Below are 144,179 nucleotides of genomic sequence, written 5' to 3'. Positions count from 1 at the left end.
CTTGGTTAGGTATTTGAATAACATAGTTGGGTATGCATAAGCTTGTAATAATGTATGTGGGTTACTTGTTGATGTACATTAGAGTAAATGAGCTGTTAGTGCTTTGACAGGCTGATCTAATAAGAAAGTAAGAGTAGGACATTATAGTGTGATACAGTATGCTTTTGAGTTCACTGCAGGATGAAATTAAATAAATACCAATAACAAATAATGAGTGATGCAACAACAAAACGAATAATCGGTGTACTGATTACAGACTGGCAAGGCATATACTGGAAAACTGCAGTATTGAGGCAGAAATAGGGAAAAGCACATTGATAGAGAGAAACAGATCAATAAATGAAAATGAATGTAATGAATGCAAACTGAGCTCAGCTGCAGTTATCATAGTCCTCGCTGCTGCAAACCTTCACCCGATGCCATTAACATGCTGGAACAGATAGTCCATTCTTTGGCCAGGTATGGTGTCTCTTTGTACCCTCTTGCTGGGCTGCGGCAGGTTCCGGTCCTCGCAAGGTTCAGGCTTGGTCCGATGTAATATCTCCTGACGGTGTGGCGTACTGTGGCTGTCTGGGATCTGGGCTGGTGGTCGTGTTCCTCGCTCAATCAGACCTTTAGTGTTGGGGAGCCTTCGATATTTAGCTTCCGCCGCTCTCGGCTTGGGCAGGCAGCGTGCACTAGGTCTCATAGCTGTATGTGTCGGGGGGCGAGTGGGTGTACCCCTCTGTGTGGTTCTGGCAGCAGGCACCCTCACTTGTTGTTGCCAGGCTTCCCTCTCCCCTTTCTTGTTGGTAACGGTGGTGGTGGAGAGTCTGTGCTGCAGTTTCAGCCAGAACTTCCTGGGGGGGAAAGACCCCGCCGGCACGCTGCCTGGGTGGGCTAAGTTTGTACGGCTTAAGTGCTCGGTGAGTGTTCACGCCTGGCTGGGCCTCTTGCACCCCAACTCGTGTGTGCCTCCGATTGCCATTCTGACTCCCTTCCTTTCCATTAGCACGTACCTCCAGCTTCTGCCATAGCTTGGCAAAGAACTCGTCCAGGTGCTGTAGCATGAGGTCTACCGTTGCGCACTCGTCTCGTTCGCCGCATGGGGAGAGTGCGTCCGCCATTTTGAAGGATGGAGTTACTCCTCTGCCTTGTGCGGTATCAGTAGCCCATTGTCAGCAGGGTGAGTCAGGCAGCTATATGTGGACCGGGATGACCCCCGCCGGTCCTGGGTGGGGGGGCGTGGGGAGGTGTCACAGGGGTCCCAGCCTTTGCTGATGTGCCTGGAGAGCGGCCGTCTCTCCGTGGCTGAGTCTTAGGTAGGCCGCAAGCCTTGGTGAGCCCGGGCAGTTGCGCAGAGGCTCCAGAGAGGCACCGGACGACGCAGCAGTTTCTCCCGGTTACCGGTATTGTGGTCTGCGGTTTATGGGTTTCTATGGCTGGGTGTGATACCCCGTTTTAGTGCCCAGACGTGGGAGCTCGCGCTGGACACGTCTGGGCTGCTCGGCTGCTTGGCTCCGCGCCCTTCTTAATCAACTATTCAATGATGCAATTCCTATAAATCCGTACCAGTGTCAGAATTCTAGTTTTATCAATTATGTTTTGGTTTCTTCTTTCAAAAAAAAAAAAAATAAGTTGTCTTTCCTCTTATTTGCATTAGCTGCTGTGTCACTGATGCCAGTTAATGAATTGTCTAGGTTCCGCAGCCACAAGAACCCTCAACGCTCAATCTAATCCTTGCAAGACCAACTCTACTTTTGCTGTCAGCCATCTTCACCTAGCTGAATGATTCCTCTTTCAAGCTGAAGACGGCATTTTCCTTGCTTTGCCTGGATATCTATTTCTGTCTGTTCATGTGTTGTCTCTACATGACCCAGAGTTGTCTTAGACATTCACACATAGCTTTATGTGAGCAGAGGTTACTGTGACGGACTAGGTGCCTCCGCCAATCGATGCTCCTAATGCTTGCCGAGGACTCCAAGCACTCCACCAGACACCATCAGCACTGTAGCCCCTTAGCTGCTGCAGCTTGGCTGGGGTGTCGCCATCCTCCACCCACCCTGGACCAAAGACCAGGATCCAGCTTCCAGTGGGTGAACCTCTCCTACTCCAGAGAGTATGTAAAGAAGGAGACTATATTTAAAAGAAGAAAAACTACCACAACAAGAGGACATAGTCTTAAATTAGAGGGGCAAAGGTTTAACAATATCAGGAAGTATTACTTTACTGAGAGGGTAGTGGATGCAAGGAATAACCTTCCAGCTGAAGTGGTAGAGGTTAATACAGTAAAGGAGTTTAAGCATGCATGGGATAGGCATAAGGCTATCCTAGCTATAAGATAAGGCCAGGGACTAATGAAAGTATTTAGAAAATTGGGCAGACTAGATGGGCCAAAAATGGTTCTTATCTGCCGTCACATTCTATGTTTCTATGTATAGCAGGAACAGCTGTTATAAGAGCTAGTGATTAGAACCCAGGGGAGTATAATGAGTATAACAATTCCCAGAGTGAATATAGCTGTCCCCTCCACACATGAGACGAGGCTCTATGCTGAGGGTGAAGAGTAACTGATTTTAATGGTGCCACACTTGGCCTTATAGTACAATCCCCATGCAAGGGGTATGCCCAGATGGACCTGATGGTAGACTGATTTACAACATCACAGACCAATAACAATACATTTACAAGACATTCTTTCCAAATGTCCTTAAGGGGTACAGTTGATATATTGAATTGTAACTTTGACTTTGTTCATGAATTGGGATTTAGCTGAATTTGGGATGATCGTCTGTTTGGTCAAATTCTGTGTCTGCAAAGCTTTATACGGACACATACTTGAGCAATCGACTACCATGATGGCTGAAGAGTTGGTATTTGGAGTTCTGCCCATAGTGCCACAATAAAGAAAGAAATGATTGATGGGGGGGAAAAAAAAAAAAAAAAAGATGATTGATGGCTAGGGGACAGTCACTAAATGTTGATTTTATTCACAGGTCAAGTGAGAAGTGACTAATAGAAGAAAAAAGAAGGGGTGTGTGTGTGTGTGTGTGTGTATATATATATATATATATATATATATATATATATATATATAATATATATATATACACACACACACACCTCAAAATTGTTTTCTTGATAAAGACCCAGAAGGGTCAAAACGTTGATTTCGTATTACACACTTGAAAAAAAATCCTGTAGTGCGCTCTTTTATTTACTTTATAGATTTTCTGGTGCTTAGAAGCATCAGGGTATTATTATATCTTCGTCCCTTTGGCTATTGGTTTGTGGATCTCGATTTTTGTTGCTGGCAAGTTGTCATCTGTGAGTTTTGGTTATTTTGTGCCATCCATGGCTCCGAGAATCCACTTGATTCCAGATTCTTACGTAATCTCTCTGTAACTTTCAACATATGATGTATATGAAAACCCCTGCAAAGGTTTACATTTTTTGCTCATAATAAGCCTTGCAATATCCACCTGTTGCGCTCAACGTTGAAAGATCAGTTGGGTCCAGTTTTAATACAATAAAAAGTTTTAATACAATAAAGTTTCTGAAATTTAATTAATATCACTTTGACAACGGTCACATGATATTGGCCAAAATACATAAAATATTTTCGATTGACATTTTGACATTGTACCATTTTCAAGGCATCTATATTTAATGCTTCTGAAATATATAGGTATCATTGTGACAGCAATTGCCCAGGGTTGGAACAGTGGCGGATCCAGAGCCTGATCTCGGTAGGGGCACTTGTAGATTATTTAAATAAATAATCCAGACACAATAACCACAACAGCTCAGTGTAGTGGTTATGGTGCCAATAGTGCCTGGACCCCCTCCCAGAGTAAGTAGTCAAACTGTTTAAGAACAGTTTGAAAACTTACCTGAGGTCTGCTGGGAAATGGGGCTGTAGTAGGGCATAGGAGCAGTAGTGTGTGTGTGTGTGTGAGGGGGACAGTGTGTGAAGGTTGCAGTGTGAGAGTGAGGACGGCAGTGTATGTCAAGGGTGCTGTGTGTGTGTCAGTATGTGTGTGTGACAGTTGCAGTGTGTGTGGGTATTGCAGTGTATGTGTGTATGGGGGGCAGTGTATGTGTAGGGCAATGTGTGTATGGGGCAGTGTATGTGTGTGGGGGGCAATGCGTGTATGGGGCAGTGTGTATGGTGGGCAGTGTGTGTGTGTGTGGGGGGCAGTGTGTCTATGGTGGGCAGTGTATGTGTGTGGGGGGGCAGTGTGTGTGGGGGGGAGGGGCAATGTGTGTATGTAGGGTGTGAGTGTGTGTAATAAGAAGGGTAGGAGGGCTTTTTTAATAATGTTTTTTTTTTTCCTTTTATTTAATTAAAATAAAAATTCATTATGTCCCCCCTCCCTTATTATCTTTATTGAGGAGGAGGGGGACATTTCTGGATCCCTGGTGGTCCGGTGGGTAATCCCTGGTGGTCCCAGTGGTGATGAGGTGAACTCTAGCCCGCGCTTGGGCTAGAGTTCACTCTCACGAGATTTGGGGCGTTGCTGTGGTAACCGCGGCAACGCTCCGTGCTCGCGAGAGGAGGACCCAGAGGAGCTGCAGGCTGAGCTCCCGGGTCCTCTCTCCCTCCCCTGCCAGCACAGTGTCTGCGGACCGGGGAGGGAGATTTCCGTGAAGGCACATTACAGGGCTGGCAGGGGAGAGGGATGCTCAGTTTTCTCGGGGGGGGGAGGGGGGCAATTTCCCCGTTGTCCCCCCCTCGATCCGCCAGTGGGTTGGAAACACAGGGTTCCAGATTTAGTGTTTTAATGTGTATGTCTAATGGCTGCACCCTGAGAATGGGGACATATGGGGGTAGGTTTGAGTTTGGGAGGGAGGATGTGATGGATTCATGTGGGACTTATTTTCTAAGTTTCACAGAACAAGAGTACCAACTTAGAAACTGTTTAACTGCTCAGCGGATAGAAACTTTGAAACAGCCCAGTGAAACTTTAATATGAGTTAACTCGGACCCCCTGTGATGGATCACGATGCTTTTTTGCCACTTTTTGTGTTCAGGGACGAACTATATGGGGATACTACACGTGAGGTTGTGTGAGGTTTAGATGTGTGTTTGGGGATATTCTGTCAAGGCACCTTGTTGTCTGGAGGCTGATTAGATCAGTGTTTCTTGATCTAGTTATCTCCAAGACACAGAGGTGCCTGGGTGGGATCGCCATTGTTTTAGTTAATGACCCCTACAGGGGTCTGTGGATAAATATGTACATTTGAACCAAATAAAGTGTTTGTTTTCACCCTTCATCAAGTCTAGGCTGAAGTTTGGGTGAGCTGCTATTATCATTGAAGGTGTCCTGCTGGAAAAGGAGGGATATTAATGGAGATACTCAGGCTGAGTACTGAGCTCTGTTACAGGCATTCTTTGGGAAACCACTAACAAACTGTGTATTAATAAAAAAAAAACACTGTTTTTGGCTAGAATTACTCTTACTGTGTTGGTTCTGCTCCACCCCTCACCCTACCCCCAAAAAACCAAATAACAGCTAAAACTTACCTCTGTTCCAGCACCAAGGCCAAGATCTTCTGGTAGCCTTATTCTCCTGTAGTAACATTACTTCCCATCTCTGGAGGGACATTCAAGAAAACAGGCTGAGTGAAGGACTTTGGTAAAACAGGGGGAGGGGGGATATGATGATATTGTTCATCTGTCGCCAGCATGCTGACAACAAAAGTCCAATATCCACAGAATTGACATTAACCAGCCCAGAACTCATGTCTGGGCTGGCTAATGATGCCTTAATGATACTGCTAGAGGTGGAGTAACATCTTCTGCAACAAAGGTCTAGATCTCTGTATGCGCAGTGCTTCATAGTGAAATGCAGCACATACAAGTACCATGACAACCTAAAATCGCTGATGTTATCATGTTGATTAGAGTAACCATTGATCAACATGATCAAGAAAGGTTTGTGTAGAACAGCTGAAGGAACAATTAATTAGTGGGACTCCTAAATGTGGATAGGGAATGTTCTAGTCTAATCCTTGTGCTTGGGCTGTGTGTTATAGCCAAATCAAATTAAAGCATCTACAGAACATGTAACCGCATCCGGTTTCCTTATTTACCACTATAACGTCTTAAAGCATAGAATTTAGCAGGGCTAACCATACAGATATCTTAGCAATAATATTATATGATTAGTAAGAGTTTGTCTATTTAAAATTTATAAATAATTGAGAATAGAATATAAAATAGGGATGTCTTGGAAGCAATAAAGTTTTGTCTTTTTAAATATTTTATTAAATAAAAATTTCAATATAGACCTATAAAAATGTAATAATCCATTACAATGATTTATAGCAGAGTTTATAAGATGAAGGTATATGCGTGCAATATATCAGTAAAATAGAATAACATACCTTCTTGAACAGGTCAACCTCTCAATTGTGATAAAATGGAGCAGCTTATCTGTCTCCTAAATCTCTCCTCTGTGTTCTAATATTAATAAGTACACATATTTATACCTTAGATTTTCAATTAGGTAATTTTAGGACCTACCTTAACTTGGCAACGATACAAGACCATAACTTGGTCATTTGATGTGGGAACATCTTATCTATGTTTTGACTAAAACGTAAGGGTGCACATGACATGGGAAATTCCTTGAATTGGGGAATTCCACTAACCTAGGACAAGATGGCGTCCTAAAGTCTGTACACCATATTCACTGAATATGGGTAAGAGGTCATTTTTTTATTAAAGAAATATTGTATGAAAAACAATATGTTCCATTTCTAACAACTTGTCAGTTTGCAAAATATCTTAAAGACAAAAGTACACAGTATAAGAACTACAATGTTTCATTCTAAACATTTGTAATATTTGCATATGCCCATAAACAGACATAGAAGTTTTAATGTAGCCAAGATTTGTTTACCTGCATGCACAGAACAATGTTTTAGGCAAACTTTGTAAATTATAACATTTGTCATTATCTGCATTGTCCAATTTTCTTCTATAGATATTCAACTGTATTCCAAGTTCTTTCATGATTATTCACTTAACTCTTAATTGTGAATTTAAACTGTAAAGCCATATAAGCTGAGCTCTCTAACTTCATTTCTATTACAGCTTAGCAGAAACGTTGACATTCTTTGGTCAATGCTCTACAATTTGGTAAATAATCTTGTAAACTTTAACAAGTTTCTTCTTCATTGGGTTTAAAGGGTATGTCTTAAAGAGGACTTCAGCCTTAACACTTTCTTCGACAAGAGCAGATGTCATTTTTCCCTCAAGCCTTAGAGACATATGCTGTAGACCTTTCTAGGCAATTAGTGATGGTTTTTGGGTGGCAATGGGAGTGCAATTATACTGAATGACCATGAGTGTACTGATGAAATAAAGAGAATCTACACAGTAAAGGAGGCGAGTATACTTAAAAGAAGAAAAACTACCACAACAAGAGGACATAGTTTTAAATTAGAGGGGCAAAAATAATATCAGGAAGTTATACTCTACTGAAAGGGTGGTGGATGCATGGAATAGCTTTCTAGCTGAAGTGGTAGAGATTAACATAGTGAGGGAGTTTAGGCATGCTTGGGATAGGCATAAGGCTATACTAGATATAATATATGGCAAGGGACCAATGAAAGTATTTTTATTTTTTTTATTTTTAATTCTTTATTTTTATTGTGCTTAGAGTAACAAACACGCTTATATTGCCACAACAGCAGATATAAGCCGATAGAATAAAACAAGATTATCAATAACATGGCAATCATTAACAGCCCAATCATTATAACAAGAGAAGTCAGGCTAAATAGAACTGTCTATAACCTTAGATTTATCCAGGCTGATAAAATAGACATGTCTAGTAATATCAGGAACATTTAAAGACTAAGCATAGTCTACGCCTGCGGGAATAGCGATGCCCCTAGGGCTTATTAATTGTATGAGCGCTACGGTGGGTATGACAGTTGCCCTGTGCCATTTGTGTGGCAGTAGAGATTATCTGGGGGGTTAAGTGGCTTCAAAGCAGAAAGCTTGATGTAGGTTGGCTGCATGCATAGACAGTGTGAGTGTGTCAGCTAGACGACATGTTGTGTGTGACATGTGATTAAGTATAAATGTTGAACTGCCACTGGGTGTTTAGATGAGGCAGGGACAATATGGGAGCAGGAAATGATTGAAAAATAATCCCAGTAATAGAAAACAAAACAATAATAGATGGTATGCAGCAGGTACATAACGGCCAGACTAACGTTTCTTGTGGTGCTGCTTCCTATTTCTCTATATGTACTTATAGGTATTGCTTATCACACGGGTGAGACATAGAGAGCATGCAATAGGAGGCACAATAGGTCATTTGAGAGAGGTGTACTCATTGGCTGTTGGGTATGCTGGAAATTTGTTTCACCTCGAAAGTCAGGGGGACTTTTTCCCCCCTTTTTTTGTGGGTAAGGTGGACGGTCATTAAGTCCTTGCGATTCAGGCATTTTCAACCTATGCCCGCCTGAGGGTGTATAGAGTCCCGTAGCCAGGGTGGGCGCTGCCTGCTGCACCCGATTATTGAGGATCGCCTGGTATGGGCTTTCGCTGTTTGGGTTCCCCACTGTACCTCAATTATGTTGTGCATCCTGGCGGGGTCCAGCCGCTGTCGTGGCTGTCTTGTGCGGGGTTTTCTAGTCTTTGCTCCATGCGGTCGAATATCCATCAGGAGGAGTCGTTTTTTCCGGCGTCGCCCGCCCGCCCGCCCGCCAGCACTTTTCGGCTTGGGGGTTGCTTGCCAGTGTCAGGTGGTGGTTCTGCTGGTATGGTTACCTCTGCTACGTGGGGCTGAGCTCGCAAATAATCGCAAATAATCGCGATTATTTGCGATTAGTCAAGTTAGACTGTGGGAGCCCAGAAAGCACGCGTCTTGTCGGGAAGCCAGCCATTCTTTATTTTTGCACACGATAGGTAAGACAAAAATCATATAACTTGAAGGCTTGCGCAGAAGCCAAAATACACACAAACAGTTTTGTAAATGCAACAACATCATATATTACAAGCCACCTTGGTAGTTCTATACAACTCGTCTCCCATCGAGGGTTTTGTAATGTTTATACAGCATCAGTTTTAAAATTCCTCACATTTGCCCTAGGGTGCCATAACAGGAACAGTACTAATGTGTGTCCTGCTTAGGAGCCTCTGTGGGAGAAATCAATCTGAGGAAAAACAATCCTAGTTGGTAACTGTCCCCCAGACACGCTTGTCCCTAATTGCAGTGGCGCCTACTCCCCGTCGGGGATTTAGTTTTAACGCTAAACGTTTTGGCTATTGTTTTCCGATTTCCAATCGATTAGAGGACCAGGATCACAAGGTAACGTATCCGGTTAGCGGCAACCAACATTGGTGATAAAAGAGGTCACCCTATAGCAATTGCTAAACCACCCCTAGCTTCCCCGTTCGGGTCGTCACGGTCAACTAGCTCTAGTCGGAGGAAGTTTATAAGACTTGGGCAATTACCCTTTGTCCCGTAAGGGTCCCATCAGGAAAAAAGGCATCCGGAGAAAATAATATCTCCGCCTACCCTTATCACACCGCTCGTACCCGGGGAGATGTTGGTTAGATAGGCAGAGTGAGGAATCAAGGAGAATAATACTTTCAAATAAAAAGAAAAAACCTACCCCCGAAACCCGATGCCGGGAGATCAGGGGCAGTTATGTAAGAGAAAGGAGAAAAAAGAGCAGAGAAAGAGAAGAGAAGAAGAGGTGAGGCGCTGGAACCGGGACGCAGCGGGAGCGGGGCAATCAGACCGGGACGCAGCGGGACCATCGAAAGAAAAGCCCACGGACCCACGATGCCACATCTTCCTGGTGGACATGTTTCCGTAGTGTTTCAGACATATTTAAAAATCAAGAGGCCGCCAGTACATAAGCATCTAGTTGTTTCCATTTACGCCGATCCTGCTACACTATTATCCCAGGGCTCCCATAGTTTCAGAAAGTTCTCTATCGTACCCTTCACCCGTGCTGTCAGGTCGTCCATCAATCGGCAGTCTCGGATCCGTGATATCACGCCCGAGATCTCCAGGCCTTCCGGAGAAAGCCAAGCTGTAGCAATGGTACGTCTAGCCCCGAGGGTTAGTTTATGTACCAATGTCTGCTCCCGTTTGGTCCATCCGTCAAGGGGTCTGTTCAGTAGGTATACCCATGGATCCGGTAGTAAGGGTTTGTTAAAGGTCTGTGTCAATAGATCTTCTACTGCCTTCCAGAAGCTACGTAGTTTCGGACATTCCCACCACATGTGAATATACGTACCTCGGTTACCACATCTCCTCCAGAAGTCATCGGTGTCCAGTTTGTGCATCTTATATAGTTTGACAGGGGTGGTATACCAACGGAACATAGTCTTCCATGTTTGTTCTTGGAGAGTGATGCAGACGGAGGAGTTCTTATTAGCCTCCCATATGTCCTGCCATTCCCCTCCCTCCAGAACCTCCCCCAGATCTGCTTCCCACTGGTCGGCGTAGTCCAAACGGCCCCATTCTTTGTTCTCTGTGCTAAGGTGGGCATACATGAATGTTATCATACCCTTGGGGACGGATCCTTCGCAACACAGTTTCTCATAGAAAGTCATCCCTGTTTGCGCCGCTCTCTTTATGTGGGATTTTTGGGCGAAGTCCCTAGTCTGAAGATAGCGAAAGAAGTCTGATGGTGTTAAGTGGGAGTCCCGTCGAAGGTCGTCAAACAGGATTATCTGCCCGTCGCGGTAAAGTTGGTGAATCCGCCTTAACCCTAATCCCTCTAGATTCCGAAAATCTCTAGGAGCCATGCCCGGTGGGAACTCCCTGTTCCGGAGAATCGGGGTCAAGGGGGAGGGGAAAGATGACAGCCCGTATTTGCGATTATTCTCATCCCAAATGCGGAGCGAGTTCTGGATGGACGGGCAAAGTGCCCGAGTTGGGGGCCTGTATTCCTTTGGGACCCACATGGTAAAGTGGGGGGCGTCACTCCCCGTCATCTTGGATTCTAACTCCACCCATCTCCTCTCCTCTGTCGACGAGTGCCACATCGCGACCTGTGTCAGCTGGGCTGCCAGATAGTAGAAGTATACGTTTGGTAGGCCCAATCCCCCTCTATCCCTACGTCTGTAGAGGACTTGGCAAGATATCCTATGTCTCCTATTCTGCCATATAAATGCGCCGATTGATCTTTGTAGCGGTATCAGTTGGGTTTTTGTAACTCGGATCGGCAGAGCTTGGAATAGGAACAGGATGCGTGGAAGGATGTTCATTTTAACCGAGTTAATCCGTCCGATCCAAGAAATAGGCTTGTCTATCCATTTCTCCAGAACACCGGTCAGTGTGCGAATCATGGGATCGTAATTAGCTGGGGAAAGGCGTAGAGGGTCGGCAGTTAGTTGTATACCCAAGTACTTCAGGGCGTCTCTTTCTATTTTGAGGCCGTAGGTCTCTCGAATGCGGCGAACGGCGGCATCTGGCAAATGAATCGGCATTGCACTGGTCTTGCCCATGTTGGCCTTGTAGCCCGACGTCGCGCCGTACTCACTGATGACCTCTTGTAGAGCTGCCATTGAATCCAGAGGGTTGGTAACTGTAAGGAGGATGTCGTCGGCGTACGCCGAAACGGTGAATGCGCTATCTCCCACCCGCACTCCCTGTATGTCCGGATGTTGCCTTATAGCTTGGAGCAGGGGTTCCAGTGCCAGCACAAACAGGAGGGGGGAGAGCGGGCAACCTTGTCTTGTTCCATTAAACAGCCGAAATGGCGTCATAGGGGCTCCTGAGATCCGTACTTGTGCCTGAACGTTGTGGTACATGACCTTCGTGGTTGTTATGAATTCGTCCGGGAATCCCAGATGTTTCAGCACCGTAAACAGAAATTGCCACCGCACCCTATCAAAAGCCTTTTCTGCGTCGATAGCGACCAACAGCGTTGGTATTTTCGAGGTCACTTGCTGCCAGATCAGATCGATATTTCTCCGTGTGTTCTCGAACAGCTGTCGATCCGGGATGAAGCCCACTTGGTCGGCGTGTACCAGAGAGGTCAGTAGCGGGTTCAGTCTATCTGCTTGTATTTTCGCCAAGATCTTAAGGTCGTGGTTGATCAGCGAGATAGGCCTGTAATTTTCCGGTGTGAGTGGGTCCTTATCGGGTTTGGGTATCAGTACGATTGTTGCGAGGGCCATGGTTGGATCCAGCCGACCTCCCTGCCTGAGATCGGTAAAGAGCCTGGTCAGTGGAGGTACTAATTCTTCCTTAAATATTTTGTAGTAAGAGCCATCGAAACCATCAGGTCCCGGCGCCTTTTTGCCTTTCAAGGTAGAAATGGCTTTACTTACTTCCTCCTCGGAGATATCAGCCGCCAAGGTACTCACCGCCTCTCTCCCGAGTTTAGTCATCCCAAGTTTATCGAGGTATTCAAGTATGGCCCTCTCCTCACTTTCTTCACTCGTCTGCCGATCCGGCGTGTGGTTGTATAATTGCTTATAGAAGTTTTCAAACACCCTCGCGATCTCGTCAGGCTTCGTTTTGGTCGTGCCATCCGGGTGTCTTATGGCTGTTATATGAGAACGTTCCTGTCTGGGACGTAAAGTCCTGGCAAGGAGCGAGTCCATTTTGTTGGATTTTTCGTAAAAAGACCGCCGCGACCATACCATGGATCGCGCCGCATCGTCTAACAGTAAAGTCCGGATATCCCTCCTAACCGCTTCCAACCGATCGTATGTCACTGCATCAGGGGCCATTTGATGTTTCAGTTCAAGGGTCCTCAGCTGTTCCAGCAGATTTTCCAATCGAAGGTGTTTCAGTTTCTTTCGTCTGGTAGCTAGCTTTATGAGGGATCCCCTGATAACTGCTTTGTGGGCTGCCCAGATTGTGCACACCGGGACATCCGGGGTATCGTTCGTATCAAAATATTCGAGGATTTCCTGCCGGATCTGTTCCTTCAAAGCAGTGTCCTGTAGCAAGGACGTGTTTAACCTCCAGTGCCATGGAGAGGCCACGCAGAGGTTGCCCAAAGTGATGGTCACGTCGGCGTGGTCCGACCATGAGATATTACCGACGTTCGAATCGATTATCCGGGGCATCCCCACTGCGTTGGCTAAGAAAAGATCAATCCGTGAATACGTGCCATGCGGCGCTGAATAAAACGTGTAATCCTTATCCCCCGGGTGGTGGGCGCGCCAAACATCCACTAGGCCCGAATCCGTCAAAAAACGATTGAGCAACCGGTCCTGGCCCCCTCTGCCTTGGGACCTCTGGGTGCCATCCTTCGTGCTCCTGTCTACTGCTGGGTTCGGAGTGGCATTGAAGTCCCCTCCAACATAAACCATACCGTGGGGCAACGCCGCTATTTTTCCTTGGAGGCTCTGCCAGTAGGCCGAGTCCGGTTGGTTTGGGGCATACACGTTGATGAGGTGAATCGTATGCGAGTGCAAGATACCCGAGACTATAATATACCGCCCTTCCGGGTCTGACTCTTGGGCCATTTTCCGGAAGGGGCAGCTGGCTCTGACAAGAATGGCCACCCCATTGCGTTTACGGAGTGACCTGGCTTCATAGGAACCTTTGAAGACATGGTCCTTTAGGCCGAACTTGGCCTGCTTAGGGAGGTGTGTTTCCTGAATAAATGCCACGTCCGTATGTAGCCGCTTGAGTTCCTTAAACAATAAGCGACGCTTCTTGGGAGAGTTGAGCCCTTTGACGTTCAAAGTAGTGATTTTAAGTGTCATAATGTGTCACAGACATCCCTGCTGCTGGAACTGGGACCTTTGGTAGCCCGCCCCTCCCCGAACCCCGCGGTCCCACCGAGATCCCCCCGCGCCCCCTGCCCCCCAGCCCCGCACCTCTCAAAGAATGAACAAAGGAAGAGAGAAAGGAAAGAAGAAAAGGGAGATAAAAACTAAGGCATCCAAGCCCTTTTGGATGCGAAGAAGCACTAAGCTCACCAGTAGCCAGTGTTTTGTGGGTAGCGTGGTCCCTCATCTCCGACCGCGATCAACGCGAGAAAGGGGCAAGGATCCCTGAGCTCCCACTCTAGCGCGCCCGCTAAGACCTACATAGACCTAAATCGACCCAAGTGGAGCCCCCACCAATTATGGGTCCGTGAGAAATAGGAAGTCTACCCCTGTGTGTCCCTGATCAGTCGCCGTTCTATGTCTCGTCAGTGGGGTCCATGGAGCGGTGTCAACCCTCCGTCTGCCTCGGGCCTAGGTTAAGTCAGGGCGGGTCAGATCGTAGGGGTGAGTCCCTGAACTAAGGAACAATACATTTGTATTTTTTAAGCAAAGCTTAGATAGTAATTGTCTCTGGTTACACACCCTAGTATATAATGTGCTAAAGTACCATCATTGTTAGTTTTCAAAACAAGGCTCTCCCTAGCACCAATATCCTACCTCCTCTCCAACTGCATTTTAAATGCGGAATTTACATTTGCACATTACCAGTTACTATTCTGTCCAATTGGATTGGTTAACAGCAATTGCTCTAAGCATTTCAATGCTACCCAAGACGTTACATAAATCCTATATCCTGGTACACTTTTCAAGAGGTACCTGAATTTTTCTGTCAAGTTATTTTCTACCAATATGTGATTACTACTAATGTATTATTTACACATAGTTATTCTGTATTATTTTGCCTAGTCTGACATATTGTGAATTGTGTTTCCTGTACAGGATAAGAAAAAAAAAAAAAATAGAAAAAAATAAACGAATAGACTAGACATTGACTTTTGCCTTATATTCAGATAAATCTTCTTAAGAAAAGGCTACTTAGCATGTAAATTGTGTGTGTGTGTGTGTGTATATATATATATATATATATATATATATATATATATATATATATACCGGTATATATATTTTTATTATTAATTTTTTGGCATAAGTAAGTGAAGGCCAGTAAGTATAGACACTTATGCAATTAAGTTTTTTCTTTTGTCATGTTGATATCTCTTCACTTTTATTGTAAATATGCTAGACCCCTTAAAGAACCTCTATAGTGCCAGGAAAACACACTTGTTTCCTGGCTCTATAGGGTCCTTGGGCCTACATACACACTCACTTACAAAACACACTCAGTAACAGACACACACAGTAACACACTCACTGACACTCACTAGCAGACACACACACTCACTGACACTCACTAGCAGACACACACAAACACACATACACACTCACACTCTAACACACACACACACACGTTTTTTTAAAATTTAATCCCCCCCAGCCTCCTTACCTTTTGGAGTGCTGAGGGGATTCCCTGGGGTCCAGTGATGCTGCTGGGCTCCTGGGCGGCTGGCCCTGCTGACACCCGGCAGGTGGGCGGTTGCGCGAGGGAGCACTCTCCCCTGAGTGCTTCCTCTTCAGCTCCCTCGCGCGCCGCGTAGGGATGCCGGCGCCGAAAGATGATGTCATATTCCGGCTCCGGTATCAGTGCGGTGCGCGAGGGAGCTGAAGAGGAAGCACTCAGGGGAGAGTGCTCCCTCGCGCGCCCGCCTACAAGGTGTCAGCAGGGCCAGCTTCGGGAGGCCCTGAGGTGGCCGGCTCCAGGGTCCCCCAGGAGAGGAGGCTAGCCCAGTGGGTACATACCGGGTCGCAGGGGCCGGGCCCGGTCGCAGTGGCGACCCCTGTATGTACGCCACTGCCTGCATGCCTATGCAGGAGTAGTTTATGCTCTGTTCCTAGCTTCATGGCTGCCTAAAGTAAAAGAGGAGTGGTACCTACTCTGAGTTACCTACGATGATGTATTCTTTAAGCTTTTAAAAATTGAGTCACAACTATTTTGTATTTTAATATTCAATCCCAAAATGAAATGCCTCCCTCCTGTAAAGGAATACAAACATGTATTTCTAACACTATAGTGTTACTCTAACTATTCTTAATGACGACAATATAGAATTTTGTCTTGAGACGGCCAACCTGCCTCACTGACTGATGTCATCAATCCTGATTATCTCAGCTAATCCAATGCTTCTCCTTAAGGAAGCATTGTGGGGCTAGTGAGCTATGTGCTGCAAATCGTCGCTCTGTGCGAATTAGTATCTCCTTATATTGAGTTACCATATATACTCGAGTATAAGTCTAGTTTTTCCGCACATTTTTTGTGCTGAAAAACCCCCACTCGACTTATACTTGAGTCAATGTCTGTATTATGGCAACTTACATTGCCATAATACAGACCAGGACCGCCGGGCTCATTACAAGCCCGGCGGTCCTGTTGGGGGCTGGCAGGAAGCGTTTACTTACCTTTCTTGCAGCTCCCTTCTCCTGCGTTCTGGTCAGCTCCCTTGTAAATCTCGCAAGAGCCGCGGCGTCAGAGCGTTGCCACGGGTTACCGTGGCAACGCGGCACGCAGACCGCGAGACTTACAGGGGAGCTGACCAGAACGCAGGAGAAAGGAGCTGACAGGAGCTGCAGGAAAGATAAGTAAACGCTTCCTGCCAGCCCCCCTCCTGCACAGTACACACCACTGGACCGCCAGGGACAAAAAAAAAGAAATGTGAATAAAAAAAAAAAAAATGTGAATAATAAAAAAAAAATTAATAAAAAAATATAATATTAAAATAAAAAATTTGAATATTTAAATAAAAAAATTAAAAATAATAAAAATGCCCTCCCCACACACTACACACACACTCTGCATTATATATACACACACACACACACACACTCATACAAACACACACTCTGCATTCACACAAACACACAGTGTTTATATAATGCAGAGTGTGTGTGTGTTTGTATGAGTGTGTGTGTGTATATAATGCAGAGTGTGTGTTTGTATGAGTGTGTGTGTATATAATTATAAAAATCACAGAATTTCATAGCCCCAAGTTTTACCCTCGACTTATCCACGAGGCATAGCATATTTCACAATTGTTGGTCACAAAACTGCACTCGACTTATACATGAGATCGACTTATACACGAGTATATACGGTAATACATCTCTAAGGGGAGTGTTCAGCATCTCCATGCAAAACGTTGAGATGCTGAATGTCGGTCCTTCAATCTTTGCAGGACAGAACCGAGGTAGCCCCTCTAATGGTTGTCAAAGTTTCAGCCACCAGAGGTGGCCTTAAGCAGTAGTGTAAACACTGAGAAAAGGCAGTGTTTATGTTGAGGATGCAAGGGCAGTCTCTATGGACCAGAACCAACATATTAAAGAGAATCTAAAGTTTTAGGAATACAAAGTTGTACTTCTCACACCATAGTGTCCTCAGACTCTCCCCTCCCTTGTGCCCCCCTCGCCGCTCCGTGGCACATCAAGGGTTAAAAATTCTTTACTCACCCAATTCCAGTGCCAATCTCCCTTGGAACTTTGTCAATGCTCTGCCTCCTCCAACTTCTTCCGACATGGGGACATAATGTGCGTTCGCTGTCAGTGCTGAGAGCGCATTAAGCATTGAATCAATACATTCCTGTGGGGATTTCACTGAGAGCGTGAGGATGTCCAGCCTCATTTAAATGACTCAGATTCCACAAAAATCCAGAAGGTGCCTCTAGTCTGATAGACAGCCACTAGAGGCACTCCAAGTCCTGCAACATAAAAATCATGTGGCTAATATCATGGAGGTACCACTGGTGCTGTCAAAACAGCTCTGATGCATCAAGACATGAACTCCACAAGATATCTGAACGTGTTCTATGGTATTTGGCATCAAGACAATAGCAGCAAATCCTTTAAATCCGGCAAGTTGTGAGGTGGGACCTCCATGGTCACATTTGTTGTTCCAGCACATCCCTGCACATCCCACAAATGCTCAATCTGAATGAGATCAGGGGAAGTAGGAGGTCAAGGCAACACATTTAACTCATTGTCATGTTCCTCAAACTATTCCTGAACAATTTTTGCAGTGTGGCAGGATGCATTACCCATTGCCATGAGAAAATATCATTGCCGTGAAGGGGTGTACCTGGTCTGCAACAATCCTGGTTTCCCAGCAGAACATTGCCCAGAGCCTTACACTGCCTCCACTGGCCAGCCCTCTTCCCCAGATAAACAACGCAAACACCTGCTCCATGGTTCAGTTCTGATGCTCAGATCCCCATTATAGGCGTTTTCGATGGTGGACAGGGGTCATACTGGGCACTGTTACCAAACTGCGGCTATACAGCTCCATACGGAAAAATACTGCAGTGCACTGTGTGTTCTGACACCTTTCTGTGTTGGCAAGCATTAGGATTTTCAGAAATTTGAGCTACAGTAGCTTTGATCTGTGTGGTCGGACTAGAAGGGCTAGCCTTCCCACATGCATCAATGAGTCTTGGACACCCATGACTCAATACTCAAGATCTATCCTACTCACTCATCCACTAAACAGCAACGTCAAAGTTTGCAGATTGTATTAGTTTTTTTTTTTTCTTGTTTTTTTTTTTTAAAACACCTGATCTAGGCAAAAATAATGGGGGTTTAGTTAAGGTATATGGAAAGGCTGAGCCTGTGGCCAGAACCTGTAGTTGTGGGAAGGGATATTCTGGCCTATAAATACACAGGCTGCCCCTTCCTCTGGGCTGAGACTGTTTGGTTCTCCCATCCACCACTCTCTTAACAAGCCATTTAAACTGATGGGCCCTCTTTTTACAGGCCTACCCGAACGTGAGTTTCAGCACACCACAATCGACTTGTTAACCACTAACATAACTCGGCTTTTTGTCCCCGACCACAAATAATCATACATTACATAACCCTGCCACAACGTCAATATACCCATTATTGGCAGGTCCGACTCCAACAACCTAATGTCTGCTCTTATAAGATTAACCCAGTTACTTAGGGGGGAAAAAAATTCCATCCAGTACAAGGCTAAATAGGGCCCTGGATCGAGGCACCTGTGACAGGGAGGGGTGCAAAACCAAGGAATTTGCCTAGACAAACACACACACACACACACACGCGTGCGCACACACACACACACACAAAAAACAGGGGGCTGCACTCACCTGAACATGCATAAATGGGGTGCTGCTGGCGTCAATTACATACAATACACAAGATCCAGCACACTCATCCACTAAACATCAACTTTAAAGCTCACAGATTTTATTTGTTTAAAAACAAAAACAAAAAACACCTAATCTAAGCAAAAATAATGGGGGTGTAGTTACAGTATATGATTTAATAAAATCTGTGAGCTTTGAAGTTGCTGTTTAGTGGATGAGTGAGTGAGCTGGATCTTGTGTATTGTAAGAATTGACCTCAACAGCACCTCATTTATGCATGTTTAGGTGAGTGCAGCCCCCTGGGTTCAATGATTCACCGGTAGTCCTTCCTTGCACCACTTTAGTATAGTAGATAAGAACCATTGCTTACCAGGAAGACTTGCTGATTTGGATATGCTTTGACCCTGTTGTCTAGCCATCAATATTTGGCCCTTGCCAAAGTCACTAACATCTTTTCGCTTGCCCTTATTTCCTGATTCCAACACATGAAATTAAAGAACTGACTGTTCACTTGCTACTTAATATATCCCACGCCTTGACAGGTGCGATTGTGACGTACATATAGGGGTCGCAGCAGAGATTGGGCCCGTCACTCCAGGGGGCCCGGCCACCCTGCGGGCCCCTGCGACTGGGTACCAGCCGCCAGGATCAATTTCGCACCGGGGCCCCATGGATTGTGTGTATGCCACTGATTGTGACTATATAATCAATATTATTCACTTCACCTGTCAGTGGTTTTAATGTTGTGGCTGATCAGTGTATATTATTTATTTATAAAATATTTTACCAGGAATGATACATTGAGATTTCTGCGGTTTTTAAGTATGTCCTGGGTCCACAAAACACTGCATTGATACAATAGGGTACAATAAAATACAAAAACAATATATAAATACAAAATACTCAATATATACAAAATGTAACATGGAACAGGTAAGAAATATATAATCAACCATGACAGGTGTATTCTGTTTTGAGATATGTAGAGATGGATCGCTTAAAAAATTTTAGGCTTGGGTAAGTGTGCGGGAAGTCGTTCCATAATTGCGGTGCTCTGTAGGAAAAGGAGGATTGGCTGCTTTCTTTTTGTATTGAGGTAGACTAAATAAAGTGTTGGTACTGGATCAGAGGTTAGAGGAAGTGGGAACAGCCTGGGAGAGCATTCTTCTCAGGTAGGGTGTGAGCTTCGCAGAAAAGCTCTTAAACACAAGGCTGGAAAGATGAAGGGTGCATCTGGATTCCAGCGACATCCAGTTTAGTTCTTTTAGCATGTCACAATGGTGGGTCCTGTAATTACATTGTAGCACAAATCGGCAGAACGAGTTATACAATGTATTAAGCTTATTTAGAAGAGTTTGCGATGCAGGTGCATATACTACATCCCCATAATCAATGATTGGCATCAGCATTTGCTGTACAATTTTTTCCTTTACTGAAGGGCTTAGACAAGATTGGTTTCTGTACAGGGCACCTAGTTTTGGATAGAGTCAAAAGGCCAAAAGATAGATTGGGGTCTAACAACATACCCAAGTATTTGAAACAGTGGACTGTGGTCAGTGTACAATTTGATTTTGTTTTGATGCATAGATGGGTATTTTGTAATTTGTGTAATTTAGGTACTGTTCCAAAGAGTATTGTGACAGTTTTGTCAGTGTTTAGGAAGAGTTTGTTTTTTATGGTCCACTTTTCTACCTCCGTGAACTGGTCTTGGAGCACAGCCTCAAGCTGCGGTAGATCGGATTTGATTGCATAGATTACTGTGTCGTCTGAGGATTTGCAGACATTAGGCAGATCATTTATAAATAATGTGAATAGTAGGGGTCCGAGAATGGAATCTTGGGGAACACTACAAGTGACTTTGAGAGGGAGGGAGTGTCAGGGCTTACCTTAGTTGGGAGTCCGGTATGCAGAGATATACGCTCACAGACCAAGGTGACCAGATAAGGAACCACCTGGCCTGTGAGTCTGTGCATGGAGGCTACTGTGTCAAAGGCCTTTGCAAAATCAAGGAAAATAGCTTGGGTTATTACATACACTGACACAACACACACACACTACATACACTGACACAACACACACACACACACTGCATACACTGACACAACACACACACACACACACTACATACACTGACACAACACACACACACTACATACACTGACACAACACACACACACTACATACACTGACACAACACACACACACACTGCATATACCAACACAACACACACTGCATATATCAACACAACACACACTCTGCATAAACTGACACAACACACACTGCATACACTGACACAACACACACACTGCATACACTAACACAACACACACTCTGCATACACTGACACAACACACACACTGCATACACTAACACAACACACACTCTGCATACACTGACACAACACACACACCGCATACACTAACACAACACACACACACTGCATACACTAACACAACACACACTCTGCATACACTAACACAACACACACTCTGCATACACTGACACAACACACACACTGCATACACTGACACAACACACACACTGCATACACTAACACAACACACTCTGCATACACTGACACAACACACTCTGCATACACTGACACAACACACTCTGCATACACTGACACAACACACACTGCATACACTAATACAACACACACTGCATACACAAACACACACACTGCATACACTAATACAACACACACTGCATACACTAACACACACAGTGCATTCACTAATACAACATGCACTCTGCATACACTACACACTAACACACTCACTGCATCCATTATACTGACACACACTCTGCATTCACTACACTAACACACACTCTGCATCCGCTACACACTAACACACTCTCTGCATTCACTTCACTAACACAGACTCTGCATCCGCTACACACTAACACACTCTCTGCATTCACTACACATTAACACACTCTCTGCATTCACTACACATTAACACACTCTCTGCATTCACTACACTAACACACTCTCTGCATTCACTACACTAACACACTCTCTGCATTCACTACACTAACACACTCTCTGCATTCACTACACTAACACACACTCTGCATTCACTAAACTATGCACACACTCTGGATTCACTATACTGACACACACTTTGCATTCACTACACTAACATACACTCTGCATCACCTGTACACACAGCATCCACTACACAAACATCCTGTATTCACAGTACACACACTACATCCACCACAAATTGAAACATTCTGCATTCACTGTACACAGACACTGTGTCTAATACACACACTACATCCACTACAGACACTGCATCCACTAAACACATTTCATCTAGTACATACAAACACTACATCCACTACACAAACACTACATCCACTACACAAACACACACTACATCACTGTACACACACTACATCCACTACTCAAACACTCTCTGCATTCACTACACATTAACACTCTGCATTCACTACACTAACACACACTCTGCATCCGCTACACACTAACACACCCTCTGCATTCACTACACATTTACAAACACTCTGCATTCACTGCACTAACACACACACTACATTCATTACACTGACACACACTACATTCATTACACTGACACACACTACATTCATTACACTGACACACACTGCATTCACTACACACTAACACACACTAACACACACTCTGCATTCACTAAACTATGCACACACTCTGGATTCACTACACTGACACACACTCTGCATTAACTGTACACACAGCATCCACTACACAAACATCCTGTATTCACAGTACACACACTACATCCACCACAAATTGAAACACTCTGCATTCACTATACACAGACACTGCATCTAATACACACACTACATCAACTACAGACACTGCATCCACTAAACACATTTCATCTAGTACATACAAACACTACATCCACTACACAAACACACACTACATCACTGTACACACACTACATCCACTAATCAAACACACTCTGCGTTCACTATACACACTGCATCCGCTACACTAACACACTCTGCATTCACTGCACAAACAGTATCTAATACACACAAACACTACATCCATTACACACATTCTAATTCACTTCCACTATACACACCACATTCAGTCCCGCATCATTGTCAGCGGACTAGGTAGGGCGTGGGCGGGCCCGGGAGGGAGGGGTCGGGGGGGGGGGGCCCAGAACTTGTGCTTTGTCAGGGGCCCCAAAATTTCTGATGGCAGCCCTGCCTCCTAGCATCTCCTCCTCTCCCCCAGCATCTCCTCCACCTCCTCCTATCTCCCCCTAGCATCTCCTCCTCTCCCCCTCGCATCTCCTCCTCTCCCCCAGCATCTCCTCCTCTCCCCCAGCATCTCCCCTCCCTCTTCCCCAAAGCATCTGCTCCTCCTCTCCCCCAGATTATCCTCTTCTCCTCCCGACTCTCTCCCCCTAGCATCTCCTTCTCTCCCCCTCGCATCTCCTCCTCTCCCCCCAGCATCTCCTCTCCCTCTTCCCCCAAAGCATCTGCTCCTCCTCTCCCCCAGATTATCCTCTTCTCCTCTCCCTCTCTCCCCCCCTCCCTCTCCTCCTCTCCCCCTCGCATCTCCTCCTCTCCCCCCAGCATCTCCTCTCCCTCTTCCCCCAAAGCATCTGCTCCTCCTCTCCCCCAGATTATCCTCTTCTCCTCTCCCTCTCTCCCCCCCCAGCATCTCCTCCTCCTCTCCCCCCCAGCATCTCCTCCTCCTCTCCCCCCCAGCATCTCCTCCTCCTCTCCCCCCCAGCATCATCTCCTCCTCTCCCCCCCAGCATCATCTCCTCCTCTCCCCCCCAGCATCATCTCCTCCTCTCCCCCCAACATCTCCTCCTCCTCTCCCCTAACATCTCCTCCTCCTCTCCCCTAACATCTCCTCCTCCTCTCCCCTAACATCTCCTCCTCCTCTCCCCTAACATCTCCTCCTATCTCCCCCAGATTATCCTCTTCCTTTCTCCTCCCCCTCTCCCCCCAGCATCTCCTCCTATCTCCCCCAGATTATCCTCTTCCTTTCTCCTCCCCCTCTCCCCCCAGCATCTCATACTCCTCTCCCCCAGCAATTCCTACTCCTCTCCCTCAGATTCTCCTCCTTCGCTCCCCCAGATTTGCCTTTTCTCTCCACCCAGGATCTCGTATTCTCTCCACCCAGGATCTCGTATTCTTCCCCCCAGCATTTCATCTTCTCTCCCCGCAGCATCTCCTCTTCTCTCCCCCAGATTTTCCTCTTCTCTCCCCTCAGCATCTTCCCCTCACTACCCCAGCATATCCCCCCTCTCTCCCAGCACATAAATTAATGTGTGGGTTTTTTGATGCGGGTGGGGGTTTGAAGTCCACCCAGGCTCCCTACCTGGTAGACACAAAAAAGGGGATGAGATACGGCTGTATAAAATCTAAAACAGGAACAGAAACAAAAAAAGAAACATAGTGTGATACAGCAAAGTGAGGGACAATGCGCTAATACAGTGTTGCACTCACGAGATCCAGGTGAATAAATCGCCAAAATGAGAGCCTGCCCAAATTGATTTGGGTGGCTATGCGTCTCCACTCTCCACTGGAACTCCAAGCGGACCAAAGATGGAATGAGACTTCAATAGAGGTAGGTTTGATGGATATGCAGATTTATTAATTATAAAAAGGCTATCAATTGGTAGCCGTATTTTAAATAAAGTAAAAACAAAGTAAAGACAAAAACAAGGTCCTACGCGTTTCGTTCCTATACAAAGGAACTTCCTCAGGGACCAAAATACAATTCCATAAAATCAGTCAGTACAAAAATTGCATACAACCTTATCCCCCCAATAAGTCTCTATAAATAGGCCTAAGCCTTCAGTTCATTGGTAGATCCAGTGGGAGTTACCCTTGATTGTTGACCCGGTTCAGATGTGGAGTGTCCATCCGGTTGGTTCTGGTGTGGAGAAGGTGTTCCGACGGATAATTCTGGCGCCAGCCGATGAAACCGGAAACCGGAAGTAACATTCCGTTTATACTTCCGCGTTCCATTGCCCTATGCGTTCCAACTCATAAACGAAAAACAGTTAGATAGGTCGCCATCTAGAGGTCTCCCAGAATATAACAATTATGATATTACTGCACAGTGTGATCTATTTATAGCAGGCGGACTTCTTTTAACAGAGGATAATTGTAATCTGAATAATTAGATTTAAATGGTACAGTACTTTCAAAACAATATATTTTCAATCTCCTACCCTCCTGTTGCAATTCAATATTGAGAGTTCTCAATTTGTCCTTTATCAGTACAGTACATCTGAGAAAACAATCTGATTCCGTTTATTTTATCGGTATTATGGAACCCTCTAAAATGATATTGATATGAGACTAAACTGATCCATCACATAAATCATCTTATAGTTTCATTATGTGAAGAAAATGATAATAATAATAATACATAGTGATGTCATATTTAATAGACAATTGGCAATTTAGTAGATGCTGGTCATAATTCCTATTATACTAATCAAAAAAATATTAAAGAGTGTATTTACAAAATATATACACCTGTGAAAACACCTTAATATGAGCATTATCATCAAATACATTTAGGTGTCAACCCATAATGTGTGAATTTATTTAGTGTTATATATCTATATATTTAATGTATTGGAGGAGTTTGAATCATAATCTCCATATTACAAAGTGCTCCTAGTGGTGTATCCTAAAGATCGAGTAATATCTTATATTAATACTTTCTGTGAATCTGTTCCTTAAATTGTAATAGTGTGAATTTATCTCACAGGATACAAATCTCTTAGCCCTTAAATAAAGGAGGGCAAGAAAAATTGTAGACCCAAAGAAAAAAAGAGAAAAAAGGAGGAAAAAATGAGGGAAAAGGGAGAAAATCCCTCCCATCAAGGCACCGTCGTAGGATGACCCAAAAGCTGAGACCAGATTCAATCCAGGAAACATATGAGATCTATGTCATGATTAAGTCCTTTGGGGTGAAGAGTCTGTAGTTTATGAATCCAAAAGGTTTCACGTTGTGATAGTTTTTTGAGTCTATCTCCTCCCCTCCAGTAAGGTGATACTCTCTCAATTCCCACACACTTAAAATTGGAAAAAGAAAAGTGGGGACATGTATTACAGTGGGTAGGTACAGAGTGAGTCTCAAGCTTCTTTTTTATATTATTAAGATGTTCCATGAATCTGATCTTGAGAACCCTCTTGGTACGACCCACATATTGCTTGCCACACGGACACTGCAGTAAATAAACTACAAAGTCCGTGTGGCAACTAATATCACTTTTGATGTTAAACTCTTCTCCCGTGCTGTAGCTACAGAAAAGGTTTGTTCTGGGTACAAGGCTGGTGGTACAAGCCTTGCACATGTGACATCCCCTAAAGAATCCCGATGTCTCAGGAGCTTTTTGGTTTTTAAGTTTGAGGGCATAGCTGGGGGCTAACATGTTTTTGAAGTTCCTATTCTTTTTATAAATGACTGTGGGTAATTGTGGTAAGGTGGTCCCCAATACTGGATCCTGTAATAGGATCGGCCAATGTTGTTGTAGGCATCTTTTAATTTTGTTGTAATCGGTATTGTATTGGGTTAGAAAAGCTAATGAAAATTTTTTCTCATCCTTAGGCATATCGATCTGGGGCTTGTCCCCTAGTAGCTTGTTTCTATTGACTTGTTTGGCTAACCGGATCTCTCTCTCCAGAGTATTCTTTTTGTAGCCTTTCTCTATTAGTTTATTTTTGACATGTGTAGATTGAATGTTAAAATCCTGGCTGTCGGAGCAATTGCGCCTTAAGCGTGTGAATTGGCTTCTCGCAATGCCCCTAAGCCAGGGTTTATGATGGCAACTTTGCCGATGAACAAACCCATTCCCGTCAGTGGGTTTGAAAAAGCACTTGGTTTTGATCTCTCCCTTATCGAGGAACAAGGTGAGGTCCAAAAAATGGATCACATCTTTGTTCCAGACAGGGGACAGTACCAAGTTGTAAGTATTGGAATTAAGAAAATTAACAAAATCCTGAAATAAAGAAGAGGAACCTCGCCAAATAATAATTACGTCATCTATATACCGCCGCCAGAGCACCAGGTTCTCCCTCCAGTCATGACCCGACCACACGTACAGATCTTCCCAACGTCTCATGTAGGTGTTGGCATAACTGGGGGCGAACCTGGTGCCCATGGCGGTCCCCGTGGTTTGTAAATAAAATTCACCATTAAAATAAAAGTAATTGTGCTTTAAAATAAAATTAACCGCACTCAAAAGAAATTGCTGGAAATTAGGTGCTAGATTGGTGTCCTGTGTCATGAAGTGATTTAATGCCTCCACTCCCAATTCGTGATTAATCACTGTGTAAAGCGAGGTCACGTCCAGCGTGGCCCAGCTGTACTCAGCATGCCACTCAATGGACTCCAATTCCTGCAAAAAAGATTTGGTGTCCTTAATATAGGACAATGCTCCTTGAGCATATTTTTGCAAGAAGGAGTCCGCAAACGCTGACAGGTTTGCCGTGAGTGAATTCACACCGCTGATTATTGGGCGACCTGGGGGGTTGGGTAATCTTTTGTGTGTCTTGGGAAGAAAATAAAAAATAGGAATAACTGGATTTTTTCTGAACAGAAAATCAAAATTCTTTTGTGAAATGACGTCTTTATTCATGGCTTCCTCTAAAAGATTCTTTAGTTTATGGTTGAAAAGTAAAGTGGGATCACTATTCAGGATAACATATGTTGTTTTGTCTCCCAAAATATTGGAGGCTTCCTCCAGATAGTAGTCAGTAGTCATAAGAACGATCCCCCCCCCTTTATCAGCCTCTTTTATTACAATGTCATCTCTTTCCATTAGGTTTTTTAGAACTCTATTTTCCCTATGTGTGAGGTTATGATCACGTGGTTTATGCCTGGTTGTAAGAGTATGAAACTCCTTTTCAACCATATGTTCAAATGTCTCCAGATAGGGTCCTTTACTGGGGACTGGAAAAAAGTGTGATTTTGGTTTGAATTTCTGATGGATAGTGATCTCATCATTCGTACCCACTTCGGTGCCTGGATCGGAAGGATTTAACAAAAAATGCCTTTTGACCGTCAAAGAACGTATGTATTTCTTGAGGTCAATATATAAATTAAAATCATTAGCTGCCTGATTGGGAGCGAACTTCATTCCCTTTGAAAGTAGATTAATTTCCTCATTGGACAATGGTATATCCGTCAAATTAAAAATACCTTTTTCTTTTTCCCTATCTTTTTGTTTGAGATTATGGGATTTTGGGGAAATTTCACTTAGTCCTCCGTTCGTACCCTTTTTGAAGGAGTCTCTAGTTGGAGAGCGGAGAACCTGTTGGGATGTTCCCATGTGTTTGTCCTGGGTTGGAAATAATTCGTAATGGTCTTTTCTTTGGGACCTTTTAAACGTCCCTGAAAATTTTGTTCCCTTTCATTGGGCTGTGGATGGTTACCCCAATGATTAGTGAAATTTCTAGTGTTCTGTATACGAGATTTGGTAATATCATTTCTTTCAGGAGATGTTCTCCCAGATAGCTGACGTGAGGGTTTTTCCCTGGGGGGTGTTCTGAACCTTCTGTTAGTGGTTCCCTGATGTGAGGGGTTAGGGCCTTTGGAGCCAATGTGTGCTCCTGTTGGTGTACTAGACCTTCCCCTATTAAAGGGGGCTCTGGGTCTAATACTTCTATTTACGGTGGAACGTGTTTGTTTCCGAGCTAATCGATTTAAGGTGGAAAACATGCCAGATCTCTTGTCTTCCTTATCCCTCATATATTTTTTATTTTTAGTATCGGTTATGCGTTCATCCAACTTTTTGACATTATTTTGTAAATACTCCTCCCTTTCTTTATACTCTCTGCTTTCAGGATCTATAGATGGATTAGTTTCAAGGAGAATTAATTCATTTTCCAATTTTTGTTGGGATTCTCTAGAATGTTTAATGATTAATTGGATAAGTTGGAATGAGCAATTAGTAAGAATTTCATCCCACTCTTGTAAAAATAGGGGATCATCCAGCCCAAAGGCAGGTGTCTTGTCTAGTCTAAGACCACGTGGTATTAGACCTTCCTTTAAATAATTGTCTAAAAAGGCAACCTCCCACCATTTTTTTGTTTCCATACTCAGTAATTTTTCCTTTTTTCTGAAATACTCATCTAGCCCTTTAAAGGGCTGGGGTTTTTCCCACTCCTGGAATAATGCCTCAAACTTTTTTTTCCTATTTTGATGCAAGTTTGATAAAAAATTAACATTGGTGGCCATTTCACAGGAGATATCTCTATGCTAAAACTGGGTCAAATGCAGAAAAATACAAACAGTATGTATGTATATGGTACCTCCAAATAAGTACCAATAGTATCAGAATAAACTTATACTTATCTCATATAGTAATAACAGCCTCTCAAGGTCGTGGCCCAGTTCCCGACCTTTTACAACATATATAGACACAAAAAAGGGGATGAGATACGGCTGTATAAAATCTAAAACAGGAACAGAAACAAAAAAAGAAACATAGTGTGATACAGCAAAGTGAGGGACAATGCGCTAATACAGTGTTGCACTCACGAGATCCAGGTGAATAAATCGCCAAAATGAGAGCCTGCCCAAATTGATTTGGGTGGCTATGCGTCTCCACTCTCCACTGGAACTCCAAGCGGACCAAAGATGGAATGAGACTTCAATAGAGGTAGGTTTGATGGATATGCAGATTTATTAATTATAAAAAGGCTATCAATTGGTAGCCGTATTTTAAATAAAGTAAAAACAAAGTAAAGACAAAAACAAGGTCCTACGCGTTTCGTTCCTATACAAAGGAACTTCCTCAGGGACCAAAATACAATTCCATAAAATCAGTCAGTACAAAAATTGCATACAACCTTATCCCCCCAATAAGTCTCTATAAATAGGCCTAAGCCTTCAGTTCATTGGTAGATCCAGTGGGAGTTACCCTTGATTGTTGACCCGGTTCAGATGTGGAGTGTCCATCCGGTTGGTTCTGGTGTGGAGAAGGTGTTCCGACGGATAATTCTGGCGCCAGCCGATGAAACCGGAAACCGGAAGTAACATTCCGTTTATACTTCCGCGTTCCATTGCCCTATGCGTTCCAACTCATAAACGAAAAACAGTTAGATAGGTCGCCATCTAGAGGTCTCCCAGAATATAACAATTATGATATTACTGCACAGTGTGATCTATTTATAGCAGGCGGACTTCTTTTAACAGAGGATAATTGTAATCTGAATAATTAGATTTAAATGGTACAGTACTTTCAAAACAATATATTTTCAATCTCCTACCCTCCTGTTGCAATTCAATATTGAGAGTTCTCAATTTGTCCTTTATCAGTACAGTACATCTGAGAAAACAATCTGATTCCGTTTATTTTATCGGTATTATGGAACCCTCTAAAATGATATTGATATGAGACTAAACTGATCCATCACATAAATCATCTTATAGTTTCATTATGTGAAGAAAATGATAATAATAATAATACATAGTGATGTCATATTTAATAGACAATTGGCAATTTAGTAGATGCTGGTCATAATTCCTATTATACTAATCAAAAAAATATTAAAGAGTGTATTTACAAAATATATACACCTGTGAAAACACCTTAATATGAGCATTATCATCAAATACATTTAGGTGTCAACCCATAATGTGTGAATTTATTTAGTGTTATATATCTATATATTTAATGTATTGGAGGAGTTTGAATCATAATCTCCATATTACAAAGTGCTCCTAGTGGTGTATCCTAAAGATCGAGTAATATCTTATATTAATACTTTCTGTGAATCTGTTCCTTAAATTGTAATAGTGTGAATTTATCTCACAGGATACAAATCTCTTAGCCCTTAAATAAAGGAGGGCAAGAAAAATTGTAGACCCAAAGAAAAAAAGAGAAAAAAGGAGGAAAAAATGAGGGAAAAGGGAGAAAATCCCTCCCATCAAGGCACCGTCGTAGGATGACCCAAAAGCTGAGACCAGATTCAATCCAGGAAACATATGAGATCTATGTCATGATTAAGTCCTTTGGGGTGAAGAGTCTGTAGTTTATGAATCCAAAAGGTTTCACGTTGTGATAGTTTTTTGAGTCTATCTCCTCCCCTCCAGTAAGGTGATACTCTCTCAATTCCCACACACTTAAAATTGGAAAAAGAAAAGTGGGGACATGTATTACAGTGGGTAGGTACAGAGTGAGTCTCAAGCTTCTTTTTTATATTATTAAGATGTTCCATGAATCTGATCTTGAGAACCCTCTTGGTACGACCCACATATTGCTTGCCACACGGACACTGCAGTAAATAAACTACAAAGTCCGTGTGGCAACTAATATCACTTTTGATGTTAAACTCTTCTCCCGTGCTGTAGCTACAGAAAAGGTTTGTTCTGGGTACAAGGCTGGTGGTACAAGCCTTGCACATGTGACATCCCCTAAAGAATCCCGATGTCTCAGGAGCTTTTTGGTTTTTAAGTTTGAGGGCATAGCTGGGGGCTAACATGTTTTTGAAGTTCCTATTCTTTTTATAAATGACTGTGGGTAATTGTGGTAAGGTGGTCCCCAATACTGGATCCTGTAATAGGATCGGCCAATGTTGTTGTAGGCATCTTTTAATTTTGTTGTAATCGGTATTGTATTGGGTTAGAAAAGCTAATGAAAATTTTTTCTCATCCTTAGGCATATCGATCTGGGGCTTGTCCCCTAGTAGCTTGTTTCTATTGACTTGTTTGGCTAACCGGATCTCTCTCTCCAGAGTATTCTTTTTGTAGCCTTTCTCTATTAGTTTATTTTTGACATGTGTAGATTGAATGTTAAAATCCTGGCTGTCGGAGCAATTGCGCCTTAAGCGTGTGAATTGGCTTCTCGCAATGCCCCTAAGCCAGGGTTTATGATGGCAACTTTGCCGATGAACAAACCCATTCCCGTCAGTGGGTTTGAAAAAGCACTTGGTTTTGATCTCTCCCTTATCGAGGAACAAGGTGAGGTCCAAAAAATGGATCACATCTTTGTTCCAGACAGGGGACAGTACCAAGTTGTAAGTATTGGAATTCCCTACCTGGTAGATCAGACTCCTTCCCACTGCTGTGAGGGGGTGTGGGCACGAGGGAGCACTGACTTACGTGCTGTTCCAGCACTGCTCCCTCCGCTGATGTCGCTGGGAAACAGGAAATTACTTGGTTTAGGCGGCAGCGCCTGGTTGACGTCATTTCCTGTCTCCCGGCGGCATCAGCGGAGGAAGCAGTGCTGGAACAGCACTTAAGGCAGTGCTCCCTCATTGGCCTACATCCCACCCACCAGTGCCATCTTAACAACATTATGGGCTCCTGGGCAAAGCAGTGCACTGGGGCCCTGCCTACACACAACTCACAGGAATAAAAATGTAAATTATAGATAATATTAGCCTTATATTTATTAGTTTCTCCAACAAATGCAATACATACACACCAACTGCTGAATACATACACACAATCCGCTGCATACATGCACACAACCTGTTTAATACACATACAGACAGACTGCTGAATACACACACACACACACACAATGCTGAGTACAGACAGACTGCTGAATACATACATACATATACACAAACACACACACTGCATTGAGGGGTGCAGTGTGTGTTTGTGTGTATGGGTGCGGAGTGTGTGTGTGTGTGTGGGGTGTTGTGTGTGTGTGTGTGTGGGGAGGGAACTCGGTGTGTGTGGGGGTGCTGCTTGTGTGTGTGGGGGGGGGGGGGGGGTTGCTGCAAATATATGAATAAAATCTGTATTCCACCCTCCCTTCTTCTTACCTTTGGTGAAGGAGGGGGACACAGCCAGCTCTGGTGGTCCAGTGGTGGTAAGTATGTAAGACAGGTTGTGTGTGGTGCAGTGTGTGTGTGAGGGGTGCAGTGTGTCAAGGCAAGGCAATCCCTGGTGGTCCAGTGGAGAAGCCCTCGTGGTCCAAGTGGTGAAAGTGAACTGCAGCAGCCTCAGGAGCTGCTAGAGTTCACTCTTGCGAGATTCGCAGCATTGCCGTGGTAACCGTGGCAACGCTCCGAGTTGCGAGAGGAGAACCCAGCGGAGCTGCAGATTAGATCTCTCCTGGGTCCTCCCTCCCCTGCCGGCGGCCAGCATTACAGTGCTAGTGAGACAGTTAGGGAGATCTCTGATCTCCCCTCCGGACCTGCAGAGACTGCAGGGGACAGCACAGTTTCCGGTGCTATGATCATATGATCATAGCACTGGGGAAATATTTTGCGGTGTCCCTGTGTGCCCGTCACACAGTTTGGGAACCGCTGGTATAACCGAATCCCTTTATTTGTCTGCCAAGATATTGATTTTAAAGTAGCCATGTTAATCTTAAAACTGTATTTTTTGTATGTGTGCACTACTCCTTAGTCTGTATTCTCCATCAATTTCTCCATCCTGCCCTCATGTAGAAATGGTTGCTTAGCCCTGCTATTATTAGCTCTGCTAATACAGCAGAGGTAAGTAAAAACTAGACCTCTGAAAAAAATGCAGTGAATAAGACTCCACGGGTAAATCCCAGACAGATTAGTTCGGGTGCAGATAAAAGGGCATTTGATTTATTTGTCACGTCTGGCGAAAATACACATACCTCCACCGCACTTCCATGGTCAGGGTGTCTTAGCTGTCTTACAATACCTTGGTCGTGCTCATGCAATCTCCGGTAGCTACAAAGAAATACCATATAGGCACATGCTCACTTGGGTATTCCTTTAGTAATGCCAAACATGCACATGCGCAGAGCATGCTTCAAAGCACATTCCAACTTACTTGCCCTATAAATCTAAAGAATACCTAGTGAGATATTTTGTTTCTCAATTCTTTATTTAAAGAAATCGGCAATACACAGTACCACAGTTGTCATCAACGTGACTTGCAAAGTATAACGTCATTTCCAATAAGATGACACCACACATGAGTCCAACAGACAGCATTGAACATTTAATGCAAAAATACAGTAAATACCTTCTGCATAATTATCAAGAAACTAAGAATAAGGGCACAAAGAGAGAAAGAAGTACAATATCGAGGAGGAAGGGTGTGTGAATGCAGGAGAGAGAAGCGTGGAGTGTGTGAATCACATTTGGAAACTAGTGAGATTTAAAACAATACATCCCATTGCGAACTGTTCGTTATCTATTGGCCCGTGAAAACAAATCTCGCTAGCAGTTCCTCTTTAAATGCCCAGGACATACTTGAAAACGAGAGAAATCTCACAGTATCCTTCCTGGTAACGTTTTTACTATATGTATTGGAGCTGATGTGTACTGTAGTCATAGCTGCCAGCCAGGAGTGATGGAAGGGAGCGCAGGACTTTTCATCCCTGATTCTATTTTGATATATAGATACAAAAAGAAAAGTCCTGCACTCACTCCCATCACTCCTGGGCGGCAGCAACGACCACAGTACACATCAGCTCCAATACATACAGTAAAAACCAAAGAAAAAACGTTACCTGCGCTCTCTCCCTTTACCTTGCTTCCTTGAGCTTCCGGCAAAAATATCTCTGAGACAGAAAGGGGTATTTTTTATAGACACTCCTATATACTTGTTAACCCTTAATAGGGAACACATGGTATGGGCAGCAGCATTGTTACCTAGCTGTGTGATACAAAAAGTGAATACAAATACAAAAAGAAAAGTCCTGCGCTCACTCCCATCACTCCTGGGCGGCAGCAATGACCACAGTACACATCAGCTCCAATACATATAGTAAAAAAGTTACCTGCGCTCTCTCCTTAATCCATATGTATATTTAAACAAATGGAAGTCATTTAGTTACTCCAATGGCCACTGGAGGGAATGCCCGCCTGCCAATGTCAAGGCAGACCCCCCTAGACAGGTCCTACTCTGACCCTTTATCTTGCTTCCTTGAGCTTCTGGCAAAGATATCTCTAATGAGACAGAAAGGTTTTTTTTTTTTTATATACACCCCTATATACTTATTAACCCTTAATAGGGAACACATGGGATAGGCAGCAACAGTGTAACCTAGTATCCCCTCCAGTGGCCATTGGAGTAACTAAACGAACTCCATTTGTTTAAATATACATAGGGATTAAGAAGAGAGCGCAGGGGCGGAGCCTGACTACTAAGCGGACCAGACGTACATGGTGAGGGCTCCCGAGTCTGAAGCTAAGATTCTGGGTCTATCGCCCGACCACCCGAGCGCACCGACTGCTGAACACAATATTCGGGACCAGGACACTGCACTGCACCCGGGGATACCCGTCACTTGGGTCTCCGGTGCAAGACAGACCAAATCGAGACCAGCGGCCTGTGAGGGTGGGAGCCGAGGAGAGACGGCCGCTCTCCCGGTTCTCTGGCTGACAAAGGGGCACTCTCAAACCACCTCCCCCCCTTGTGGACCGGTGGGGGTAATCCCGGTCCTTGAGTACCTAGGCTGCCTAAAGCGCGGACGCTCCTGTGAGCCTTGCAGAACTCCCAAGCCACATGGTGCCAGAGACACCCAAGATGGCGGAGACGCCAAGCTCTGCAACACGAGGTTGAACATTGCTGCAGCCTGCTTCAGTAGGCCCTAAAGCCACAGCAACAAACACTCTGGGAGCCATATTTGACAACTTTTAGGCCATGCTGCTCGACAGGGCAAGGCAAACGAAAGCCACACGGGAGCATGACAAGGGAGACCAAGCACGCAACATGGAGCAGCCTGAGAGGCTGCCTACAAGCCGACAAATATCCCGCACTACTCCACTCACACTGAAGCGACGCAAGCTGCGGAAACAACGCTACAGGCTGAGACACCGAGATGTGGACAGACGTCCTGCCCGCTGCCGTAAAACACCAAGTCCCAAAGCGCCACGATTTGTCCTACGCAACATACAGAAACCAACGCAGTCACCTCCGAGCCGCCCACCATGCCGCCCGAGGCTGGGCAACCCCTTACCAAGTGAGAGAGCTGCCGCCTGGATGACCACCGACGTGCTGGACAGTCCGGTAAACCCTGTGGGCATTGGCTGAAGGGGGCCAGCCCGGAGGACATGTGGGGCAGGGGCCATGTCTATACAATATACCATCACATGAGACATGGTAACAGCAAGCAGACTAAGGCTCCGATATCCACACTCAGAACGTACATAGTTCACACTTTTTGTTTAATTTGTTTAATTTGATTTAAGCTTATTTGTACCAGTGAAGCTTTGATATATGATGTAATAAATTGCAATGCAGGGGATTCTGCTACATAGGCCTTGCAGGCGTAGCACTATATTTTTGAACCCATGTTCATGAGCCCAGTTCTCGGACGCGCTGGGAGTACTCTCCCAGACACCAACATGACACAAGCTTGCCCCGACTAGATTGCCTAACAGAGAGGGACCCACACGAGTCCCCTGCCGTACAGCCTGGCGTTAGTGTGAGGTTGGCTTGTTCTTGACGCCCCTAAACCTGAAGCGAAGTCAGTTAGCCTGGCCGCACGGATGTCTTAATATAATAATGTTGTAATGTTGATAATATGTTGTACATGCAGCCATAACTGGGGGCAGCCATTAGGTCCTCAACCACACAAGCGCAGTCGAACCGAATAGTCTTGATATGCTTCACTCTACGCTTATATACGATTACAGACACGAAAGCCAAATATGACAAATCAAACCATCAGCCTGTCCTCTATTATATCCCTAGACATGTTGAACAAACCTGTTACGTATATGTTCAGTATTATGTTCAGTATTATTTTTCACTCAGTATTATTATTTTGTCTTAGAATTTGTGCTGATTCAGCGAATTGTTCAGCTTATGATTTCAAGCAGCGCACAGACAAGATGTGCTTCAGCTAAGCATGCGACCTTCATATTACTTCAATAATGCCAGCTTGTTTATGCTAAATGTATAACCTGCCCCCCTTATCTCTTAGCTGACATGTTGGTTCCATTCTTGACAAATCTACATTAATATATAAAATGTGCAATGTGCTTTTATGCCAAACAATTGTATCTAACATGTTGACCATTTCGCTTGCAATCGCTGTTGTGGCATTGCTTGTTGCTATGTACCTTTCCTGCACGAAAAAATAAAGAATATAAAAAAAAAAAAAAGAAGAGAGCGCAGATAACTTTTTTTCTTTGGTTTTTACGATTTTGATATATGCCTAACGCGGGTGGCACCTAGGCAAGTACTACTTTTTGTAATTGTGACCAGGAGAGTGCCAAGCTTTCTTATTTTTCATATATATATAATTATTTAACAAAGCTCTCATCTCCAACTCCTTTTGAAAATAGTCCTATCATTCAATGAAGCAGTATAATTTGTCATATGCATTATTATGCTTTTGCCATCGTGCACTTTACTTGAACCAGTGTCATGAGCTCTGAGTAGATGGCTGCTTTAGCGTTTCCTGTTTTTGTGTGAGCTCCCCCCCAGTCCCCTGCTCTGTGGCGGAAGTGAGGGCGCTGCTGCTCTGTACATTAGAGGAGTGGGGTAGGCTGGCAGCATTCATAGCACGCGTGCAGAGAGTGAGAGCGAGAGCTGGCTCTGCTACAAACATCGAGAGCAGCGCAATCAGGCAACCCACTCTGCACTGACAACAATGTAACCAGCGTGCATTCTGCAACATAAACACAACAACGTGAGCCTTCCACCATGGGGTGTCTGCAGCTCACTGGAGGGAAGGATCATTGGGCATCCTCTGGCAGTTTACAGTAACTATACCTATATATACCTCATCAGCTGGACTCATACTGGACTATATGTGCTATTGAGAAGAGGGTGATTTGATTGATAGACATAAAAAAGAATAGAATTCTAGAATGTACAACCAGAGAATGGAACCCTGTGAAAGGGATGACAGTGGAAAGGTGATCTGATGCAGTGGGGGTGTGGAGCAAGCAGGGGATGAGATGAATAATTGAAGGCTGCTGTGCAGGGAGCTGGGGGCTTGCAGGGAGCCCTGAACACATTGTGGAACTACGATTTGTTTTTTGGAGAGGGGGCACCCACAGTGCTGTGTGTGTGTGTGTGTGAACTTGGCATGCTGGAAGAACACCATGGAGAGGCTCCATAACCATTTGCATGAAGCCCCTTGGCTGTGTGTTTTGTAGATCTGTTGGCCCCTGTGTTTGGTATACAGACTGATCTGCTGACAGTGGCTGGGGGGGCGGGGGGGAAGAGAAGGCACTGTGTCACTTATTGATTACACATGGAAGGTCGATACAATTACTCAGTGTAAACAAGCCCTGAGGATAAGGGGGTGTGTGAACCCAACCCTGTGTCCAGCCCTCACTGGAGCAGCTAGTTTTTTTTTTGTTTGGAGTGAGCCCTGGAGCATTGCATTAAGGTGTTGGATCTTTACTATGGGAAAGGCTCATTGATTGCTCCTGCATGAAGTTGTGTCTGGCTTTGCCCCCTCTCCCCAGCTCCATGGCTTCCTTCCCGGACTCCGACTTCCAGCTGTGCCCCCTGTGTAAGGAGATGTGCGTGTCCTCTGCCCCCATCTCCTCGTCCAGCTCGTCCTCCTCGCAGAGCAGCAGCAGTGGTGGTGGTGGCAGCAGCCTGGGCTCGGCTCCCCGCCGGCTCCACGTCTTGCCCTGCTTGCACGCCTTCTGCAGGCAGTGTCTGGAGGGCCACAGGGGCCCCGGGGACTCTCTGCGCTGCCCGGTGTGCGATCACAGCGTGCTGATGTCGGAGGGCGGCATGGACGCGCTGCCCAGCTCTGCCTACCTGCGGCTCAGTAACCTGCTGGATGCGGTGGTGGCGGCGGCGGAGGAGCCGCCTCAGAGTAATGGGAGTCGGGCTGCTGGGGGGGCTCGGAGACCCCATCAGCCGCCCCCCCGCTCCCGCTCGGCGTCCTGCTCGTCCTCCAGCCTCCTCCGCCGGGCTCCGCTCAGCCAGCCCGAGCCGCGCTGCTCCTCCTGTGACGAGGGGAGCGGGGCCAGCTCGCACTGCCTGGAGTGCCGGGAGAACCTGTGCGACAACTGCGTGCGGGCCCACCAGCGGGTCCGGCTCACCAAGGACCACTTCATCGAACGCTTCCCGGCCAGTCGGGCGCCCACCTCCCCCTGCGGATCCGTGGCTTCCAGCGCCGCCACCACCTCGTCCTCCTCCACCTCGTCCTCTTACCAGGGCAGCGCCTTCTCCGTCCTGTCCGCCTTACCGGAGAGACTGGGCTACTGCCAGCAGCACGACAGCGAGGTAGGTACCCCTGATAGTGAACAGTGACCCCTGATACCCAGCCTGTCCCATATAACCTGTCAGTCTGTCTGTCCCATATTCCCTGTCAGTCTGTCTGTCCCATATTCCCTGTCAGTCTGTCTGTCCCATATTCCCTGTCAGTCTGTCTGTCCCATATTCCCTGTCAGTCTGTCTGTCCCATATTCCCTGTCAGTCTGTCTGTCCCATATTCCCTGTCAGTCAGTCTGTCTGTGTCCCATATTCCCTGTCAGTCAGTCTGTCTGTCCCATATTCCCTGTCAGTCAGTCTGTCTGTGTCCCATATTACCTGTCAGTCTGTCTGTGTCCCATATTGCCTGTCAGTCTGTCTGTGTCCCATATTGCCTGTCAGTCTGTCTGTGTCCCATATTGCCTGTCAGTCTGTCCTACATTGCCTGGTGACCCTGCTCTCGGCTGCCATGGTTTGCAGGCAGAACAACCAGTGCCAGGAACTAGTAATTATAATTATAGTAATAACTTTTTTGTAAGGATCCATGTTGGGAATCTCCCCCAAGCTGATGTAGAACTACAACTCCCAATATGTCTTGCCTAGTCTCTAGGCTGGAAAATAATGATGGGAGTTGTAGTTCTGCTGCAGTGGAGGGGGCCAGCCTTCTGGTACCTTTGATACATAACATGCTTGTGTGTACATTACACCTGGGGGTGTGTCTATGTGCACAGCCTATCTGTATGGAGATGTTATTATTATTAATGCCTCTTACACACACAGGCTTACAGATAAAAATGATTGGTAGCCCCCTGCAGTTATACTGTATTTATATTAACATTGTCCTGTAATGATCTATCACTGAGACTTCTGTCCATGTCTGAAATGCCACCATTTACTGTATTTGCGAATTGTTTATTTTCCCTGAATATAGAGTGCAAAACTATATTAATTTTCTTTAATTACAAAGAACACATTAACAAAAGAAAAAACCTATACTAACCAGTCACTGTACAGCGAAAAAAAAAAATAGACTTAAACCAGTTATTTTCACTTCCACATCTTTCATGTTTCATTACCTTATTATATTTGTTTTATTTTACTTTTCTCTCCCCAAATATTCTTTATTGAGTGTTGCATTTTATTGTGATATAGAATAAGTTTGTTTTTATTTTTTTTTGACCGTCAAACAATCCTTAAATCTTAACTTATTTTAAACACAGCACTTGTGCCATATAGGTCATTTTTTAAGAGTATTCTACTTGAATTGTGTTTATGTTTATCTATTTTTTTCAACGTATGTCAGTGACTTCAATGATTAACTTTTAGTGCCATATTGCTCTGCAAATAATAAAATCAACTGTCAGTGGGGAAATTAACATGCTAAGTTTTTATTTTTTATTTTTTTTAATTTTTTTTTTTTTTTTTTAAATGTTTAAATACTGTTCAAATATTTTTATTCAGCATTGTATAGCAGCCTTTAAATCGGAATATCTGTTTAAATCATTATCCTGTAATCAATCAGTTGATTCAAGTGTGGGGGAAACAAGGGAGGATTTTATGTTATTGAGTCAGATGTTACCACACATTTTGTGTTCTGCATTGGTGCAAAATAGTATACCAAATTTAAGAGGAAGCATTCTTAATATCCCTTTTTGGTCAGGTGAATTTGTTGTGTAAAAACCTAAAGCAGCAAGCTGTACTAATTTTTGTTTGTGACTAAATATACTCTATAAAAATGCCAAACTACAAAAGAGTTCACTTAAATAATTAAATCAAACAAAAGAGAGTGACATATGTATTTTATAGTGTACAGTCACATGCCTAATTATTTTTTTTTTTTTTGTGATACTCCATCAGCATATTGCAATATGTTTGGGTTTTTATAAAATATTTTGTACTAAAGTAACTTATGCGGTTTTGTCTCTAACTAGTTGTTGTTTGTGAAACTGTTTATTTTTTTTATTTTCTTGGTTTTAGATTTTGTAAATTAAATGCCTTAGATATGTATTAAATAAGCATTTCATTTGTTGTAAATATATTTATTGTAGCTCCTATTTCAGTATAGACCATACACATGAAATTATGTAGCTTCCATTTTTTACACCTCTTACAGTATGTGATCTTGTTTTTATATTGGTTAATTTGTGCTACCATAGCAATGAACATGCGTAGTAGCCACATATGTACTATACACTGACACGTGAATCTGTGGGTGTTGAATAGTGACATGACTTGGTCAGATTTTTATATGGTAATTTTTTTTTTATTGTGTGCAAGAAAATTGCTGCAAATGAAAACGCATATAGGTCTATTTCATTGATTTGCCTGTTGTCTCTGTTTTTTTTTTTTTTCTCCCTGTAATTGCACATGAAAAATTAATGCTCACATGTCTCATAATGAGTTTGCCATGCAGAGTATATAATACTTGGTAAAAACAATTTGGTTACATCATTTAATTTTACTTCAATTTAAAAATTATTATTATTTTTTTTTTCTTCAGTTTTATATATTTGTTTTATTATTTATATAGCGCCATCAGGTTTCGTAGCGCTGTACAATTATATTGAGTGATTGTACTATTAAATTAATCCTGACATGTTTGTTAGTACTGTCAGTGGAATGTCTATAATTGGCTTAGTATTTGTAGAACCCAGGTAGATTAAAATAAATGGTATACGTTTATCTGTACCTGTGAGGAAAGGTATGCATTATACATGTTACCTTTCTCTGGTATATTCACTAATAGGCCTTTTTAATTTAAAAAAAAAAAAAAAAATTATCAGTGGGAATAAGTTAAACATGTTGCATATATATATCCTTTTTAAATTCTATACTTTATACATAACATACTAAATAATGTACAATAAAAGATAATATAATTGTAGCTACAACACTTATTTGACATGTCTTTTTATGCTGTAAATGAGCATAATAAGGGAAAATAAATTGCTTTGAGAATAACATGAATAATGGACAACTGCTTGCAAAGCAGGCTTCAAACGACTTAAGTACAAACTTTTGTGAATTCTAAAAATACAATTTCCCAATGAATTTTGTTTAATATGCCCAAGTACTTGGTATAGAATGTAGTGAACCACCTCTTTTATTTATAAATTGTTTTTATTTTGGAAAGGGTATGACAAGTAGAGAATTTTTTTTGTAAACGACTTGAATTTTTGTATTTTTACAAAAATTTTTATCTAGATATTTCACGGTGCTTAGTCTGTCTTTAGAAATTTTAATAAAACCCTTGATGGTCTTGAATCGCTTGTGGGGGTGTTTTTTTATTATTTATTTATTTTTATTTTTTTACAAAAAACAAACAAAAAAAACCCAATTATTTTATCATGGTGCTTTTCACATTTTTACAAAAATGTAACTTTTTATCCTGAGTACTGGAAATCACTTTTGGCCTTTGTACGATGGAGCTACTACTTACAAAAAAAATTAATCTGTATGCATGTGTATTACGTCTGTTTTCTTGTTTTCAGTGCATTCAGTATACATTTTGAGATATTGCTAAGTTTTGGAAATCACCCTGAATAATAGTGAATTGACATAATGTGTTTTATCCCAGTCACTTTTTATGAATTGGATATGGTGAAATTTTTCATTGAGGGGATCTGTCATACCACTTTCTAGATATATTAGCACTTTCTAAACAATATTGCTCTTTTTGTAATTGTGTTCCTATTTAATATGTACAATGGCAAATCAATATAGAGTATAGAGTAACAAATACCATTGTAAATTTGTAAATGGACTGCCATATTGTCCACATAAATACTTTGACCATTTTTATGGTAGTTGCTGTTACCCACTCCAGTGAAATTTTAAATGAGTTTGACTTTGTAGTGTCAGCCTCTCATTTCATTTAACATTTTTCGTTACTTGTGGCCGATTTTACAAATTTTTCTATTTTCAGAATTATTTTTAGTTGCAATATTCTTTATTTTTATTTACAAAGCCAGTTTTTGTGTTAGTTTTTTATTTTTAAAAAGGGGAAAACATGATTCTATGGTTAAAATGCACAGTAGGAAGTGTGCACCATGTTTTTAACAAAATGTCCTGCTATTTAGTTAGCAGGACTGTTAAATCATGTAAATAACTTAATAGGTGCTTCAAACTAAATGTACCAACAAAGAAATACTTTTTTAATAAACCGTATAAAAATACAAGTATAACTTTATTTCATTTGATGTGTACAAGTTCTTCCATATTTTTATCTTATGATCAGAATTATTTATTATCATTTTCAGTTAACTTTTGGAATAAAATTTTGCGTCTTGCCACAAATCCGTGTTAAAATAGTCACAATGTCTGTAGGTTTACAATGTATATTAAATTGATAAATTTCTTCCCCTGGTTTAAAATATATACACAACATAAATTTTAAAAAATCTCAGCTGCAACCGTTTTGAATGATCTATTTTCTAAAAAATTTTTTTATTTTATTTTAATATATGACCACTTCCACAAAATTATTAAAATGGCCCAGGTAACTGAGCACTTAACTTAAAGCCACCGTTCTGTGTGACGTCTTTGTAATGACGTGCTATTTTATTATAATTTGTTATGCCATTGGACAAAAGTCCAGACTCTTGTACTAGTTTTGATCTTGTGTGGTATTTGAAAAATCTAACCGCATCAAGCTAGTGTTATTAGAGGGCTATTGTAGTAGTTTTGGTGGAAAGAGATAATGGGTGCAGTTTCTCAGGTTTTTGTCACTTTTTTTTTTCTTCAAAATATTTGACAAAACCAGTTGATTCAGGAGAACCAAATACACATGTCTGCTTGGGATAAGTTGTACTTCCTCGATATTGGTTTAAAATAGCACCCCCCCCCCCCCCCCCCCCAAAAAAAAAACCCCAACAGTTTTTAAAAAAATAAAGGCAATGCATTTATTCGCATTTTGTGCCATATGTGGGGGGTGGGCCTCATGTTAATTCTGAAAAGTACAAAGTTCTTCTGTAAGTTAATTAGCATTTAAAAAAAACAAAAAAAAAACAACTGCTCGATGCATAGCACTTCTTCTTTAAAATATATATATTTTTTTCCCTTCCCTATATAAGTGCCCCAGCCCCTATATAAAGTGCCCTGGTCAGTGATTTTTCTTGACTAGAAAAACCTGAAATGCTGAAAAGGTTAAGATTAGGTGGCCTTGGGATTCCTAGTTTGCAGCTCCTTTTGAAGACCCTAAATAGCCCTCCATTGTTGTGATAGCAGGCACCAGAGTGTCTGTTTTCCAAACATTCCCCGATCACTGTCTCTGTATTTGGAGTAATGAGCTCAAAAGTCTATTGTCCTAGAGTCAATAAATTCCTCTAGGGTTTTTATTTCTTTGGGGTACTTGTACAGAACTTCAAAGATGTAAGGATTTTATCTTAAATGGTACATTGTACAAATTCTCCCCTCCCTTTGCATATGCCTGTGATCACTTCAGTAATCAAACCAAAAGCCCAACGTTTACATTTTGGCCCTTATCATGTTCTATACAGCCATGACTGGCTACAGTGTACGTGCAGGTGGCCATATAATGGACTAAATATTTATTGCCAGGTAAAATTATTGTATGCCTTTAAAATGTGACTTTGGAAATGTCTGGTTAAAAATTGGTATATGATCATAGGTCAGGTAGGTACTTTAGGCGTTGCATGTAAACTATTTAAAGAGAAAAGACAAACCCCCCCCAAAAATTGTGATTTGGTTTTAAAAAAGTCGCTGCCTCACTGCAACTGTGTAAAAAGCAATGTTTCGCTTGATACTGTAATGGTTTCCTACAATTTTAGTCTTCAAACAATTCTCTCTAAACTATAATGACATTAAAGGCGTAAAGGGACACTATAGTCACCAGAACCCCTACAACTTAGTGGCTCTGGCGTCTAGCCGGTCCCTGTAGGCATTTCAATGAGGCCCTGAACGTTCTCCATAGAGATGCTTTGATTCAGTGCATCTGAGATGTTTATGGATGCAGCGTTTTGCCATGCATGCGCAATAGCCTCCCAGTGCTTTCCTATAGGAATGCATTGGATGGACTGAGATGATCACATTTGATGTTTTTTTAGAAATGGAAGCAGAGCCAGCGCAAAATCACCTTTTCAGAGAGAGAGAGTGTATGTATGTGTGTGTGTGTGTGTATAATTTTTACATAATGTGACTTTTTTTTCTTTTTTATTAACTTGGACAATAACAATTTCTCACACTTTTTATTCATATTAAATTGTGTTCCATATATACATATTTCAAGAGAAACAAAAGCCCCGTTTCTCCTGAACAAAATGATGTATAAGTAGTGTGGGTGCACTTAATAAATGAAAGAGGTAAATTCAGGTTGAACAGGCATACCGCTCAAATACTAGGTTTTGTTTTGGTCGGAACTTGTACTATTGCCTGTGTTTTTTAGGGGTTAAATGCGAAGCAATTGATATAAAATAATGCAATAGGAACCTGCCCCGTCTTCCCTCCACATGGAAATTACATGTGCTCATATACAACTTGGAGATAAGACATGCATAATATTTCTCACTTTGCTACAAATCTGTCACTGGTTGCTGAATGTCGTGATCTTTAGTGGCATGTTGTCCCTCAGACTTTAAAGGACCACTCTAGGCACCCAGACCACTTCAGCTTAATGAAGTGGTCTGGGTGCCAGGTCCCTCTAGGATTAACCCTTTTTTTTTTTTTTAATATAAACATAGCAGTATCAGAGAAACTGCTATGTTTATAATAGGGTTAATCCAGCCTCCAAATCCTCTAGTGGCTGTCTCATTGACAGCCGCTAGAGGCGCTTGCGTGATTCTCACTGTGAAAATCAGTGAGAGCATGCAAGCGTCCATAGGAAAGCATTGTAAATGCTTTCCTATGCGACCGGCTGAATGCGAGCGCGGCTCTTGCTGCGCATGCGCATTCAGCCGAAAGGGAGGATCGGAGAGGAGGAGGAGAGCTCCCCGCCCGGCGCTGGAGAAAGGTAAGTGTTTAACCCTTTCCTCTCCTCAGAGCCCAGCGGGAAGGGGTCCCTGAGGGTGGGGGCACCCTCAGGGCGCTATAGTGCCAGGAAAACGCGTGTTTTCCTGGCACTATAGTGGTCCTTTAATATATACAGCTTGCCATCATCTCCTTTTTATTACTATCTGCGGCAGTATCCTGAAGCTCGCTAAACACCTTTTTTCTGTCTTTCAAGTTGAATATAGAAGCACATGTTGCAAATCTGTCTCCATTCTAAGTGCAGCTTTACTTCTCACACAACTACTGCCCTGGGTGGCTCCGTGAAGGTGCATTTATTAAACCCTGACTCTAGAACTAATGATGGGAAGATTCTGTGTTGACAAACCAGACTTTAGAGAGCCTAAATCCTATGCCGCATGTCCTGTTAATTTCAAAAGGTGGTGTGGGTTGAATAAAGCTGCAACCAAGCAGGACGTTCTGTACTGCTTTAGGAATCAGATTGTGATGATGGCATGAAATACCACTGGTCATTAATTGGTTAAATAACAGACTGCATATAGGATCTATCATGATTTCTATGTTTTTTACATGAGTGCCGAAGCAATTTTAAACTTTGGGAATGAGCTGCTCTTATTAAATAGTCTTATTCCCAGTTAGTTCATAACATACATTACCACTAAGTGCCCGAGAGAGCCACAAATTCTAGTATAAAGCGACAAAGTAAGTGGAGAATGCGAGGGAAAATTGTTGCGAAAAAAAAGAATCGGGCAAAGTTCTAAAAGTGGAGTTTACCATGGATACCAATGGGACAATCCTGCTGTTTCCATTGTGATTGTTCAATTTCTAGAATTTTCATTAGTACATGTTACCATGTTTTGTGACAAGTGTGTTCTTTGCATTTTTTTATTACCGTATTTATGGGCGTATAACACGCACCTCATTTTAAGAGGGAAATTTCCCCCCCTCCCATAGTGTTTCCCCACCCTCATCCCATAGTGTCCCGTCCCCCCTTTCCATAGTATTCTCCCCGCCCTCCCATAGTATTTTCCACCCCCTCCCATAGTGTCCCCCCCCATCCCATCCCATAGTGTCCTCCCTCCCCTTGACCCATAGTGCACTTCCCCCCCCCCCCCCCCCGTCCCATAATTATTTGTCTTGAAGCGTGGCCCGGCTTCACAGCGCGCACCGCGGTACAGGAACTTAAATTTCAGGTTCCGGTTTCCAGCGGGACTGAAAAGAAGTGTGCGCACCTCCTCTCAGTCCCGCCGGAAACCGGAACCTGAAATTGAAGTTCCAGTACCGCGGTGCGCGCTGTGAAGCCGGCCCACGCTTCAAGACAAGTAAGTAATTATGGGACAAGGGGAGGGAAAGTGCATTATGGGATGGGGGGGGGGGGGGGGGGAACGAACACTATGGGAGGGGGTGGAAAATACTATTTTCTGCTATTTCGTGCTGAACACCGGCCCACACATCAAGACAGGTAAGTAAACCTTCACATTCGCTCCATAAGACGCAGGGGGAAAAAGTGCGTCTTATGGAGCGAAAAATATGTATATCGGCATATAACATGCACACATCATTTGCCCCCTATTTTCAGGGAGAAAAAGTGCGTGTTATACGTCAATAAATACGGTACTTTACAGTTCATCATCTTAGCGTTGTCGCAACTTTTGCTGCTAACTTATTTTGCTCTCTAAACTATTTCTTAAACAAATATTTTGGGTCTGTTAATATTCTGTGAGGAATCTAATCACTGAACTACATGGGTGCTCGCACTTCACATCCAACTTGACGGCACACTTGTTTTTTGTTAACAAAACTTATTCGTTCAACCAGATCAAGTCTATTACTGGTATAAACATTTTTTTTTTTAAATACCCAATTTGCTAATGATTAAAAACCTATTTTACACGAGAAGTGATCCTAACTTCTTTTCAAATGTCATTGAAATCTAGAAATTTAAATGGATACTAAAGTACCCTACCTGGCATGGCAGAGAAATTCAATCTCGATCAAATAATTTAAAATATATGGTCGTTTTAAGCCGCTATATGGTTTTAATACAAAGCCATGTGTTCATCATATTAGTCATCTGTTGAAATAGATAGGGTTAAAAGTATCCAAATGTCATGAACCATTTAATATATTTAAAAAAAACCTTAATACAATTGTTGTCTCATGACGGAAATTTGTTTTGGAGGAAAAAGTCAATTGCGTGTGGTCACTACATCTGAGCCACAAAAGCTGCATGTCGCTTTTTAGTGTGACTGAACTGAAAGTGGGTTGCACAGAGCATACACTTAGGAATTTTGACATTCTGAAACCACATGTTAAAAAAACCCGTTGTGAGCAGGATGAACAGCCTCCCTTCCTTTTTGTACTCGCTGTACCATATGATAATATTCACGGTGTTTAAATTCCAATAATCTATCACAATGAAAGCTGAAAATGTATTTCTTTCATTTTTTGCAAATGTTTAATTTTTGTTGAAACATCATAACTTTCTCTTGGAAAATTATTGCTTAAAAAAGTGATATATTTTCCCCCTCGCGTACATTGTTTGGTACTCTTATAATTTAGGCTTATTGACTATTTGGTTGAAAAGGTGATGCAATTGCAACAATGCGTATTCTGATATTTACTTCCCCTTATAAAGTAATGATGTATATCGTTAGCATATTCACATCACATTTTTATTCTGCTGTATGTTTATATAAGATTTAGACGAGTGCCTTCAGGGTACTTTACTAGATTAGTGATATTGATTTAGTAATTGTTATCAAGGGGCACATAAAGCATTGTAACCAGGTAGATTAGTGTAGATACATTTTGACAAGTGGGAGACCTGGCTGGGCTAGTGTGGAGTAGGTAGGTAAATGTAATTGGAGTATGAGGGTTTGGGATGAAGCAAGTCAGAGGTCAGGAATAGTTTGCGTTTTTTTATAAAAGGTCAAGAACAAACAGGTTATTATTACTTAATGTGCAAATGTTGCTTACGCAATCTTGTTTAAAAATAATTTAATAGCCCTGGTCAATGTCATTGCTGTTTGCTGCTATGTACCAATCTATCCCTTACACCCTTGCACAGTAGGCAGTGTAGAACTGTTTCTGTCCTTGCACATGGAGAGGGGACATCATTATCACAAAGAATGCCACACAAGGCATGCGCTTGACTTGGTTCAGTGGGTGTAAGATGTAAAAATCACTTTCCATCTACACTGGATAAAAAGAAAAATATATAGATACCCCTGTTACCCCCAACCGCACACGTTCTGATGTAAATGCTGCCTCTACCAGGACAGTCTTAAAATTGTGAGCCACAGGTTACTCTGCCAAGTTATATTAAAACCTGAAACACAATTTAGCATTATTATAATGCACAATACTATTTTGTGTCTGTCCAGTACTGTTTTTTTTTTGTTTTTGTTTTTTAAATGTACAGAGGCAGAACTTAAAGGAACACTATAGTCACCTAAAAAACTTTAGCTTAATGAAGCAGTTTTAGTGTATAGATCATGCCTCTCGGGTTTTACTGCTCAATTCACTGCCATTTAGGAGTTAAATCATTTTGTTTCTGTTTATGCAGCCCTTGCCACACCTCCCCTGGCTATGATTGACACAGCCTGCATGAAAAAGAAACTGGTTTCACTTTCAATCAGATGTACGGTAATTTACCTCAAACACTTTTATCTCCTGTAAATTGAACTTTAATCACATACAGGAGGCTCTCTAGCAAGCTTTTAACTTGGCAGGGGATAAGAAAATCTAAATTAAACAGAACTTGCAATAAATAAGGGATAAACTTTAGATGACTCTTTACAGGAAGTGTTTAGGATGGCGGTGCAAGTAACATGCAGGGAGGTGTGGCCAGGGTTCATAAACAAAGGGATTTTAACTCCTAAATGGCAGAGAATTGAGCAGTGAGACTGCAGGGGCATGTTTTATACACCAAAACTGCTTCATTAAGATAATGTTTTTTTGGTGACTATAGTGTCCCTTTAATACAGTGACTTGTATTCTCAAATTATATACTGCGTATATTTAAGAAATATTACAAATTACAGCAAGCAGGTGAACTGAAAATGTAGAAATTAACTGAATAAGGTACCATTGACTGTCCTAAAAAAGTAGCCATATTTTCTGTGTTGTAGAAAGAAATCCGTAAACAATACTTAGTAGTAAGATGAAGGTGAGAGTTCATCAACTACTACCGGTGGTATTCTAAAAGTGTTTAAACACACACCACACACCACCACCACCATCATTTGGGTAAGGTCTACTCTGGTTAAGTGTAAACCAGTGCAATTCAGTGAGTGGGGAAAGGAGTTGCGAGACAAGATCTGAAAACCATATGAGCTTGTGTACAGTAGTCTGTTCTTATTTATGTTTATCTTGCTACCGGTTGGGCCTGCTGTAGTCAAGGAGTTAATTAGCTTAATCGGTTGAAAGGTGCCTGGAGTCCTGGGGCACCTGATTCTGGTGCATCATTGCATAACACTTTCAATGCTGTTTAGCAGATGTCCTAGCAGCCCTGCCTTTGATGTCTTCACGCCTTACCTGCGTAGTTGGCAGAGAGAGGTTGTGAGCGTTGGCACTCTCCGCCAACCACTGCATCTATCCCTGGTATGGCGCGAGGAGGAATAATCTGTCATTGGAGGCTGAGCTTCAGGGATTAAACCATTCACCATTGATGTGCGACCCAATGTCTTCAAACTCCAGGAACCATAACCACTTCAATCAGCTACGGTGGTTATGGTACCTACAGTTTTTTTTTCTAATGGGAAAGCAGGGACACCAGCTAATTCAGTGTTGAGTATACTGTACTTTATATTTGGTTCTCAAATACCTTGAAGGAACACTAAAGTGTTATGAATACAAACCTGACCGTGTACTACTGCTCGCTACCTTATTCCCCACCCCATGTTGCAGTTACAGGGATAAAAAAACAAAACCTTTAAATACTCGCCTTATTCAAGCTCTGCCTCCTCTGTCAGCGCAGAGGGGGAACCTGTTGTGCATGCGCGGTATACGCGCATTAGGCCTTCTCCATAGGAAAGCATTGAATCAGTGCTTTCCTGTTGGGGGTTTGAGAACTGACTGCCCTCATGCAAAGTGTAGTGATGTCCAGTGTCTTATCACGCACTGCCCGTGATGACATTAAAGGTTCAAAGTGGTGTGCATGTTCGGAGTAGAGGTAGCACAAAATTGTGCTTCATTCATGGTAGGAGATACCACACACTTTCCTCCTTGGTACACATGCTGAGGCAGAGTGTGGAGCTGTCTGGTTGCCCAGCAATTCAGGAGTGTGTGTCTGTATTATTCATTTCCATCTCTCTCAATAGGCAGGTTCTCAGGATATATCTTCAAAATGGAGCATTACAGAGTTAATCTGTTCCAGAGTAAAAAAAACAGATCTACGATTTATATATTATGGGTCAAAGCAGAATATTCCTGTACAATATAAATCTACTATGGTGCCTTTTTTATTTTATTTTCCTCGTATGTTCCTGAACAGCATACTTAAGCGTAATAAGGCTGAATATTCAATCTGTAGCTATTTTATATAAACCCCCCCCCCCCCCAACCCCTTAAGCAAGTGCCACTGCCTTGATCTGCTATTTCTTCTGCTTCTGTATGGAAATTGTGGGAGTGTTGTGGTGTCTCCAGCCTGCCTATCTGCAGGGATAACACACAAGGAGGAGGGCTTGGAGCACTGACATGACTATATTGCTTTACGTCCCCTTTATAAAACTGGGAGAGTTAGGCGAAGAAATTAAATGGCATCTCTGGGATAAAATGAATTAAGATAAACGCAGGCTAGCCTGCCTGCTGACAGTTTTCTGTAACTTCTCTTGTGAAAGATTTAAAGAACTTTAACTCGATCTGCTGTACCTATTGCATGTAAAAACCAGGATCTAACTGCTCTCAGCTGTTGACAGCAGCAATCGGCAGCAGCAGCTGTCTGTACACGCCCCCAGCCTGATCAGCTGTCAGACCGGAGCAAGGAGTGTAGAACATGTATCTGTAAAGATTCCACATGTGTTCCACACCGCTCAGTTGGCACTGTTATTTTAACTTCTGTCGATGACGCAAAACTTAAATCTTTACTGTCTCTGTAAAGCTCCTGCTAATTACACTCTTACAGGAATCTGACACTTAATGGGTTGACATTTAGCATCTCCTAACACCACGCCTAGAGCTCGTCCGTCTTTTTATACCAGAGAAAAAGCAAAGATACCTTTCACACTTGTTTAAAGTGTACTGTATCACAATACCTGAAGCGTTATGGGAATCGTGTAGAAAACATTGTATGCTGTTAATTTATGAAAAACCAATATTTACATACATATACAAAGCTGTAATCCTAAAAACTAATTTGTAAAGCATCTTGTCTGTGGGATCGCGGTCTATTTACGTGCATACCGGGGCAATCACTCAGTCCTTGTTCATCTTCGTACTGGATGGGGGTGGACATATTTAGTGGAACAAGAAGTAGTTTGAAGGAATCCTGTGCATAGGTTACTGTGATATGCAGCCAGCTTGTCTGGTTATAATTATGTCCACTATTGTACAGCGCTTTGGAATTTGCTGGTGCTTTATAAACTATAAAATAATACAGAAAGCAGAGGTTTTAAGTCTGCTCCTAGTTATGTATCACATGTAAGGACTACCTTCCTTCTGCTGCCTGCTTGGCTTTACCCCTGGATGGCTGTGCTTATTTATTGCACTATATCTCTGCAATGCGGAGCATTCCTCAGCACCACTATGCCCCATCCCTACTCTGTTAAAATGTCCCTAATCCCATTCCCCCCTGTTAAACATTCCAAATATTGACCTTCCTGTTCCCTGCTGTGATAAACCCTAACAGTGTTTGAGCTGCCATGTCCTCTCACAGGCCCCACAGTGTGGCTCATGCTTCTGGGTGGGAAACATGTGTTGCCGAAGATGCCATTTGTACTTAACCCATTCAAAGCCAATGACGTCAAACCAATCTGAACATTACCAAGCTGTGCTACATGTGGCAACGTTTGGACTGCATAGAACTGATTATGACAAGTGTGACATTCTATGTTTGCATAGGGTTTGCCCAATCTGTGTTGGTATCTAGAATATAACCTCGTTTAAACAAGGGCCCTCAACACCTTCTGTTTTTGTGCGTTCAGCTCGTTTTGTTGCACATACATGTACAACGCTCCGGAGTTTGTTTGGGCTGTATTTAGAAAAAAAAATGTAATGTATCTGTATATTAAAAGAGAACCCCTTTACGCTACTGAGGTGGTTTATATTTTTTTTTTTGTGCTATTACCCTATGACTTGCACGTACTGTTGTGCGTCCCCCAAACTACTAAGAGACTGAAAAGTATTGGCCCTAGATCAAGATTTGGTATCAAGCTGTGTGACTGTGTCATAGGACAAGCATTCCAACAAATGTACATATTGTCTGTAAGGTGTGTTGTGTTGATTTGATTTCCCATTGTACTCTGTATTTGTTGAACCATTAGGAGTCTAAAATACCTCCATGCTGCTAGTTAATTTTGTTAGCTCAATGGAAGCCCTGTTATTTATTTTTGGGAATATAAAATGAAGAATTGTCCTCCGTTACCAATTGTTTCTACCAGCAAATAAAGCAAATGATATATTGAGGACAGCAAATATGCCCATTTTTACGCAGATAATCTACAAACACATTTAAGGTGTGTGTTTTTATTTTTTGTCCTTTCTCCGTTACTATGTTGCTTGCCTTCATTGGATGCGATCTGAAAAGTCTTGCTGGTTTGCAAGTTGCATTCCCAATTTGAAAGAAAAAAATATTAGTGTTTCTCTCTTAAACTGGATCCCCATTGAAGTCATCAGGGACTTTGATTGTGAGCAAAACTTAGTTTGTTTTGAATTGCAAATTTGCTAACGTATGAGTAATTGTTAAAACCGCAAGATATTTTTACGTTGAGTATCTTGCTGTGAATTTTCATGATATTCCTTCATTTGGAGAGAACTAGTATTAAGAACTGATGGGAGAAATTTAAAATAATAAAAAGTAATATTTCTGATTGGCAGCCTTTTGGATTCTTTTCAGCATGTCCAGATGGAGTACTGACAGATTTATTTTTATTTATTTTTTGCACCTTAACACTTTTAGATTGGTTATTGTCAAGCTTATGTTTATTGAAAAATGCAGCCGCCTTGCAGAATAAAAATAAAAATTTTCAAGAATTGGTAAATTATGATTCCGGCTTTTTGAAATTCTTTACTGATTATAAACTGATCCTTTAAATCCAAAATTACTGGTCCTTCTAATGCCGCCCAGCGGAACTGCTCATTAATCCTCTATGTAAAAGCCTTGCAAATGGTAATGCATGAGAAATGGGACAAATGACCACTTTGCATTTACACCGCCATTAACAAAGGCTGTTGGTTAAAATCTATTTTAATTAAACATTCAGCCTCCTTTTCAAAGAATTTGTTTAATACATCTAACCTCCTGTATTTGCATGTCGTTTTTTTTTTTTTTTTTTTTTTTTTTACAATTCCTGGAAATTTTTGTGTGCATTTAAACCTTTTGCATTTTAAAGGCAGGTAATGGGTCAGGATTTAAAGAGATAATTGGGTCACCGGGAGGGTAACATGAAAAGTATATACAAAGTATTCTTTTGATAAGAGTAAATGGGCAGGGCTAATTGTGTAAAATAAACCTTTTTATTTAGTTGACGTAAATGTGTGACATAAGATGCTGGAATTCCCTGGTTTTATATTAACAGTTGCTTGGGTGGAAAGCTATTGCTGGGTGGGAGACTTTGAAATGCAGAGTGGAATCCAATTAAACTCTTACCTTGTTTTTACAGAGCCTTCCCTGTTTGTAGAGTTAATTGGAAAGCTGCCTTGAGGGTTATAGGGCCTGCTATTTTTTTTTCTTGTAGCTCCCTTTTGGTAAATGGTGAGAGATGCATTGTTGGTCCCTAAGTATGTTTAAAAGGTGTGTTTTTTTTTTGTTTGTTTTTTTTTTTTTTGTAGTTTTCAGGAACAACTTTTCAAAGATACTTGTTGATACACCATTGAACTCTCACCCAGTATCAATTCCTTATAAAGTTTTAAAAAAATAATTGAAAACTCACTTTTTGAGGAAGGCATATCCATTAATTTAACCGCTTTCTCTGCCCCCACCTTGGTAACCCACCTTGCTTTTTCTCCTGCTACTGTATCATATAAAGAAAAATCTAAACTCCTCTAGCAAGTTTATTTTCCCAAATGTGAATTACATCTTACGCTTGCCTCTTTCTCCCCACTCCCCTTAGAATGTAAGCTCATTTGAACAGGGGCCTCAACCTTTGGTCCGTTATCTGACGCCCTCACGCTCTGCATGAGGACATCCAGCGTCAGATCTTCTCCATAAGAAAGCATTGAATAATGCTTTCCTATAGGGAACTCCTAACGCGAGTGCTGCTATTGCCGCGCATGTGCATTAGGTCTCCCTCGCCGGCTGACGTCGGCAAGGGAGGAGCGTGGGCAGAGCCTGACCCAGCACTTAGGTACATCAGCGCTGGATTCAGGTGAGTGGCTCATGTGTTGTTTTTTTTTAATCTATTTTACGAATGCTTAATAAACTTGACTTCTTACAACACGCTTTAAAACAAGTGTGTTGTAAATAATATATTGCTTGTGGAATTTTTGTTTGGTCGCAAAGAACCCTGGTGGTTACACCTCTTGTTGGGTTTCAGTGGCCACGCATTGCATTACTTGCATTTCCTTTGCAGCTGCTGCCATGTTCTTCCGGCAGACCATCTACAATTCCTGGCGCTTCATCTGCCAGAAGCTGCGTCTGTGCTAATGCTTGTGGATGCAATTGCACAACATTAATGTCCATGGAGTATCCTGCAAGACTGACGGATTCTCCATAGATCACTTTTATATATACAGTACTCAGTGATAAAGCGGCTTTATTTATTTACATTTTAGAATTAATTTATGATTTTAAATAATTTTAAAATGGCAATGTATTTTGTAGTTTTATATTTTTTTTTCCTGTCTCCTTCCTACTGTATAAAGTTGTACTTATTACTTGATACATATATTGACAGGTTGCTCTGCATTTGCACCTCTCCAATAGTTGGTATACTGTGGTATGCTCAGGTTGTTGGAAATTAAGTTTAGCCCGCTGCTGCTTTTTTTTTTTTTTCCCTTAATCCTAAAATAAGAGCACAGCAATTTGTAAATAGTCATGATGTTTTTGGTTGCTTCCACTCCGTGAGACGTGACCTGTTTTAAAAATCTAAAGAAGGATGTAGCTTTATGTCTTAGGAGAAGCCTGAGTGGCAAAGTCAACAGTTAACCAAAGTCGTTGTTAACCTCATCGAAAAGAGGCTTTCCTAAAGTCATGTAAACAATAAAATACATTTTTATATTATGTTTTTTTAAATAAGGGTGTATTTGTGGGCTGCACGTTTGCATAAAAATACATTTTGGAAAAGTTAGACTAAAGCCTGTGGCTTTAATCAATCCCAATATGTATTACTATGTCTAATTATAGACACCCATATCTGTAACCCTATCCAGGATAATTTGCTACATTTGTAAAGCTCTCTGCATAAGAGCTCTATATATTGAACTGTTAAATGCCACTCTCCATCCATACTGCAAACACAGTCTTGGCACTTACAAGTGGATTTTGTCAAGTTCTATGTATCACATAACAGTTAACACCCACACGAACGCTGAACATCACTGCTGCATCACTGATCCAGGAAGCACCTGTAGTGGCCGTCTGAGTGACTGACACTAGAGGTGTTACTAGGGAGTAATGTAAACCTTCTTTTCTCTCAATGCAGTGTTTACATTAAAAAGTCTGCAGGGGCAGGCTCAGAAAACCTTCAATAAGCGGTAGTTGTAATGGTGACTACAGTGTCCCTTTTAACCTTAAAAGGGAAATTTAGCATAATCTTTGTAATTGCTTTAAAAAAAAATACAGTGACATAATAACAAACCATGTTTGGAACAACTTAGTTTATATAGAAATCCTAAGCACAATAGCTAAAAGTAGCCTTTTAGTTCATCCTGATTTGACAGCACCATTGTTCAGGCAGTTGTAAAGTTGTGTTCTCTGTCTCCCTGCCAGAATTGGTTAACAATGGAGGGATAGCCATTACTAGATCATGCAGGAAGTAATAATACCTTGTTGTGATTGAGGATTGAGTTTCTTTTGGGAACAAATGTAGCCAACGGATGTCTACAACTCAGTGTGTAATATGCAGAAGTTTCATCTTCTACAGGACATATGTTGCAACCGTTGGGGCTTCTCCATAAATTTTGCCTTGTATTTCTTGAGCTGATCTGATGGGATCTGCGTATTGGCAGCATCCTTCTCTCCTGGGATAGGAAGGAAACCTTATTGTGATGAATGTTCCTTCATTTATGACAGCACAGCGCTCTCAACCCAAACACTTATTGTTCTTGGCAAAGATTTGTGCAGGGTATCTTCCTGTTGCAAATCTCATTTAAATAATGACCTTTTTATGAGAAACTCCTGTTTGGTGTGTGTTTGTGTCTCTGGTACCAGTAATTACAATCTATGGCCTTCCTAACATTTCTTAGTGTAAAGTTCAGTGCCTCAATGCAGCACTGCCCCAGGAAGCGCCTCTAGTAGCCATCTGAGTGGTGGCCAGTGGAGGAGTCCCTAGGGAGCACTCAAGGGAATGATTATGCTCACTAGAACAAATACAATAAGCTGTAGTTGTTGTGGTGACTATATAAAGTGATTCGGAAACATATGCACATGTATTGCATCTGTACATTTTCAAAGTAGAAAGGCAGCACTATGTTAGTGACAACCTATGTAGTATTTTATTAATAATCTTAATCTAGTTGTGTTTAAAATTAAAATACAGCAGATAAAAAAAACCTTCCTTTTTAAATTTAAAATTTTTTTTTTTTAAATGGGTTACAATAAACCAAAAGTGTTCTTTTTTTTTTTTGTTAGATTAACTCTTGCTTTGCTGGTATGCACTGCTAAATTAAATAAAGCTAAAACTTACATCTGATTCAACGCGGAGGCCAACCTCCGCCCAATCCTCATCTGCTGACACCATCCCCCCTTTAAACGAGTCCTATTTGCTGCCTCGCAAAGTCAGGCTCTTCTGGTTGCATTCTTCACAACATTTAATGTATGAGGCTCTAGCACTCGTAATTCTGCACAGATATTTTCATTGAGTTGCTCAGATGTTCAAGGTTTGTTCGCTTACACCCGCACCTTCTGATATTGCCACAGGAAGTAATTGTGAGCTGAAGGGTCTGATGAACATGGTGGGCAAATCTGGCAATTTCTTGAAATTATCCACTCGTCACAGTTTTACTCGTTGTTTCTGCATGAACCTCTAGAATGTAAGCTCTTTGAGCAGGGCCCTCCACTTCCAGTTGTCTAATTACAATTACATGTCTGTTAGTCCACCCATTGTACAGCGCTATGGAATCTGATTGGGTAATTTCTTTATTATATTTTTTTATATAGCGCAATCTGTTATCATATGTACCTGAAGGAAAAAAAATTAACTGCTAACAAATACATTATTTACCTGTCAAAATCTGCTCTGAATTCTGGCCCATCCTGTATTAGCCTTTTTACAGATCCTGTTTTAAAGACCCAAGATGTGCATTTTCTGCAAGGATCAGGAACTGATCTCCCATCCAGTCATGTTCCTCCCATTATTTGTAGTGGGTCTGCTTTGGATATCCTATGCCATGGTTTATAGGGTTTGGCTGTTAGGAGAGCTTTGTATATCCTTTTAATCCTCTTAACGTCAGAGGAGTAGGCGAACTACTGCAATTATGTAAATTTTCTATTTTATTGCAGAAATTCATCAAGCATTGCTTGGATGCTGGATCAAATTCATTATTTTTTGCCTTAGAGTGACCCATTTTTAAAGGTTTCTGTGGTGTAATGATATTGTTATGTTTCACAAGTTTGTGTGAATTTCCCAATGCTGAATTTACTCCTGGAGTCTAAATCTTAGGGTTATGTATGTATATGCATTTACTTCCACTGTGTAACTGCTAATATGGTAATGTCCCCTATGGACACGACCTGTACTGCTGCTCGAACCACTTGAATGTGTCTCCTGTTCAGATGTAAAAATGAAAAAAAAAATTGGCATTTAATGCACGGCTTGCATTCCACTATATAAGACTGAATATTTTATTAGCTTCTGTGTGGGAAGTGGACTTACTGCCAACTAATGGGATGCAGTCTTGACTTCTGCTGAATCATCTGAGCAGACTTTGTGGGATAAATTCCTTATCTTGCCCACAAAGCACATTGTATCGCTCTTCCCAACTTCCTCTTAATCTCATGATATTTCTTCTCCACTTTTGACATTGGCTAATAGTTTGTAACATTTCTCTATTGCCCAATAGAGTAGAAGGAGCACAGACCAAGCTTGTTGGTCTCTCCCACCTTAACAACCTTTCAAGTGGATTCTTCTTGTTAGGGTTTCTACTAAAAAGAATGTTCCCTATATATATATATATATATATATATATATATATATATATATATATATATATATATATTTTTTTTTTGTCTGTGTAAAATATAAAAACGTAAATAAAATTTTTTTTTTTTAAAAATTAAAAAAAAAAAAGTGTGTGTATGTATATGTATATGTGTATATATATATATATATATATATATATATATATATATATATATATATACTTACTGACGGATTTGGAAGCAAATCGAGAAGAGGTGAAGAGGGGGGGGGGGGGGTTGGGAAGAGGAGGAAAGGGCCGGGGGGGAAGGGAGGAGGATTATGGCGGCCAAATAGGCGCGATGTAATGTAACCCACCCACTTGTCTCGCCAATGGGCTTGAAGTTGGATCCATCTCAGTCGTTCCGCACTATTGCAGTCACCAAAGTGCTTGTATAGACCTCCCTCCAGTAAGGGATTAGTTTCCAACAAGACCACCAAATGTGGAGATCAGAGCCTACCTCCTCCTTGCCTCTCCAACAGGTTTGAGACCCCAGGAAGCATACGATGTATTCTCTCCAGTGTTCTGTACCACCCTGTCAATTTGTAGTTAAGCTCTTGTTGTTTGGAGCACATGGAGCTCTAGTTTGTCAAAATGTGGATTTTCGTCCACTGAGCCTTCGAGAGCATGAACCCGGTGGCTTTTCCCATCATGCGTTATGTTTCAGAGGTTCGGGCAGGTCGGATGATGGAAGCAGTGTGTATATCACCAAGATTCCCTTATAGAGGTGTGCCTGCGCCCTGCACAGTTCCTCTAACTCCATTAGATTCCTGTGGAATAGGTGTCGCCCATATTGGAAAGATTTAACTTGGAAGTAGTGAAATCTGTCTAGACCCATTGAAGTCCTGTTTGGCAGTAGATCCGGGAGCGGCTTCAGTGTCTCCGATGTGCACCACTGGTGCATGTATGTCCAGTCTGACTCACCGAAGGGGTTTGTCTCTAGGTGTAAGGCCGCCAGCGATCTCTGAGTTATATATGAGCGGGGTTAATTGGCCTGGTGTTGTGTATAGCGTAAGCCTCGTCCTAACCGAATTCCAGACCCGTACGGTCGCCCCTTTGAACGGGAGGGTCTGTAACTGTGCACCCCTCAGTGGGCCATGTAACACACTGCAGCTGGATGCATCTCCTCCACCTGAGTCCTCTCCAATTGAATCCAGACTTTGATACCTTACTGTTTTTCTAATTTGAAATGCTTCCACTGTAGCCTCGAGCATGTTTTTACACCGTCACTCTCTTCTTAGTCAATACAAAATGTCTTTGTCCAGTCTAAACTAGCAAGCAACAGAATGTTGATTTGTGCTCAATTTAGATGATTTAGTGTGGTTACTTTTTTTTTTTGTCCCTTTTCCTTTATTTCTTCTGGTACAGATTATGAGCATTCACTGAAATAAAATCCCCCAAATTTAAAAAGGTGACAAACAGAGGTAACCGGATGTGATCATAATCTCCATCCCTTTTTCTAGACTGTAAGCTCGTTTGAGCAGGGTCCTCTTCAACCTATCGTTCCTGTAAGTTTTCTTGTAATTGTCCTCTCTATAGTTAAATCCACCCTCATAATATTGTAAAGCTCTACGGAATCTGTTGGCGCTATAAAAATGGTAATAATATTGCGTTCACAATCCATTTTGTCGTAACATGTGACTTAAAGGGACACTGTAGCCCCCCCACCCGACTACTTCATCTCATTGTCCCTGTCCCCTTAAACCTGCAAAGTAAAACATTGCAGTTTTAGAGAAACTTCAATGTTTACATTGAAGGGTTAACATTGTCTCTAGTGGCTGTCTCCCATACAGCCACTAGAGGCTCTTTCTGCAATTTCATGTAGTTCAACTCCATGTAACGACCCTGGATGTCCAACAGATTGCAAATCCCCATAGAAAAGCATAGTGTCTGTGCTTTCCTATGGGGAAGGCCTAATGCGTGTGCGGTGCTGCCCCTGTTCCTCCTCATGCTGACATCCATAGCATAGCAGCCAATATGGGTATAGTTTTGTTTCTCCTCGTCTCAAAAATTATATAAACTTTACATATATTTTTCCAGGTGTATGAGCTATTGGTCTATATTGTTGGTTCATTTTAAGAATGTGTGTGTGTGGTTTAGAAAATAGTTTGACTAATCTTCTTAACCACTCAATCTGATAGCAAAGCCAGACATTACAAACCCGTTTGTGTTATAAATGTATTTTTTAATTTTTTTTAGGAGTTTCTTTTATCTGTCCATAACTGATGTGTTGCACACCACGTAACCCTTTTCTGTGTCACTTTGCCAGACATTGCTTGAACAAAAGGGTTCTGGGTGTGGGCATTAAAGTCAAATGGATCCCTCATATCTAAGGGGATTATTGAATATAGAGTGGAGCAGCTGTTCTGACAGTGGTTCATAGATTCTTGGCCAACGCAGACAATAGTAAATATGATCTGTATGTAGTGATGACTGCCTATTTGTCTAAATTCTGATTTACAGAATTTGAGAGAATTTCGAGAAATATCTTGCATTAACAAAGGAAATGGATTCATAGGACATTGATGGTTCCTTCTGTTTCAAGTATTTTAAATTCTTTACATATCCTTGCAGTCTGTACTTTTTTTTTTTTTTTAACAAATAACATAAGTGGTGGCTTTAGAGTGTAGCAAAAAAATGGCAGCTATTTCCCCTTTAAAATTAAGTATACTTCCCTCCTCTCCAACAGGCCTGAAATATTGATTCAATTAAAGACCTGTAGCTTAATGTTGTGGCCCCACTCTGACCTCCTCCTACCTACTTCTTTTGCCAGATAGGAGCCCTAATGCATTTGGGGGAGGGGGCTTTAACCCCTTTACTGGAACTGACAAGTTTTATTATGTGTTTTTTTTGTTTCAGTCACTTTGGCATCTTAATGTCAGAGAATCTAACAACCTGTTGCCATGTTAAAGTCGTCCTGTAGTAATTCTGATTTGAAAATATACATGGTTATGTATAGTGGCATGTTATTTGCCATGGAACCTAAAATTAAGACGCCCTCAATCCATTCTGCAAAATATACAAAAGAAAAAAAAAAAAAAGCTATTGCGTTTTAACCATCTGCACAGTTAAAACGAGATATAATGGCCTTATTGCATAGGTCTGGGGAGGAGGATGAAATCCGAAATGGAAAGGACTGGAATCCAGTCAGACATTGATTAACATTACAGTTTATATTTTAGTGAATATATATATATATATATATATATATATATATATATATATATATATATATATATACACACACACACACACTATATAGAATTGACAATGGGCTTTGGGTGTCCTGTAATGCATGAGATGCAACCACAGCCATTCAGACACTTGGTTGACTGTATTTTCTTTACCCTGTGCCTTTAAAACAGTTTGCCCTGGGCCAGAGCAACAATCTCTACATAAGCTTGAAGGATCACTCACACTATTCAGTTACACTAGTCTGCTATGCTGTGCAGCAGGATTTGGAGTCTAAAAAGCATTTTATACATTTTTTTTTTTTTTGCCAAACAAAAGATCAAAGATTTGTGAAGCAAACACATGAATATTAGAAACGTGAAAAAAACATTTTTTTCAGCTCTGTATGTAAGAGCATCATTTAAGCTTTCATTGTATTTTAACTTTTCACAATCTCCACGCATCTGTATCAGTTAAACAGCTTTTGATATTTTCGACCGTACAGGCACCAGGGATTTAGAGCTGTATATTTCACGGTGTGCTGTCATATTGGAGGTCCTGTAAATGAAACCAGGATATCGATGATTAATAAGGGGATTATTCCTTCTGTACTTTCATCAGGACTTAGAGTTTCTATGGTGACAGACTATATAGACAAATTTAAAGAAATGTTTATAACGTGTATCTGTGTGTGTGTGTGTGTGTATATATGTATGTGTATATGTGTGTGTGTATATATGTGTGTGTGTGTGTGTGTGTGTGTATATATATATAAAACCTTATTCCTTATTATGAACTGTTTTGTAGCATGTTGATCTAGTTAGTCACTATAGGGGCATCTTGTGTTTTTAAAGTGCCAGATGTTTTCAATGCAGATGTGGTGTACTTGATGACTACATATACACTTATTCACATTTACTTTGAAAAAATACAGAATTCATGTGATTCCCTAAAGTAGGGATTGTCTGATTGGTTAGTAAGTGTTACATTGTAATGGGAGATCAGCCTAATTGAGATCAGACGAAATTCATTAGCCCAGGGGTTCCCTATTAATTTTTCCCGTGGAACCCTTAACCTCCCTGGCGGTATGATTATGTCAGGAATTTTGTACCAAAAGCGGTACCATTTTTTTGCATGGAAATTTGGTGTTATGTATTGTAGGCCAGTAATTACTTTCTTAAACCTGACCAAAAGTACTCTCAGATGTGATAAAGTTCGAAACATAAAATCATGAATTATAATCTAATAAATAATATAAATTTATTCAATAATGTAATAAATTAATGAAATTTGTCAAACAAAGAAAATTCAGTAAACATCCTGGGTGTGGTAAATTTTGAAACATGGGACTGCACATAGACCGACATCACAATCAGGGCAATGGAATCTGGTTTCCTTTCGGATTTTTTTTCCATTGCTATCTCGCTTTGAGCAGCAAACTACGCACATCCTTGTAGGTGCTGCCTTTTTTGCGGTTGGCGGGATGTAATCCATAAAGTGACAACCAGTCAGGCGTTCTGGGTTGACAACGTCAACAGCACGACGTCCAGATCTGTTCACGGCCACTGATGCCGTTTGGTAGTTCACAAAAATCCGCTCCGCCACCTTCCAGATAAAGTCAGAATGAACAAGAGGCATGTCACTCTTTCCTCTGTGCAGTATATAGGCATTCCAGAGGCATTGTTCCAGTAGATGCCTGAAGATGTTTTTGTAATATTTTTTTTTGTTTCCGCATAGCCGGATAAAATGTCATCGCCTGATCAGCTCTATCGACTCCTCCCATGGTGTTGTTGTAGTCAATCACAAGTTGTGGCTTCATGACATCTTTCCCACCTCTTGTGTGGACCATGGCAGTGGAGGTGTTATGCACTGTACTCATTAGGCATACTTCTTTTTTGTCACGCCAACGCATTGCCATCATCTTTCCTTTCTGCCAGGCAACCATTTCTCCTGTTTTCAGTTTTTTCTTGGCAAACATAGATGGCAGGTCACGTCGGTTGGCCCTAACGGTTCCATATCCATCAGTCTTGTGTTTTATCAGAAACTCGTACAGCTCAGGCGATGTGTAAAAGTTGTCCGTTGTCACACAATACCCCTGATTCAGCAATGGCTCAAGCAGTGTAAGGACTGATGACGTTGCCATCCCATAGCCGCTGTACCTGGGGTTGAATTGTGTTCCTTTACCGGTGTATGTGACGGAATTCCATATATAGCCAGTGGCACACTCGCAGAGCATATAGGATTTTATTCCAAACCGTGCTCTCTTGGATGCGATGTATTGAATCCAGCTGAGGCGTCCCTTGTAAGCCATCAGACTTTCATCAATGCTGATGTCTCTATCAGGCACATAGGCCTGCTGGAATTTTTTTAGGATCATTTGGTATACTTCCCAGATCTTCTTGAGTTTTGGCGCTGGATGTGTGGCTTCGTCAAATTCCTCGTTGTTGGTGAAGTGCAAATTCTTCATTATGAGGGAAAATCGGTACTCGGACATGATGGTGCCAAAAAATGGGGTTGCCAGCCATTTATTGGTAGTCCAGTACCATTTCTGCTGGGGTTTCCCCACCACCCCCTGAAGAAGTATTAGCCCCAGAAACTTCCAGATGTCCTCTTTAGTCACCGGTTTCCATTTTCTGTTCCTGGAAAACTTGCTATGCAGAGTAGCTGATTGCTGCTCGTTGTAGCGATTTGTCTCCGTGACAATCTTTTCAATGACGTCATCTGTGAGAAATAATTTTAGGTATGCCAAAGGATCATTGTGCTCAACGTCTACCTTCATCCCAGGTGATCCAGTAAACGGAAATCTTGGCGGCGGTACCTCATCCATACCGCAATCAATAAGGCACCAAGTGCGCACATCACTGAGCTCGGGTGCAGAATCGTCGCTGTCGCCACTACTCTGGTCACTGTCAGAGTCGGATGACGAATCTTGCCACGAATCGCTATCGCCGTCGCTCAATTCTGCGAGGGGCTCTGTGTCGCTGCCGCTGTCACTCATCTGATCCAAACCCGCTTTGGAGATGCTAAAGTGACGCTTTGATGCCATGGTAAAAAAATTATTTTATGGGCAGAAATTACAGCAAAAAGGGCAGGCAGGGCAGTGTAGGATGATCTGCGGTGATACTGTGTCAAATCTGAGGTGATACAATGTAATCTGACAGGATTTCACTGTATCACCTAACTTTGTGTGTGTGTCACTTTTAAACTTTTATGCATTTGAATTACCCGCCCAGTTCCGCCCCCATGAGCCTCTGCGGCTCACAGAGACGGATCCGGGAGGGCAGATGGAGGCATCCGCCGGGGCTCTCACCGGCAATCACAGCGGGGACATCGCTGGATCGCAAGGAGAAGGTAAGGAGACTCAGAGTTATCTACCCCGAGCGTGACTCGGGGTTACCGCTTCTGGCAGCGAAAATTAACCCCGAGTCACGCTCGGGAATACCGCTAGGGAGGTTAAAAAAAAAAAAAAAAAATTGCTCCGTAGCACAAACCTTTTAATAAGTGGCCTTTTTATTATCAATTTCAGATATTTTCCCCTTAAAGGCAATGTCTTTATCTTTGTACTCTGGGTGGTTTTGATCAAAATGACAACGTAATTTAGCAGGTGCTAATTTACTGTTTGGCCATATTTTCTTGCAAAGTACGCATTGTACTTGAGGTATAATTTTATTTCTGGCACTTGTGAATCCAAATTGTAAGTAGCTGTCCTCATATTTTCTTTTCTTTGTTTGAGAAGAAGATTGGGTAGCATTGTGTGCTTTTTTTTTTTTCTTCTTTGACTTGTCACTTGTCTCTGCTATTTGAGGAACAGTAGATTCAACTATTTCGGACTGGTTTTCTTGTTGTATCGTCTTTCTCTGTTTCTAAAATTGTCGAACAATTAGTAGTAGTTGATAGTTTCTTGTTTTAACTAGTTGTCCAAATTCATGGATGGTGGTGGTAAAAAAAACAAAAAAAAAAAACACTTCTTTAAGCTGAAAAAATGGAGATCTCACTACCTGACTACAATGGATGTTTTTTTTTTTTTTTTTATAAATTATTATTATTTATTATATAAAGCTCTTAGAAATTAACATAAGCAGGATTTTTGAGAAGACTTTACTACAGATTTCACCGAAGGACGCTGTTTTGTTAACAGCTCTTAGAATTAAAAATGTTTGGTATATCAGATTTCTACTGATTCTCTTGCAATTATTTGGTAGTTAGAAGGAATTGCAGCTACTCCCATGAACACTCTGTCACTATGCAAGCAAGCCTCATTTCAACCAAAAGTCAAACCCCTGCTCTTGTGAGAACAGTAGGGAACTACATGAAGCATTTATCAAAATAAATAGGATATTGCACTTGAATTAATATGCCAAGTCAGTGTAAGGCAGCTTAACACTAGGGGAGAGGGCAATGGGGGAATACTGAAAGTGGAAAGAGAAGTAAAGGAATCCTGGGAGGAGAGCGGAATGAAGGAATACTGGGCTGGGAGGAATATTTACCTTCAATGAAGATGGGCGAGCTGACACGGGACATGCATGCGTAAGTGTGTAGCGATCTCTGCTGTTTCCGATCTGCAGGGAGCGGCGACCATCTTGGATGGGGCAATTCACGGCAGAACCGTAGGGTTCCTCGGAACACCAATTGTGAAACGCTGCATTAGACAATAGCCTGATGATTTTTAGGGAGATGTGTATTGTTCTGCCAAAAAGCCAGACATATTGTGAGTTATTCCAATAAATACCATCTATGTATGCTTTACTAAAACAAAGGGGGGAGGGGGGGGGGGGGGAAATCTGTCAGAAGCATACCTGTACAATTGCATCATCAATATTTTATCTCAAAGCAAATTACTTTTTTATTTTTATTTTTTTAACGTGTACTTTTTAGAATGCTCTGAATTTTTCAATGCATCTCTGTATAGGCATATTTGTATGTATACATGTGATGGCTTGAATTTGACTTTTCCGCAATGGCAGATAATAGTCCCTGACCGTTTAGTTTCTTTTTGTCTCTTTTTTTTTTTCTCTCTCGAAAGGCACAATGTTAGGTTTTACTATGTTTTTTTTTTTTTAAAAGTAGTTACATTGGTTCTAATACTGAAGTAGTGAGTCATGACCGATTCCTGGAAGTAATTGCAGGGGGTGAGGGGGGACTCAATGACTTAATGAATTCCAGTAATCTTGAGTGAGTGACAGTGTCTTTACCCTCAGTAGGGCTAGTAATTCTTTTTTTCTGGCAATTTCTAAAACTAGTATTTAAGATTATATTTTATATATTATACAGTTTATATATAACAGTTCATATAACGGTAACACTACAATAACATTTAAACTCCCTTATGTTTAAATTATTTAATATAACTTAAAGAATTTTTATGTACCGTATAATTTATTTTTTCCCCCCTTTCATCTGCCTCTTAAGGGTTGTATCCTAATTTGGTTATAAATCAGTTCTCCACTAAAGCGTGTAGCTTCCTGTACTTACTGAACCTATCAAAAATTGCCTGTTACAACATATATTCTTTTGATTAACAAACTGCATGAATGCCCATACAAAGATTAAAAGGTGTTTTTTGTTTTTTGTTTTTTTGTTTTGTCATTTTATTATAACGTACAGGTATTTCTCCCATTTCCTGCTAATATCCTGGGTCGTCGTCTCTCAGTTAATCTTTTTTAGCGTTGCTGGCCAATTGTAGAAGTAGTAGGCCCCAGTGAAGAATCTTTCTTCCTTTTCCATGTATTTTCTAGAGCTGCAAGGCCAAATCCCTAAAATCGATGATCAATTATGAGAATTGTTCTCAACGAATCTCATTATTTATCTGCGCCCTGCACGGGGCTTGTTTACGCATTCCGTGGAAAAAATATATTTTTTTTACAATTGTACTCTGAAAAAGCCCCCCAAAAAGGCAAAACACTTTGAGCAGTTTATTTTTATTTTATTTTTATAAGACTGAGTATATAGAGAAGTGTGTGTGTGTGTAAGATCAGCGGCCGTTTTACATGGGTAATGGTGCTGGAACATTTAACACATTTTCTAGTGTGACATGGAGTTTGCTTTTGGTAAAATCGTTTACAATCCTGTTGCACAGAATTGACATTAGGCAATCCGGACCGGAGATCACATGTACCGGTGGTGCAACTAGGCCCTGGCGCAAAATTGCAGATTAATCTGTATATGCAGAAATACAGCACATACAGACTCTTGCCACCATGACCCTTTTTAAAAACCGTGTAATCCATTAAAATGGACTTTTGACAGCTGCAGATTGGAGAAGACTGACCCCTACATGTGTTACTTTTTCAGAACTGTGCAAGTTTTATTTTTCAGTTTACAACTACTCCTGGTTTATGTGGATTAGATTACCAGTGCAACCCAGGAATAATAGTCCTCATGTGCATTGTGACATCTCTATATGAGAGCCGGTAGGTAACCGTCCTGGCTCTCCTATCCAGAGGGCGTGGACGCGTTGCTTGAAGCCGCAAATCTGTCTTCTAACAACTAAAGTTATACAGAGCCACTAAGAGGGAAGGGGGGGAGGGGAGGATTACTGTAGGCACTGTAACAACTTCAATTGTATGAAGTTATAGTGAGTACAGTGTTCCTTTAATTCCTTTATATTTACAAAAAAAAATATATTTGGGAAAAATAATCTCTATACATATATATTGTATAAGAGCAGTCTAGATATTTGTGAATTTTTTTTAATTTAAAAAACAAAAAAACATTTTTAAGGTCATTGACAAATGCCCACATTGCCCAATGGATAATCTGGCACTGTGTAAGGCACATTGAAAATGTAGAAAAGTCTTTACGTGGGCATATAATCTGAGAATGTAAACTTTTGTTTTATTTGTACAACGAGTGACCAACAAAGATAGATTAAAAACTGAAAAGACAACATCCATCTCGATGTGTGATCATGTGCGACTCTAAAATCCGCTGTAATGTCATGCAGTAAATGTAAGGAGATTGTGTTGAAGACAACCAGTTTTAAAGGTTTTCCTTTAAAACTGGTTGTTTTATTTTAAGGAAGTTCTTCCCTAGTGTCACGATCCATGCAATGAAACCCAGCCAATTTATAACAGGAGCTAGATTCTGTTTCATTATTACAGTTTGCTTAGATTAACTCTCAACTCAAGTTAGCCATACCAGTGCAACATGATCTTTCCGTTCTTAAATCATTTTGTCTTTGAAATTGTGAAGAGAGCCCTGACTAATATTGAGAACATTTTCATAGGTGCTTGGTAGCGAGTAAGTGCTTATCCCTTTAGTGGGAAGCATTGTAAATGTCACGCAGTTGATTTGTTGGACTGTGTACAGTCTGACATCCACTGGGATGCCTTCATTTTATCCCTTCTCTGTTGAGCTGTGTCCTTTAACCCTGTACATACAGTGCGTCCATTCTAAAAGGACAGAATTAATTTATTTTTACAGTGTTGGTTAATGTTAGTAAAACACCCTTCAGCTGAGAAGTTGTTATAGGGACACTCCATGCATTCCCGAATAAACATAAATGAAGCTATATGACAAGGTGTGGCTTCTATTACCTCGAGTGTAAAAAAATAAAATAAAAATAAATGTAGTTATTAGGAAGGGTGTGAAATACATGCAGGAATTGCATGTGCGCGTTTGTGTATAAAACATACATACCCGTGTGTATATTATTATCATTTATATAGCGCCAACAGATTCCGTAGCGCTTTACAATATATATTTTATTAACTAGAGTTGGTATCATTCTTGTGAATAAACATGATTAATAAAAAAAACAAAAAACGTGATTAATAACCTCATACCCCCACCCCCTTGACATCTGCATCCCAATAAGCTGGTTTGGTGCTGCCCAAATGAGGTGGTATAGTCCCTGGAAACGAGGTAAGGTCTGCTGCAAAAATTGGGGTACACAAAGCTGTCTGCCTTTCTCATGATATGGTCATGCTATGTATTTTTAGGGACTGTTCCCTAAAGTGGAACACCAGGTGACAATGGGACAGGACCCTAAAATTGTGAGTGTACCAACAAAATCAGAAATGTTGGGAGGCCTGTATTAGTTTTTTAAAATAACAACCAGAGTGTGTGAAATGTAACTTTTTTTTTCTTCTTCTCTACAAGTCAATTGCTTTATTGTCTGAAATTCACATACTGCCGGTAGAGGGAAATTGATTTTTTTTGGCACTGGAAGTATGAGGATCCTTCAAAGGAACTCTGATTGTTTTCAATAGAGGGAAAGGGACTGGATACTGGTGAGCAAGTAGAAATGAAGCATATATAGGAACAAATGGGGATTTGTTAGTCCAAACCTTAAATATGCAGACAAGGGGATGTCAGAGAAAGGTTGAGAATGGGAAATTCTTTTTACCCAAGAAGTAGACTTACTATGGAATTTGCTTCCAGGCGATTCCCTGTTAACCTATTGTGGTTATATTATTTATTCCTACTTTATCTACATGTTGTTTGTTGCTTTTCTACTATTTAAAAAAATAAAAATAAATGTATTTTGCATTTCACTGGTATGTAATATTTATAGCTCCTGTGGGTTATTTTAAATGGAAAAATGTTTTCCAAAACCTATCCTTTTTTTCCCACATTTAAAGGGATCCTATAGGGCCAGGAAAACCAACCCGTTTTCTTGGCACTATAGAGTTAATAAATCCCACGTGCCCCCCCTCCCGTGGTGCTGATGGTGTTAAAATCCCTTCAGCCACTTACCTGAATCCAGCGCCGATGTCCCTCGGTGTTGGGTCAGGCTCTGCCGACGTGCCTCCCCTGCCGATGTCAGCTAGCGGGGGAGGTCTAATGCGCGTGCGTGGCAATGACTGCGCGCACGCATTAGACCTCCCCATAGGAAAGCATTATTCAGTGCGTTCTTATGGGGAAAAATGTGACGCTGGAGTACTCCTGCAGAGCAAAAGGGCGTCCAGGGTCAGATAACGGAGTCCGTTTGGATTCCAGAAGCGCCCCCAGTGGCGGTCTGGTAGACAGCCACTGAGGGCAGATTTAGAGCCGCAATGTAAACATTGCAGTTCTATGGAATGAAGTGCAAAAGGGTCACAGCATCCAGACCACTTCAATGAGCTGTGGTCTGGGTGCCCACAGTGTCCCTTTAAACTAGTGTAGTTCTCACCTAAAGTTTATGCATGATGTAAGTGCTGTTCTAATTCATAATACTTAGATGCCCACAGCAATGATGATTGTGGTTTTACTAGTCGGATCATTCAAAAAGGTACTTTGAGAGAGGGAAATGGGAGTATGCATGTGGATATAGAGGATAGTATTCTAGGCATTAATACACCATCCTCTAACTGGAGGTCCACCTAGGCTGCTGCACCTTGCATTTTAAGAGCATTGAATACCAGTACACCATTAGATGTCCTTTATCCAAGTCTAACTTTCTAAGGCCCAGTATCCTGTTGATAAGCTGCTATCTCTGACTCAATGCTAGGGAGAGGAATGACCTGGTCAATTGTAAGATCGCCGCTACGGTTTCTTTCTACAAATGTCAGCATACCAGACTACTCTGACAAGGCCGAAGTCGGCAGTTGCCACAGTACAGGCACAGCTATCGTTAGTGAGTGGGGCAGCTCACAGATGTGTATGGGTAAATCAATATGTAATCCAGGTATCCTGTCATACCATTTATTTATTTATTTTTTATTTTATTTATTTTGAAACTTTTTCGGAACTTTCTGCTTTGTATGAAGTCTAAAGTATTTCATAAAATCACATACAATGTAAACTTATGTTATTTGAGTGATACTAAAAGAAAAATAAAGTGTTATGTTTGCTATTAAATGTAAAAAATATATTTATTTTATATTTAGCCACTTTTTTCTTTCTTTTTTTTTTTTTTTAAATTGTGTTTTTGTTTTTAAACTGGTGCAGAAGTAGCAGGTGATTTATAAGAGTCCCCGAAATGGAAGTGGCATAATGAGATGAAATCATGACCTGCTTTTTATTGAATGCATACTTGGTTTTTAATTTAACTATTCTCTCTTTCCAACCTAAGCTCTGTGTTTGTGGACTATGAAGTCTCTTGACATGACCCCAGTTATGTCACGTGCCGGGCACATCACACCATTTGTCTTTGTGTCACTGGCAATAATAGGATTTCACAGAGGGTCCCCCCATTCTAGCTTTAAACCAGCTGCCCTGACAAGTATGTTAAAAAGAAAATATTTGCAAGTCTTCGTCCACTCTGCGTCCTCAGTTTAATGTTCATTACACAGGATGCTGCCTACTTCTTTTATTACTAGACAATGATCCCTTTTGTACCACGGTGACTTGTGTTGTGCAGGAAAAGCCTTCCAGCTGCAGGACACGTGATTGCACCCTAGAGTTTTACTACCATCAATCTTAATGGGCATTCTGTCTTAACAAGAGGGAAAAGGCCAAACACATTCTGTCCCATCGATGGGGGGGGGGGGGGGGGGGGGTGCAGTATTTTTCATAGGTAATTTTTATGGGTGGTTTTTTTATTTATTTATTTTTTTGAAGAAAAAATACATTAAGAAAAAAAATTATAAATAAAAAAAAAAAAATCCATAGTCATTCAGCAAACTAGCATTTTACGTTATGGTGCATTCACAGGTTAATAATGCAGATGCTTTCCTGCTTTAGTATTCTATATTGTACTTCATGTTTAAGTAATGCAATCATGAATAACATACCAGTGAAATGTGGTCACTTCATATATATCGATGGAAGCAAAAGTTTAAGATGTGTTCATGGCTTTATTGTACTAAATGAAAAACACACCTGTCTGCTACTGCCGGCAGTGTGTCCATGCTCAATACCTGGGTTAACAAGTCATTCCCTCTTATAACTAGGCTATGTAGCCTGGCATGCCAGGCTAGATAACCGCTGCAGTTTATTGCAGTAGTTAATAATGCTCGGAGCTATGGATGCAGTCCCTCAAGTGTTAGCGCGCATGCATGTATTGCCACACTCCACAGCAATAATAATGTCTTTGAACAACAATAATTTTGTTCAGAAATCAGTCTGTATAAATAAGATACAGTGTTCTAGTTCTAAATTACCTTTTAGTTGCATAAATTGTTTTTAGTAAGTCACCTAAAATGTTTCAGAACATCCCTGGCCACAACCCCATCCACACACCTTTAACCCCTTAAGGACCAAACTTATGGAATAAAAGGTAATCCTGACATGTCACACATGTCATGTGTCCTTAAGGGGTTAAAGTACCACTATAGTGACAGGAAAACAAACTTGTTTTCCTGGCACTATAGTGCCCTGAGGGTGCCCCACCCTCCCGTGGCACTGAAGGGGGAGGAAGGGGTTAATCCCTTACCTTTATCCAGCACCGGGCTGGAGCCGCGCACGCATTCAGCCAGTCCATAGGAAAGCATTCTCAATGCTTTCCTATGGACGCTGGCGTCTTCTCACTGTGAAAATCACAGTGAGAAGCGCGGAAGCGCCTTTAGCGGCTGTCAATGAGACAGCCACTAGAGGCTGGATTAACCCACAGTTAAAGGGACACTCCAGGCACCCAGACCACTTCTGCTCATTGGAGTGGTCTGGGTGCCAACTCCCACTACCCTTAACCCTGCAAGTGTAATTAGTGCAGTTTTTTATAAACTGCAATAATTACCTTGCAGGGTTAAGTCCTCCCCTAGTGGCTGTCTACTAAACAGCCACTAGAGGTCACTTCCTGCATCATAGCACAGATTATCTGTGCTAGAGCGTCGCTGGACGTCCTCACGCTGTGTGAGGACCTCCAGCGTCGCTCTATTCCCCATAGGGAAGCATTGAAATTCATTTTCCATGCTTTCCTATGGGGTGCGCCAATGCGCATGCGCGGCATTGCCGCGCATGCGCATTAAGACTCCTCGCCGGGTGGGTGGGATCAGTCTCGCCCACCGGCCGACGGTGGAGCGGCGGGGGAGGAGCAGGCAGCGATGTGGGACATGTCGCTGCCTGAGGTAAGTGACTGAAGGGGTTTTCACCCCTTCAGTAACCGGGGATTGGGGGGTGGGAGGGAGAGGGACCCTCCAGTGCCAGGAAAACTGATGGTTTTCCTGGCACTGGAGATTCCCTTTAAGCATAGCAGTTTCTCTGAAACTGCTATGTTTACAGCAAAAAGGGTTAAACCTAGCTGGCCCTGGCACCCAGACCACTTCATTAAGCTGAAGTGGTCTGGGTGCCTATAGTGGTCCTTTAAATTGAAGTGTTCCTCTTTGTCTCTTGATACGTTGCTTTCTTGCACCATTAGAACTCCTGCAGTTCTAGTCCTCTTTATGGGAGTCCTACTGAGGCAGTAGTACATGAGTTATCAACACATGAAAGGAGCTTATGTTACTCTGTACTCATTTTTTCATAGAAATTTGCACTGCACACATGCACCGTATTTGGACTTGGGAGGGACCGAGGGACTCCTAGCATGCAGTTGTGGTTGCTGAGTGTTTGGTTTGGTGTGTTTTTGTGTGTGTGTGTTTGTAAATTTAAATAATAAATGCATACTTTGGCAGGGGTACTTTAGGCACTAAAATGCTACAAATAACATAAGGTTTTTTTGTTTCTTTTGCACCTTTAAATAAATATGGCCAAGATCGTGTTTCTCTTTGAGAATTTTGAAAAACAATTTTTGTAACTCCATTTTGTTTTATCCCATCGGATAGCCAAAATAGCAGGTAACTGGGATAATGAGTGAGAACGTATAAACCTGATCGGTACTCCTTTTGTTCGTTAGGCATTTGTCTGCTTTTCTGTCATGGGAGGTTTTCCTGGGTGGCTTTTTAATAGCCTGTGATAAATAGCCGAAAACATTCCTAACAAGAACAGCACATCAATGGGTATGCTATTGTTTTGAACCTCTAAAAAAGGTAATTCTGAATAAAGATGATTTTTTTTTTCCCCTTTTTAAACCATACCAGAGATGACTATTGTAAACACAGTCGCATGCATTGTAATTGCATATGTATAGTTCAAATCAAAGTACTTGAAGGAGAAGCAGTGGTGCATCTGTGATGCTTCAATTTAGCTGTTTATGTGGAAATATCTGCTGCAGGCAGGCTTGGAACTCAAGAGCCTGTATTCTCTTAGTAATGACAATCCCACCAGTTTAGAGACAATTGCCGAGGATGGAACTCTTTAATCATGTTTAGAATCAATTTGCAGTTTCGTGATTATTCAGCTTGTAAAATACATTTCTTTGAAATAGATTGGAAGACAAAGATGCGTGACTGGAGGGTTTTTATATGATCATCCGCAGAAAAAGATTAGTAAAGCAGGTAGCATGTCTTTTAATGAAATGGTTACTAGTTGGCAGATGTTCCCTGTACTTATGCGTTTAGTAAGCAGTAAACATACATTTCCTGGCAGATGATCATAGAAAACTAAATTATTCTGAACACAGTGGTAATTAGCAGGTTAAGATGTTCTTGCAATAAACTTTGCAAGAGAATATATTGAAGTGATATAACGACACCAGTACAAAACCAATCACGTCACTCTAGCGCTAGAGGCAACAGCTATCACCAGCACCACAACAACTTAATTGCCTTCTATAATACACGGGAAAAGATAAAAAAAAAAAAGTCTATAATATGTATATATGACAACACTATCTTTTGCAGTAAAGAACTGTGGTGTACGGTTCCTCAGGTAGTGGAAGCCAGACAATTGCCAGTTTTGGTGTTCGCATTTATTTAAATGTGCTACATGATGCATCAATTTTCTTATGCATATAAAACATGGACAACCTTTTTTGAGCAAATGGAATCTTGTCCTTATAATTTTTTAATATTTTTTTTTTTTTTAGCCCATCTACTGCAGATTTTTTTTTTTTTTAGTTTTTTTTTTTAAACTGTGGTGTCCATTTTAAGTGAGACCTAAGCTCCCGGTTTACATAGGCGACAGTCAGCCAATTGTTAATATAGTTACAGTGTGTATATGTTGAATTGTTCTCTCTTGTAAAGAGCAAATCCTAAAATGGATTCCATTGCCTGAGTATGACTCCTGTTGCTGGCAGATTGAGTTGGGTTTTGTGGGTAAAATCATAGGTGCAAAGATTTTTATTTTTTTATTAGAATTTAATTTATCTAAAATATATTTAAGCAGCATACATATAAAATGTGTGTAAGTGAGTGAGCCCGTGCTTGCATAATTGGATCCGCTTGCGCCATGCTGGCAGCTGGGCCCATTGATTTTTCAAACTGCCATGACCTTTGACCTTCCTATGAGTGTCAATCTAGCCTGACCTGTTTAGTTTCTTCCTGAAAGACCAGTAATGCTGCTGTCAAACTGTGACAGATGATGGGAGAAGTCCCTAAACACTTAAAATATTTTGTATCCTTCATATAATTTCAAGCTTGGGGCATTGCATGACTGCTGACCCTCTCCCTTTTTATCTTCCGTTACCCTTCCCCCCAATAAAACACAGACAACCAAATTGTGGGTAAGGGCAACGGCCACAGCTTTTATTATTAACCCCTTAAGGACCAAACTTCTGGAATAAAAGGGAATCATGACGTGTCAGACACGTCATGTGTCCTTAAGGGGTTAAGCCAGCATAATTTAAACCAACTGTCAGCTGCTGGGTTTTCCCAGCAGACAGCTAACACAACAAATCTTCCAGAGCCTCTTCAGCCTGAAGTCCGTCCTCAACCAGACCAGGCTGCGACTCCCCAAGCCCGTCCGGGCACTGCTCTCAGTTCCACTTGCTGGCGAAGGACAAACCGCCACCGCAGCCTCTCCCCTATCCCTGGAGAGGACTGCGTCCCCCCGAAGCCAGCGCCTGTTCAATGGCTGACTGTAACCCCAAATTAAATATATCCAGCCCAATTTCGTTTAGGTGGACCCCATCAGCCCTCATTATGTTTGCGTTGTTCCCTTCCAGCTCCACATGACGTGCCACAAAGCCACCCAGCCTACGCACAAAACGTGAAATCGTCATGTTGAAACGACGCCTGCCGCGCTCCACCGCCCTGGCGTGTGGCAGCGCCCCCCAAGCCGGTCGAGGAATAACTTCGGACCACACCAGTGTGACCTCGCTGAAAAGCGCCATACAGCGGGCCAAGTCGTGCTTGCACGCGTAAATTAAATCCACAGCTCGGCACCGTCCCAAGTCATTCCCCCCGGCATGAAGTACCAGAACCACTGACCCGGTCACGAAGCGCCGGAGCGCGACGCACTCCGGATACACTTGGTGCCACTCCAAACCCCGTATCCCCCGCCATCGAACCCTAACCTGCTCATGCGGGAGCCCTAGATTCCGGCCGTATGGTCTGTGCTCAGCGCGCCTAGCCGCCCAATAAATAAAGGAGTGACCGATGATCCAAACATACCGGGGGGAACCTGTGAAGAAAACAACACATCATAACTACCAACAGACTATAACAGATGAGGACGTATATACAGTTGAAACCTGCGAGAATCCCATCGACCCATGCGCTGAATTGCAGCATCGGACAACCCTACCTGTCGCGCCTGAGTTGCTGCACCAATCCGGAAGGAGTGGGGAGAATATCCCTTATCCTCTATGCCCAAAGCCCGCAAACTAGTCTTAAAAACACTGGAGAACTGAGACCGGGTTAAGACTGACCCATCTTCAGAGCAGAGACTGGGCCCCTTAAAACAGCATTAACACCCAGCACTCCCAAGCAACCAAGTCCTGCTGAATCTTCAGAGCAGAGACTGGGCCCCTTAAAACAGCATTAACACCCAGCACTCCCAAGCAACCAAGTCCTGCTGAATCTTCAGAGCAGAGACTGGGCCCCTTAAAACAGCATTAACACCCAGCACTCCCAAGCAACCAAGTCCTGCTGAATCTTCAGAGCAGAGACTGGGCCCCTTAAAACAGCATTAACACCCAGCACTCCCAAGCAACCAAGTCCTGCTGAATCTTCAGAGCAGAGACTGGGCCCCTTAAAACAGCATTAACACCCAGCACTCCCAAGCAACCAAGTCCTGCTGAATCTTCAGAGCAGAGACTGGGCCCCTTAAAACAGCATTAACACCCAGCACTCCCAAGCAACCAAGTCCTGCTGAATCTTCAGAGCAGAGACTGGGCCCCTTAAAACAGCATTAACACCCAGCACTCCCAAGCAACCAAGTCCTGCTGAATCTTCAGAGCAGAGACTGGGCCCCTTAAAACAGCATTAACACCCAGCACTCCCAAGCAACCAAGTCCTGCTGAATCTTCAGAGCAGAGACTGGGCCCCTTAAAACAGCATTAACACCCAGCACTCCCAAGCAACCAAGTCCTGCTGAATCTTCAGAGCAGAGACTGGGCCCCTTAAAACAGCATTAACACCCAGCACTCCCAAGCAACCAAGTCCTGCTGAATCTTCAGAGCAGAGACTGGGCCCCTTAAAACAGCATTAACACCCAGCACTCCCAAGCAACCAAGTCCTGCTGAATCTTCAGAGCAGAGGTATCATCTCTGGAAGATCTACTCAAGAATACCTGTATTACTGTTTCCTTTAAACTCTTATTTTAAAATTGTGTTCTATTCCATCTTCCTCCCTATACTATCACTACTTAATTGATACCTATATCTCCCATCCCGATCTTCTGTTCTTGTTTTGCTTAAAGCTGCTGTGATCATGTCATTTTATGTTCATTCTTTAAGACTTTTTGTTAATTGTTTGTTTACCTAGTGTTACTACTCACTGATAATCTTGTAAATTTATGTTCATGGTTTATGACTTTCACCTATCTGATCCTTCCTATCTTTTTATCCCAAATGTTATCTCCTTTTAGTTTTTCATCTCTAATTAATTACCTCAATAGCCCCATGTCTCCCCACCCATAATAGTGTGTTTTATTTCTTTTTTTTTTTTTTCTAACCTCAGACCTTATATTTCAGACTGGGCCCCTTAAAACAGCATTAACACCCAGCACTCCCAAGCAACCAAGTCCTGCTGAATCTTCAGAGCAGAGGTATCATCTCTGGAAGATTGCCCACCCACCCCTCCCCACACCATCCCGCCCCATGGTCGACAACTTACTTATAGATAGTGCACATCAGCTGGTTTCCTTAACACACCAATCAAATCACTAAACCTCTCCTCACCTGAATATATTTAACACACTGCATCCTTACATTGGTTTAATCACTCATTGATATTTGTGTGTTTGTATATATGATCTACAAATCTATATAATACACTTTTTCTAATGTTCTCCCTTCTATTTTTCACTTTAACACTAACTTCTCTCATCACTAAAATATCGCTATCCTTTCACTCACCTATCCCTAGCAACACCATAATTATTACTTCAACCTTACTCCCCTCCCCTCTCTATTCAGCCCATGCACTCTACACATACCTTTCCAGCCTATCTCCACCAACTCCTCACAAATCCTCTACATACATACCCTCCTACAAAACTTTCAAATCCTACTCCCACCTTCACTTCCTTTCTATCCTTCTGCTCCTAGCTGCTGGTGATGTCTCTCCTAACCCCGGCCCCCTCGCAACAAACTCAGCACATACTAACCCAAGGATCCACACTAATCTCATACCCATCTCATGTTCCTCTAAATCCTCCTTCAATACTGCCCTCTGGAACGCACGCTCTGTTTGCAATATAACTAAATCCACTGCTGTCCATGACTTCTTCATCTCTCGTTCTATAGATTTACTAGCCATAACAGAAACCTGGCTCTCCCCCTCTGACACTGCCACCCCTGCATCTTTGTCCTTCGGTGGTCTCCAACTTACCCACAACCCAAGAAACTCTGAATGTAAAGGTGGTGGTGTTGGGTTTCTCCTCTCCCCTCACTGCTCTTTTAAACCTCTTCCCACCCCCCCTTCTCTCTCTTTCCCATCATTTGAAATACACTCAATTCGCCTTTTCAAACCCTTCTCTGCTAACATTGCTGTTATTTACCGCCCCCCTGGTTCCCCTCTTCTCTTCCTTGACCACTTTGCTGCCTGGCTACCCTATTTCCTCTCTTCTAACATTCCATCCCTAATTCTCGGGGACTTCAATATTCCTATAAACCCACCTTTGACCTCTGCAGCCACCAAACTACTTTCCATCACTTCCTCCCTCGGGCTATCGCAGTGGGCAGATTCTCCCACCCATGTAGCTGGCAATACCCTTGACCTAATCTTCACTTATGCATGTACAGTATCTAATATCTGCAACACTCCATATCCACTCTCTGATCACCACCTCTTATCATTTGCTCTCACATACCCCCTCACCCAAAAACCTCAGCCTAACCCCCCTCAACTCAGGAGGGACCTTAATTCTCTTGATCTCCAACAGTTGTCATCTGACATTGATTCACAACTGCTGTCCATCCCTTCCCTCTCCTGTCCTTCACAGGCCATCTCCATATATAACTCTACTCTTACATCTGCCTTGAACACTGCAGCGCCACTCCAAACAAGCACCTCAAGGAGGACCCGCCCCCAACCATGGCATACTAAATCAACGCGCTACCTGCAAAGATGCTCCCGTTGTGCTGAACGCTCCTGGAGGAAGTCTCGTACACAATCAGACTTTCTCCATTATAGATTCATATTGTGCTCATACAGTGCAGCCCTTGCCCTTGCCAAACAGTCCTATTTTTCCACTCTCATTAGTTCATGTTCCCGCAACCCCAGGCGTCTCTTTCACACCTTTAATTCTCTTCTTCACCCTGCTGTGGCCACCCCCAAAACAAACCTTACTGCTGATAACTTCGCATGTTACTTCACTGACAAGATTGAACAGCTAAGGAAAGAATTCTCCCCTCCTTGCCTTTCTGTTTCTCAATCACACATAGATCATGCCTTTCCTACCCTTCAGACATTCTCCCCAGCTACTGACCAAGAGGTGGCTGCTCTTCTTTGCTCCTCTCGCCCCACCACTTGCCCGCTCGATCCTGTCCCATCTCACCTTATTAGATCTCTCTCCACTTGTCTCGTGCCTTCTTTAACACACATCTTCAACTGCTCGCTCTCCTCTGGCATCGTCCCTGCTGACCTTAAACATGCCACTGTAGTACCTATACTAAAAAAACCATCCCTCGACCCATCCACCCCCTCTAACTACCGTCCCATATCCCTGCTCCCTTTTTCCTCAAAGCTTCTGGAAAGACTTGTCTTTACCCGTGTGTCTCATTTCCTCAATTCCAACTCTCTCCTTGACCCTCTTCAATCTGGCTTCCGCCCTCTCCACTCTACAGAGACTGCCCTTATCAAAGTTACTAACGACCTAATCGCAGCTAAATCCAAAGGCCACTACTCCATACTAATTCTTCTTGACCTCTCAGCGGCCTTTGACACCGTTGATCATGCTCTCCTTCTTCAAACTCTTCAATCGCTTGGTCTCTGTGACTCTGTCCTCTCATGGTTTTCCTCTTATCTCTCCCAACGCTCATTCAGTGTCTCCTTTTCTAATGATACCTCCTCCCCTTGCCCTGTCTCAGTTGGAGTTCCCCAAGGCTCCGTCCTTGGTCCCCTTCTATTTTCTCTTTATACTGCCTCTCTTGGCAAACTTATTACCTCTTTTGGATTTCACTACCACCTGTACGCTGATGACACCCAACTATATCTCTCCTCCCCGGACCTCTCCCCTGCCGTCCTGCAACGTGTCACTGCTTGCCTTTCTTCCATCTCTGACTGGATGTCCTCCCGCTTTCTGAAACTCAATCTCTCAAAAACTGAGCTCCTTGTCTTTCCTCCTCCTAATACTGATCCTCCTCTTTCGCTCTCCCTCCAAGTTTGTGGTACCAACATCAGTCCATCCTTGCAAGCACGCTGTCTTGGCGTCATACTTGACTCTGGTCTCACCTTTGAGCCTCACATCCAGCATGTTGCCAAATCCTGTAGATTCCATCTTAAAAACATAGCCCGCATCCGCCCCTTTCTTGCACCAGATACTACCAAGGAGCTTGTCCATGCTCTAGTAATTTCCCGCATGGATTATTGTAACCCTCTCCTGATTGGTCTCCCCAATAGCCGTACTGCACCCTTACAGTCCGTAATGAATGCTGCTGCTAGATTGATTTTCCTCTCTAGTCGTTTCTCTCACACCTCACCCCTCTGCCAGTCCTTACATTGGCTTCCTGTATGCTATAGGAGTCAATTCAAGGTACTAACTCACACCTATAAAGCACTGAACAACTCTAGCCCCTCTTATATCTCCTCACAGATCCATAGGTATGTCCCTTCTCGGTCTCTCCGTTCTGCCCGTGACCACCTCCTGTCCGTTGTCCGCACTCGTACGGCCAACTCGCGCTTGCAGGACTTCTCACGGGCGGCTCCCTTCCTATGGAATAGCCTGCCTACCGCCATCAGACTCTCCCCTAGTCTTGCATCTTTTAAGAAGTGCCTTAAAACCCATCTCTTTAGGAAAGCTTATGGACTCCAAGACTAACCCTTACCTCACATACCTGTCTCTTTCCCTCTCCTAAAGGGCAGCCCACCTTATTTGATTGTAAATTCCTGTCCTAATGTGTTTTACACCCCACCTCCTATAGAATGTAAGCTCGTTTGAGCAGGGTCCTCTTCAACCTATTGTTCCTGTAAGTTTATTTGTAATTGTCCTATTTATAGTTAAATCCCCCTCTCATAATATTGTAAAGCGCTACGGAATCTGTTGGCGCTATATAAATGGCAATAATAAATAAATAAATAAATAAATCTGCGTGAAGCAAAAAGGACTCTGCAGCCTCCGGCCGTAATCGCGCGTATTGACCTACCAGCGCCACAGGACACCACCTACCCACAGTAGCACCAATGCTAACCGACCTCCCCCGACCTAACTGATCTGTTTTGGACTTCCGAATGAAAACCTCCACTCCACTCTGCCCTATGCGAACGTCCCCCCTTCGAAGAGATGCCAGAGCCCTAGCCGACGCGGCCACCAACTCACCTATCCGCAGCGCAGCGTTAAAACACAGAGAAAAGGCTACCCTGAAGAGCAGCGCCTCGAAGGGGGAGAAGCACACCGCAGAGAGAACCCCACAGAGATCATCCAATAAGTGGACGGACACCGGCCGTCTACAATCAGGAACCCTTTCTCTTCTCCATCCCCGAAGAACCCTCTGGACCACGAACTCTTTTGAAAGGTCCTCCCACCCCATACAACGCATCAGGAAAGAAAGAGCCCCTAAACTGCGTTCCACCGATGACACCGAAGCTGCGCGCTCCCGTAAGGAGGACATGAAAGCCAAAGTAGACAGCAACCTACCCTCAGAGGAGTACAAACCGAACTCTCTCGCAAAGACCAGCCACCGATCCCACACTGCCCGATAGGCAGACCACGAAGCGGGAGCCAGCGATCTCCTGAACAGGTCTGCTAGGTTCCGAAATCGAGGGTCCATAAGCACGTGGGACATACCAGACCGGCTTCCTCGGCTCCTGGAGCGACCTCCCGAAAACGATCCCACTGAAAGCGAGAAAGAGAGTCGGCAATGACATTAGACACTCCGGGAACATGGATTGCTCGGAACCAAATGTTAAATTCCAAACAACGCAGAACCAACCGGCGTAACAAAGCCAATACTGGAACCGAGCCAGATGATAAACGATTCACCACATGGACCACGCTCATGTTGTCCGTGCGGAAAACCACCTGCCTGTTCGCAAGCTCCTCCCCCCATAATTCCGCTGCTACCACAATAGGGAAAAGCTCGAGAAAAGTCAAGTTACGTTTCAGGTCCGCCTCGCGCCATGCAGCAGGCCAAGGCTCCGCACACCAACGTCCCCGAAAAAATGCCCCGAAGCCCAGGGAGCCGGAGGCATCCGTAAACCACTCCAGGGCCACGTTAGATATCGCTTCTCGACGCCAAATTGTCCGACCATTGTACCCTGCGAGGAACTCACTCCAGACATTCAAATCGTCCTTGAGCCGCTTGGTGACCCGAATAAAATGATGGGGAAGGCTAATGCCGACAGTAGCCAGAGACAGCCGTCTACAAAACACCCGACCCATAGGCATGATCCGACATGCAAAGTTCAAGTGGCCCAACAGGGATTGCATCTGACGAAGCTGCACCTTCCGCGCACCCTTCACCCGATCAACCATGGTCGTAAGGGTCCCCAATTTATCACTGGGCAAACGAAAGACCAAACCGATGGAGTCAATCTCTATACCCAGGAAGGAAATAACCGCCTTCGGGCCCTCTGTCTTGTCCTCTGCCACTGGAACCCCTAAATCTCGCATAACTGCCTTAAACTGTCCCAACAAGAATTCACATTGCGAAGAGTGACCCGGACCGACGAACAGAAAATCGTCAAGATAATGCAAGAGGGAAGAAAAACCTGACACCTCCGATACGATCCATTCCAGCAATGAGCTAAAAACTTCAAAATAATAACAAGAAATCGAGCAACCCATGGGGAGGCACATATCGTAGAAAAATTCCCCCTGAAACTGACATCCCAACAAATGAAAACAGGAAGGGTGAACTGGGAGCAACCGAAAGGCCGATTGAATATCAGACTTAGCCATCAGGGCCATAGGCCCTGCTTCCCGAACGAGATCCAGAGCCCGATCAAAAGAAGCGTATCGGACCCGACTATCCTCCTTCGCAATCCCGTCATTAACCGAAGCCCCCGCTGGAAAAGACAGGTGATGAATCAACCGAAACACCCCCGGATCCTTCTTAGGAACGAGGCCCAATGGGGACACCCGCAAATTATCAAACGGAGGAAAGGAAAACGGACCCGCCATCCGTCCCAAGTCCACTTCTTTTTGCAGCTTAGCCGCCAGAATCCCTTCCCTACCCCGAATCGATGACAAATTGTGCGCAAACGACGCCTCCCCAGACGGAGTAAATGGGATCCTAAAACCGTCGGTGAAACCTTCCCAAAGCACCCGCGCATCTCTATGCCTGGGGTACCGTGCGAGCCACGGAAGCAGTTTTTCCGCCCGTACCGGGGTCCTCCCCCCGAGGAGCGTCATCCTTAGATGCCGTCCTGGGGAGGGGTTTTCCTCTTCTAAAACACCGAACCGCCGGGTGAGCCCCACCACAGTGGGAACACTCATGTTTAAATCGACAACTGTTGTACCACCTGCACTGACTCTCATTGAAGAGCCAGCAGATGCCCTTCTTGATCCCGGCCGACGCTCCACCAGGAGCGCCGGCGGCCGAAGGAAAGGACGATGAGGCTGGACGGCACGGGGTCATGAGAAGTAACCAAAGGTTACCATCTTGCATTCCAAAATGCATGTGTGGTCGAACCGCCATTTTTTGTCTAAATTGCTGGTCGTATTTAAACCAGCATTGACCCCCATAAACTTTATAAGCCCCCCAGATTAAATCCAAATAAGAAAACAAAGACGGGGCCCGCTCTGGAAACCTCGTCGACAAAATACTAGCGTAAGTTGCAAATCCTTGCAACCAATTACCGAAGGTACGGGGGAGCTCCTTACCTTTTCCAATCTCCGTCGCCTCACCACGTCGCGGTCTATCCGCAGATTCCCTATCAAAAGGGACTAACGATATGAGGTCCACATACTCACCCTTCAATATTTTCTCCTTCACCTCCAGCGACACATGCATCCCCAGGGGGGCTATGTCACACACCGGCCCCCCTGCAGTACCCTCCATAGAACCCAACGGAGGGGGCCCCGTGGGAAGTGAAGCGTCCTGCGCAGTTAAGCCAACCTGCCCTAAGCGATCTAATACTAAGCGCAGCAATTTTATGACTTCCCCAGTATTCCCTTGTTCCAGCCCAGAGACCCCCTCTGTCCCTAACCAAGCGCGTGCGCACTCCAACTCACGGTTCTGGAGCAGGGGTCTCTCCATCAGCTCCACATCCGATCCATCCGTCAATACAGGTCCTGTGGCCAGCCTGCCAGCCTGCCCTCCAGGGGGCTGGCGGCTCACCCCCATGGTAGCTCCAGATCTTCTGGGGTGGGTGTGTGGAGGGGAATCCTGCGTCCCTCCCTCCTCTGTGGCTGCAGAAGCACGTTCAGGTCTCCTGGGGTGATGAAGAAGAGGGGAATCCTGCGTCCCTCTCCTCTCCCTGGTGGTCCCAAGATGCCCTGGCGAGTTCCTCCGCCGGCCTGCCTGCACCCGCTGGCCATCTCCACTTTCGGGGGGCCAGCGGTGCTCCGTTCCGGAATCCCCAGATCCATCTTCACCCGGACTTCCGGGTTCGGCAGTGGCCTGTGACGTCTGCGCTCCTTGACCCGCAGACGTCACGTACGCGCCACCGGCGTGCGGCGCCCCGCCTCTTCCGGCGTGCGGCCGCACGCCCTGACGTCACATCCGCTGCAGCCGGAAGAGAAGGGTGAGGACTGCGCGACCTCACCTCTCCCACAGCGCCATCTTGGGATCCGCCATCTTGATGGCCAGGCCCCGACCGGGCCATCCGACGCGTGGAACACCTCTCCCCGCTCCTTCTTCTTCCGGAAACCGGATTCCTCCGCAGGGGGCCAGCCTCACTCGGCCCTGGACTGGTAGTAGTTGGTGGCACAGCCCTGGCTCTCCTCACCGGACTGGGAGACAATCTGGATGGCGGCCTGGAACGGCGGGTACGACGTCCTCTGGTGGGCCCCGACCCCTCTTGAGACTCCTGGGTGTTTTGGACGCTGTGAAGCAGTGCAGCATAGGACTCTGCGCCGTGTGTCCTCTGAAAGGCCTGCAAAATCGTGAGTAGAGCCTCTCTGGGCATGTCAGGGACATGAGCCATGATGTTAGGTTATTAACTGCAGTGGCAAAATTCTGGAACAGCAGTTTTAAAACAGTAACAGCAGTTTTTCTTTTTTAAGGTGACCAGAAACAGCACTGCTAGGTTCCCTCAGCGTGCTCTCCAGTGGTCTGGTAAGTATTTCCCAGTGACCCCGGTCCAAGTTCATCCCAAACATTGTATCAATTTTTGTCACCATGGCAACCTCTCCGGGCAGCAGTCATGCTCCCCCTCCTTATCCACTCCGGGGGTTGGCCTTTCTATAATTTCTTGATATTGCACGTACAAGCTACACCAAACACCTACACTGAGATGCAGGCTGGACTAGTTTGGTTTAAGAAACTGAAACTACAGATTGATGAATTAGAAAGAAATCTTAATTGCTTTTATGTTTGTTTTGGGTCCGTCCCCACCTCCCCCCCCCCCCCCATTAAAAGAAAACCAGGTAGATCTCTTGGCTGTATATAACTACTTACCCACAACCTAAAACATTAGCAATGTCATGGAAGAAATAGTAGCTTTTACGAGGATTCTTTCTGTTTTTTTTTTTTTTTCGTACGCGTGTGTTAACTTTTTCAAGTGCTAGGTATTGCACAAATGGTTTACATAGCAATGCTGTATATGTCCATCCATCCTGGTGCTGTCTAGATATATTATCAGAGCCCCACTTTTATTCATTTATATGTGCTTCTTAAATACAATCTGGTTCATAAAATTGATTTTTACCGTCATGGCTATGAGTTATCCATACACCCATCCGCATGCTTTCATGGAGAACTGCCAAGGCTATATGACATGAGTGATGGTATGACTTTTGCTATATAATAATAACTATTATTATTTATATAGCGCCAGCAAAATTCCTTAGGGCTGTATTATTAATTGATCAGTCTTACTATTCAATAGAACACAATGTGTCTCCTTGGCATATTTTTGTCATGTGCAAAATGCATATTTCTGCTATTCTGCTACATGGGCAATTAATGGTTAGCCTTACATTTTATTTATATCATTTCTACGTATGTATGATCTTTCTATGATCAGACGATGTTACACTTGGTATTCATTAAATTACTTTTTCTCACTAGAGGTGACTGTACTCTGGAAGCAGGTTATATACTTGACGGGCAATCCTTGAAGTCGATTGATATGTCCTTTCTCTGTTGCTGGGCTAAACTCTGAGAAACTCAGAGGATCTGTGCACGCTCCTTTTGTTTAGTACCACTGTAATGGCTCAAAATAGACCAATTTACTGGCATCTTTTAGGTACACTGGATACTTTTCATTAATAATTAATTTGCATGTACTTTTTACAAGTGCATTTCTTAGGAACGTGGGATTGTATTTGTCCACTAATGCAGGCATTCTGTTGTTCTAGGTAACAGATCTGTTTTGTGGCAACACAATTGCATTGCAAGTTTCTTTGGCCATCAAAGGTTTGAATTGAACAATGACATGCAGTAATTTGTAGGAGAAGCTTTGAATTGCTTGTCAGGAGAAGTGTTTAATTTTTTTATTTTTTTTTTAAAGAAGTTCCTTACAGTTTTTTTTACATAAACTGCTAATGATTGGTGCAAGTAACATTGGTGTTGTGGATGTATGGATCTTGTATCAATGGGCGCTGGGTGCAATTGAATTGATTTGGAAGTGCTATCGTGGGCATGACAACTTGGAAAACTATAGCTATGCATGTCTAGGTATCTGATGCTGTTTCTTTGAGGGCATGGGGTGGGGCGGGTGTTGTTTTTATTTTGTTTAAATTACTACTACTTACGGAACCACTGAATCCTCTTTTGAAATATTTTAAGTATGTATGTGCCATGTAGTGTACTTTCTTGGTCTTGTCAGAATCATACTCATGGGATAGTTGGGAAAACATGATTTCTTGAGTTTGTGCCCAAGGAGGATTTCCCAAAGTCTTGAGATATTCAGGTGATGCATAACAACAAAGTGGGGGTGGTGTGTGTGTGTGTGTCTGTCTGTCTGTCTGTCTGTCCTCCTGCACACATTCCAGTTTTGCTTTTTTGGTGTCTGTAAAACAAAAACACAAAATGAATGTTAAGATGTATGCTATATGTAGCCTAAAAATGTACATTATTATTATGTATTATTCAGTAGCGCTTACAGTAGTGTATTTTGATGTAGAAGTATACAATTAAATATATTATTTTTCTCCATCTTAATACGCATACCAAAAGCGGAACAATATTTTGTGTTTTTATTTGGACTTTTAGCAGGAAATGTGACCAGTTGTAGTCTTCAAGAAGGCCATCATGTACACACAATCAATGAACTCGATCTGCCAAAATGTTACTGGTGTGCCAAGAATGTCTACTTTCTCACTTTTCACTTCAGAGGCTTGGTTGATGGCCATAGGCTTTTTTCCTCTCCTGTTTGGCCCTTGGCTATCTGGCTTATGTTGGAAGGAAGAAGGGCTAGATTAAACCACTTTAGTGATGCAAGTAGGGTCACAGCGTCAGGTCAGGATTTAACTCCAGTGACCATTCATCACATGTTGATTGATTGCCACATGGTTCCAGGGGACATTTCCATCAACTCCCCCCCCCCCCCCCCCCCCCTCCTGGGGGAGCAGATGGACAAGAAAGATGGAGCCGAATGCCACCCAGGCATTTCCTCTGTAAAACAGGAAAGAGACAGTTGTAAGCAACTATTGCTCAACAAACACTTGGGTTCTTGCACTTTTTAGGAAAGCGGATGTGATCCTTTCCATGTCTTTCCGGGCTTATTCTGCTAGTGAATTTTTATTTCCTCTGCTCACCCAATTTTCTAGAATGGATTAAGACTGTTTAATGTTGTCTTTAACAGTTGGATAGAATTGCACACCAGTCACTAATTCAATTAATGTTGAAGTATAATACTCTGGGTGCGGGATTAGAGTGCATCCCTTGGTACACAATTTTTTCACAGTGAATGATGCGTGGATCACTATTAGTTGTTGTTTTTTTGCAGGGATTCACATTTTCACACCTACGTATCAATATTAACTTTTTTTTTTACTGATCACATACCCAGCTGTTTGTGTGTGTGTGTGCATCATTCATTGCATACATTGATTATCCGTTTGTATGTCAGGTGCTAAAAGATTAATAAAATTTTGTTCCTGACGAACGTTTATCTGTCTACTGTAAAGCCTGCACCAGCTGTTGTGGCAATGCAAGCATACCTGTATATTCTATGCACAACCAAAATACAGTAAAGAATTAAAAAAAAAAAAAAAAAAAAAATCCGGTAGCATACATAAGTAAAATATACAGTCATTTGTAGTTGTGTAAAACCAGGCTTGCTTTTTTAAAAAATTAATAAAAAAAAAAAAAATAGATATTAAACTTAAAAGTTCATGGCGAACTGAAAAACTGAGTAAGGAAATCAGCTTGATGGACAGATGCCTCTTAAATAGATCTGGGGAATTTGACTGTTTGAGCTGTCAGATGGGTACGGAAGGAACATGTACGCTAGCTTCATGGTGAAGGAAGAATGTGTCGGTTTTTACAGATGTGGAAAGATTCCAAAGCGGCCTGGGAAGATTATCTCACTTGGTGTTCAGGAAAATCAGGAACCTCAAAATACCTGACATGCAATTCTAAGAGGTCGTGTTAGCTTGAAAGGTGTATGTGTATGTGTGTGTGTGTGTGTGTATATATATATATATATATATATATATATATATATATATATATATATATATATATATATATATATATATATATATATATATATATATATATATATATATATATACACACACACACATCACTATTTTTTTTTTTTTAAATGCATAAAATAACTACAGTCAAGGTTATGATGTTTTTAAATCTGCATTGTATACCTATTTCTTTAATTAAATCATCACAAAGAATAGTAATAACAATAGACAAAGCCCTTGCTTAGTCCGATCTCATTTTTTGAACAATCGTTAATATTTATATGGAGACATTACATTTTTGCAGTGTGCATCTCTACAGTAAGGTATTCTATCACAATATCAAAATACATTTGGTAGTGTCTGTGTGAAAACTACTACTTAAAGGGATACTATACGCATCAAAACAACTTTGGCTTCATGAAGCAGTTTTGGTGTGTGAATCATGCCCCACGTAGTCTTGCTGCTCAATTTTCTTCCCTTTAGAAGTGAAATCACGTTTGTTTCTGTTTATGCAGCCTTAGCCACACATTCTTGCTGTGACTGATCCAGTTTGCATGAAAAACAAAATGGCTTCATTTTTCTATCCAATATTTTATCTCCTGCTCTGTAAATTTAACTTTAATCACATACAGGAGGCTCCTGCAGGGTCTAGAAGGCTAATAACTGACCACGAGATATAAAAAAAAAAAAAAAGAAATCTAGATTAAATATTGTGCAATAAGAAGTGTTTAGGAAGTGTTTAGAATGACTATGCAAGTCACATACAGGGAGGTGTGAATAGGGATCGATAAATATAGTGATTTAAAGGAATACTATAGGGTCAGGAACACAAACATGTTTTCCTGACCCGATAGTGCCGCACCCCCTTACCCACCTAAAGGTATGAAAAACTCACCTTATTTGCAGTGCTGTGCAGGTCTTCTGGCACTGGCCCCACCCCCTTGGTGACATCAGAATTGTTGATTTTTAGCCAATCGAATTGGCTAAAATCTGTAAGGGGCAGGGCCAAATACCATTTTGGGCATTGATTCAATCCATCTCTATGAGGAAAATTCAGCGTGGGGACGCTGAATGGCGGTGCTGCCTACTGTGCAACACCAAGCCAGGAAGCACCTCCAGTGGCCATCTGAGGAGTGGCCACTTGGAGGTGTCCCTAGGAGCAATGTGGGCACTGCCTTTTCTCTGAAAAGGCAGTGTTTGCATGAAAATGCCGGAAGGCAGTGATTATACTCACCAGAAAAACTACATTAAGCCGTAGTTGTTCTGGTGACTATAGTGTCCCTTTAACTCCTAAATGGCAGAGAAATCATCAATGAGGCTCCAGAGCCATGATCTAGATACCAAAATCGTTATATTAAGCTAAAGTTGTTTTAAATACTAGTTATATCGGTGTCTTTTGTGCTGTCTACTTTCACAGATGCAGTATATGTCTTTTTAAACCAACCCTCCAGGCACCATAACAACTTTATCAAAATCAAGTTATGGTGCCAAGAGGTCCCTGGCGCGTACTCCAATGGTTTAACTCCAAAGTCTGTGCATCGGTGAACTTCAGTTTTCTCAAAATCTTTGTTAGAAGACTCTCTTGCAGAAACAGGCAGTGCCTCCGCTGATTGGTTGAGAGCGGTCAGCTCACGCTCTCAGCCAGTGAGTGACTCACCATTTATAAAACAGTCTTGAAAAGAAAACCTTTTTAAAGCCAGTTTTGTGCAGGAGGAGTCAGCAGACCTCTCGAAGACAAATCAGGCAGTGCTACTGCCTTCTTCCTTGTTTGTTTTTGTTTTCTTTCTTAAAATCTTTCTTAAAAAGACAGCAATGCTGCTCATTGGCTGAGCTGGATCAGCCAATCAGTGACTCCACATTCATAAAACTGGTTTGTAAAAGGTTCATTTCCAAGCACGTTTCATGAATGAGGATTTCTTTTGAAGCCAGTTTTGTGAATGGGGAGTCACTGATTGGCAGAGAGAGTCAGCTGACCACTCTCAGCCAATCAGTGGCGCCACTGCCGTCCAATTTAAAGATTTTTAGAAAATGGAAAGACAGAGGCATGGAGTTTCAGCCTTCGGGGTGTGTTCGGGGGGGACCAGGGACCGCATAGCACCACAACTTCATTCTGGTGAAGTTATGGTGCCAAAACTGGTGCTTTTAGGTAACAAGTGCGTGTGTTAGAAAACTACATCTAAATGCATAGAGTTGAGAAGCTAATAGGGAGAGTTCATATATCTAACTAGGATATCTTGACACTCTCCAATAATAATCTTTTTGTATAGTTTTGGATTATTATGCAGAATGCTTAGCTGCTTCTCTGTAGAGCATTGAGAACTTGTTTTATATTTAGGCTATAGCCATTACACACTTACAAAATACTAAAAAGCAGTGCTGCTCCGCTACCCTTTGAGATACTGAATACCTCTGGTACTGTATGTGTTTTTTGTTGCCTAGAAACAGTTTGTGTTTAACCCATCCTATATTTATTTCTCAAACTTTGATATGTCATATTGTGCCCCCTCAAAAAATTAAAATTTAAAAAAATTGTATATATAAAAACATATGTTCCCTTGAAACAGCTAACAAAATAAAAAACAAAACAAAAAAAAACCCCTTTTCCTTTCCATTTTTTAGGTCCTCCATTTCTACTGTGATTCTTGTTCTATCCCTATATGTCGTGATTGCACTATGGGACATCATGCTGGACACAACTTTATCTACCTCCAGGATGCCCTCCAAGACTCAAGGGCATTGGCTATCCAGCTGTTAGCAGACGCTCAGCAAGGTCGCCAAGCTATTCAGGTAAGCATCAATGCATGGCATTCCCTTGTGCAAGTGGTTTTCAATTCAACAACTTGTTCTCAGAGTGCATTATAAGCCTCTAGGCATACATGTTCTTTTAATTGAATTCAATAAGAACCCTGTTCAGTAAATTATGGAAGCTCAACAGATGGAAGCTTCCTATTTTGTTGCCTTTTTTCCACTGGCAAAGGGGAAGAAGGGTATGAAGCTGTGGGTCTATTGTGCATAGCATTCCCCCCCTCCCCTTTGCCTCCCCCCCCCCCCCCCCCCCCAAAAAAAAAAGACTTGGCACTATAACAAAAAAAAAAGTACTAAAGTGTGATATTTTGCAAATTTAACATGAATTTCAAAATTTAAGCTAAAATTTTAAAATTTGCTTTCTTTTTGATTTTAATTTTCTAAATATTTTAACTCTAATTTTGACATTCAGATACAAACTATCTACAATTAAGAGTTTAACCAATAGCTCGGTTTCTATTTTTTTTTTATTTAATGCATATTTGTTTATAGTGTAGCCGTAATGACCACATCTGCATACTGTCCTATATAAATTGGATTTATGCATTGATCTTTTGAAGTATAACCGTTTCATTCAGCGTATTTGTAAAACTTGACTTACATGATGCGGTAACCGTGTCCCAAGAGTTCAAGTGAAATGAACAGCTGACATATTAAGTGTCCAGTAGGTAAAAATGAATGTTTCCCCTGGGTCCACTGCAGTCCAGGGTTTCCATAGAAACCTCTTGTACTGACGATAAAGAAATCAATGTGTTTTCCCTGCAACAAGTCTGTTGCCTGTGAGTCGTGGTGTAAAATAGACATGTGCCATGCTTGCTCTTGTGTGGTTACAGTGGCCTCCCACCTAGAACAGCGGAATGTCTTCAAAATTGGGGGTGGAATGTTGCCAAGCTGTTAAATGTATAATCCAGTGTGACTTACGGTTAAGGGTGGTGTCCGTAATCTAATGAAAATATGATTGTGCTTATCTCCTTACAAGCTATTGGTATTTTTTATTTTATGAATATTAATACTGTTTAGTATTGCAAAAGAAAAAGTATTGTTTGCTGTACTCTTTTGTTTGCCAACCAATCACGTGACCCGTGTCTATTTCCTCTGCTGAAACCACAAAGGTTTCATCTTATGACTTCTGCCTATTTTTTACGGAAGGGCCAGTAAGCTAGAAGGGGACCCATACTTAAATATATTCTTAGAGATGCTGACGATTTAACTCTGTGGTCCTAAACCGCAAAGAATGTAGTGTCCTATTTTATGAAATCTTAATCCGTATTGCTGCAATATGGACACATTTTAAGAAAGTGGGGAGGGGGGCGGGGGTGATAATGATGATGGTGTACCCAAAAGCACAAACCTACAACTGTCAGGATTATTCACTAAAGTGTGAATGGCTTGGCATTCAAAGAAAATGTAACATTTTATGCCAAAATAGTCAACGGACTTGGCTTTTTAAAATTATTTCAATTATTGCTATTGTAGACTAAAATTCTGCTTAAATCTATGATACATTGACACAAAAAGTAACATTTTTGGTAATGTTCCCTTGATAAAGGCAACCAGGAGGTGCCGAAACGTTGGGGGGTTACTTTTTGTGTCCTGTTTCTGCCCTGTTAGGCTTGTGAAAACTTTTGGTAATTATCATTGATTTTTGTGATTTATTTTTTGTGCCTAATTTTGTCACTTTAATTATAATTGTTTGTTTTTGCCTGTATCTGATATTGGCTCATTAAACCAGGTTAAGTGACTATTGTGGCTTTTTTTGGTGTGCATTCTCTTGTTAGATTACTATTTATATGGGTATTTGAGGGAATACCAGTGAGGATTAGCACCCAGATGGTTATGCTTTTTGTTAATTAGTCTCTCCATACTTTGTTTATTGTATAATTAAAATCCTCATCCACATTTTCATGAATGGTGAATGTACATTTGGGTACTGTTCGGTTTCTTATGGATGTAAAATAAAACCTGAATCCCTGCTGTGGTTCATCTAAATGAAAGCTGGTTTTACAGATGAAATAAGTAACTTTCATTTATTGCGTTTCATTTACACTTAAAAGTATTGTCAATTTTTCAGCATATTTGACTAGTGATCTTGCCAGCAGAATGTATAATGAAATATAGGCCCACTCAATGTTGACCATGTTACACACACACACACACACACACACATACACACATACACACATACATACATACATACATACATACATACACACACACACACACACACACACACACACACACACACACACACCCCACTGTTGATATGAATGGTAAAGGGACACTCTAAACACCATGCCCATTACAGCTTACTGTAGTGCTTAAGGAGACTGGAATCATGGTGTACATCTGCTAAAACCATTTTTCATTTTTTTTTTTTTTTTAGCTCCCATTGAGATTTAAAAGTTTTAGTGCTGTGACATCCATACAAACTCCTTGTAATTTTTTACATTTTTTTTATTTTCCCAACACTTTTTATCTTAAAATTGACAATTCAGATGGTCACAGTCCCAAACAAAATCTGAAAGTAACACTATAGCATTAGGAACACAAACCTGTGTTCCTAATGCTGTAGTTTTAATCGACTTATTTAGTCTATTGGCTAAGTTAATCAAGTTCAATGATCTCTTGGCTGAGATCATCAATCAAGTTCAATGATCTGTCAATACTATAGGGAAAACTGGAAGACAAGTGCGCATGCACTGCTAAACGCAGTGCTGAGCCAATCAAATCCAAAAATTCCTCTAGTGGCTGTCAGGAAGAGAGTAAACCTTGCAATTTCTATAAAACGAGGTTAAAAATAAAGGGCTACTGCACCAGGACCACTTTATTAAGATGAATTGGTCTGGGTGCCTTTAAGGGTTATCAAAGATTTTTTCACAAATTTGTGCCAAAGAAAAGCAGACCTGTCTCGCACATTTTGAATTATGAGGTTGCATGCTGGCTTAGTGTTACGTGTGTGGAGCACAAACCAATAGTTATGATGATTATCATCATCATCATTTACATAGCGCCAACATATTCCACAGCGTTTTACAATTACAAAATGTGAATATTTGACAAAATAATTTTACATATGAAATATAACACAAGAGGCCTGCTAAAACTTACAGCTTACAGTCTTTGAGATAAATAGTGAGCGTAGTACTGAGAAGAACCTATGGTGCCAAGTTTATACATTTTTGTCATGCCTGCAGCTCAAGTTGAGTCTTTGTTTGTTTGCGGCCCCTCCAATGTCTGAGGGTGTCTGTAAGCTCATTTAGAAAGTTCCTAGCAGAGCCTGCCAAGACTGGGAGTTGGGAGGAGAGAGTCTCTGTGCAGATAGTCCTAGTTGTAATTAGAGACGTTCCAGGCACTATAATAACTTAATCAAAATTAGGTTGTTATGGTACCTGGAGGTTCCTGGAATGGATTATCTGTAAGGAGTTAAAATGTTCCCTAACACTCCTCACCAGCGCCGTTTCGCTCTACCCTCTCAAACATAATATTTCTGATGAACAAGAAGCCCCGGATTTATTTAGAGTGACGCTCAACTGACGCTCTAAGCCAGTACGTAGTTACATTTCATAAGTCTTTTCTCTTGCCGTTTTGTGATTCGGGAGCTACTGATTGACTTAGAGCATCAGCCAACCAACTGGCTCTAAGCCAGTCAAAAGCACCATTGCCAGCAGCAGTCTGAGGCTTCCGTTTTTAATATTTTCAGACTGCAAATGTTGGAGTAGGCAGAGCAAAATGGCACTGGTAAGGAAACGCCATAAACTGTTTATCCCATAAAAGTAAGCCGCTCAAAGACCTCCTGGCACCCTAGCAACTTGATTTTTATGAAGCTGTTATTGTGCCCAGTGTTCTTTTTGAAGCATATAGACAATATTGAGGCACTCTTTAAAAATGTATGACTGAAAAGTTGCACTCTAACTTTTTTTAAGGAGCCAAATATTTTTGAACAGTTTGACATTTTATCTGGGGTTTGTCAGGCGCAGTTCCTCGCCTCCTCTACCATCTCCCGAGAGATTGAAGTTTTTCAGGAAGAACTTTCTTTGGCTTTCCTGATCGAACACCGCGATCAGCTCACAGAATGTAGCTGAGGAACGTGGTAGTGTGGAAACAGAACATGTCAGACTCCAGTGAAGTCGCACTGTTCAAAAGTGGTTTGACGCCCATCAGTGGGAGGGCGCATGGACACTGCTACCACCATAAGCACTACAAAAACCTAGAGTGGTTATGGTGCTTGGATAGTTACTGTCACTGTTGTTTTATTATGAACTTTTGAAGTCAATCAGTTATATTCTGAAAACATCTGCTGAATTACCCTGATTAGCAGATGAAAACAAAGTACTATATAAAACTAATTATCTTTTTATTTATTTTTGTATTCATTATAATTTTAAAAATATCTTTATATTCAAGACAGGCAAAATATAGACATCAACACAGCGTAAAATCAGAATACACAGAGACTGAATATAGAACATAGACGGGTATAATGATATTAGAGCTTTTCATACAAACTAGCATAACATATACTAGAGATATTAATGATGACTAAGTGTAATATTCACCGGTCACCCCATATATTGGCACTATTGCCATGGCAGAAGTGTCTGTGTCCTCTGTTACATTCGAAATTTTTGTGAACCCCTTAAAGAGCATGGCAGTTTACAGTGTCCGGAATGGGGGGATGTCTCCTGACATCTCAGTGGAATACCACGCATACTGAAAGAAGGATTTATGTTTAACCCTGAGACCCTGAGATACGTAAAGAACAAGTGGAGACCATTTTGCAAATAATTATTTGGAGAACTTCTTTGTTTAAGTGAGTTTCTGACCAGTTATAGTAAAACTAGGTTGTCAAATTACTAGAAATGTGAATGGAATGAAATTTAGTAGTTATGTGAATCCATTGGGTAAAGATTGTTTTACGGCCTATCGTGTGTGAAAGCTAACCTTCTTTTAGCAAACAATGGGTTTTGGACCATCTATTGTAAATGCCGAGTATAAAGAAGGTAGTTAAGATGTGGTCATATAATGTACCAATCCGTAGCAAATCTGTTGAACTAGGCTGTTCTGGTCTACACAAAATGTATCTCATCTAAGTATGCAGATTGTTCTAACTTCACAAAAGATATTTTGGACTTTTTATGAAGGTCTAAAATTGTCTTTTAAGATCTTTCCCATCCGATTATGTAAATATAATCCGAAGCATATTCAAAATGTACAGTAGACTGGAAATGTAACAATCTTTATTGAGTTACATCCCCAGAATGGAAGTGGGAGTTTTTCTAGTCTCCTGAGTTTGAAAAGTGTTTTCTTTTTTTATATATATATCATCTTTATTAAAGTCTGAAGCATATAGGGTACAAAACAAAACTTGACATTAAAATACATATATATGTTTTAGCACAATGCTTCAATCCACATTCATACTACGTACATCATTCATACGTCCGTGGGGTAGGTGGTTCAGGATTAGCTCTTAAAACCGTTGAGCGTGAGATTCACAGTTTAAAGATCTCAATTAAACTATCTAGAGCATATTAGTATAGGAAGATGTTAAAATTTTTCCCCATTTTTTATTTTATATAGGGCAAATTGGTTATTCATCAAAAAACAAACTTTTACATAGAGCATTGGTAGTTTGAGATGTTATTACATGCCAATTTTGATGTCCTTGCTTTCTCAAATTTCTGGCTATGCATATTTTTACTGCCAGCATAATATGGATCATTAATTTCAGTGAAGGTTTATCCAATTGGGGAGGACAAAAGACGAAGGTCACCAGTGATGGCTGTAGGGGAAATAAAGATCTTTCTATGAAGGACCCCTCGATCTTGCAGGATTCTCCATAGACCTGAATGCTGCTCTCTCAAGTATGCACAAGAGTACAGCTTTGAAATTGGCTCCTGGGGATGAAGTGGACCAGATGGAAGAGGATGGTGGCATAAAACCTACCTTCCTCTGCCCTCACCCCAAGCAACAATGGCCACTTGGCTCCCAGCCGTTATGTCAATGTCAGGGCTCTTTGCAAATTATGCAAAGACTCCCAGACCATGACAGAGCTGCTTTATACATCCTATATCAATATGTAAAGATGTAATGTCCCGCTCATTCAATAAATGTAGGGCTGTGAGGAGATGTAAATGCTAAATAAGCATCCTTCAGGAGAATCTGTATTGCAGACAAAGTGGTCGCTGGTGCTTCATGGAAACTAAGTAAGTTGTCAAACCATTCTAAAATTGTTTGACAAATGACATTGTAGGGAAGGGTTCCAAGGCATTCATGTCACCATAACCACTACGGTGGAGTGTAGTGGTTATTGTGCTTGGAGTGCTTTTTACTTATTTTTTTTTTTTTTTTATGACTCCTAAATTATTTTAATACATTGTATTGGATGTATGTATTTTATTTGACGTTGGCATTCTAATCTGCTATTATACAAATTTTATTATCTTAGTGGGTGTTTCTATATGTATCAAATGCCAGAATGTTTTCATCCTCATTTTACTGCAGTTACAAATAAAAGAATACTTTATTTGTACATATAAACAAGGTGCCTGAACACAGCATGCTTGTAATTCAATAGCATTTAAAGACTAAAGGACATTCTAGAGACTCTCCACTGTCCTATTCATATGTTCAGTGGAAGATGGCAAGCCATCTGTGATCTATACTGGCCTTATTGATTATTTGTGTGCATGCAGTAGTATTGAGGAGAGATGCATTTAGAGTTCCAAAAAGGGGTGGGGTAGTAAACACATTTGAATGGGATGTAATAAATGAGGTAATTTAGCACCTTTGTATGACTTCCCCTGCAGGGGACGTATGGTGGCCAGTGTTTTTTTTTTTTTTTTTTGCTTTTTCTTTGCTTTTTCTGTTTTTTAGTAAAGGCTGCAGGGGCTTCTCATTAGCAGAAACAGAGGAAGTAATTTGGTTATCTTTGCACATCAAAGGGTCAGAACGTTGGTTCCATAGAAGGGTCATCCAGGGCACACAAGCTGTGTTTTGTTCTCCAGCTGCAGATGAATTCATTGGGAAAGTAGGTTTGAAAACCAATGTAATGGGTGGGCTGAGCCCACTCTTGTTGTTCAGCACAAAAGGATCGTAAAAGAGTTTGAAGTGTTACAAACCTTCATACGTCTCTGGAGGAGGAGGGGAAAGTCTTTGAGGGGCCCTTGAGGCCAGCTTGCTAACTAGCCATTTTTAAGGACAGGCAGTAAATTACTTCACTTACTGGTGTCTACCATGGTGTGTATGTATGTACAAATATAAAAAAAGAAATGTCCTAAGCATATATTTATATTCAGGACCTAATCTTAATAAAGATTAAGTCAGTATTTAACGTTTGTCATTTGAATGTTGTGAAGCCCTATGAAGTGTGTGGTGCCATTTTTCAAGAAGAAAAGCCTCCTGGTCTTGAGAAATTATTGACATGAGACTACCTCGCACATGGTGCTTCTCGGCTTCCCATAAAGGTTTGTTTTGCTGATAGGTTTCCATTAACATAGTGACTGCATGATGTCAATTATTCTTTTTAATTTTGAAGAGGTAATATATTCCACGGTGCTGTACAGTTGGTGAACGAACAATAACTTGCAGTAAGACAAACGGCACATACAAAAGGTAGCAAGGAAATTGTATTCATTTTAAAGTTACTCTGTGACCCTGTGAAGTGTCTTTACAGTTGCATTTACAGTTCATGTTTGTCCATACATAGCATGTGCTGTCATTCACTTTGAGACTTTTTAACACAGGGCGGTACGCTCCAGCTTAATTGACCATAATAACCCAAATTCTTTTGAATGTATTAGATGAGCAGAGGATTGTCTGTTGCAGCCCAACAAAATCAGAGGGGGCTGGAGTTGAACAATCTTGGTTTACCTGTTGACACACAATAATTATGCACCTAAAGTTTGCTTACTGCCTATGTCTATTTGTTTGTTGACATTTTAGTTTTTATGGTAATGTGAAGGCAGAGTTCAAAAATGCCAATTCTGGGACTTCAAGTAACAGAATAAATTGGCAATCAACCTAATCTCCCTTACATTTGCACCCCTTCATCTACTGTGTTCCACTTCTATCTATGCACTAATTATCTGTACAACATGTTACAATATATTATTGGATTGCACACCCACTGACCCTTAAAGGGTTAATAGTTATTAACATGCTCTGTCATTAGAAAATAGTTGTTTGTAATTTACTTTACTTTGTCCCCTGTATGCTATTTAGTTTCCTATTCTTGATATCAGAGCTGCAAGAACAGTTATAGAGGGTGTAAAAGTTAGTGCTGTCCTATCACCTCCAGTGTCTGTGTGAGGCTGGACAGGAAGTGGAAGGGATCATTTCCTATCTGCGCAGTAGTAACTTCTCACACAGGAAATGATTTGTAGGAGGAGTAGGGGCTGTACTGAGAGATTGTGTACATTGTGTAACAGCTCCTGCAGTTCTACGATCAGTCATTGGAGGGTGAGAACTTTGCAAATAACCCTTTTACGCTCTGCATACCTGTAACCTAAACACCCCTTTTTCCTTAAAGGATCAGTTTGGGCCCTGTAATAATTTTAATAAAAGGAAGTTGTTACAGTGCCAGGAGGTCTCAACTTTAGAGGTTCAACCATTCATGAACTGTTTAACCCCAAAGTCTATGCTCCAGCGCCAGGTCTCTCTGCCCCCGCCTTTACTTTTGCAGAAAAGCTACAAAGAGGAGCCGCTGATTGGGTGAGAACGGTCAGCGAACATATTTTTCTTAAGCCATTTTTGTGAATGGGTTGTTACGGATTGGCTGAGAGTGCCAGCTCACTACACTCACTCGATTAGATGCACCTATAATCTTTCGCTTTAAAGTTTTTCAGCAAAAAAAATGATAGGAGGCTGGGCAATCCAGCACTGTAGCACAGACTTTGGCGTTAAACCGTTGGTGGACTATTTAACCCCCGAAGGTAAGCCTGCGATAAACCTAGGTTAAAGTCGAAAAAATTTACCCAGATACGAAATTTAGGATTGTTGGGTTTGTTAGATTGGGGTTAAACACCCTTTTGTACCACAACTATAACCCCTGTCAAACTTTTAATCCTTGCATCGCTAAGCACCCTAGGTAATCTGACTCTGACATTAACCACATCTAACATTGTTAACACTGCATGCATTTACACAGTTGCATACACTGTCTATACTCCTAAATTCAAACACAATACATTAAAAGTAGAAATATGCACGTACATGCATACATATATTAACTTTATCTGCCTTTTATTGGGGTGGGGGCACCTTAAAATTCTGTGCATATATATATATATATATATATATATAAATAACTGGCCCTGATAGATATCTACCCCATATGGTTGAAGTTTGATACACTATAGGCTTCCTATCACATTGTATTTTTATATTTGCTTTTGTCAATTGTATCATGCTCTTTGCTCAGTGTGTTCTAGTTTCTCTGTTCTCTTGTGTGCCACTGCCAGTGATCACATGTAACCCACTTTACTTGTTTGGCATAATTAATGTGAGCCTCTGAAAGGACCACACATATTTCAGACTCCCACTGAAGTGATGAGTTGTTAGACAAGGTAAAAAATAGTAAATTTTCTATTTCTCCCAAATCTGATATTTGAGTAGTAAGCCCTGAAGCAGATAATTTCCCTAAGGATCAACCTGTACTCTTTCTTAAGCCTGATAATCAGACCTGTGCCCACATAATCCCTTCTTGGCCCCCTGCATATTATGGACAAGGTGTGCGTGTGCAGGGCCGGACTTAGGCAATTATGCGCCCTGTGCGAAAAGTCTTCACGGTGCCCCCCCTCCCCCCACCAAATGCCTGAATACAGTAACACACACAGGCACCAGGGACATGTGTATCGTGAGGCAAACCAGGCAGGCACTGGGTGTCACTTTGCAGGGGGCAGCAAAAAAGCCACCCCCAGGCAGATCCCTTGCTTGCCTCGCATCCTGGAGGGCTCAAGAGCTGGCTGGCTGGCCACTTATGAGCCCCCCCCCCCACCCCCCCCAAGACTGGCAGTGGGCAGCAAAGGAGCATACTCACCTGAGCTCTTCCTGCTCTGCTCCCTCTGCGCCGCTTAATGAAGCTGGGAGCCGGAATATGACGTCAGTCCGGCTCCCGGCATCACTAAGCGCCGCCTACTCAGCCTGTGCGCCCCCTGCCTGCCCACCCAGCAGCCACACTGGACTGCAGGTAAGAAATCCACTTCAGCTCTCCCAGGGAGGTTGGGTGGATTTAAAATAAAATTTTAAAAATATTAGTTTGTGAGTGTTAGTGGAAATGTCTGAGTGAATGTGAGTGTGTCTGTGAATGTGTGTGTGTGTCGGTCAGTGGGGGAGTGAATCTGTCAGTGTGTGTCCAAGTAATGGTGTGTGTGTGTGTGTCATTGTTTGTCAGTGTATATGAGAGTGTGTGTCTGTCAGTGAGTGTGCGTCTGTTAGTCAAAGTGCGGCCTTGACAGGAAGGGGTGGGGGAAATTTAAACTCGGTTACAGGCATGTGTATACACACACACACACACACACACACACACTCAGTTAAAGGCAGTCACACATACAGGCACACACAATGGCACAGCGACAGCGTCATACACTGACAGTCACACACACATACAGTCACACACTCATACATACACGCACACACACAGAGAGACAGTCTCACACACAGACAGTCACACACACAGTCAGTCACACACTTCGTTCCAGTGGATGCAGTTGGCTGATGGGGAAGCAGGGACTCCTTACCTCTTCCTGTGCAGCAGGGGCATTGGGAGGTATAAGCCCCGCCTCTGCCTCGCGATAAGCCCCACCCCCTCTGCTGCAATTTTATTTTATTTTTTAATCGACCCGGGTGGAGAATATTTAATCCTCCACCCGGGTACCTGTTTTAGCTCCCCTGACACCAGCCATGTCTGAGCTGTGTCTGCCACAGGGCGCCCCCTGCTCCATGGCGCCCTGTGCGGCCGCACAGCTCGCACACCCCTAAGGCCAGCCCTGTGCGTGTGTGTGTTTTAACCATCTCAGGACAAAGCATAATGTCATTAGTGACACTATAGTCCAGAAATGGCTATTTAGGTGACTGGCTACATTCCTATCTCGCTGCGGCTGGCCATGGCTTAAAATAACCAATCTTGATGAGATCAGCCAATTCAATGCTTTCCTATTGGAAAGCATTGGGAGGCTATTGCTCATGTGCGGCAAAACGTTGTGCTGTGTCAATCAGCATCATATGGGAAACGTTCAGCATCTGCTTGACTGCCACTAGAGGTGTTTCTCTGCACCATTGTAAACACTGCCTGAAAAGGCAGCTTTTACAGTGCTCCGGATCCAGGCATAGGCTATACACCAGAACCACTACATTAAGCTGGTCAAAGGTCTTTAAAGGGTTTCTAGGGACATTGTAAGAACCATAACAACATGTTTTATTGGCACTGATGTGAGAAACGTGACTTAGCTGAGTGCTCTCAGCTTATTATTGCTTTTAGACTTGAGCAAACTTTGTAGTATTGGTAACAGCAGAGTGGCTGGGCCTGGGTGTAGGATTACCACCTGGCTGGTATTTTACCTACAGAACAGGTATTTGAGGCTGTATAGTCAGTGCTGGTATAGCAATGCAAAAGCCTGTATTTATCTTCTGGTTAGGCTCCAGCCTCCAGGGGGAGGTCCACCCACAGATAGGGAGAATATTTGATGATCTTCACTGATCTTCACAAGAGAGTTCTGTCCTTACTTGCCTCCTAGGACATAATAGTGTCTTGCTCTTGACCCCAGAGTGCTGAATTCAGTATCTGAGCCAAGATCTGCCTGCTGAGATTTACCACATCTCTCCCTCCCTTGGCCTGTCCCATAGGTCTGTTTAATAAAGTGTGAGAGGCTGTGAAGATGCCCTCACGGTGTATTTTTTTTTTTTTTTCTCTCTCCGTCCAACAGGCATAGTCTCTGAACTTTAATACAGGGTTGTCAGACCCCAAAGGTCATGGTGAACTATTTGTGTTAGTGCTTCTGATTTTCCCTGTCCCCTGGCTTCCAGAGGCAAATTGAATAGGAGATTCAGACAGAAAAAGCAAAGAACATTTTAAACAGCAAGTTGGCCTGGGAGGGAACCTACATACACTGTTGCTTCTCCTTTATTGTTGAAAATAAAGTGATTGCTTAAAATGATAGTGTAACTTGCCCTCTGACTGTCAGTGCATTCCCAACAGCCATCTGTTTGTATTTCTAAGAATGTTAAATGTAAGTTTATGTGCATGTGCTTTTGAGGGTGTAATTGTATGTGTCTTTTTTAATTAATTAATGGTGAATATTTATAAATATATTTAGTGTAATTTAAGTTGATGTTTGTGTTTTGTCTGTGTGTTATTTGAGTGACTGTGATAATGTGGCTGGCTGTGTATGGTTTGCTGCACTGCAATCACTCTGTATAGAAAAAAACAAACTATAGTGTGTGTATTTGTATATATATAGCGGGGCTTGGTTTCCCTTCTTAAGGGACACCAGAGCCCTCCCCATTATCGTTTTCAGTCTGGCGATTTGCATACCGTGACTTCTGGTCGTCTGCTTCGCTGTCTTCCAACTCGACAGAATCCCATACCTGCTCCACTCACTTTGTTGTCTGAATCATAAAAACCTGTCACACCTCAGTCGCGGGCGCTCAGCGTCATTCTGGGGCGGCTCTATGCTTTTATCTCCTTTCGCATACATCTGATTGTTTTTTGTCTTCTCGCGGCTATGCGAACGGTTAGGCTATAGTACGGTCTTTTGGCTATTTCCAGCCTGTTTGTATCCCACATAGGTTTAGTGGGCTTTCGGAAGCATGCGCAAGAACGCATTTGTTCGGCTCAAACATACGAACACCAAGTTGTTGTATTTCTCAAACTATTATTTTGTATAGTTTTCGTTAATATCTGAACATTTGGTTATATACGAAAGTTAGCCCACAACAAGGGTTTTTTGTATATTTATAACCGAATGCCCTATTTTAGTGCTAGGTTTCACACGATTTCATACACATTTTTACTTCACTGTTTCAGTTAATGACTGTTTTAAATGTCAGTCTCTAGTTTTGATATTGCACAGGACTTTAAACATGCAGTAATTAACCTGACTTAAATTAATGTCTACCTTTAATGGTCAATTTGATGGTCAAATGATATTGCACGGGCTATATTTGAAGTTTGATATTTTAAAGTGATTAACTCAGGTCAAACAAGCGATTGTTTGTTAATTATTTTTTCACACCTTCTCCATATATTCTGACGTTACGCATGTTTCTCTTTGTAGGGGACTCAATTGTGTTATTCAGGTTAATTGCCAGTTCTTATTGTTCAAACCATAGGGAGGTTATCTACCTTCTAACTAAAGTTACATTAAGGCCATTGATCTTTCGGGCACGACTCTAAACATCACTGCTACTATTCACAATTCACTGTGCGTTTGGTTAGTGGTTACAGTTATTCCGGCCCACATATGGCCCTCATTAGTTTGTCTAGTCCTTAATGTTTATTTTCTACAAGTAATCTTACGGAATGTTTATAAATTCTTTGTTTCGGTTAATACGGAGTGTTAAATATCTGCCTATATTGGTCCGTGTCGATATTTTATTTTAGTCTTATGTTTTGTTGAAGATAGTATTTCATTTAGGTAAAGCAAACAAATTGCTTATAATTTTTCATGCTTTGTCAGTAGATGCTGACGATACACTTATTCACTCAACTAAGCCTCTAAATGCTCACCCAGTGCATTCCTATACTCATGTCATTAAGGCTCGATTCCTTTACCTATGTCCAACATCAACATTGTATAACCTGCACCTATGCTACTACTATTCCATTTCTAACATATAACTACGATTTCTTGTATCAGTTTCTATATTCAAGAGACCGGGTCTTTGACACTTAACTGGGGATTAGATGTTCTCACTAGGTCTGTATAGTAAGTTACCTTAGTTAATGCCTTGGTGTACAATTATTTAACGAAGTTTAGGATCCTTATCCTAATTCACCTGTTATGGTGGCTTACTTCACTGCTTGTCTCAATTCTACTCAAGTGCATAGTATACTCTCTTGACTATATATATATATATATATATATATATATATATATATATATATATATATATATATATATATATATATATATATATTACCACGTTTTATGTCCCTTAACAGCATTACTGTTTTATCTTGCATCTGTTCTACTCTCGAGGATGTCCCGGGCAGGGCCACGCACATACTTCTTACATAATTTATGTAATGTATTTTTTTTTTTTCTTCCATAAGGGTCATAGGTTAGAGGATATTCATATCTAGGGCATTACTGATAACATGGTTATTACAGGTTACAGAGTACTCTGCATTTTAGGGCAGCATTACTCATCATACCCATTGTACAGCGCTATGGAATTTGTTGGCGCTATATAAATAATAAAATAATAATAATACCCCTTATACTACATTCATTAGGTAGGTTGTATTGATTATTCGGTTGGATCCACGAGCTGGCCTTACATCTCACTCAAGTACGTTACATCATCGTATCTTTAGGTGCTAGATATCGACGATTTACTGCACAACCTCGTACTTATTACTGAACGTTTCATCGCTACATATCCTGTTGGGCAGAACAGGATATCTACTTTTACATAACATACCACAATTCCTACTATATCTCGTTAACACTGTAGGTCTGCACCAATCCACCGGTTTTATCGCATTTCTGACTACTCGTTCTCAGATATGTCAAATTACACATACTCATTCAAAACCTTACCCTGCCTCTCTTAGTTTAATTACTTGCTGGCAAGACACCAGGAGCCCGATAGCTTATACTTTCTCAGGCCTCTATGCATTATGTTAGTGGTCCCACAAGGCCAACATCCATCCTCATACTCGGAGGTATTTCACCCATCGGCCCAACTCATAGTTCGTCGCCTCGCATGGTGACGTAGAGAGGGCCTCACATGTCACGCCCATTCTCTCTTGTGCTTCTAAAGTCAGAGAGGCTGACACCCCGCCACAAGTTCGGTGGTCACGTAATCCCCTCGCGCCAACGCATAGAGCTTCTCAAGCCGCTTGGCATCTAGTAGGGCCTCACCCGTCCCCAACTTGTTTAATTAATGAGAACAGAAAGAGGTTGGAAGCTCAAGGAAAACACTCAAATAAATGGGGTTGACCCATATAAACTACCAAAGTAGTGACAGGCAAGAGAGGAGACTTGAGTGCCCTAATGAAATAATTAAGATTAAAATATAACTTTTATTAATATGATAATAAAAATTGATTATCAGGTGTTGAAACATCAAATAAGGTAATTAAATATTCAATTACCTTATTTGATGTTTCAACACCTGATAATCAATTTTTATTATCATATTAATAAAAGTTATATTTTAATCTTGTTTAATGGTTTCGCCACTTGGCAATGGCTAGTATACCAGTATGTTGTAAGGGTACACACAACTACTCCACGCTGTTTAACACATCTCTGCGACAGGAAGGTGGAGTGTCCTGTCCCTGCTCTGCACACCTACTAGGTCTGATACGTCACACAAGGGACATGGCTAGTCCTACTTCTATTGGTTCTTGGACTATACCTTGCATCACAGCAGGACTCTTGAATGGCACAAAAGGTACCAGCACAGCTATATAAACCAATTATCAAACCACATACATACACATTTTTCACATATATAGGTACCACTAACCGTGCTTTTAGTAGGGAAATGACTGCTTCGTATTAGAACTGTCTAGTATTGGAATCCTACCCTGTTGTATAATTATATCGAGCAGATTTAATTGGATCGGGCATAACTATGTGGAGCCTGTAGAATTAAATGTGTGTAAGTTACGTGGCTGGTACTATTTGGTATTGGTAAGTTCCTTCTGTCCAATTATACTGGATTATAACATCATGTGATGAAATATTAGGTACACACAGTAGTTTTGGTTATCAGTAACAAGTATAGGTCCATATTTGCAAGTACCTGTCAGGTAGAATCCTTTAGCTGGTTACATACAGTAGGAATATATATTTAGGTTGCCCTATGTAATTGGATGGCAGGTATTCAATATTACATTTCATTCATGTTCATATCAATTCAAGACCTCCCTCCGTTCTCCCTTGCGTATTGTACATACATTCAAACTCTGACTCTTTTTTACAAAGGGCTGAGCCTCGCAGGATCCTCCAAATGCATTCGAGCATATGTTCCATAACTCAATATTCAGTGCATGTTTCTGTACGTTCAAGATATCCAACAGGATATTGACTGTCTACATCACAAGTAAATTAGGATCCAGATTACATGCATTCCACGCAGATAGATGGGATATATATTATGATAATATTTAGGTTGAACCACTTTCCTCCTCGTACATAGAAGCAGCTATGTTCATTCAGTGTGATTTTCCGAATGGTACAATTCAGCTTCTCATCTAAACATAGCATCACAGCATGCCTCCTTTAGCTTACGGTATTAGGCCCTTACTAAGACTTATCGTTTTCTATACTGTCATTCCCCTTAGCTCCCCTTAACAGGTGTCGCTACTTACCGGATCAGTTTGATGCCGGGCTCGCAAATCATAGATGATCATGCATATTGTCATATGTAAATATATATGAAGGTGGTTAAGGGGGGGGGGGGGGGGTGGAGTGTGTACGCAAATATGTATATACATGTGCTTGCGTATATTCACTAACGCTCTAGCGGCTCATTATTTCAAACTATTGTACTCACTGTTATGTTGGTATATGCGATTTATGTTATCCTCGGTTCCTATGTCATAACTCTAGGGTCGTTTAATTGTTTGGCTCACCTATGGCATTTTTCACGTATCTGCATGTGCCCTGAGCAGATCTTTTCATATGCACTTCGTGAGAATACTGACTTGGTGAGCTGCTAATTACTACTTTATCGACATATGTCCATATTTTGTTCTCCATTAGACTTTCCGCTGAGGGTCTACAGTTTACTCTGGTTATGGCTAGATTTTATGTTGTGCTCAAGCTTCTTGAGGTCAGCGGTCAATTTCACTTCTTTCTCTGAAACTGCTATGTTTGCATCTGAAGGGTTAAAACCTAAGGGAACTGACACCCAGGCCACCTTATTGAACTGAAGTGGTCTGGGTGACTATAGTGTCCCTTTAATGAGACGTTGAGACTTTGGAGGCCTCGCTTACTCCAGATATATACATCAACCTTTTCTTAAAAACGCCAAATCTTCCATAACATGTATATGTAATATATTGTAATATGCTTGATTTTCAGGCTGTATTGTTCTGTATGGTATACTCTTTTTGCCCTCTTTTATTACAGGCCCAACACATTGTTGGTTCCGGCACACCACAACTGACTTTTTCATATTACTATAGTTCTCCTATAGGGACCTTACATATCTACTTCTAAAATACTCTCCTTAGGGCTTTTGCCCCGACTACAAATGTAATATATGTATGTGTATATATATATATATATTATTTTATTGGGGGGGGGGTGGGGTGTACCTTTCCTGTGATGGCATGCTTATACTGTATATTTCTATTTATTTCTCCTAAGAAAGAAGACCGTCCTACCTGGGTGGCAGCAGAACTCTAGAGATGCCAACACAAAGCTTACTGAAGCCGGTGTATTGCACTGCTCAATTCTCTGCCATTTAGGAGTTAATCACTTTTGTTTCTGTTAATGCAGCCCTTTCCACACCTCCACCTAGCTGTGACTGACACAGCCTGCATGAAAACAAATGGTTTTACTTTTAATTAGATGTAACTTTAGTTTACTTGCTTAAAGTTTTCATCTCCTGCTCTGTAAATTAAACTTGAATCACACACAGGACACTCCTGCAGGGTATAACAAACTATTAACAGAGCAAAAGATAAGAAAATGCCAAGCTAAGTAGAATTTGCAATAAAGGCAGTATAAACATTAGATGACTCTTTACAGGAAGTGTTTAGGAAGGCCGATTAAGTCACATGCAGGAAGCTGTGACTAGGGCTTCTTAAAGTGATTTAACTTCTAAATGGCAGAGAATTGAGCAGTGAGAGTGCAGGGGCATAATCTGTACACAAAACTACTCCATTAAGCTAAAGTTGTTTCGGTGATTAAAGTGTCCCTTTAATTTCAGACATAACCAGAACTGGAGGACTTGAACATTACATTTTACAAAACCATGTAGTAGTTTTGGTACTTAATGTCCGAGTAAATTGGATTTATTTTTGTATTAGATCTCAAAGGGGACTGGCAGACATTTAAGGCCAAGGTATGATAAAACTGGTGGGGCTATGAAGAAGTGCTGTGCTAGAGGGGTTGCAGCTCTTCTTTCAGCAGATCAAGCCAATTCTCAGCTGCTGGAAAGCAAGACAGGCTGGTGTAAATAGAATGGCTAATGTTGGCAGCTCACCCTAGAATTGCATGCTCTGCAACTATGTAGATTAGATTAGTGATAAAAATCATGCATTGACATTCCAGAACTCTCCTATTTATAGACAAATAAATCATATTTCCCAAGTGTCCCTCTATAGGACCCACCGACATCTGTCCCCCCAGCTCCTACACTGAAGTTCCACTAGATTTTTGAGTATGCCACACGGCTTCACAGCAATACAACTCCTATAGGGATTTTACCTTTTGTGTCACATTACCCCACTCAACCCCTCTGTTCCTGGACATCCAACTTGTCTGGTAACAATTACGTGTTTGTTAGTCCATTCATTGTACAGCGCTGCGGAATTTGTTGGCGCTATAGAAATAATGCTAATACTCATTCTTGACATTGTATACATTTCAATTGTGTGCAGATTAAAAGCAGGTGCATACCTGAGGACAACTTCCTTTTCCTTCAGCATGGTCAATAAAACAAAAAGGCAAGAATACTAAAAATATATTTCCTTGCACTATTGACCATCACAATGTAACCATAATTGGCTCTGTAAATAAAAAGCAACCATGCAGGCTAAAAAAATGTAATGTTTAAACCACTTTTTATTTTTTCTTTAACTGTCCAACAGTGTAAGATTCTTTAATGCTTTTTGCACGTTCTTTTTCTTCTGTTCTCTTAGCATAGCATATAATGTTTCCTTGTAGGCAACTGGTCTCTTCCTGATCAGCTGCTTGCTTTGAATCTCTTTTAGGGGCTTGATGTTTTATGAATAGTGGAAAGAGGAGGGAGGTCAGATGTAGAGAGAATTTCATTGAACGCAAGTACACAAAAAAAAACGTATGGGGTGACTTTTTACACTACACATAGACTATTTATGGAGGCCCTATAGGCTGCGTGTGCATTCTGATTGCTCTACAAACTTGATTGATTTAAAAAAACTAGTTATTTGTTCAAATTGATGCAGGAGCATCTCATATAACAAACATTTGCATGGAGCTGTGGCTTTTTAGATAATTTCCTAATTCTATTTCCCCTCAACCAAGGGGAATGGGAATCCTAAAGCCGTGCAATAGCACAGATCAAAAATGCAATTGGTTAAAAGAACAACACTATAGGGTCAGGAACACAAATGTGTATTCCTGACCTTATAGCGTAAAAAACACCATTTAGGTGGTTTTGTGCCCCTCCCACCCCCTTTTAATCTTAACCTTAGAAGATAAGAAAACTTGCCTTTTTATTTCCAGTGCCACGCGGGTCCTGCCCCCGATCCGCCTCCTTGGCTGACCTCATCAGAATTGATCATCTTGGCCAATTGCTTTCCCATGTGCGCAAAAAGTCTTAACCAAGACCACTCAGCACAATTACACGCAGAGAGAAGAGGTGAACACAGTGTAAGGGTACTAACACGTGTGTTGTAGCTGCTATGTATTAGATTTTTCTGTTGGTTATATTAAGCGCCTTGGTTTGCACAGAGCGCTTTTTTTGGTCTGTCTAAACTGTGATAAAAGACTAAGACCCAAACAAATATCAGTTTTCATTGCAGCATTATTTGATGAATAGATGAAAATGATGAAAAGGGTATGGATTTTTGGTTAAAGCGGCATGGTCATGCCCAGGCACGGACTAGCCATCGGGTACACTGAGCAAATGCCCGGTGGCAGGGACGTATTAGCTGCGAGGCAAACAAGGCATTTGCCGTAGGCAAAAAAAAACGCCGCCCCCAAATGCCCAGGGCAAATGTCTTGTTAGCCTTGCGGCTAACTGACATGCCGGACGGGCGTGCAGGCGGCTGGCGAGGGAGCTCTTCCTCTGAGCACTCTGCTCAGCTCCCTCGCGCGCCGCCTGCAGAGTGAGGCTGGGAGCCGGAAGATGACGTCATATTCCGACTCCCAGCCTCACTCTGCAGGCGGCACACGAGGGAGCTGAGCAGAGTGCTCAGAGGAAGAGCTCCAGCGCCCAGCAGATAGCCCGCCAGTGCCGCCCGCCCAGCAGCCACTGGACCACCAGGGAGAAAGAGACCCCCCAGCTTTCTCAAAGGTAAGGAGGCTGGGGGGGGGGGGGGGTGGGGGAAGGGAGGTTAAAAAAAGAAAAAAAAATGTATGTGTGTATATATATATGTATGTGTGTGTATATATATATATGTGTGTGTGTGTGTGTGTATATATATATATATATATATATGTGTGTGTGTTTCTGTTGGATAGTGTATGCGTATCTGTCAGTGAATGTGTGTGTGTGTATTTAGAAGGCGGGACGGGGGGGGGAAGGGTTGGGGGGGGAAGGGTTGGGTGGGGGGGCGCGGGGGGGGGAAGGGTTGGGTGGGGGGGCGGGGGGGGGGGGGCGCGCACGAGTTTTGTCCTGCCTAGGGCAGCACAAAACCAGGATACACCACTGCCCGGTGGGCCGCAGTGGCCATGGGCCAAGGCTGGCAGGGCAGGTCACAGGATCTCCCCGGCCGGTCCATGCAGGGCCCGCGCTATCAGAGCACCTGCCTCGCTGTGTTCCATGACGGGCCAGTGGGGAGATCAAAGATCTCTCTCACTGGCCCACATGCAGTGCGATGCTGCCGCCGGCTCTGGAGGGAGGGAGACAGGAGAGAAGCCGGAGGAGCTCTATCTTGCCATGGCAACACTCCGGGCCTCGAGAGTGAACTCTAGCCCCACAGGCTAAAATTAACTCACCACAGGACCACCGAACCACCAGGGATGGGAGAGGGGATTTTTAATTTTTATTTTTTTATTATCCCCAACACACACTCCCTCCAAACTCACACATACATCACCCTCACACATACACACACACTATGCTCCTCACAAATACACACTACACCCATCACACACACACAATACTTCCAAACATATATGTGTATATTTACCACAGAACACACTAGATCTCCTATACACAGTCTGGGTCCACCTACTAGGGATCGACCGATATTGATTTTTTTTTTTTAGAGCCGATACCAATATTCTGTGAACTTTCTGGCTAATAGCCGATATAATTTGCAGATATTCTGTACATTTACAATTTTGGAAAATAAAAACTATTTCTAAAGGTAAATGCACAAAATATACATGCCACGTGTAGTGGAGGCAGTGTGTTTAGACAGGGGAGCTGTGTGTGTTTGTGTAGTGTGTGTGTAGTGGATGCAGTGTGTGTTTGTGTAGTGTGTATATAATGAAAGCAGTGTTTGTGTAGTGTGTGTGTGTGTGTGTGTGTGTGTAGTGTGCGTAAAGTGAATGCTGTATATACTAAATGCAAAGTGTGTATAGTGAATGTAGTGTGTTTATATAATGCAGAGTGTGTTTGTAGAGTGTGTATATAATGTAGTGTGTTTGTAGTGTGCATTATATACACACACTATGCAAACACACTACATTGTATACACACACTATGCAGCACACTGCATTGTATACACAGTGTGTTTGTGTACTGTATGTGTATATAATGCTGTGTATATATAATGCAGTGTGTTTGTGTAATGTGCGTTATATAAACACACTGCATTATATACACACACTATACAAACACACTGCATGTGTATATAATGGAGTGTTTGTGCCGTGTGTGTATATAATGCAGTGTATTTATATAATGCACACTACACAAACACACTGCATTAAATACACAGTGTGTTTGTGTAGTGTATGTGTACATAATGGAGTGTGTGTGTGTGTGTGTGTGTGTGTGTGTGAGGGGGCATTTTTTATTAAAAAATGTTTTTATATTTAATTATTATTTATTTTTGTTGTCCCCCCCCTCCCTGCTTGTTGCCTGACCAGGGAGGGGGGATATAGCAGTCCTTGGTGGTCCATAGGCATTGGCTGAGCTGTGGGGGGGGCAGGCAGCAAGCATTTACTCACCTCTCAGCAGCTCCCCAGTGTAAATCTTGCGGGTCTCGCAAGAGTTACACTGGGGAGCTGAAGGAGCTGCTGGGAGGTGTGTAAACGCTTGCTGCCCCCACCCCCCGGACTGCCGGGCTTGTAATGAGCCTGGCGGTCCTAGGAGGTATTATCGGCAATATCGGTATCTGAAATGGCCGATACCGATATTGCCGAAAATACAGGATATCGGCCGATTATATCGGTAAAACCGATAATCGATCTCTACCACCTACACACACACAATACATTTCTGACATACACCCTCTGGATCCCCTATGCACACACTAGATTACTGGTAAGCAAACACATACTACAACCCCTACACACACGCATTTTTGTCTCCTGGTATCCCATTTATGGAGACACCAGAGACCAGCTTCAAGCAAACACAATGCAAGCATGTTATTAAATTTGCTTGCACTGTGCAGAACAAATACAGGGCCTTTTTCTCATGCTAGAGCTCTTCAGCAGAGCTCTGCGCATGGTCTGCCCTGGAAGAGCATTGAACCAACATGCTCACTTTGAGTCATTGGGGATGACAAAACACACCCTATCTGGCCCCGCCACCTTTTCAGTGGGCCGCTGTGATAAAGAAAAAAGGGCCAAATAATTTTTCCCAGTCCGGCCCTGGTCATGCCGAACTTACCTTCCCCCAATTGATTCCTCTCCTGTCCCCCTCTTAGATTCTGTTCTCCGTTTCTTCCTATCTAATCTAGTTTTCTTTCAAACTTAAAGGAGAACACTATAGTCACCTAAACAACTTGAGCTTAATGAAGCAGTTTAGTGTATATATAATGCTTCTCAGGTTTTACTGCTCAATTCACTGCCATTTAGGAGTTAAATCACTTTGTTTCTTTTTATGCAGCCCTTGCCACACCTCCCCTGGCTATGATTGACACAGCCTGCATGAAAAACCTGGTTTCACTTTCAATCAAATGTAATTTACCTTAAACAATTGTATCTCTTGCTCTGCAAATTGAACTTTAATCACATACAGGAGTCTCTTGTAGGGTCTAGCAAGCTATTAACATAGCAGTGGATAAGAAAATCTAAATTATAGGATCACTATAGGGTCAGGAACACAAACCTGTATTGCTGACCCTGTAGTGTTAAAACCACCATCTAGCACCCCTGGGCCACTCATGGGAAAAAAGCAAAATCTTACTTGTATACAAACCTGAAGCTCTAACTCTGCATGTTGTTTGACTCAGAATAGCAACCTGTCTGCTGACATCATCAGGCCTGATCCAATCACAATGCTTCCCCATAGGATTGGCTGAGACTGACAAGGAGGCAGATTAGGGGCAGTGCCAGCATGATTCAAACACAGCCCTGGCCAATCAGCATCTCCTCATAGAGATAAATTGAATCTCTATGAGGAAAGTTCAGTGTCTGCATGCAGAGGGAGGAGACTCTGAATGTTTGGATACATTTTAGGCAGCCATGGCCCAGGAAGGATCTCTAACAGCCAGGGCCGGCGCGTCCATAAGGCGGCACAGGCGGCCGCCTTAGGGCGCACCTGCTCTGGGGGCGCAACATTCCAGTGACCGGCAGGAGGGAAGTGCTCCCTCCTGCCTGGTCACCTCCTGGATCCCCGGAGCTGCTGCGCGGCGTGCGGCTGAAGTTGATTAGGAGGCGGCGAGGGAGCTCTCTGATCTCTCTGACCGGCTCCCTCGCGCGCCTTTTGACGTCATATTCCGGCTCCCGCGGCATCAGAAAACAGCCTGCGAGGGAGCCGGTCAGAGAGATCAGAGAGCTCCCTCGCCGCCTCCTAATCAACTTCAGCCGCACGCCGCGCAGCAGCCTCACTGGACCACCAATGAGAGACCCACGCCAGCACTCCAGGTAGGGAGGCTGGGTGGGACATTTAAATGTAATTTATTAGTAATTACTTTATTAATTACTGTGTGAGTGTCTGTCAGTGTGTGTGTAAGTGTGTCTATGAGTTTGTGTGTGAGTGTGTATGTCAGTGTGTATGTGTGTGAGTGAGTGTGTGTGTGTGTGTGTCTGTCAGTGTGTGTATAAGTGTGTCTATGAGTTTGTGTGTGAGTGAGTGTGTCTGTCGGTGTGTGTGAGTGTGTATGTCAGTGTGTATGTGTGTCTGTGAGTTTGTGTGTGTCTGTGAGTTTGTGTGTGTCTGTCAGTGTGTGTGTGAGTGTGTGTGTGTCTGTCAGTGTGTGTGTGTAAGTGTGTCTATGAGTTTGTGTGTGAGTGTGTCTGTCGGTGTGTGTGTGAGTATGTCGGTGTGTGTGTGCGCATGTGAGTGTGTGTGTGTGTGTGTGTGTGTGTTCGAGTATGTGTCTGTGAGTTTGTGTTTGCGTGTGTGTGTGTGAGTGAGTATGTATTTTTCTGTATGCCTGTCTGTATGTATGTATGTATCTGTATGATGGTATGCCTCTGTATGTATGTATGTGTCTGTATATATGTCTCTGTATGCATGTATGTAACTGCCTTTATGTCTCTGTATGTACGTATGTGTGTGTCTGTGTGTCTCTGTATGCCTGTATGTCTTTGTTTGCATGTTTCTGTATGTATATTTGTGTCTGTATGACGGTATGCCTCTGTATGTATGTATGTGTCTGTATGACGGTATGCCTCTGTATGTATGTATGTATGTATGTGTCTGTATGCCTGTCTATATGAATGTGTCTGTATGACGTTATGTCTCTATATGCATGCATGTATGTCTTTGTATGCCTGTATGTATGTATGTGTATGTATGTATGTGTCTGCATGCCTGTATGTCTCTGTATGTATGTTTCTTTATGCCTGTATGTCTGTATGTATGTGCCTGAATGTCTTTGTATGTATGTTTCTGTATGCCTGTCTGTATGTATGTGTCTGTATGACGGTATGCATGTATGTCTCTGCTTGTATGTCTCTGACTGTATGTGTCTGTATGTCTCTGTATGATTATTGCTGTCTTTGTATGACAGTGTACCTGTATGACTTTGACTGTGTGACTGAAAAATGATGCCTGTGTGCCTGTGGCTTGGGAGGAAAGACACACAGGTGAAGATGCATTTTTTTTTTTTTTTAATTAGGGTTGGGGGCGCCAAAATGCATCTTCGCCTGTGTAACTAAAAATCCTAGCACCGGCCCTGCTAACAGCCATCTGAGGAGTGGCCAGTGAAGTTATCACTAGGCTGTAATGTAAACACTGCATTTTCTCTGAAAAGACAGTGCTTACTGCAAAAAGCCTGAAGGTAATGATTCTAGTCACCAGAACAAATTTAATAAGCTGTAGTTATTGTGGTGACTATAGTGTCCCTTTAAACAAGACTTGCAATAAAGAAAGGATAAACTTTAGATGACTCTTTACAGGAAGTGTTTAGTAAGGCTTTGAAAGTCATGCAGGGAGGTGTGACTAGGGGTTCATAAAGTGATTTAACTTCTAAATGGCAGAGGATCGAGCAGTGAGGCTGCAGGGGCATGTTCTTTACACCAAAACTGCTTAATTAAGCTAAAGTTGCTTTATTGACTGCAGTGTTTTTCCTACGCTTGACCTGCTCTGACCTACTTCCTGTGGGTCAGAGAAATATTCCCACAATGCTCACCCTTTCCTCCATGATCTCGCGATGCCTGCTTTCCTAACCGAGAACATTTTGTCCATTCATGTTAGGTTTGAAATTTCATTTGAATGGATGAAATTCCTATCCGATCCGTGCTGCATCTTGCAGCCGCTTAGTAGATAGTGTTATGAGCAAATGCAAAAATTACAAGTTTAAAAATGCAAATGTTGTGTTCCTCAAACTGTGTACTTTGTCTTTAAGAGATATTGCAAACTGACAAGGTGTTAGAAATGGAACATATTGTTTTTCATACATGTTTCTTTAAGCAATAACCTCTTACTTACCTTCAGTGCATAATATGTTTACGCTATTTTGTCCCAGACAAAATACAATAACAATACTGTAATGCAGCGGTTCCCAAAGTGTGGGTCGCGACCCACTGGTGGGTCGCAGGGCGATTCCCAGTGGGTCGCGCTGACCCACACATCCAGGGCCGCCGGGCAGTCAGGCAGACTGACACCAGGAGGGAGCCCGGCGGTTTGCCCTGTATGCCGCAGGGCTCCCTCCAGTCAGTCTGCCCAGCAGCTCCGGTCTGCAGCTCCGCCGGGTGCAGAGCTGCAGACTGTGTGATAGGAGTCTCGCGAGCTCCCAGAGCGTTACCATGGCAACACTCTGGGAGCTCGCGAGACTTTTATTACACTGTCTGCAGCTCTGCACCCGGCGGAGCTGCAGACCGGAGAGTTACCCCACTGGACCACCAGGGAGACACTGGACCACCAGGGATGTCTAATGAAGGTAGGGCACAGACCCCAAACAATGCCCCCCACCCTAATGTAACCCCTTCTCTGCCCCCCCACCCTAATGTAACCCCTTCTCTGCCCCCCCCCCACTCCAATGTAACCCCTTCTCTGCCCCCCCCACTCCAATGTAACCCCTTCTCTGCCCCCCCCACCCTAATGTAACCCCTTCTCTGCCCCCCCACCCTAATGTGACCCCTTCTCTGCCCCCCCCACTCCAATGTAACCCCTTCTCTGCCCCCCCCACCCTAATGTAACCCCTTCTCAGCCCCCCCACTCCAATGTAACCCCTTCTCTGCCCCCCCACCCTAATGTAACCCCTTCTCAGCCCCCCCCCACTCCAATGTAACCCCTTCTCAGCCCCCCCCCACTCCAATGTAACCCCTTCTCTGCCCCCCCACTCCAATGTAACCCCTTCTCTGCCCCCCCCACCCTAATGTAACCCCTTCTCTGCCCCCCCCACCCTAATGTAACCCCTTCTCTGCCCCCCCACCCTAATGTAACCCCTTCTCTGCCCCCCCACCCTAATGTAACCCCTTCTCTGCCCCCCCCACCCTAATGTATCCCCTTCTCTGCCCCCCCACCCTAATGTAACCCCTTCTCTGCCCCCCCACCCTAATGTATCCCCTTCTCTGCCCCCCCACCCTAATGTAACCCCTTCTCTGCCCCCCCCACTCCAATGTAACCCCTTCTCTGCCCCCCCCCACCCTAATGTAACCCCTTCTCTGCCCCCCCACCCTAATGTGACCCCTTCTCTGCCCCCCCCACTCCAATGTAACCCCTTCTCTGCCCCCCCCCACCCTAATGTAACCCCTTCTCAGCCCCCCCACTCCAATGTAACCCCTTCTCTGCCCCCCCACCCTAATGTAACCCCTTCTCAGCCCCCCCCACTCCAATGTAACCCCTTCTCTGCCCCCCCACCCTAATGTAACCCCTTCTCTGCCCCCCCACTCCAATGTAACCCCTTCTCTGCCCCCCCACCCTAATGTAACCCCTTCTCTGCCCCCCCCACCCTAATGTAACCCCTTCTCTGCCCCCCCACCCTAATGTAACCCCTTCTCTGCCCCCCCACCCTAATGTAACCCCTTCTCTGCCCCCCCCACCCTAATGTAACCCCTTCTCTGCCCCCCCCACCCTAATGTATCCCCTTCTCTGCCCCCCCACCCTAATGTAACACCTTCTCTGCCCCCCCACCCTAATGTATCCCCTTCTCTGCCCCCCCACCCTAATGTAACCCCTTCTCTGCCCCCCCCACTCCAATGTAACCCCTTCTCTGCCCCCCCACCCTAATGTAACCCCTTCTCTGCCCCCCCACCCTAATGTAACCCCTTCTCTGCCCCCCACTCCAATGTAACCCTTTCTCTGCCTCCCCCACTCCAATGTAACCCCTTCTCTGCCCCCCCTAATGTAACCCCTTCTCTGCCCCCCCACCCTAATGTAACCCCTTCTCTGCCCCCCACTCCAATGTAACCCTTTCTCTGCCTCCCCCACTCCAATGTAACCCCTTCTCTGCCCCCCCTAATGTAACCCCTTCTCTGCCCCCCCACCCTAATGTAACCCCTTCTCTGCCTGCCCCCCACCCCAATGTAACCCTTCTCTGCCTGCCCCCCCCACCCCAATGTAACCCTTCTCTGCCCCCCCACTCCAATGTAACCCCTTCTCTACCCCCCACTCCAATGTAACCCCTTCTCTGCCCCCCACTCCAATGTAACCCCTTCTCTGCCCCCCCACCCTAATGTAACCCCTTCTCTGCCCCCCCCACCACTCCAATGTAACCCCTTTTCTGCCCCCCACTCCAATGTAACCCCTTCTCTGCCTGCCCCCTCACCCCAATGTAACCCCTTCTCTGCCTACCCTCCCCCCACTGTAACCCCTTCTCTGCCTGCCCTCCTCCCCCCACTGTAACCCCTTCTCTGCCTGCCCCCCTCCCTCCACTGTAACCCCTTCTCTGCCTGCCCTCCACCCCCACTGTAACCCCTTCTCTGCCTGCCCCCCGTAACCCCTTCTCTGCCTACTCTCCCCCAACTGCAACCCCTTCTCTGCCTGCCCCCCACCCCCACTGTAACACCTTCTCTGCCTCCTCTCCCCCCTGTAACCCCTTCTCTGCCTGCCCCTCCCCCCCTGTATCCCCTTCTCTGCCTGACCCTCCCCCACTGCAACCCCTTCTCTGCCTGCCCTCCCCCCCACTGTAACCCCTTCTCTGCCTGCCCTCCCCCCACTGCAACCCCTTCTCTGCCTGCCCTCCTCCCCCACTGTAACCCCTTCTCTGCCTGCCCTCCTCCCCCTCACTGTAACCCCTTCTCTGCCTGCCCTCCCCCCTGTAACCCCTTCTCTGCCTGCCCTCCTCCCCCCCACTGTAACCCCTTCTCTGCCTGCCCTCCCCCCACTGTAACCCCTTCTCTGCCTGCCCCCCAATGTAACCCCTTTTCTGTCTGCCCCCCTGTAACCCCTTCTCTGCCTGCCCCTCTCCCCCCCCTGTAACCCCTTCTCTGCCTACCCTCCCCCCCAACTGCAACCCCTTCTCTGCCTGCCCCCCTCCCCCCACTGTAACGCCTTCTCTGCCTGCCCTCCCCCCTGTAACCCCTTCTCTCCCTGCCCCTCTCCCCACACTGTAACCTTTTCTCCCCCCGCCCCCCCACTGTCGCCTTTTCTCCCCCTGCCCCCCCCACACTGTAACCCTTTCTCCCCCTGCCTGCCTATTGTAACCCTTTCTCCCCCTGCCCACCCACTGTAACCCTTTCTCCCCCTGCCCACCCACTGTAACCCTTTCTCACACTGCCCCCACACTGTTACCAGTACACACACTCCCTCCCACACTGTCACCCTCACCTCCTGTCTCTGTGTGTCCTTTTGTGTCAGTGTGTGTGTGTATTTGTGTGTCTGTGTGTATCTGTGTACATGAGTGTCTGTGTATCTGTGTGTGGGAAACTAAGTGTCATTGTGTGTATCGCTGTGTATTTGTGTGTCTGTGTGTGTGTGTGTGTGTGTGTATACACTGCACACATACTCCATACAAAAAAACATGCTTACATTGAAACACACATTGTGTATATGTATATTTTATAAACACAATATACACACACTGCATCCACTACACACACGCACACACTGCAATCAAACGCAAACATTACATACAAACACACCCCTGCATTAAAACACTAAAATGATCTACAAACACCCCTTCATTCAAACACCAACACTACACACAAAAAGCACACCTGCATTTAAAGTCATACACTACATTTTCAAACACCCCTGCATTCAGATGCAAACATTACAAACAAGTACACCACTACATTCCAATAGCAACAGTACATACAAATACACTCATACATGCACACATATACTTAATACAAAAACATGCTTACATTCAAACACTGCTCACAAATATAACCCTGCAATGATGTGCAAATGGTAGATCTCCATCTGGCATATTATTGTTGAAGTTCTCCGACAGATGGAGATCTACCTTTTGGCCACACTTTCACTAGATGGGGGCCCAGAAAACATACTTGCACCACGGTCCTCTCTACATTAGTTCCACCACTAGGATAATCAATGTGAGGTGCCTGGATGAAAGAGCAGGACAACAACATTTCTGATTCTGAGTCTGTGAGTAAGCAGTTGTATGTCTCTAAAACTGATTGCCATGATGTGTAAAGTTTCTGCGTCTAAAACTGCCATCATATATCAAAATTATGCCTCTAAAACTGCCATGTTATGCCAATTTTATGCATCTAAAGCTGATTGCCATGGTGTGCCAATTTTATGCATCTGACTGTTTGCCATGGTGTGCCAATTGAATGCTTCTGAAGCCGATTTGCATGATGTGCCAAGTTTATGCATCTAAAAGTGATTGCAATGATATGCCAAGTTTATGCATCTAAAGCTGATTGCCATGGTGTGCCAATTTTATGCATCTAAAACTGATTGCAATGGTGTGCCAATTGAATGCTTCTGAAGCTGATTGCCATGATGTGCCAAGTGTATGCATCTAAAAGTGATGCCATGATATGCCAATTTTATGCATCTAAAGCTGATTGCCATGGTGTGCCAATTGAATGCTTCTGAAGCTGATTGCCATGATGTGCCAAGTTTATGCATCTAAAAGTGATGCCATGATATGCCAATTTTATGCATCTAAAGCTGATTGCCATGGTGTGCCAATTGAATGCTTCTGAAGCTGATTGCCATGATGTGCCAAGTTTATGCATCTAAAAGTGATTGCCATGATATGCCAAGTTTATGCATCTAAAGCTGATTGCCATGGTGTGCCAAGTTTATGTATTTAAAGCTGTCATGATGTTCCAATTGTATGCCTCTAGAACTGATTGCCATGATGTACCAATTTTATGCATCTAAAACTGATTGCAATGGTATACCAATTGTATGTATCTAAAGCGGATTGCCATGGTGTGCCAATTGTATGCATCTAAAGCGGATTTCCACGGTGTGCCAATTGTATGCTTCTGAAGTTGATTGCCATGATGTGCCAAGTTTATGCATCTAAAAGTGATTGCCATGATATGCCAATTTTATGCATCTAAAGCTGATTGCCATGGTGTGCCAATTGTATGCTTCTGAAGCTGATTGGCATGATGTGCCAAGTTTATGCGTCTAAAAGTGATTGCAATGATATACCAAGTTTATGCATCTAAAGCTGATTGCCATGGTGTGCCAATTTTATGCATCTGACTGTTTTCAATGGTGTGCCAAATGAATGCTTCTGAAACTGATTGCCATGATGTGCCACGTTTATGCATCTAAAAGTGATTGCCATGATATACCAAGTTTATGCATCTAAAGCTGATTGCCATGGTGTGCCAATTTTATGCATCTGACTGTTTTCAATGGTGTGCCAAATGAATGCTTCTGAAACTGATTGCCATGATGTGCCACGTTTATGCATCTAAAAGTGATTGCCATGATATGCCAAGTTTATGCATCTAAAGCTGATTGCCATGGTGTGCCAAGTTTATGTATTTAAAGCTGTCATGATGTTCCAATTGTATGCCTCTAAAACTGATTGCCATGATGTACCAATTTTATGCATCTAAAACTGATTGCAATGGTATGCCAATTGTTTGCATCTAAAGCAAATTGCCATGGTGTGCCAATTGTATGCATCTAAAGCGGATTGCTATAGTTTGCCAATTATATGCTTCTAAAGCGGTTTGCCATGGTGTGCCAATTGTATGCCTCTGAAGCTGATTGCCATGGTGTACCAATTTTATGCATCTAAAAGTGATTGCAATGATATACCAAGTTTATGCATCTAAAGCTGATTGCCATGGTGTGCCAATTTTATGCATCTGACTGTTTTCAATGGTGTGCCAATTGAATGCTTCTGAAGCTGATTGCAATGGTATGCCAATTGTATGCATCTAAAGCGAATTGCCATGGTGTGCCAATTGTATGCATCTAAAGCGGTTTGCTATAGTTTGCCAATTGTATGCCTCTAAAGCGGTTTGCCATGGTGTGCCAGTTGTATGCCTCTGAAGCGGATTGCCATGGTGTTCACTTTTTAAAACACGCATTAAAAGCAAGTGGGTCCCGAAAAATTTCTATTTTGAAAAGTGGGTCTCGGCCCATAAAAGTTTGGGAAGCCCTGCTGTAATGCATAAACAAGCTTCAAGGCTATGCTACGACTCTATCAGTACATAATATACTGCAGTAACCCTAAATAGATAAAGATGTCCAGACTTTAATATGCCATTTTGACCTAAGTCAGGAAAATTTCCATGACGTGTACACCCTTTAGTTATGGCCTTGTATTTATTGCCAAGTTAAGGGAGATCCTAAAATGAATAAAAGTACATTTTTCATATATGAACTACAGTGACCCTAAACTGAAGACACCTAGGGTATAAATAGGTGTACTTTTAAATGTTAAGGGATAGACAGAGGAGAGATTTGGAGACAGACGCTGCTCCATCTTATATGACCGAGAGGCTGACATGATGACATGTTCAGGAGGGTATGTTAATCTGTTATTGATATTTGCAAGCATTTAGTTTAAGCTTATAAACTCTGCTATAAATTATTGTAATGGATTTTATGTCTATATTTATATTTTTTATATATATTTATATTTTCTAAAAAGACAACTTTATTGCTTCCCAAGACTATCCTTATTTTATATTGTATTATTTTAAATAGAGGATCTCTTACTAACTATATAAAATTATGACTTTGATATCTGTGTGGTTAGCCCTGCTAAGTTCTATGCTTTAAGACGTCATACTGGTAAAGAAGGGAACCAGCTGCAGTTACAATAGCTCTCGAATTACCACGGTATCAGGGAGCGATCTGCTGAAAGACCAAGATTGGTCTTTCAGCCAACTTTACTAATACCAAGTAAAAATTGCTTGGTATTGATAATCTGCCCTTCCTATCTATGCCATGAGTAGGGGCATGTCTAGTAAACATTGAGCAGCATGTGGCAGCTCAGTGTTGTAAAAAATAAAACATAAATAAAGCATCCCTTCTCCCCCCCAACCCATTTCCAAATAAATGGCCCCATGGTGGGATACCTATTAACTAGCAGGGGCGACTGTGTGTGTGTGTGTGTGTGTCCACCCACCCGTGGGAGCTAGTCATCTAAACGGGGAACATAGGGTGGGGGGGGAGACCTATTATGGGGCCATTTGTCGGGGGGGGGGGGGGCTTTAATTATTTTATTTATTTTATTTTGCAGCAATGGGCTGCTCACTGTTAGACATGCCCCTACTCGCGGCATAGCGAGTAGGGGCATTCGGGAGATTTCAATCTCCCTTATGCTAAAATAAAACTGGCGTTCTGCAATTAGTGCATAGTCTAATATCCTGTATTTATTTAAAACCAAATTGAATGTATTGTGTGATATGCGTAATACATTGCGCTAAAATCTGAAGCGCAATGTATTGGCAACTCAGATGGCAATGGGGAAACATGCATATCTTGGCTGCTTTAGTGTCCCATTTACAGGCTCCTGTGAAAGTCTTGAGCTACGTGCTTGGGCTTGTATGTGGGACATTAACTGAGATGCTTGCAGTGTAACAGAACACACTTTTTAATAGTATGCATGGTGTCTTGTTTCATTTTGCAGCTGAGCCTAGAGCAGGCCCAGGCACTGGCAGAGCAGGTTGAGATGAAAGCCAAAGTGGTGCAATCCGAGATCAAAGCGGTCACAGCCCGGCACAAGAAGGCCCTTGAAGAGCGGGAATGCAAGCTGCTTTGGAAGGTTAGTAAAATTCCGTCTTCACCCCCGGTCAGCTCTCTCCATTAGTTTGCGACTGCTAAGGTGAAAAGGATTCTTATTTACTCACTAAAGATATTTTGCCCCAATATCCAGCCCAAGTAGAGCGGAACACACTGCTATGTGTTCAGATCATGTTAAAGCTCTTGCGAGTGACTTAAGGGCACCTTTGCCTTTGTACATAGTAATAATAAATTATTTTCATACTCCAAATTGTAAAAAATAGATTTAACTCCACTATGAAATGGATTAGAAATCTTCTGACATTTTCTGAGTCTTCACCAAAGTTTGACATGTTGTATAGTTATTTTATATCTGTAAAGGAAAATTTGGTTTCCAAAATTGAGTCTCAAATCATTTATTAATTTCACATGTGATCCTTGAAGTAGCATTCCAGATCAATTTAATTTCTACTTGGTGAGCCTCTTTAACTTTCTGTTATTCATTCTGAATGTATGAAAAAAAGAAAGCAGGGAAACAGTTTAAAGACCAATTCATAACTAATTAGCCTATAAAGATCCGAAATCATAATAGAACGTCCCACTTGTATAACAAATGCAGGAATGTATAGGGTTGCAAAACATTAAGGTTTGTTATGGAAGCAGAACATTCCATACCAAACCTTAAGAAGAAATGATTCTGGTCATTAAAGGGTTACAATATAGAAGGGGACATGTATGAAAACCTTTGGTGATAAAAATAATTGCATCTGCATCACATAGAACATGTCTTGCGAGCCACAAAGTATATACATTTCATGATTAAACAAAGTGTCTCTTACCTGCTTTTAGAAGATGCATAATTTTTCATGTCCAACTCACTGAATCTTTTTAAATCGTATCAGAAGCAGTTAAAATCCATCAGATACAGGTCCAATAAATCCTTAACAAAGTTCGGGAATTGTTTATATTGATTGCAATGTAACCATCTGCTAAATAACTGCTTACTATACCAGAATATTATTCATGTTGGTGGTTTCTATACATTCTAATTTTTTTGTGCGTTTTTTTTCCCCCCCGTAGGTTGAAAAGATTCGACAGGTGAAAGCAAAGTCTCTCTACCACCAAGTTGAGAAGCTACATCAGGCTTTGAGCAAGCTAGACAGTACAATCAATGCAGTGGAACAGGTCTTGGAGGATGGATGTACAATGGATATTCTAATTGCTCGGAATCGTTTCTTAGCCCAGGTGCAAGATGTCAAGAGTGCTAGGGGTCTCCTGCAGCTTCAGGAGGATGATCGAATCATGTTTACCCCTCCTGACAAAGCGTTGCTTCTTGCCATAAAATCTTTGGGCTTAGTTAGCAGTGGATCTTTTGCAGCTCTTACAAAAGCCACCGGAGAAGGCTTGATGCGTGCTCTTCAGGGCAAAGTTGCCTCTTTTAAAGTTATTGGATATGACCATGATGGGGAACCACGGGTGTCTGGTGGTGACTTAATAACTGTACTTGTTATGGGTCCTGATGGTAGTCTGTTTGGAGCAGAGGTCAATGATCTGATGAATGGTACCTACTTGGTAAACTACAGGCCTCCACTTGAAGGAGAACACCTTATCTCCGTGATGGTGTGCAACCAACATATTGAGAACAGTCCATTTAAAGTAGATGTGAAATCAGGCCGATGCTATGTGGGTGTTGGGCTTCCTACAATGTCATTTGGTGGGGAGGGAGATCACGATGGAAAGCTTTGCCGCCCCTGGGGTGTTTGTGTGGATAAGGAAGGGTATATCATTGTAGCCGATAGAAGTAACAATCGTATCCAGATATTCAAGCCATGTGGTACCTTCCATTATAAGTTTGGTAGCTTGGGATCAAGACAAGGTCAGTTTGATCGGCCTGCAGGAGTAGCTTGTGACAGTTCCCGTAGAATTATTGTGGCAGATAAGGATAACCACAGAGTACAAGTCTTCACTTTTGAAGGCCAATTCATACTGAAGTTTGGAGAGAAGGGGACCAAGAATGGTCAATTTAACTACCCTTGGGACGTTGCTGTAAATTCAGAAGGGAAGATCCTGGTTTCAGACACGCGTAATCACCGAGTCCAGCTCTTTGGACCAGATGGGACATTCCTGAATAAGTATGGTTTTGAGGGAGCACTCTGGAAACACTTTGATTCACCACGTGGTGTGGCCTTCAGCCATGATGGATACCTAATTGTGACAGATTTTAACAACCACCGGCTGCTCATTATCAAACCAGACTGCCAGTCTGCACATTTTTTAGGCTCTGAGGGATCGGGCAATGGGCAGTTTCTCCGGCCACAGGGAGTGGCAGTTGACCTTGAGGGGCGGATCATTGTGGCAGACTCTCGAAACCACCGTATACAGATATTTGAACCAAATGGCAGCTTCCTATGCAAGTTTGGCACCCAAGGAAGCGGATTTGGCCAGATGGATCGGCCATCTGGCATAGCTGTAGCACCTGATGGCACAATAGTTGTGGTGGATTTTGGCAATAACCGTATTCAAGCCTTCTAATCCATTTGCAACCTTAAACTGTCTCAGGGAATTCCTATCCAGTATATAATGTGCAACGTTGTTAAGCAACTACCTCATTTTTTTTAATTTTTTTTTTGTCTAGAAAACACATATACTGTTATTTGCAAAAACAGAGCCTTTGAAATCTAAAAACAACGTTTGGGAAGAAAATAAATCTACCTCAAAACCTCTTGGAAAGAGGGTTATAGAACAACCTGTTTTTCTGAACCTGCACAATTTATTGATAACTGCTTACCTCAGACTCGAATGAAGCAAACTGACTTGAAGCAGTACTGACCGCGCAAAGAGAATTCTTAGAGATCCAAACAGAAGAAGCCAAAAAGGGCTATAAACATTTTACATTTCTGTTTGTTTTTAACACCCATTTCCTCTACAACCAAATTAATGGTTTTCTCCTTTAACTGTGCTGCTGCAAAAGAGGGCGTCCTCCACATTATCAATACCTCAATACTTTTCAAAACTTAAATACCTCAATATACATTTCTACAAAGTGGTTTAACTTTCTGGCTATAATCACATACCTCAGTGGCTGATAACAGCATAGTTAGTATTCTATATGCTCCTTTGCATTTTAAGCACAGCAGACCCTTGCATTGCAATGCTTGTTGCATTTTGAATGTTTATTTAATGTTTTGTTTCGATCCATCTACACTTAAGATATCTGAGTTAACGCTAGTCATGTATTTTAGTAGTGTTGGAAGGTTTTTATTTGTTTCTCTAGATATTTTAATGCAGATAATGTGCAAGCATGGGGAAGCTCCGCATTATACCCATACCTCAATCCATACTTTTTAAACTTTGTTTTACATGCACAATCCTCAAAATAACTGACAATTTGGGGGAGAAAATATAACTGTAGATAATGCAACAACCGGATCTGTCAATACTTTATTTATCTTTTCTGGAAATGAGCACTCTCTTAATTTGGCACCACCCCAGAGCAAATGCATAAAGAGTTGCAGACTTGCTTCATTCCAAACCTGATTCAAATTTCAAAATTTCAAAATTTAGTGATGGCATCTGCATAATGATTTGTCATTTACTCAAGAAAGACAAAACATACACAGGGTTATTCATGAAAATGTGAAATTCAAATTTTAGACCAAAGCGAAAACATGAATGTGAAGAATATATATATTTTTGTATAATTTAAAAAAAAGAAAAAAGAAAAAAAGAATTTTCAGTTCCTGCTAAAATTTGAAATCTGCTTTGTCAATGAGCGGTCTTAACTTTGCATTCTCATGCATTAAAAAAAAAAGAAATTTGCACTCAAATTTCTACCCCCATCCCACGTACCATTCACACAGATAATTTTCTTCAACCAAAGATACAGTCCAGATAATGGATATAAAATGTCCTAATTCGGGTCTGCAAAATTGTAGATGTGGTTTTGTCTTTGGTGGTGCCGTCTGCCTCATTTCCTAAATACTTTTATTGTCCTGTTGGGCATTTGAATGTTTTTGCATGGTTTGGTTGTAATCCACACCCCTTCTCTGAATAACCCCTTGTGTTCCACTTGATTTGCACTTTAACATTCTTTAACTCATTGCTTTTAATTCTTTATTCATAGATGAGTTTTTGTCTGTTGAAATACTCCGAAATACTTCCTGCATTAGGTGTAGGGTTTTCGGCTTTCCAATAGGGAGGTTTATTCATTAAACATCGAGCTATGGGGAGTTGGTAACAGTGTTTGCAAAAGCTTTCCACCTTATTAGGTTTCCTTTTTATTTCTTGGTTTTTTTTTTGGTTTTTTTTTTTTACCTGTCTAGTTGGCTTATGTTCTAGTGAACAAATCATGAGATTCATAAAGTGCTCATTAGCTCACCTTACTATTGCATTCCATCAATTCACCAGCATTCACAATAAATATTGTCTTGGGAATAATGGTGACCAATGTCATGTCAGGCATGTGATGATAGAAAGGTATATGCCTATCCCCAGACTGAACCTTAAGAAATTAAACGAAATTAGGTCAGGGACATTCCTCCATATTTCCCTGAGTCATGATTAAGTGAACCCACACCTCTTGGTGCATCTTTAATGTGCTGTATCTGTGGTTGGCTGTAGTGGAAAATTGTGGTGTCTCCTATGATATTGTCTTCGTAGTGTTGCTAATCTTTTGTGTCAAAGGGTATCCAGGGTTAGTCTGAGCTTCAAAATTCCACCTTTTCCCCATTGGAATTTGTCTCCTTTTTATACAAAATCATCAACTTAATCCTTTAAGCACCAAATGAGCAAGAACGTGCTCTCTAACCCGCTAGCACTTAAATGATTACAATAATTGTATTAAATACGATAACTTGTAAAAAAAAAAAAAAAAAATGTGCACTGCCTTTTGACTTTGCTTCTAGAAGCACAGATTTCACACACTTATTTGCCAATTTTAAGAACCACTTGTTGATCTTCCTACTGGCTAAAAAATGTTTTTTTTTTTTTTTTTTTTTTTTTTTTTAGTGTCCTTACGGTTTCACACGCTTCCCAACTGCTCATTTCAAAGAAACTGTTCTAATCTTGTTCTTGTGGCCAGCTGTTAGCATGCTTGCTGATCAGAACGCACATGCTGAACACTGCCCCCTTTAAAAGCCATACCATGTGTGCACCATTGTTGCTGTTATGGTATTTCTTCCCACAGAAGCAAAGCACATACCTATTTCATCTCCAAATCGAACTATATTTAATATTCCTTATAGTTTTGGTGCATAGCTGTAATCGGCAAAACACACAACAGATCCTGTTCACTGCAAAAGAACAAAAAATGTGATCAAATACTGATTGACCCAAATGTTTAGATGTATGGGGAGTTTTTATACTTTAGATATATTTTTTTTTTAGGTAGGTGGGGTATTGGGTTCATTATCCATTATCCATGAGCCTTTAAAGCGGTGTATAGTATTGGATTGTCTTATATTTGTTTTAGACAATTGCATCTCTTGGCCCCCAATTGACCTAGTCTGGAATCTGTAAGACCTCGATAGCAGTAAAATAGCAACTTTAAAATAGAATTGCGGAATTGTAAATTATATTCTACTTATGCGGTAGAATTGAAGATTATATTAGCTTTAGTGTACTAATAATCTTAATTTTAGTAATGACAGGAGGTGAATATTTGCATATCTTTCTTTACTGAAAACTCCAGCAGCATAGAAACATAACCAATCAGAGAAAAGTTATGGTGCCCATAAAAAGCCCTGTCTATGACATCACTTCCTCTTTCTTTGAAGCGAAACAATAAATAACAACAAGAGACATAATCCTATTACGTCAACAGTTCAACAACATATTAGAATATCCAACTCCAGTAGTTCCGCGATGCAGAGGTATGGAAGGTGAATCTTTGTCTCGATGAGAAGACGTTCACGCTGCAAGAAAAAGAAAAAGGTGAAAGGTCTCTGGCGTGATAACTTGTCCGCATACAATAAGCATTAAGCATCTGATATACCAACGAACATTAGAATGTGAAACATATCAATATATATTTATTCTAAAGCAATGATATTTAAGTATCTATAAACACAACATAATGCAAGGTTCATGTCTAATATTCAACCTATACAAGACCCACAAGATACAGGTCTAAGTAGCAAACATACAAACCATACGTACTTACCTTCCTGAACATAAAGGACATATTCAGAACAACACGAGAAACATGGGAGGGATCCTATAGGGTGGGAAATATTCGCCTCCTGTCATTACTAAAATTAAGATTATTAGTACACTAAAGCTAATATAATCTTAAATTTTACCACATGACAGGAGGCTTCATATTTTCATTTTTAAAGCTTTGAATTGACCAATGTGAAGGAAGCATGAGATGTTTGCCGAAATAGAACGTTCTAAACGTACTCTCTCGCGCTCAGTCCGCGCAGCGTATAATGTCGGCTAGGGAAGCGTCAGCCGAAAAAGCTTGTGAGGCCGCCGCTCCCCTGACAGAGTGGGCTCCGAAACAAGGTTCGACGCCCGCTAAAGACAATAGCCAGCAGACCCATCTGGCCAGTGTTGCGGTAGACACCGGTCCATGAGGGTTCACGTGAGAAGTCAGAAGGTGACCCATCGAATAAGTTCGAAGGGGTAGAGATATCGGTGTACCCCATTAGCGTTCTGACCACGCATAGTGTGGCGTCTGACACAAAGTATGGGTATGACACTGAAGATGAATCGGACTTAATTCGTCTCGACATGGTAAAGGTAACCCCGTCTGGTGTGAGAGAGAAACCATCCATATCGTAAGCCCTAACGTCCGCCACCCGTCTAAATGAGGCGAGGCATAATAAGAGGGCTAGTTTGGCTGAAAGTTTTTTTTTCAGTGACAAACAAGGATTGTCCGGCCATTCCCTAAGGAATCTCAGCACCACATCCACCTGCCAGAGGCGTGAATACTTGGGTGCCGGGGTATCGACAATTCGGCACCCCGTAGTAGTCGACAAACCAGTGTATCTTGACCTACTGGACTGCCCTGTACAGGAACGTGCGCCGCCGATATGGCGGATCTGATCACGTTGAGGGGTCGATATGACCGACCCAACGAGACCAGGTGTGACAAATAGTTGAGTATCAGTGGGACAGGTGCGGTAAAGGGATCGGAATCGCTTTCCACACATCAATCACTACAGGCCGACCAGGCAGAAATATAGCCTTTCCTGGTGCCGGGAGCCTATGAGTCCCATAGGAGGGTCTTAGTTGATGCAATAGGTCATGAACCGACCAGGAGCCCCTGAAATCGTCCAGGCAACTAGTGCCAGTTGTTCTTCCATGACAAGGGAGTGGGCTTCCCCTCGAGGTCCCGTCGGAAGTAGAGGGAAGGTAGGGAGTAGTAAAGGGTCTTCGCGAGACATCTCCAGGCGATCAGGGAAACCACGGTTGGCCCTGCCCGAGGGGTGTAATGAGCAGGAGCGATATCTTGTGGGTGCGTGTGTATCGAAGCACCCTTGCTATTGTGGAGAACGGCTGGGTCCCGTTTGTAGGGGTTCATCCATCGCCTCGTATCCGAAGGAAGAGTCAAAGATCGTTTTGCCAATCCAAGTTTGTATGTGAAGTAATCACCATCGAAATTCCGTCCTCACTTCTGCTGACAGTGGGATCCAGTGGTCGTATGAGTGACCTGTGCGTACGTATCTCGTCATCAGTCGTTGCATGGCCCTGTAGTGTAGTGGGTCAGGGAATATCGCTTGTATGGAGGAGGAGAGGAATCCCACAATCCGGCGAGTATCCTGAGAGGAATCGCATCCAACCTAAGAGCGTGTCCGACAGCTATCCTTATAGAGGCGCTCTTTGCCGTAGACCGACGCGGAACGTAGTTCTTCAAGCCGATGTCGAAACCGAGGAACTGGCCTGATTCAGATGGAGAAGCGATCTTTGTGTACTACAAAAAACCCATGGAGTCCCGAAAGTGAACGACAAGTTGTCTGCAAACGTAGCCTGGATTCGTAAAGAATCAGCAAGTCTTCCAGGTATACGAGGCATCGCACGCCCAAATTTACGGATGTGTGCCCCCACTGGTTTCAGTAGCTTTGCGAGCACCATGGAGTTGTAAACCGCCATGTTTGTCCTCACCATTGGAATCGGAGAAAACTTCGGCAGTCCAGGGCAACGGGTACTGACAAGCGTGCGTCCTTAAGGTCCAGATGTGTAAACTAGTCGTTACCGCTTAGGAGGTCCTGTAGAAGACTAATTTCCTCCAACTTAAAGCGTTTGTATACCACGTAGGAGTTCCATTATATATATATATATATTTAAAACTGACAGGCAGTGTTTAAACATCCATATATGTCTGTAGTAAAGTAGGCCTCCGTGCATATGATCGGGGTTCACCCTGGGTGGTGTGCCGTGTTAACCCAGAGGACACCCACATCAAAGGTAATGGTCTGTCAGTGACCTTGCATGCATATCTGGGGGGTCACCCCAGGTGGTGTGCCATGAAAAAAATACCCAGAGGACACCCACATAAATTTGCACCGTCAGGTACCATAATATAATATGACCCTCTGTAGGGTACAATAATGTAATATAATATGCCCTGTGTAGGGTACAGTAACGCAATATGCCCTTGGAAGGGTACAGTGATATAGTTGATTCTGTATATGTCACAGTAATTGTTTGTATAGTAATAGTGGTATTGTATGGACTGAACCATACATTTAAATAGTTTGCATGCTCAACATAATCATCCAGTGTAAGGCACTAAGGGAGAGTTAAATCCATGTGGCAGTCACAGCAGAGAAGAAAATGTTTATTTCAACCAAGAACGAAAGTGCCTAGAGAGGGGGACCCCTGAAGGGCTTAATGCAGATGCAGGGAGCGGTGATCCGGTGATTCCCGAACCGCCGTGTGAGCAGGGAAGGCGGCCGTCGTGGGTCTCGCGAGCCGCAAGATCCAAGATGGCCGTCGGCCGCGTGTAGCAGTGCTTACTCACTCGCAGCTGCGAGTAAGCAGAAAAACGCGGCGGAAGAACGCAAAACCGCCCTGGCCACCCTCCACCCGTCCCCATACAGTCCCCTGAGTGTCAGCAGGGCAGGTCCGCGCGGCACGGACAGCCGTGACGCCCGCGGACCGCCCGACCAAAATTAGATAAAGTGGTAGTAACACACTGAATATGGGTGGACAGGGACAGGGAAAGGGAGCAAGGAGCAGTAGATGGATAAATATTTAGTTACAAAGTGATGGTAGAGTAAAAATATATAAATCCATCAGAGAGGTAATAATACTCTGCCCTGTTGTAGGCTGGAGCAGCAAAGAAAGAGGAAGTGATGTCATAGACAGGGCCTTTTATGGGCACCATAACTTTTTTCTGATTGGTTGTTATGTTTCTATGCTGCTGGAGTTTTCAGTAAAGAAAGATATGCAAATATGAAGCCTCCTGTCATGTGGTAAAAGTCTGCTATTGGATATCTCTGCCTTACAAGTGATTTTGTCTTCAGGCTTTTCATACAACTCAAGAGACTTTATAATATTACCATATTTTAATATAGCTTAGCCCACTAGCCAATTAACGAGTGGGTTGACAAACACAAAATATTTTAATGCATGGCTACTGTGAATAACTTCTTAGCCATATATGTGTATATACTTTATTTTTATATCTCTTCTTTCTACAGTGATTTGTATTTACTTTTAAAAGATGGCAGATTGATGTAAATACCAAAGATCTAATGTTTTTTATTTTTATAAAATTATCTTCCCGTCAACAACCCCTTTGTCACATATCCCACTTTTCTTGAATTGGAATAATCCGACTTCATAAACAACAAATCTACATTTCTACATGCAAAACAGAAAAGTAAAATTGAGCTCAGCTTTTTATTTTTCAAGGAAATATAATTTATAATTTTTAAAAAATATATATTTGCCCCCACCCCCATCATTTTTTCCCCCACTCCCCCTTTAATATGTATTTTCAGATCCAAAGTAAATATTTGATACCTCAGCGCTTAATGTGGCTCTGTAGTTAGCAATTTAGTTTGCACCACCATATAGCACTTTAAAGAAAACAAACTGTCCCTGTTTTTAATCTGTTGAGCAGCATTTTGGTTTGGTTTTACCAATTAAAAAAAGGGATTAATTTAGAACTGCCTGATAACACCGAAATCCCACTAGAAGTCTAATACTGCGTTTCATCCCTTGTAAAGTAAAATTGGGAGATACATTTCTCATCCCAGGTAAGGATTTCCTGCTAGCATCACATGCGCTCTGCAGTCTTCTTTTTTGGGAATTTAAAAAAACATTGTCTTGCTTCCTTTATTGTAACTCAACAATGCCTAAATAATTAGATTAACTGGAGACAAAGGGTTAAAAATATATATATATAAAAAAAAAAAAAAATCCAAAGACTTTAAATTTGATTGTAAAAAGGGAAGAAAATGTAAATCTCTAAAGTAATGTCAGATCAAATAATTTCAATAAAAGTGATCTTTTTAAATTAGCAGAGCCACAGTATTGAATGGGTAAGATATTGGCATGCTAACATAACTATATGAACAGCTGTTTAGATTGAAACTGTGTTTGCAGACGGTTTATAAAATGGATTCCTATAGAACTGTTTAATATCCTTGAGATATAAGCCCGTATTGGTGCATTGCATGTTACATTTGCCAATATGTTGATAATGCCATGCGTGCAATGGCCTGTTTTAAAGAATATTAAAATCCAGTGCTTAAATTAGCAGGTTTCCCTTAGGGACTGCCCTTTTCATGCATCCTAGGAAGACATGGGGAGAGTAAACCTTTGGGCCAATATAAAATCCATGTTATTAGTTGTGGTTCTTGTTTCAAACCGTATAGAAGCTTTGCTCTATAAGGAGGGACTGTACTGGGTCTGTCCTGCCTTTGGCTGTAGGTCAAGTGCATAGATAGTGACATATTACTCTTGTCACTAAACACTAATGTCTAGCTAAAGCAGAGTTTAGTACCAATAAGGTATGTTTGAAAAATGCAAAAGATAAAATATTTAACTTTTTTTTGCTGCCAAATCATCTTAATAGGTGCCAAAAATTAAGTATTAAGATGTTTTTAACCTTTTGAGTGCCAGAAGGGTAGAGCAATTCTTTTCACATTGTTGAACTCCTTTCTTTTAATCGGGATACAAAGGGTAATTTGAAACAGTTAAATAATCTGCAAAAAAAAAAAAAAACACTGGCAATTATGTCTAAAGAAAAATTGCATCATTGTTTTGTCTTGTTTTCTCAATCATTTACGCCCCATGGATTATTAAAGTGTCGCCTTTTTTATAATGTTTTGAGATAAAGGTTTTAGATGACCATGCCTCCTCATTAAATTTCCCTTTCCAAAAAACCCCAAACCTGAGCGAGACTACTGCAGTGCTGTCGGGAAATCATCGGATTGATGGGATGATCCATGACAAATTATGAACCTGCATGCCTACCTCAGTTAGCTCTTCCTGTCTTTGTAACCTTTTCAATGCAATAACAGAATTACTCCATGCACTGTAAAGGTTATATCATCCATCTGTGTTCATAGACTCTTCGTGTAACAGACTCTTTACATAATGGGAGAGAAGAGCCTGAATTCTAGACATGCTCCTCTTTACACATGATGGGCACTGTGCTTTACTTAAAGACTGGAACCAAGGACATTCGTATTTACCTTTTTCAAACTACAATTTCCAGTAGGATAGGATAATTACCATATTGACAGGGAGGCTATTTATAAGTAGTCTACTTTTAGTTATTGTATTGATTTTAAAAAATTAAAAAATAATAATTTTTGCTTAAAGAAGCCCGAAATGTCCCGTAGGTACTCGGGAAAACAGAACAAAAAAAAAACCTGCAGAGAAGATTTCATATAGTGTCTACTAGATATTATGCAAATGTTGATATATATATATTTTATTTTTTTTTCTTCTCCTTTTTGGGGAGGGGTAAGATGTTTTCTTCAGTATTATATGTATCTACTGTTGGGATAATTTTGGCACCTAGAGGTTTTATTGTAGAATTATTATACCCACTGCAGACCTTTTAGGTAGGTCTTTTCTCTGCAAGAGACTTTTTTTTTTTTTTTTTTTACGTGATTTGTAACATTCAGTTTGCATGCATGTATGAGTGAACACTTAAACTAAAACATGTAGTGGTATAATTTTTTTACAGAACCACAAGGCTATGCCATGTGTGAAGGGATCAATAGAAATGTATGACATTGTGATTGTATTTTTGATATTTTTATGACACCTACTTTGTCGATTTATTTTTCATTATTTTTCATGACTAATAGATGGATTTTTTATTTTATAGAAAATATAATTTTAATAATTTTCCTAATGCATATGTGCTATTTGAATGCACAGTTCAGAATGGGATCTACTTCTGTAGGTAATAGGTGGTTACCTATAAATTATATCTGAATTATTTAAATTAATTGTCTCCCGTTCTTTCCTATTATAAACTTAATGAAAGTGGGGAGGGGTTGTATCTTTATCATAGTTGTGGTAAAATAAAGAAAAAAAAAATAACTGCCCACCAACAACCCATGGGAAAGTTATCTCTTAGAGTTAAAAATGGGATTAAATTGAAATGTACGGGTTCAAGTATCAGATTGACATTATGTTGGTTTGTATAAATCTGGTGCTGGAGTTACTCTGGCTAACTCAGAAACTGAAGGGGTTAACCGCTAGTGGTTCTTAAAGATGGAGTTTGTTTTAATTTTTTTAAAGAAAATATACCTCTTTGTGTGTTTGTCTCTAATTGGTCTTAGACCTCCTTCTCAATGATTGTATTTACCTTACGGCAAACTCAGGTAGAAATCTTTTTAATATATCTGTGCTTCCTTCTATACTTCAGCGCATCTTTGTGAATCATAGTAATAGGCTTGGGGGGGAGGTGCTTGATCACTGAATGTAAAATGTGCTTTTTTGTTTTTTTCTTATCCTCTCCCTCCCCATCCTGAATCCTTTTTCTGTCTATTTTGTAGATGTCAGATTTTCCCATGGCTTTGGGTATGGGATTGTTATTTTATAAATTTTAATATTTTTTTTTCAAATATATTTGTACTTTTTCTGTGCAGTGTTTGCATTTTTTCCCCATCTGCATTTAATGGGTAACTGTCAAAGACAATCCTGCCAAGAAAATGAACTGCTCACTGTGCAAATGTGGGTGTCTTGGGTTTTCTCTCCTACCTCTCCTATTACAGTCTTGTGTTAAAGATCAACATGTAAACTATACATCAGAGTTTATTGTGCATTTTTGGTTAATCTCATATTTAATTTATTTTTTTTCCTTAATTTTCTATGAATAGTCCCAGCAGCATAATATTCAACAATGACTTTATTAAATATATACACCCCTAATTAATACACAATTATTCGGAAGACCCAGAGGTTCCAGATAAAATATTCATTTACATTATGCGTACAGTGTACTATTTAGTGTGAAGAAAGTAACTAAATTGAATGCACGACCATTAATATAGTCATCCTTTGGGCACAAAGTAGTCCACTTGCACTGGAAGTCCTCCTGCCTTAGGTGTTCCCTCGATGACCCAAGGCTGCTGAAGTGAAAGATTCAGATTTGTACAAGTGCTAGAGCACTGAGTAGGTCTGTGATGTAAAAATTTGAGAGATCTCAGACAGGCATGCCTAAGGTAGGAGAACCTCCAGAGCAAGCGGACTACTTCATGCCCCTGTCATAGTTATCTCATGCACGCAATCTAATAGATCATGTGCACAAGTTAATGATAACATGCACACAAATTAGGTTGTGTGCTCAGATTATTTTTGTGAGTACCATCTCATGCGCACGCTGTACTAAATCAAGTGGTCAAGATACTACAGCGTTCACATGAAGTGAGGGGGACATATCTGGGGCTCTGTACTATTGTATAATTAACAATTTTATTTAAGGGTTTTTTCCCGCTTGACCCCAGTTAAATTTGGTAAAATGTTAAATTATCTGCCAAAAATAAATAAATAAATAAAATATGAATTTACCCAAAACTAGCACAAAACAGGTTTTCAGACTCTGACCTTAAAAAAAACAAAGAAACCAATAAAAACCTGCTTAAGTTTGGTGGTTTCTTTTTGTTTTCTTAATTTTCAGTCCTGTAGCTCCTGAATCCTGTAATCCGTCTCTGTAAATACTGTATTTGGATATATTTTGCTTCCATGTAATTTTGTCATTCCCTAGTTGGTCACAAACTTGTTTTGTTGTGTATTGGGCCTTCTAAAAAGCTGGAATTAAAGTTCTAAACTTGTGACTGCTTGTGTATGTGGAAATGCAGTGTCAAGTCAACTTTTCTCATACAAAACAAATGTATTTTATACTGGATTTGCTCTGTCTGTATGTTATTAAACAGAGTGAAAGAACAGTAGGCAGCTAGAGAAATAGATTATCTGAACGATCTTTCATTAAGAGTGCCTTGTGTCAAAGTGAGTGTGTGTTTTATCCAACTGTAGTTGCAATGGCCTGGGGTTCTTAGAATTCCCAGGTTGTGTTGTTGGTAGCTGCCTTGAAGTCCTAAATCAGAGCATCTGAATGTCACAGGTTACTTATCCCTACATCCTATCATTTTGTTATGCTTCCACTAATCCCGGAGGGTGGCTACTTGCAGTCATGAGTGGGTGAATGTAATACAGACACTTATTTAGGAACCATTATTTCAATAAAAACCAAAGTTATGTCTGTGACTCACAAATATTTCCTTTGGTACATACTGGTTTTGTGTCTTGATCATTAAACACTCAGAGAAAAGAAAAATAACTCCTTACTTACAAATGTATTTATATAGTCTATGTAAAAAAATAAATAAATTGCATGGGTTTTGTAATCTTGTTATCTGCGCTCTCATGTGGATGAGAAATAATGACCTCTGTTTTAGGAACTTTTTTTTTTTTTCTCCTCTTTAAATTCTTCCTTCAGTGATCTAGAACCTGCCACTCAGTGGTTTGTAGCCTTGTGATGTTGGCGAGAGCCGACTTTATATTGCAAAGCAATGCACTCTGGGCCTCCCTATGTCACAAAGGTTACAAGTGGTTGAGATGCACAGAACGGTTTGCACAGAACTCCCACACTGTAGGAATAGCATGGCTAAATACATGCTTGTGTTCTATAGAACAAAAGGTTTGACAAAATTCCGAAGGAAGTTTTCTGAATGTACTGTCTTTCATGGTCCATAGGGAAGGCTGGAAGATGTAGCAACAAAATGTCATATCTGCTATCAGCAGCCTTAAAATAGTCACTGTTGTCCCTGTGGACTGTGTGGACCTTAAAATATTCCTATGCAGTTTTAATGTTGTTTGCTCAAAATAAATGTTTTTTGTGTTCAAATTGTCTTGACTTGTGTCATTTATTTTTACCCCTCCCCTTGAACCATTATATAGTATTGATTTTTATATTTAGACATGGTTTATTCCACTGAGATATAAATAAAAAATAAAAAACATTAAATCAACTCATCCAATATTTATATAGTAAACAGAAGGATGATGCCTTGGCAGTACAACCACCACAGCAAAATGTAGTCTCTGTTCAACATACCCCAGTCAGCTTCCAAGATAATGACTTCTACTATCATGTAGTCCTAGACAGATTTCTGTGTAATAAGGATTGGGTTATATTCCATTTACAAAATATTTGTTGTAGTAATATAAAAATGAATACTTTGTTTAAGAATACTGCAAAGTCATAAAACATTGCTATCTGCATCTGTTTAAATGGATTTTCCAGAGAATAAATCCCAATATGCCACATAGCAAACAAATGAAGTGGCCTTTATAACCAAACTTCCCTGATGAAGCCGTCATCAGAACAACTACAGCTCATTGCATTTGTTATGGTAAGCATAATCATTCCCTTCAGACTTTTTGCAGTAAACCGTCTTTTCAGGGATACCTCCATTTACCACTCCTCAGATGGCTACTAGAGGTTCTTTCTGGGGGCAGTGCTGCACAGTAGGCAGCACTGCCTTTCAGTGTCTCCATCCTCTGCATGGAGACACTGAACTTTCCTCATAGAGATGCATTGATTCAGTGCATCTCTGTGAGGAGATGCTCATTGGCCAGGGCTGTGTTTGGCTTGTGCTGGCTGCCTCCTTGACAAGCTCAGCCAATCCAATGCTTTCCTGTGAAAATGCATTGTGATTAGCTAAGAACAACACTTCCAGTAATTGCAGAGTGCAAAGTAAAATTTAAAATAAAGTCAAAATGAAGTAGCCTAAAAAGAATAAACTTTCTTGCAACATAAAAACAATAAACAAACAAAACAATATAAAGTACTATGCTAATATCAAAAGTAGGCTATTAAACCACACTGAACACGTTTCACCAGAAGAGTGGTGCTAACTTGCACGAATTCTATTTATATAAATGAAGTCTTAACACATTATTAGTGTCAAGTGTTGCTTGGAGAGCTTAATTGGCTTCTTTGGGTACGTCCGGTATTGATCGTTACCAGGAAATGATTTAATCTGAATCCGTTCTTGGTTGTGATTGGATGCATCCTTAATATATAGTTGTATTTGTGAGCACCACCTGGAAGTGATGCATCGTGCATGTCCATACCCTAGGGTAGTGGCAAACGTGGGGAAGAATGGACCTGTAATACTAAGAGAGAACGGCCAGACCCATAAAAAATAGAATATGGGAACATTGCTGCAATATTCTAGAATGTCTGTGCACACCTTCTAAGGGTGTGTCTTGCGTACAAGGTACCCCATAGGAAGGGATAGAGTGAGATGTGATGAT

The 144,179-nt window shown here is 42.1% G+C and overlaps 1 protein-coding gene across 1 annotated transcript; it reads left to right on the top strand.

The window, feature by feature from the left end:
* The first annotated feature begins 38,121 nt into the window (after nt 1–38,121).
* On the top strand, nt 38,122–131,195 carry TRIM71 (tripartite motif containing 71). Its single transcript, XM_063452219.1, has 4 exons — nt 38,122–39,050; nt 93,519–93,686; nt 127,351–127,485; nt 128,523–131,195. The coding sequence occupies exons 1-4, from the start codon at nt 38,241–38,243 to the stop codon at nt 129,972–129,974; spliced, it is 2,565 nt and encodes an 854-aa protein (XP_063308289.1). The 5' UTR covers nt 38,122–38,240; the 3' UTR covers nt 129,975–131,195.
* The last annotated feature ends 12,984 nt before the right edge of the window (nt 131,196–144,179 follow it).

The sequence above is a fragment of the Pelobates fuscus genome, chromosome 4 (genome assembly GCF_036172605.1).
Source record: "Pelobates fuscus isolate aPelFus1 chromosome 4, aPelFus1.pri, whole genome shotgun sequence".
Lineage (NCBI taxonomy): Eukaryota > Metazoa > Chordata > Amphibia > Anura > Pelobatidae > Pelobates > Pelobates fuscus.
This window is presented reverse-complemented; position numbering and strand designations above follow the sequence as displayed.

Excerpts from the sequence above, each read along its gene's own strand:
- TRIM71 (XM_063452219.1), top strand. The coding sequence starts at position 38,241 with ATGAAGTTGTGTCTGGCTTTGCCCCCTCTCCCCAGCTCCATGGCTTCC. Across the intron at positions 39,051-93,518 it reads GCCAGCAGCACGACAGCGAG|GTCCTCCATTTCTACTGTGA; the intron begins GTAGGTACCCCT and ends TCCATTTTTTAG. Across the intron at positions 93,687-127,350 it reads AAGGTCGCCAAGCTATTCAG|CTGAGCCTAGAGCAGGCCCA; the intron begins GTAAGCATCAAT and ends TTCATTTTGCAG.